This window comes from Saimiri boliviensis, chromosome X (assembly GCF_048565385.1).
Source record: "Saimiri boliviensis isolate mSaiBol1 chromosome X, mSaiBol1.pri, whole genome shotgun sequence".
Taxonomy (NCBI): Eukaryota; Metazoa; Chordata; class Mammalia; order Primates; family Cebidae; genus Saimiri; species Saimiri boliviensis.
This window is the reverse complement of record NC_133470.1, coordinates 121,923,094-122,067,272: the sequence shown is the minus strand read 5'-3', so window position 1 is coordinate 122,067,272 and position 144,179 is coordinate 121,923,094. Positions and strand designations below refer to the sequence as shown.

The 144,179-nt window shown below is 41.0% G+C and overlaps 1 protein-coding gene and 1 non-coding gene across 9 annotated transcripts; one reads left to right on the top strand and one right to left on the bottom strand.

Moving 5' to 3' along the window:
* Positions 1-34,532: 34,532 nt before the first annotated feature.
* AMOT (angiomotin) lies at positions 34,533-100,990 on the bottom strand. Of its 8 annotated transcripts, none has more exons than XM_039464097.2 (14): positions 100,514-100,990; positions 92,352-92,429; positions 84,273-84,421; positions 81,494-82,427; positions 74,295-74,811; positions 69,111-69,255; positions 67,749-67,841; positions 62,494-62,639; positions 51,540-51,689; positions 50,283-50,473; positions 41,761-41,883; positions 40,422-40,654; positions 38,632-39,318; positions 34,533-38,299 (listed from the first exon to the last, which is right to left on the bottom strand). In XM_039464097.2, exons 4-14 carry the CDS (start codon positions 82,363-82,365, stop codon positions 38,202-38,204), a joined length of 3,255 nt encoding a protein of 1,084 aa, XP_039320031.1. In that variant the 5' UTR covers positions 82,366-82,427; positions 84,273-84,421; positions 92,352-92,429; positions 100,514-100,990; the 3' UTR covers positions 34,533-38,201. The 8 variants fall into 8 exon arrangements, with proteins under 8 accessions (XP_039320031.1, XP_010344623.1, XP_074248272.1 ...); XM_010346321.3 differs by having other exon boundaries at positions 100,551-100,990; XM_074392171.1 differs by having other exon boundaries at positions 81,494-82,383; positions 100,551-100,990.
* Positions 100,991-139,868: 38,878 nt separating this feature from the next.
* Positions 139,869-139,972, top strand: LOC120362016 (U6 spliceosomal RNA). Its single transcript, XR_005578021.1, has one exon. It is a non-coding gene; the product is annotated as a U6 spliceosomal RNA (small nuclear RNA).
* The last annotated feature ends 4,207 nt before the right edge of the window (positions 139,973-144,179 follow it).

The following is a 144,179-nucleotide window of genomic DNA, read 5'->3' as shown; positions in this document are numbered from 1 at the left end:
GGTTTTCTGCCTGCCTCTGCCTCCCAAATTGCTGGGATTGCAGGCATGAGCCAACCTGCGCATACCAGAAGTGCTTTATTTTTTAACTTTCCATTTGGATTCATCTCTCTATGCCTGTTGTTACAATGCTAGTACAAACCATAGTTATCAGTCATCTAGACTCACTCCCTGTACACAACCTGAACACAGAGAGTCTTTGATGAATCTCTAAAGAGTAGAGTCCAAACTCCTTAGTGTGGTATACACAAACTGCTCAAAAGCAACCTTTAGGCCCATTTCCTGCTAATACCTATCCGGCCAACATCCGTACTACAACTATGCTTAACTACCGTACGTTTAACTTTGTATGTTCTGTGCCCCTCTTGATAAACCCTTGTTTACCCTTCAAAGCCCACCTTAAATGTGCCCTTCTCCATGATGCCCTCTGCAAACTTCTTCAGGTAGTTAGACATGTTTATCTTTCCATTCCTATTGCACCTGTCTGTTATAGCACTTTCTACACTCAATTGTAATCATCTACTTAACTTATCTTAGCCTCAGTTTCCTCCTCTGGAAATAGGGGATAATAACAGTTTCTTCTTTACAGGGTAGTGGTGAGAAGTAAAGAAGGCAATGCATGCAAAGCATGTAGCAGAGAGGTAGCCTTGAGTAAGTAGGAGCTGACATCAGCTGAGATCTCAATATGTGCCAGGCACTTTATATGTATGAATTCATTTCATTGTCCTCATACAGTAAGTACAGCTATTGCCTCCATATTCTAAGTGAGGACACAATGACTCAGCAGCTGAAACTTGCCTAAGGCCACACAGTTGGTTAGTGGAAGATCTGGTTGAACCCATGTGGTGTAGTGCTAGACCATGCTCTTTACCACTATTCATCTGTGTACACTTTCTCATCCCTACTAAGTGTGAACTTCTCTAGGACAGGAACTACTTTTTTCCTCATCTAAAAGTTAGATTCACAGTCTCTAACTTTCTCAAGTCTGCTTCCCACAGGAGATAGAGGTGCAGATTTCTAGCCCTTCACTCTGCTTATATAATTAGCACTTTACCTCTCCTCCCCCAATTGACCTCTGCTATTCAGCCACCTTGCCCTAAAACAACATATTTTACATTTCTAAGCCTGTCTCCAGCTACTGCTTTGCTCCTTTCCATTGCCTCAATTACTTTAATACTTTCCAGATCCATATGAGGAAGCCTCAGAGTACTTCAGGTGAACAGAATATGGCCCTATGCTGCATAAGAATTTCAATCAATGTTCATTAATTGTTTGGAGTATAGTTTCATAACGATTATAAGCAAAACTACAAATGTACCACACAGGCCAATATTCTGATTGGTTCTGTCCAGACCATAATCTGGGAACTACATATACCAGGTAAACTCTGCAAGCATCTCAGTCTATCCCAAAGATATTAAATGTTAATATTGTTTTACAGTCTTAAAAAGAGATTAACATAGAAAGTGAAGAACCAACAGTAGCTCCAAAATTTCTATATAGAGAAGCTGCACCCACTTACCTCCTACCCTTTCACTGTTTGCATTTACATTCCCTCTTTATGTGAAGAGGTTTGGTAGCGCAGGTAAAAATTAAGGGATTTCTCTTGAAAATGTGTTTGTAGAGCAAGCACACTTTGTGTAAGCTCCTTTGGCAAAACTTGATTAACCTAGGCTAATACCTCTTTCTCCAAGCCAAATGGCACTGCCACTGTGAATGGCTTATAGTCACACAGTGAGTCTTGGATAAGAGATAGATTAGAAGTTCTCATTTCTTTGATCCAATTGCTGGGTTACAGAAAACTTAGTTTCACCATCCTTTCCAGACACCTACTAATTTAAGAGATGAAAACCCTTTGCTGGTGAGAAATCCCAATTAGAAAGATAAGAGAAGGAAGGAGTCAGGGAAAAGTGGGACAGGAGCCAGGAAGAAGGAAATCACACCCACACTGGAGTCAAGGCAAGGTTTGTAGTTTCCACTAAGAAACTAAAAAGCTCAAAACAGGAAAAAAAAGAGGTGAGGTGCAATCCAAAAAGCAATCAGCTCACTGACATTTTATTTATTTTTACCTGGGGAAAAGGGGTAAGGGGAGGTGGCTTGGGCTCCCAGGCTGACCCAACAGCTGCAGCTGCTATAAAGGAAGTGGGTGTTTGGGGGAGGGGGTTGGGGGACCAGGACAGGAGAGCTGGCCTGTTTCTTACCCCCATCAGAGGCCCTGGGATTCTGAAGGAAGGAACCTGAGACTGTGTCAACCCGAGAGATGGAGATATTTCCAAGCCCAGCAGAAAAGGAAGCCTCTCCCCAAGGACACAAAATCTATGGCAGCTCTGACCAGGAAATCTCCAGGAGGCCTCCCTGCCCCCACTGCCTTTAGCCTGCCTTGTTTGCCTTGGCTATTTTAAGTGCAGATGAAGGCAATGAAATTGCAAAGGGGATGGAGGATGAGGAGAGCAAAAACAGAGACTGTGCCAATAAAATATTAATATAAAAAATTAGCAGAAACCAAGACTTTCCTGAGATTTTGCCCGGGTCTTATAGCATCTGATTTCATTTATCTTCCTTGAAGAAGAAAGAACATAAGAGAGAGAGAGAAGAAGAAAGAAAGAAGAAAGAAAGAAAGAAGAAAGAAAGAAGAAAGAAAGAAAGAAGAAAGAAAGAAGAAAGAAAGAAGAAAGAAAGAAAGAAAGAAAGAAAGAAAGAAAGAAAGAAAGAAAGAAAGAAAGCCAGCCAGCCTAGTATATGTGTTTTCAATGGAATCCTTTAAAACATGCTCTGGCAGCTGGGAGCTCGAACCCTGAGGTGGAGCTCTTGTCACTGATGGAGATAGCACCATTCTGTCAGGAGAGTATACAGGCCTCTGTATGGTCCTGAGTAAGTCATTCCACTCCGCCCTGGCTTCTGCCTCACAGAATGGGTAGAGACTTAAAAGAAGTAATAGGAGAAAGTATGCCAAAAAGTATAATAATAGCAAGAACATTTTCTAGAAACTTCCTGTGCTTTCCTTGCATGTTCTCATTCAATTCCCACAAAACCTGATGTGATAAACTATTATTGCCCCATTTTCTAGATGAGAAAAGTGGATTAAAGAGAGGCTGGCTTGTGATAGTCAATATCTAGTAATTGCACTCAGCTCTGTCTGTCTCCAGGGCTTTTAACTTCAAAATATCATATAAAGTAAGATTATTGACATTTTTATTAAACTGTACACTTCATGGTTTCCATATTTTATCTGGAGGAAATTGTTTTCTAGAATAGAGTTTGAGAGATGGGGACTAAGGTACTTCTTTTTGTTAAGTGGAAACTGAGAGAGGGGACCATTTGAAGCTGCAGCCCAAATTCCAAACTTCTAACTGAAGCAAGTATCCCCATCAGGCATTCTGGACTCAGTAATGTCAGGTGTGAAGAAAGCCAATCTCCTCATATTCCCTTGAAGGGCCTTGACATTTCAACATATCACTTGTTTCAAATTGAGAGTCATCTTCATTCTGACTGGTTCAGTTAATGCCCTAACCCAGGTCTCCCATCACCAAGTCTCCCTTTTATGGATATCTAGTAAGCAGGTTCCAATACTGCATTCAGAAGAATTCCCCAAAGAAAGAAAACTTAAATGTGCACAGTGATCATTCTGGCTGTGGAACATGTTGAAATGTTGGAATGTGCAACTAAAAAGGGGAATTGAATATGAAGGGCCTAAAGAACAGAAGGATCTGAGAAGCCTGAGCTGGGCAAGGGGTACTTCTGCTAAGAGGCCAAGGAATGGACAAGCTTTCCTTATAAAGTTCCTTCTAGCACGTTTACTCAGACAAAACTGGCTCAGAAGAGAGGCCTCAGAGTCTTAGATTTCCTAGATTGGTAGCCCTAGAAGGAACTTATGAATTCATCTAGCCCAAATGTATCTTCTTAAAAATGAAGAAAGATGTGTTTGGTACTCTCTTTAGTGCCATAATCTTTATGCCCCTGAGTCATATACTTTGTCAGTCAAGAATGCCATCTACCAGCTGCTTCCAACTGCAGCCTCCTAAAATCCAGAACACATGTAAGAAGAATCATATCTACTAGGTATGGCTCGGTGGAAAGATCTCTGAAGCAAAGGATGGAATGCCTGGGTTGTATCTCTAGTTTCGCCTCTCTCTAGCAGTATGACCATGAGCAAGTCACTTGCTTGTGAGCAAATGGGGTTAATTATACTTGCATAGTCTACCTCACAGCTGTAGCCTGAAACACACACACACACACACATACACACACACAGAGAGAGAAAGAGAGAAAGAGAAGAGAGAGAGAGAGAGAGAAACAGAAAGAGAGTGAGTTATGAATATAAAGTTCTATAGTCACTTATACAGGCCACACCTTGACTATGCCTTGTAATATCAAAGAATAGAAAAGAAAAAAAAATCCTAAGATATTGAAAGTAATATTTTAATAAAATGATACTATTATTTTTAATTGGCATTTCACATTGTTTTTCAGTGAAGGAACTAGATTCCAGCTTTGTCCATACCAAATAAAAGTGAGCCCCCTTCTCTTCCTAAATTCTTTTTATTATGCTTTTTAAATAAAATACAGACAGGGGCTCCACTATGTTGCCCAGCGTGGTCTTGAACTCCTGGGCTCAAGTGATCCCCTTGCCTCGGCCTCCCTAAGTGCTGAGATTACAGGCATGAGCCACTGCAACCGGCCTCTTCCTAAATCTTAAATATACATGTGAGCGGCTGTTGAGAGAATTCAATAATCAGATGCAGTCACTAAAGGAGAATGTGACCAGCCAGAAAATTACCCTGGAAAGTAAAAATACAACTATCTTTACTGGCTATGGCTTGGCAAGTAAATACAAAGAGGGAGTGAGAGACGTGGGAGACAAAAACAGATGAAGGAACAGAAGGCAGGAGACAGAGCTAAGGCATAGGGGAAGAATGCAGGGTGAAGGACAGAGTTGAAGAAATCCAGCGTGGAGTCTTCGGCTTTGACGTTATCAAGCAGGTGCTTGGTCCTGGAGCAGACATGGAAGGGGTATATAGATTTTTAATTTCCTCTGTTACAAGGACAAAATAAGCATTCAGCTCACATGAAGATAGCTTGTGATTCTTTAGTCATCAATGCTTGCCTTGGTATGAACAGCAAAGGGTGTTTTTCTGCTGTGGGCCTCTCAAAAAAAAAAAAAAAAAAAAAAAAAAAAAAAAAAAAAAAAAAAAAAAGAAAGAAAGAAAGAAAGAGAAAAGAAAACAGAAGTAAGTTGAATGAGAAGGGACTTCCTGGCCTCTACAATGGTTCACTGACTGGTCAATGATGCCAGCAGAACATAGTAATAATAAGCATGGGCACTGAACGTAGCCAGACCTGGCCTTGCATCCTGATTCAGTCATTTACCAGATATGTGACTTTGAACTAATTGTTTCCTCTCTCCATGCCTCATTTTTCTCACCCATAATGGAAACATAATAATAACCTCCATTTCTTAATGTCATTGTGAGGATTAAATGAGTTAGGGCAAATAAAAGCCTTTCACAGGGCTCAACATATAGTTGCAGGCACTAAAAAAAAAATGCTCAACATTACTGTAATAATTTGGTACAAGAAAGAGCTGCCCCCGAGCCATATTTTGCAAAAATTCTCTGTTTTATTCAGAGTAATTGCTGGAACCAGACTAGCCTATACCCTCTACACTTTCAAATGCATTCTCTGAACACTGAAAAGACTTTCCTTTTATCAGTCTCTTTCCTGCCTTAGTGCCCTCTCCAGCTCTCTCACGCTCTCTGTCTCTCGTCTCACGTCTCTCCTCCCCCACCATCACCAAAGAAGCCCCCAATGTTCCAAATAGATAAAAAGATGTGGCAGGATGCAGGCCCCACTCCATTTGAATCTGGGTAGACTTGTCCAAAGGGGATGACAATATTGCTTTTGTTTCTCAGATACTAGAATCTCCCACAAATCCTTAAGTGGACATTCCAGTGCCTCTTCAGCCCACTCTTAGCTATTTCAGCCCAGGCTCTCAGGAATCCAACAGTGCCACCTTTAAGGCCTTTCTCACAATTCTGACACCTGCATCCTGGCTCCTATAGAAACTCTTTCCCTCTTCTCAATGTATGTGATGTTGAGAAAGCTGGAGGATGAATAGGGAAGGCATAATCATAATGTTAATGGGACTTTAGACATGCAAATGTGTGTCCTGAGCATGGATGAGCTGAACAAAGTCGATGGGAGGAACAGAAATGGATAAGTGCCATCAAAGCCCCAGATGTGTGACACTGGGAAGAGGGGACCTAGAAAAGATGAAAGGAAACACAAGGGTTATTTAGAAAAAAGGGACATTTGAAGGACTTGGTGAGAGGTGTGTAAATGAACAGACAGCATGAGAAAGTAGGAGAAAGAAATCTAAGTGCCTGCTAGTAGCATAGATCACAGAATTCTTCAAAGCCAGAGGGTAGGAGAGGAGGAGGCTGGGTGGGAAACTGTCGGTGACTGGGGGCTTTGTGCTCAAAGAGCATTAGAAGAGGAGAGTATGGGAGCTTTGTCTGATTGGGCTGCCAGGTAGAGTCAGAGCAGTTTCAATCTGGGACCAAAGGGCCCACCTAGCAATGAAGCTGAAACGATCTCACCTCCCATTGACAAAATAGGCTACTCTATGAACCTGGCCTTCTTCCATCTGTGTAGCCTTTGGACCTTGAGTTTTTTCCCACTGTTATAATACATTTCAAAGAGCTAGCTGAAAGTCCTGGCAGGGAGGACCAAAAGAGACTGAACAGATACAGGAAGGAGCTTGGTTTTGGTCTAACCTACATTAGTGTCTATGCTCTCCTCTTAACAATGTTTTTTTTAACCACCCTCTCAGAAACTTTTGTGTTTTGTGAACTAAATAAAAGTATTCTGCCACTAAAAATGAAATGAAATTAAATGATGGTTTTCCCACCACGTTTTTAAAGGAAAAGCAGTCCGTTAATGGATAGAATGTGCTCCCGTAGTAAATTTTGCTGAAACCCTTGATTCCTCCTCCTGTGTGCCTATACTAGAATGAAAAAGTTAGCACCTGATTTAACATTGAATTATATTTGTAAACATTTTATGATTTAAATATGAATGTTTTATAATTTTCCACAAAGAACTCTATGACTTCCAGTGCTGTTACTGGAACAAGGTGAGAAGCTCTAGAATTAAGGATTGGAATCATTATCTTCATTCTTCATGATGACTTTCTCAGTTTCATTTTTGTTCCCTTCCAGTTCATTGTCCACATGGTAGCAAGAATGAACTTTCAATTGTGTCAAGCAGATCATGCCATTTCCCAGATTTAGCCTCATTAATGGCTCCCCATTGCCTTTAGACTGAAACCCAGACTCCTGTGCACGGTCCACAAGCTCTATATGACCTGACCCCTGATCACCCCTCCAACCTCATTTTGTCCCATTGTCCTGCTTGCTCATAACATTCCAGCTACACTGGCTTCTCAGTTTCTGAAATATGCCAAGCTGCAGTCCATCTCAGTGCACTTGTTCATTATGCTGTTCCCTCTGCCTGCAATATTCTTTTTATCTGTGGAGAGGCAGAATTTTGGCTCCCTTATCCTTCACTGCCTGATGTCAAACCTATTGTCATGTGCAGATGTAATTACAGTTACTAAGAAACTGACTTCAAAACTGAAAGATGGTCCTGAATTAGCCAAGTGGGTCTAATGTGATTACATGAGCCCTTAAAAGCAGGAAAAAAATGCAGCAGAAAATGAAGTCAAAGATATTTGAGGCATAAGCAAGTCTCCAGACACCCTTGCTGGCTTGAAGATGGAAAAGGCCATGTGGAAAACACAAAAAGGAAATGAGCTTGCAAGTGGATTCTTTCCCAGAGACTCCAGCAAGAAATGCAGCTGGCTTACACCTTGATTTTGGTCTTGAAGATCCTAAGCAGAGAACCTACCTCAGCCATGAAGTACCTGGACTACTGCCCCATGGAGACTGTGGGATAATAAATCAGTATTGTTTTAATTCACTAAGCTTGTCATGACTTGTTATGGCAGCAACAGAAAACGAATACACAGTCCTTCCCTTTTAATAATTATCTCCTTTCCCTCTTTTGGATCTTAGCTTAAATTTCACCATACGTCAGGGTCACACCTTGACCATCCTGCTCAGAATGAGTCTCCTTTCTCCCATCCCCCTTATTCTTCTTCTCTGTGTCCATTCTTTCTTCCTTCATGGTCTTTGTCGTAATTTTAGCTATTTTATTTATAGAATTTGTAGCTATTTTTTGGATTTCTCCCACCAAATTGTCATGAAACAAAGGGACATATTTGTCTTGTCAGCACAATGGATCAAAAATAATCGGTAATTAATGGAAATGTGCTAAAGGAAAAAATGAGTGAATGAATAGTGCTTGGCAGAGTAATATTCACGTTATAACCCACTGCAATGTAAACTCCATGAGAGCAGGAATTTTTGTTCACTGCTGTATCTGTGGAACACAGAAAAATGAAAGGCATAGAGTGGGAGGTAAATAAATATTTGTTGAATTGATTAATATTTAATAAGCATCTACTTTGTGCCAGGAACTATATTCTGCACTTTACCTACCTTATTTCATTGGATCCTCACAATACCAAATCAAGTTGGGCACTATTACTTTCTTCGTTTTATAAATTACACTCAGAATGGTTATGCATTTTCTTCACAGCCACACAGCTAGGAAGTGGAAGAGCCAGAATTCAAAGCCAGACCTTTCTACAAGCCTATGTTTTCCACTGTGTCCTACTGCCTCCCAAGTATTACAGCCCACTACACCCTGGTTTGATAAGAGCTTTACAATGTGGAAAAAAATGTACATCTGGACATTCATATGAAACTTGGCATACAGTGTCAGGGAATTCAAAGAACCTACCTATAAACCTCAGGTAAACTTAATATATGCTAATAATGCATCAAATAATGCTCATGCTTGAATAGGAATTAACTGGGTTGGACCAAATGAACTTCATCTGTTTTTTTAGCTCTTAAGTGGACATTCTTGAAGATGAAAAAATCTTCAAGACTCAGACATCTAATGCCAATAATAAGATGACAGGTATTGGTGAGGCCACCATTTCAGGGACGAGGCTCTGTCTAGTATTCCTGATGACTAAACACCATGTAAGTCTCCAGCCCTGGCTTCAGCAGTTTTTCTGATGGTACCTAATCTCCCAAGCAATTGTGAAGTCACCAGAGATTTCACAATAGCATGAAACCAAAAGCAAAATCTCCCCACAGAGCTGTGAATTTCAAGGCAGGGCATGCTTCATACCCTTTGACTAAAAGCCCCTACCCAGCCCTCACTCAGAGGAGCTTGCCAATCCCTCTCTGAGCACTATTTCATCAAAACCAAGTACCGATGTTCCCTCTCAGCTTTGTGTAACCCTTGAAATTCCTTCCAGATAAACAACAGGATTGCGGCCAAGAAGGATCCAAGAAAGAAGTTAGAGATAAGACTTAAAGGTTTGATTTATGAAAATGCTCATATCCCTCAGTGGCTGGGCAGCAGCAGGCTGGCTTCTCTTTTCAAGACTTCCTGCCACCACCCCAGGGCTTGCAGGGACTCTTCTAGTGCCCACAGCCTGAGAATGCTATTCTGCCTTTCCCTTATCCCCAGTCACCCTACTCACAGTGAGTCGTTATGACAGGCACAGACTCTCAGAACACGTTTCCTGAGTGCCGCTGAAACCACCCTGGGACAGACAGCAAGGATAGCATGAGCACACCCAGTTCACCTGCAAGACTGGGTTGGTTCTCCACAGATCTGGCCTACCCCAAAGCTTATGTGCTTTAAAGCATCTGGACACTTTCCAGCTAAGCCCCCTTCCCTTTTCTAAATAGGCTGCTTGCTCCCAAAGGCCTTGCCTGGGGTTTCATCTTCCAATTTGCAAGGGGTTAGCATAACGGTTAAGAGTCCGGGCTCTGGAATCACACTGTCTAGGTTTAGATCTTGCTCTATCATTACTTGCTAGCTAAGTGTGTGACCGGTGGCCAGTTACTCAACCTCTCTGGATCTCTTTACTCATCTATAGAATAGGGTTAATGATGATAGCCCTGAACTCTTAGTAGTGTAAAGATTCAACATGTTCATAAAAGTAAAGCACTTAGAATATCACCTGACTCATAGTTAGTACTCAAAAAAATGTTACCTGTTATTCTTTATCTATGCTGGAAGGCAAGGTATCCTTTTGTATATTAAAAGGACAAAGTGCCTTGCCTGCTGCTTTTGATATTACTATACCACGGCAATGTGTGACGGCCCTAACTTGGGGCTATATAATGCCTTGCCATGAAAATAAAAACAGCTAAGACTTCTTGAGCACTGACTGTGCTTCAGACACTCCCATAAGAGCTTTACATCAATTATTTTATTTAATCCTCACTAGAAACCTAGGAAGTGGGTGCTATTAGTTTCCTCATGAAAGCACAGAGAGATTAAATAACTGTGTAATATAAAATTTAAATAAGCTTTGTGCAAGTGATAATTATCATGAGTTGGGGGCAATAATGGAATGGTCTGTGGAGGATATAGAACTCTAATTTGATTTTGAAACATAAAGTAGAAGTAGGGCAAGCAGGGGGATGGGGAGTGGGAAGTCCAAGTAGAAGAAACCACTGAAACAGAAGGTGGAAATGAGCCTGGTGCGTGTGGAATAAAGAGAACAGACTGACTTGAATGTTCCAGAGGCTATAACATGGAGAAAGGTAGGAAGTGAGGCTGATAGCATCATCCTTCCCACCTCACAGACTGAACAATTGAGCCTTGTTACTAGAACGACCCATTCAGAGACTCAGACCCAGAAGCAGCAATCTTTTGCCATCCCGCCCTACTCCGTCCACTTTAGATGATTATGTTTCTAAATCATCCCTCAGGGCTCCCCACAAGACAACTTCATGGTATATCATTAGTTTCCAAGGTCGTGATCTCCCTTTCTCAACTAGGCTATCCCTTTGTTTCTCCCTTTGTACACCCCACTGAGATACAGTAAGGTGTATAGGTTGGGTCAGGAGAGTGGGCCTTGTGAGGTCTGAGCTAAACTTGGTCCCTTTCCTGCCTTGGGACTCCGAAGCAAATTAGATGTATTTCAGAATCTTACCATACTTGTCCTGATCTAGACCTCTTGCTTCACTAGTGAAGCTTGGGTTTTGTCCCAGATTAAGAGTCCTTTAAGAATAATAACATTTAATTTAGCCATAAAAGCTTGTGAATTGCTCAGCCATTTCAGACTGTTAGTGAAATCCTGTGGCATTATATGGAATCAGGAGAGAGAAGTAAGGCAAGTTGGGTTTCTAAGGAAGGAGATATAGCTAGAACAATTTTTTCCAGGCCAGGAAAGGTTAATGGCAGCATAGTATCTTATATCACAAGCCAAATATCAATGAAAATAAAAGCATCTGTCCCTCCCTCCCTCCCTCTCTTCCTTCCTTCCTTCCTTCCTTCCTTCCTTCCTTCCTTCCTTCCTTCCTTCCTTCCTTCCGTCCTTCCTTCCCTCCCCTCCAGAAAGGATGCTGCATGCAGGAGGGAGTGTCTACTTCCACATCACTTCTGTCCTCCCACCAACTTGACAGTTGGAGGCCTATTCTCTTGGAGTGATGAATCATACCTTGACAGGAATGAGAGGCCAAGAAGGATATTAGAATTATATCTTCTCCCACGAGCCTGAAATGCATGCCCAGATGTTGCCATGGTAACCCATTAGTACCCAGGCTCCGATCTACACAAGCTAACACAGCTTCTCTAGTGACCACCTGGTTCCACATGCTTTTATGTTTTGTTTCACCTTTCCCAGACATCAATAGCATCCTGCAGTCTTATCAGATCACAGGCTACTCTGGAAAATGAATGTATCATCAGTAAACACAGAAGGAAGAAGAGTAGTCTAAAACTTGCCTGTAAGGTGGAAAACTGGGTTGTATTTGGACCTCTGCACCAGTGGACTATGTGACATGGCAAGGTGATGCACCTCTCAAGACCTTGTGTTCCTTTTCTATTGTATGAGTGGGGTGAACTAGTTGATTTCCTAAATCTTCCCTCTCCCAAAAATAATTCTGTGCATGTCTTTAACATGCCCAAAAATGTCAGTGGTAACTATTTCTAGAGATAGGGCCCTGAGAATTTTTTAAAGTGGCTGTTTAATGAAAGGCCTATGAAGAAAATAGAAGAAAAAGTAAATGGGTTGGGGATGGGTGGAAGACAAATGGTAAGTTCATACATTCAATTTGGTGCTAACTATATTCCATGCAGCACATTCAGGGTAAAATTTAAGTGGCAAATGGAGCCACCTTTCACTCTTCTATCCTTTGTACCTTCAAGATAGCTGGTATCCTTCTGCCTACTTAGTCTCCCAAATTCCCAGGTGACAGTAGTTCATTCATTCTCATTTTCTTGCCTTTTTATCGACTGCCTTCCCCATTTGAACTCCCTATCATGTCTACCAACTATATCCTAAATATGCGTTATGTCTACATCAAGTCCCATCTGCCCCATGAAGGCTGTTTGGATCTCTCTCAGGTTACAGGGACCCCTAGGACTTCTGTGGCTAACTGGACACACACCTCCTAATTCCTAATATAGATTGCTCTCCCATCATAGGTACTTTTGTTTTTATTGTTTAAAATTCACTTTAAAAAAAAGTTAATTACTTTCAGATTGATGTTAAATATGGAGAGTGACAAAAGAAAAATTTCAGCCAAATTAAATTTAAAGGAGTTTAACAGAGCAATGAATGATTCATGAATGAATGGGGCAGCCCCCAGAATCACAGCAGATTCAGAGACTCCAAGGGTGCCTCATGGTCAGAACAATTTTACAGACAAAAAGATAAAGTGATGTACAGAAACTGGAAGTGAGGTACAGAAACAGCAAGATTGGCTACAGCTCAGTGTTTGCCTTATTTGAAGGCAGTTTGAACATTCAGCAGTCTATGAGTGGTTGAAGTATGACTCCTGGGATTGGCCAACACTCAGCCATTGTTACAGGTGTATACTATTAAGTTAGGTTTTCAGTTTTGTCTGACTATTAAGCTAGGTTACAGTTCATCCACAAGGACTCAAATATAAAAGTACAGAGTCCTTCTCAGGCCATATTTAGTTTGCTTTAATAAGAGATACGAAGAAGAAAATAAAATGGGCCATAATCTTCATCCTTATGATGCTGCCGAATTGTTTGTTTGTTTGTTTGTTTACAAGGAACACGTGCACTTTATTGAATACCATTGTAGAAAGTGTGTGAGGATAAAGGGCTGATACAGGATTTGGCTCAGGAGCAGGGTGAGGAATGGACCGTGGAGTATGTGGGAAACAGGTCATGGGTGGAGCTCCTGGCCTGGATGATTTCTCTTGATCTATCAATAGACTTGCAAGATAAGTACTGGGATGATGATAAGCAGAATGGTCGTGATGATGCCCATATATTAAGGTAACACATGGCAGGGCCTAGGGACTGGGAACTGGGGAGATGTTAATCAATGGATACAAACTTCAGTTAGACAGGAAGAATTAGTTAAGATATCTATTGTATAAAATGATGACTATAGTCATCACAGTATATTTTATACTTGAAAATTGTTAAGAGAGTAGATTCAAGTGTTTTCACCATGAAAAAAATAATTATGTGAGGTAATACATGTTAATTAGCTTGATGTAACCATTCCACAATATATATGTATTTTAAAACATCATGTTCTACACTGTAAATATACACATTTTTAGGTGATGGGGAGGAAGGCAGCATATCACACTGCCATGTGTGTATCTATGCAAAAATCTTATATGTTCTTCACATGTACCCCAAAACCTAAAATGCAATAAAAAATAAATAAATAAAATATGAAATCCCCCCAAAAAAACTACTCAAAATATTTTGCTATCAGATAAATGAGCATACAATAAAAATCTCCTTTTGAGCTACAAAAAAATATACACACTTTTTGGCAATTTAAAATTTTAAAATAAATACATAAATAAAAATAATACACATGTAAGGTCAGAAAATTTAAACTACAGAAAGGTACAAAATGAAAAGCAAAAGCCACTCCCCAAAAGTCCTAGTTCCTTTCCCAGAGATTACTATAAAATATTTCATGTGGTATCATCCAGAAAAAATGAAAACATAAACTCACATATACATACACACATACACGTATCTATACTAGGCATAACTCCTTATTCCAAACCCTTGAGGTCAGAAAAATGTTGAAATGAAACATTTTTAGGATTTTAACATGGTGATATAGTGCCTACGACATTTAGTATGTCACTCCTTCAGCAGGGTTTGAGATAGCAAAGACATAAATTATACATGTTTAGTATTAATTGAATATTAAAATTTATGGGGCAACGTGTTTGAATAATCACACTATGTGGGATAAATGAAGACTACAAATAATCACATGTCAGTTCTTATGAGACTTCCCCTAAATGAGTTTGTGCCAGATTTTGAAGAAAAAAATCCACTTTCAGATTTTTTATAATTAAGGAACTTCAGATAAGGAAATGTCTTTATATTCATGTTCTCTCTGTCTCTCTTTATTGCTTTCTCAAATACACACATGCACACACAGGCACATATGCAAAGAGGGCACTATACACACTGCTCTGCCTTTGCTTTTCTTTCTCCTGAATAACATATACTAGAGATTTTTCGTATCAGCCCAATACAGATCTAAATTATTATTTTCAATGTTCTTACCAATATTCCAATGTATGACTATATAACTGTACCAATATTGATTTAATGAATCCACTACTGGTGGACATTTTGGTAATTACCAAGCTTTTGTTTCTATTTTTTTGCTATTTTTGTTTCTTAAGTTTTGTTGTTGTTATTGTAGTTGCAGTGAATATCCTTCTTCTTCATATGTCTTGGTGAAGTTGTGGGGTATATCTGTAAGCGAAATTCCACTAGAAATGTGTGTTTGGGTCTGGCCTTTTTGGACAGGCTGCCTGCTCCAAAAAACATAGTTTATATCTTTAAATTATTTGTATCCATCTCTGATCTTTGACATATAGTAGGTGATAGTAAATGTTTACTAATGAGTAAAAATAATGAAGATTCTGAAATAAAATAATGATGACAAAAAATGAAAATCATGAAAATCATGAAGATTCCCATACAGATCTTTAAAATAAGACAAAATTTTTAAAAAATTTTAAAAGACGAAAATATTTAGCAAGAGTTAAAAAATACAATACCATTTAACCCTATAGTTCCACTTCTAACTATATTTTTCCTAAAGAAATCATGTTAAATATAGATAGAAAATTATGAATAAAAGTACTACATGGAGCATTATTTATAATAGCAAAACTTTCAAGCATGCTTAAATGGTTAACACTGCTGGTGCTAAAGTGCAGACTGGGAGAATGGAGGGATATATATGTATACATACACACACACATAAAATTTGCAAAAAGCACGTTTGCAAAAAAATTCAATGATACGGAAAAATTTGAAAATCAAGTAAAGAAAGTAAGCTAAAAATCAAGTACATAATTCTCTCAATCATGTGGAGGTATTTTAAAGGCACTAGAATAAAACTGGACCAGAACATGAACAGGAGCTTCATCTAGGTGAAGAAATAATTGGGGATGTTTTTAACTTGCTTTTTAACACTTTTCTATACTAAGCATATTCTACCGTCAATGTGTGGTATTTTTTTGATCATCAGGACCAAATTTTTTTTTAAGTTAGCTAGAAAGAAAGGATCCCTATGTCCATCTCACATAGAGATGAAGAGACATATTTTGGCACCTGCTCATACCTTACCCAAACTGGTACCCTTATGGATTCTCTGGCAAGGTCCCAGGATGTGTCACCTTAGTTATAAGGTGAGTTCTGTCATGTACCCATTTTACAAACTCTAGCCCAAGTAAAATAATAACTTTCCAAGCTTCCTCAGAAAGCCTCTTTCTCCCCCTCCTCTCCCACATGCACTCACCCTCCAGACTCATTCTAATTTATATAGGTCAGGTTGACCATGATCATTTTAACAGCTTCTTCATTATTGTTATTGTCCCCATAAGGATTAGCTAGTCTCTTTCTCAGGCACTTGCCCACTCAAAGTCCCCTAAGACCTGGGGAATAGTAATACTGTTTATCAAAATAAGGATATCTGAAGAGGTTAACTAGAGGGGTTGCCTGATTTTGATTGCTGTTTGGCACCAGCCTTCTTTTGCCTGATTGGTTTCAGATGGCTGTATTTTTCTGGGTTCTTTATTCTTGTATTGCCTTTGGCACTTCCATAATGGGCAGAGGCTCTTTATAAAGCCAGGTGCCACACCTAGCCATTCAAAATGGTATACTCAAGTCAGTCTTGCCTTCCACATAGTCACAGCCATATCTCCTCAGTTCTCATCCATGATCACATGTCCTAACAGGGGAAATGATGCCTTTGGTTACCTAGGCTAGAGTCAGCAAACTACAGTCCATGGGCCAAATCTGCTCAGCAGCCTGTTTTTATGTGGCCTATGAGCTAAGAATGCTTTTACATGTTTAATGTTTTAAAAATCAAAAGAGAAAAACTATTTGATGACATGAAAATTATATAAAATTCAAATTTTACAGTCCTTAAATAAAGTTGTAATGGAACACAGCCATATCTACTGGATTACAGATTTGTCTATGGATGCTTTCCTACTACAATGGCAGAGTTGAGAAGCTGTGACAAAACTGTATGGCCTGCAAATCCTAAAATATTTACAATCTGTCCCTTTACAGAATAAGTTTGCCAACCTCTGCTCTAGTGCATGCCTATCTATTCATTGCTAGTATGCGCCGAAGTTCTGCACTTGGCAAATGCAAGTCTATTGACATCAGTGATTGACACAGCCTGGACATAAAGCAATATGGGAGGGTGCAGAAAATTAAAGAGCACATGTCTATCTAATGGTGGCAACCAGGATTTATAATCATTCACAGTGCAGGCCTAGCTTTGCCAAATCTAAATTTTTAAGAGAATACAGAAACTCAGATTGTTAGTGAACTCTCCTGATTTTTATATGTTGGCAAACGCTGCTAAGGTCAAATAAATCACATCTGTCAGCTACCAGTTTACTACTTCTTTTGTAGGGCTCCGAACCCACAAGGGATCAGTTCAGATTTTAAGTCAGGGCCACACATTCCACCATCCTTGCAAACCAAGGGTGCAAGCAACGAAAAATTTGAGCTTGTTAAAATGACTTGCTTATCACAGTGCTTGGGGGTGAAGATCAGAAATGAAAATAAGGAGAAAAGTCCAGCACTTGCCTCTGTTGCCTTATCTTATATGACTTCTCTTATGGCTTTCAACACTGATGAACAATCTCTTCTTGAACACTCTCTTGGTTGTCCTATTAGCTTGTCCCATTATTTATTTCTCTGGCTTGCCTTCTGTTGTGTTTTCTCTCTTCCATTAAACTGGGGTTTCTTTTTCTTCTATTGCCACTTTTTCAGCTACTGTTGGATAAAAGAGTAGCAGAATTTTCTCTCTGCTGGGTTTTTCTTGCAGCTACCTCCAATTTCTACCTAGAAAGTGATAGGTTTTAGCAAGAGGTAGAAGCCCTACTTAACACCTCTAGCTTAAACAATGTATTCCAACTTTTCTAGAGAGCCATGCATTGAGTTTTTAGCTTTTTTTTTTTTTTTTTTAGACAAAGTCTCATTCTGTCTCACAGGCTGGAATGCAGTGCCAGCACGACCTCGGCTCACTGCAACCTCTGCCTCCCAGGTTCAAGTGATTCTCATGCCTCAGCCTCCCCACTAGCTGGGATTACAGGCATATGTCACCACACCCAGCTATATATATATATTTTTTGTATTTTTAGTAGAGATGGGGTTTCACTATGTTGATCATGCTGGTCTCAAACTCCTGGCCTCTAGTGATCTGCTCAACTCTGCCTCCCAAAGTGCTGGGATTACAGGCATTAGCCACCATGCCCAGAGTTTTTAGCTTTTCTGTTAAAGTAATACTTTGTTCACCCTTTGGCTACTGTTCCTTCCAAATCTTACCATACAGGATCCCATAAGGGGAAGGGCTGGTTGTCAAGGCAGGATTTTAGCATTCTCTGGTTCTATAGACTAATGCCATCTAAATATTAACAAAATTTTACCCCAATTTCTAACAGAAGCTACTCTCCTGGTTCTCTTTTTTATCTCAGGCTGTTCCATCTCAGGCTCCATTAATTCTTAAGTGCTGCTGTTTTTTCCTTGTCCCCTTTCTCTTTGTACTCTGTATACACTCTATGCAATTTAAGCTGGTTCTGTGGCTTTAAGTACAACATACAGATGGACGAATAAAAAATCTTTATTTCTAGTACAGGGCTCCCTCCTGAGCTTCAGACCCGTATATCCATTTACCTACTTGGCATCTCAGCTTGAATGCGCCAAAGGGACATCAAATGTAATGTTTCCTGCACAGATTATCTCTACTCCCCACTCCAACAGCCTTCTCCTCCTATGTATTCATGGTCCATTGTACCACCGCCCCTCCAAAGTGACTCAAGCCAGAAACCCCGGGATTCATATTAGATTTCTCTCTCTACTTTCCCCCACTACAATCAATCACCCACCATGTCCTGTGAATGCCACCTCCTAATTGTCTCTGAAATTCATTCCCATTACTAATACTTGCTCTAGTTCAGGCACTCATTATTACTCATTGAAAGAGGAAAAACAAACAAACAAACAAACAAACAAACAAACAAAAAAAACTATTGTCACAACTTGCTTTAAGTCTGACCCCTTTCAATCAATTCTCCAGGCTGCTGAGAGAATGATTTTCTAAAAGCAAAGCTTGTCATGTCCTTCTCCTGCTTAAAACCTTCTATAACTCTCCAGAGGGTTAAGCCTAAACCCTTGTGTGTGCAGGTGAGACCCCTTATGATGCGGTTTTTGCCTGCCGGCCCTGCTTCAGCTTTAAACACTTTTTCAAATACATTCTGTCCCAGTCATCCTGAGAATCTTGCAGTCCCCAGCTCGAAACACACCATGCTACTTCTGATCTTCATGCTTTTGCCTGGAATGCCCTTCTTCATAACCCCCCACCACACACACAAATCCTATAGTACGTCTTGTCAGAGCTTTGCTAGGTTACAGGCTAGCTAATATCTGATAGACATTCATACTGAGATGTGTGATGATAGCTTCTTTTGGACATATGACAGAATAATAATAGTAATAGCCAATATTTATATAGTGATTACCATGTGACAGGCATTCTTTATTTATTTTCTTATATTAATCAATTTAATCCTTATGACAGTGCTGTGAGATAGATACTGCTATCATCCATATTTTATCAATGAGGACACTGTATCGTAATCACACAGCGTGTAAGTGGTAGAGTAGGTACAATCTGGGGCATTCTGGCTCTAGAGTGTGTGTGTTTTTAATCACTGCTCTCTTGCTGTCACATTACCTCAATTGTGTCACTAATTTCTGGAAGGCAATATGATATAGCAGTTAAGAATACGTGCTCTTCAGACAGAACTTTTTTCAAATCAGTGCTTTGCCACTTACCAGCTGTGTGACCACGAGCAACTGAATTAACATCTGATTCTCAGCTTCCTCCTTCTAAAATGAGCATAGCTGTTATTAAAAAAACATTGAGATAAGCAATATATTTAAGTGTTTAAAATAGTACCTGGTACATAGTATTTCACAAATGGTACCGCTGTTGGTTGTTACAGTGATTAAAAGCAGTGACTCACTAATGGTGGGGATTTCAGACATCAAAGGGAAGGGAATGTAGCAAAGCAATTTAGAACAGGATTTTGAGTCTTAGCTCTGCTTCTTAATAAATGAGTTAATCTCTCTGCATCAAAATTTCCTCATCTGTAAAATGAGGGTAGCAGGTTTTTTTTTTCTTAGCATTATTTTGAAGATGAAATGAGTTTATAGATGTAGGACACATAGAACATCACCAGGTACTTAGTATACAGTAATCTTCCCTTATCAGCAGTTTTGCTTTCTGTGATTTCAGTTATCCTTGGTCAACATGCTGCCCAAAATCATTGAATGGAAAATTCCAGAAATAATTTACAACTTTTAAATTGCCTGCCATTTTGAGTAGCATGATTAAATATCTCACCATCCTGCTTTATCATGCCCAGGACATGAATCATCCCTTTGTCCATGTAGATGTCAGACATCTGTTAATCATTTAGTGGCTGTCTAGGTGATCAGATCAACTGCCATGGCATTGCAGTGTTTAAGTCACCCTTGTTTTTCTTCATGATAATCCCAAAATGCAAGAGTGATGATGCTGGCATATCACTATAATTGTTCTATGTTATTCTTAGTTATTATTGTTAATCTCTTACTTTGCCTAATTATAACTTTACCATAGGAATGTACGTATTGGAAAAAACGTAGTATATGTAGGGTTCAATACTATCTGTGGTTTCAGGCATTCACTGGGGGCCTTGGAATGTGTCCCCCTCATACAAGGGGGAAATACTGTGCTATGTAACTGTTGGCTTATGGTAAAAAATAGATTTCTTTGAGGCCTTTGCCTCTTTTGCCCATATATGTGGTTCACCCTAAATGTAACTTTGTTTTGGTAACGTCTGTGTCAGACTGCTGCTACTGCTTTTTTCTTTTTAATCGTTAGCACCCTTAAAAGCAGAGACTTGATTTTCTCACTATAAGCCTATAGCCAGCACAGTCTCTGGTACATGGTTTGATGAATGAATGACTGGATCTGGATGGAAATATGCATACATAAACAAAAGAATTAAAAATTGGGCTGAAGTTCTGTGGCTGGTATAACACTTATAGATGGGACCAATTTTTTTGACCAAACAGTAGAATGGACTCCTGCCCACTGTAGGGACTTATTAAATATTTAATAAATGTCACTTAAATAGCAACATTCAAATGGCATATTCCATTTCATTTAGCTCAAAATGCTACTTCATAGTTCTTTATCTGAAAGCAAGCACAACAGATTGTATTTTGCCATACATATAAAGCATCTGCCTGAATAGCTGCTTTTTTTCAAAACTTGGCAGCCTGGGGGTCTGAAACTGATCTAACTAAAGAAAGGTGATGCAGACTTTTGCACCATTCTGTCCACCTCTTCTTTATGGAGACTCTTGAAAACAGCAGATACTCAGATCCCACGACAAACCAACTTAATCATATCCTCTGGGAATGGAGGCCCAGGAATCTGTATTTTTAGATACTGCCCAAATGAATTTTAAGCAGTACTTTAAAGAAAATCAAGGTTGGCCAGTAGATGTCATTGAATCTTTCCTAGCCTATATCACTCACCTGTCCTGTTATCCTAAACTTTACACACTTACTTGAAAATGATGTCTACAGAAAGCAGTCCTGACCATATTCTAGAAGCATCCATAGTTCAGGTCACATGGACCATCAGAAAGAACAAGGGCTCTGTCATACATAGTATCTGGAAACTAAATATTTTCCTAAGCATCTTTGTGAAGTAAGGATAGCAGGCAGTTTTGCCTGTGCAGGAAGCAGCTCCCAAGCCTGTGGGTTTCTGTTCTGTCCCCATGCATTGACTTGCAAAGTGAGGTAGTCTGAAGAAGTCCCTGTTCCTCTGGATGTCTGGAAATAAATCTGCTCAATGGAGCACAAAATCAAAAACGGCAATATCAATAATTTACAAATAAAGAAAAATATATTTTAATTTTTAAGTTGACTTCAATTTCTATTTATACTTCCAGTTCTAGAGAAGCAGGGGGAGAAACATACCAGAAGAAGGTGCAGAAATAATCCCATCTGCTGCAGAAGTCCTCCACAGAACTTGACCACTAAAAAAAGAAACAGACTGTTCCTTGCTTCAGCAACTCAGCTTCTCGTGGTTCAACCTAGCCAGCTTTACCACAGAAGGATTCGGCAATTTGCTCAGAATTACGGCTTGAGTTTAAAACACAAACGACCCTCTGCTAAAAAACAGTTGTGAATTCCACCAGCCCAACACTGAATTTAAGCTATCCCTGTCTGGGGATACAGGCACCATTTGTTCACGTACCACGCACCATTCCTCCCTGTGTTTTGGGACCGCAGATGAGGCTGGGGTTTCTGTTCCTCTTGATTTGTAGCCACTTCCTCCATGGCTCCTGTGTGCAAGTCTGCATGGACCTGAAGTGTGATGGGATGTTTCTTAGCTCAGGATTTCATAACAAATACCATAGACTGGCATACTTATATAGACTGGATGGCTTAAAACAAAAATTTATTTTCTCACACTTCTGGAAGCTGGAAAGTCCAAGATCAAAGTCTGTCAGGCAAGGTCAGCCTTCTCACTATGTCCTCACATGGTCTTTCCTCAGTGCATGCTCATGGGAGGAGAAAGAAAGAGAAAAGGAGTGGGAAGAGAAAGAGAGAGTGTTCTCTTCCTTTTCTTAAAAGGCCGCCAAGCTTATTGGATTAGGGCCCTACCTTTATGACCTCACTTAACTTTATTACCTCTTAAAAGTCCTATCTACAAATGCAGTCACATTGGGAATTAGGGCTTCAATATATGGATTTGGGTGGGAGTGGACCCAATTCAGTCCATAGCAGGAAGTATGATGCAGGTTCACTGTTCAGCAGTTACCAACTTGTCTGAATCTGGAGAAACGGAATACCCACACACGCAGTGAGTTACATGAAGCAGATTTATTCCTTATAGGTAGGCAGCAAGGGACAACAGACTGGTCTTCCACGGCTCAGAAAGCTGCCTGGGGTGGCTAGAGTCTTGACTGAGTATGCTTCGCTTTCACTGTAGATGAGAGACCCCAGAAAGCAGCCCACCCTGGGTTTTATACCTAGAATCACAGGACTCATCTGGCTAAAGCATCCCTGTTTCTTGGGGGTAGGGAGGTACTGAAACAGAGCCTGGGCTGCTCCAGTCAGCTCCCCATTTATCTCAGGATGTTGCATCCCCAGCACATTCTACAGTTTTTCCGGAGAACTATGAGCGAGAAAAGGGGAAGAGAAGATTAGGTCCAAGGCTATTCAGAAAACAGTCCTGCAGGAAGGCAGTGTGGAAACACTGAAAATGGACATCTAGGCCAGCCTGCAAGCAATTTCTGGAGAGGTCCAACTAGGAAAGAGAAGTACATATCAGACAAGGGAAAGAGTTACCTGCCAACACACCAGTCAGTCTCCATTCCGAAACCCTCACCCCCACTTCAGTACTCAATCCCTGCCATCCCCAATGGCTAGATGTGTACTTCTGCCAAGGGGCTATAGCCCACATTTCAACAGGTACCCCAGGAAGTAGATTTATGCTCGCTAGGGCTCAATTATCTTCCTTCCAAAAAGAAGGAGAAGCAGAAGTTGGATGATTTGCGTACCAATTATCAGCATGATAAGCAAGAAAAATGAGTATTAGCTAGGTAGCACAAGAGCAGATAAATGAAATGTTTGTATAATGATGATCATAATTGCATTTGTAGAGTGTGGCTTACTTTGACTAAATATATTCTGGTACATTACCTCATCAAAGTAAGCTAGGAGTTATTATTTTCATTTATTAGATGAGGAGACAGATACCAAAGAGCTACGACAGTGTCCAAAGTCACAAACCGTATTATGATTGAAGTCAGTACCAAAGTCTTAAAGAATATCAGCGGTCATCAATAAAGTAACAGGGCCATGCTGGCCCCTTGGGCATCGGAGGTGCTCTATGTACACAACACCACACAATTTAGCCCTGGTTTCCTCCAATTACTTTATTTGCATTTATTTGGTTTCTTTCAACTGTGAGTTTCTCAAAATTGGGCCCAGGCTTATGTATTGCCCATAAGGCTTACTATAGGACTGCACTAAGATGATGAACTTTCTGAAAATACTTGGATATTTTGCTTTCTTTCTTTCTTTTTTCTTTTTTAGAGATACGGTCTATGTTGCCTAGGCTGGTCTCGAATTGCTGGCCTCAAGTGATCCTTCTGCCTTGGTATCTCAAAGTGTTGGGTTTACATGTGTGAGCCACCATGCTTGGCCCAATATCTAATGTTGATAATAACACTCTACTGTTTGCAAAGGGCTTTCACATATTTTATCTTTATGGAAACTACAAGCATAGGATATTTAAAAAGGTCACTTTGTCTACCAATCCTTGTAATGCTTATTTTAATCCTATTTTAGTGTAGCCATTTTATGAAACATTTATTGAGAACTTATCATTATTTTTACTACTAGTAACTAACACTGGTTAAGCACCTACTATGTAGCAGGCATTAAGTCAGGCATTGTAACAAATGCTGAGGATACATAAAGAAATCACATGTACTCTTGCACTAAAGAAGTCTGTGACTAAATAAGTACTGCAACATGATGACTATCTAATAAGCCACTATTTGGCCTCTGGACTATACTTCTCTAATCCTGAGGACCTAATCCTTCTCTAAACAGCTCATTCCATTTTTGGAGAGTATTGATAGAAAGCTCTCACTGCAGAAATTTCACTCCCCTTTGGTTCCACCTGTTGCTCATAGGCCTTGCCTTGGGGCTACATAGTGTAAATCTTCCTTTTCACTTGACAAGCCTTCAAATATTTGAAGGCAACTGTCATCATCAGCCAACCCCTCTTCTACTTCCCTGTCTCTACCTCTGCCTGCCTGGACTACCCACCCTCACCCCCCCCACCAGTTAGACCTAGTGATCAACCCCAAGGACTCTATCTCACCTCAGGAAGCACTCAAGCAGCCTGCCTCAGGCTCCTTCATTCTAAATTCCAACTGCTGGGGCTTTGTGTTGGGACAGTTTCTTTGTTCTGTTAATTTCTGAATTGCAGCTTCTTCCCCACCCGTGCCCTAGTTTGGAAAAGAAGGCTTCTGGTTAGAGGCTGAATCCCTCCTCTGAGTTTCTGGCCTGAGAAACCTGGCTGTGGAAAGGGGGAGATGAGGCTGCAGCTTGACACCTTGATTAGATTGGGGGAGGCCACAGGGAGGAGGGAAGAGGTTGCAGACAAAAGAAACAGGGAGCTTGTGGGTGAATCAAGGTGCCTGAGAAAATGAGAAGGGGGTGAGGTCCAGAGCAAAGATTGAGGGGTGAAAGTTAATCTTGGCCTGGAAGGATGCCTTAACCTCAAAGACAGAGGAAAATGTGACTTGAGTGAAGCTGTTGGTAAGTCTGCCATTGGAGAGGGCTGTAAATTGAGATTATTCCTAAGGCGAATTTTGAGCTGGTTAACACCAGCACAGCAATAGCAGCTGTTTACAGATGAACTGCTTTTCGATTGGCTCAACAACTGCGCTCTGCTTATTGCTATACATGTTTTTAGTATGAACCTCGTATTCCCAACTGCAAACTCTGCTTTCGCATTGAAATGGGAGTTGACTGCTGTCTGTGAGTAAAGGAGGTCAATATTTGCAGGTTGTGTGAAAACAATACTATGTGTGGAATACTTGCTGAGGTGAACAGGAAACTGGCCAGGGACAAGTACAGAAGGTCCCAGTTGAAATTGGAGCCTATGAATGTGTGATGGCACCAATCTGCACATCTTTCTCCAGCAACCACAATAGCTCAATACAGGAGTGGGGAATGCAGTTTGCTAGATTAATCATTCATTCATTTATTAACAGTATTTAGTGAGCCCTTCCTTTGCATTGGGCAATCTTCTAGCATCTGAAGATACAATAAGACAAGGTCATTTGTAATACCAAAATGGCTGTAGAAGTCAGCATATTCCCTTTCATTTCCTGGAAATCATGCAAGAGCAACAAGGGGAATGCAACAAAAAAAACCTACAAGTTCCATACATCTACTAAGACAGATATGATGTACAGATTCAAAAATATATGAAGTAGCTGTCCAATGTAACAAAAATATGGGGGAAAAGGGAGAAACAGTAAGAAAGGGAGGAAGGGATGGGAGGCAGTGAAGAGAAGAAGCACTGAGAATATAGAAAAGACAGCATAGATCTCAGAAAGCCTTAACAAAAATATACTTCCTGAAGATGAGGGATACACCTGAGTTGTAAAACTATACCCTAGTTTTCAACGAGTTCAAAAACCAGGATGAGTAAAGCAGGGGTAGATGCTCTCCCAGACGGAGTTTGGTTTAGAGTGGCTGAAGAGGTGGGACTAGATAAAGAATCGCACAAAGTAGCTATATTTGCAGTAAGCAGTCTGTTTCTCTGCCTGTAGGGGAAGAGGTTTTTGATTGTGTAAATAAAATTTGTAAGAGGCTATTGATTTGGACTGAGCTCCTGCACTAGGCCCCAACAGACCAAACTAAAATGGAATCATCCATGCAAAAGAGACACCAACAAGCTGAAACTAAGTTGTTTATCTGATCTTCCGAGAAATCAGGAGAGAAAGAAAGAAAATAGCTAAATACCCAAAAAGGCCAGCTTTAGTCGGCATGATAAGGAAGTTCCCTCCGTTTTAACCTTTACAAGGAAAGTACGTTTCAAATGACCAGTCTACTTTATGTTTCTTGTTTCTGCTTTCTTTGGCCTTTTTTCTGTCTATAAATACTCACTTGCCCAAGTTGCAGACTGGAGTTTTCTGAACCTCTTCGGGTTCTGAGTACTGCTCAATGTACGAAATCATACGTTGCTCAAATAAACACTATTAAACTTATTTTGTCTAATTTTTTTCTTTTTTCAGATTGTGAAACATAGAGGACTACCTTGTTCCATTTTTCCATCACTGGAGCCTCTGTAAATAGCTGGGCCAGTATAATCCAAATCATACAAAGGTAGATAATTAAAAAGGGACTGGCACAGTATTGATAAAACTACACTATTTTTTAAAAGGTGGAAAAGTGTAACAAAAACAAAACACCACAAAAATTTTACTGCTGAGTAGATTGAAATTTTATTCAAACATTCCTCCATAAAATTTAAAAAATAATTAAGTAATTTAACCGTCTATATGAAGAATACAAAGCAGAGATTAACAAACTATGGAAGAGATGGTGATACAACAGAAGAAGGTGAAACTTGAGCTGGCAGAACTCAGTAGAAGTGGTCAGATTCTGGGTAAATTGTGAAGGTAGAACTGATGAGATTTGCTGATGGATTGGATGTGCAGTATGAATTACATAGGTTAATTTCAATATATATATATAGAAATATAACCAAAGAAATTAACATATATATGTCATATTCCTGTGTGTGTGTGTGTGCATTTATGTCTTTGGTTATGTTTCTTGGTTAAACTTCTTTGAAGACTCTTGACTAATACAACTATCATCTCTTTCTACTCTGATTTCCCTGTATTACACTTTTTCTCATGTTGGAGATCCCACAAAGGCAAAATTGAGTTTGAGATAGATTCAGTTTGTGTTTACTGAGGTTTGTGTGTATTGTTTTCAGTCAGTCCTGTGTATAGATAAATCATTGCTAACCTACCCTGGTAAATAAATGGCTTCCAGAAATACCCCTACTGTTTATTCTGCTAGCTAATCCAGCATGGTAATTACAAAGGTGCAAAGCTAGAGGTCTTATCACTATATGAAAGTGTCTTTTGGTACTTGGCACTGAAAGTGTGTGGTATTGGAAAAGAAACAAGATTTGAAATGTATGGCTTTAGATGCCAGTCCATGGCTAATTCCTTCAGTCACCTGATGGGCAAAATAATATGCAGAGTATTCAGATCTCATTAATGCCTAAACACAGAGGAAGTTCACTTCTGTTAGGGATATACTCAATAATACAATGTACACAACTATGAATTGTATTTTTATTTAATCTGTGATGGGAATTGCATAAAACATAATTTATCAGAATTCTTATGTTCATAGAGCACAAACATGAATTAGTTCTACAAACACTGAGAACATCTCTGTGTAAAGTAGCATCCTTCAGCTTCCCAACTGTCAGTAATAATAATAAATTTTTATCAACCATGCTAACGGAAAGACTAAATTATCTCAGTATTGCAAACAATTACCATATAAAGAAGGAAACAAAGAATATGGAGCCAAATGTGCAAGAAAAAAGAACAATGGAGGTGTGTTTGCCAGTTAATTAATTAAAAAAAAATACGATTTGGGGGTTTTATGTTGTGATGTTTGTGCCATTTCTCAGCTTTTAATAATTTATACTTAGTTGTGATTTCTAGTTTTACATAAATAGTATCTTGTTGTATTCATAGTTTTTAGAATTCTTTTTCTTAAAGAGGACCTTCCAAATTGTGTAAGCCTTAGGACTCACAAAATGTGGATCTGCCCTTGGGTGTGCAAGAAAGAAAATGGTCAGTAGTGAAAGATATGCACCCCCCCCCACCCGCCTTTTTCTTTTGGATCTTATAACTTCAGTTGTTGCAAAGAATACCTAAGCTATGTATCTGTCACATGACTAGTTTTCAACACCTGTAAGTTCACAAAAAGTTATTTTCTTTTCCCCTTCTCCTATCTCTAGTTACTCACATGAGTACCATGGTGGCTCAGCAACTGGCACACTTTTCTTGACCATCTACTGAGACATGACAAATGCCTTGAATATTTCCCTCTTACTCTCCCTTGTTTGTGCCATGTAGTCCCTATAAAACCATATAAATGCAAATTATCATAGACTCATGGCTAAAAATATATACAAACTCCCCCGTCTTTTCTCTCCTTTGGTCTCCTCAAATTTTGGGGGGAAATTCATTCCTGTGTCTTCTTTGGAAAATGATATACAAAGTAGGAGAATGGTGTAGGTATATCCAAAATGGGAGACTAAAGTATCAAGTACAGATGCAACTAGTGGGGAAAAACTTGAGGCTTGATGGATAAATTTGCAGCCTGTGTAGTATTTTCAGTATATTCAGATTTTAAAATGTCTTTTATCTGTGCCGCATAGCCAATTTTGGATCTGTGTGAAAGAATTTATGACCTCAGAGGCAGTATTTAGTCTCATGGAATCACAGAATGTAAGAGCCAGAAGGGACATTAGAGATCATAATCCAGTGACCTCATATTACAGAACGGTCATTGGAGGTAAACGAGCTGGCCAAGATTACAAACATGGTTGTGGTTACCTCAAGAACTATAAACCATGTAAACCAGCAACAAAAGTAGCCAACAACATGACCTGTTTGATCAGAGCAGTAAATCCAACCACTTAGAGTCATATTTGAGGAGCTGAATAGGCAACCATTTCACCACAGGTACTATGGGTGAATTGAGAAACTAAAGTGACTGTCCACTAAAATACTGGAGTGTGTGATAGCTAATACCCACACCAGACTTACCCATTTGACAACATGCAGTTCAGAGTCTGTTATGTAGCACGGAGACTAAACAGATGAAGAGAAGTAAGATAAATGCCAGGAAATCCTTGGCCAGTATTTCTCAAAGTATGTACTTTCAGAAGGAGCTGCAAAGATCCAGCAATTCCACTACTGGGTATATATCCAAAGGAAATGAAATCAGCATGCTCAAGAGATAGCTGCATTCTCATGTTCATTGCAGCACTATTCACAATAGCAAAGATATGGAATCAATCTAAGTGTTCATCAACAGATGAATGGATAAAGAAAATGTGTGTGTGTATACATATATGGCAGTGAAAGTATACACATATATATGTGCAAAATGGAATACTATTCAGCTGTAAAAAAGATTCAAGTTCAAGATATGTGCATCCTAGTTCCAAATTCACTAATTATAAAACTTTGGGTTAGTTGTTTTACCTCTTGTGGTACCATTTTATTCACATTGCCATTGGAAGCTTTTGAAAGATTGTAAGCAGGGGAATGACACAATATTAATTACACTGAAAGTGCCATATATGTATACACACACACATTTTCTTTATCCATTCATCTGTTGATGAACACTTAGATTCTCTTTTTTTTTTACAGCTGAATAGTATTCCATTTTGCACATATAAATAGCATTCCATTTTGCATATGTATGTGCAAAATGGAATACTATTCAGCTGTAAAAAGGAAAAGAATCCCGTCATTTGCAGCAACATGAATGAGCCTTGAGGATATCATGTCAACGTGAAATAAGCCAGGCACGGAAAGAGAAATACACATGATCTCACTTATATGTGAAACCTAAAAAGTTCACATAGAAGTATAGAATAGAACAGTGGTTACCTACCAGAGGATAGGGAAGGCAAGGAGAAGGAGAGATAATAAAAGATTAGTCAACAGATTTAAAGCTATATAGTTAGAGGGAATAGGTTCTGGTGGTTCTATTGCATAGTAGGATGACTAAAGTTAACAATATGTTGTATATTTCAAAATAGCTAGAAGAGAGGTTTCTGAATCTTCTCATTACAAAGAAATTACAAATAGTTAAGATGATGGATAAGTTAATATTCCTGATTTGATTATTACACTATTTGTACCTGCATTGAAACATCACATTGTACCCCATAAATATGTACAATTATTGTGTGTCTATCATAATTTTTTAAAAAAAATCTCCTGGGAAGCTTGTTAAAATGCAAATTCCTTGGTGTTACTCTAGAAGCACAGGATAAAGTGTCTCTGGAAGCAAGGCCAGGGAATTTGCCTGGAAGGTAATTTCAAGACAGATGATGGTTTGTAGCACACTTCAAAAATAGTTGCTCTAGGTTAATATCAGAGAAAATAATGATGTCATGTCAGTAGTATCCTTTGAGCATAAAAAAAAATAATTCACTACAGTGTATGATAATGAAATAGAATGATAGTTCAAGATATGTGCATCCTAGTTCCAAATTCACTAATTATAAAACTTTGGGTTAGTTGTTTTACCTCTTGTGGCACCATTTTATTCACATTGCCATTGGAAGTTTTTGAAAGATTGTAAGCAGGGAAATGACACGATATTAATTACATTTGTTGCTGACTAGTGACTGGAACAAAAACAGTGGCACAAGATTGAGCATGGCAGGTTGGGCACGGTGGGTCATGCCTGTAATCCCAGTACTTTGGGAGGCTGAGGCGAGTGGATCACTTGAGTTCAGGAGTTCTAGACCAGTCTGGCCAACACTGTGAAACATCATCTCTACTAAAAACACAATAATTAGTTGGGCATGGTGGCAAGTGCCTGTAAGCCACTACTCGGGAGGCTGAAGCAGGAGAATCACTTGAACCTGGGAGGGCAAAGTTGCAGTGAGCCAAGATTGCACCATTGCACTCCAGCCTGGGCAACAAGAGAGAGACTCTCATCTCAAATACAAACAAACAAACAAAAAAAGATTCAGCATGGCATATCAGTTAATAGGCTACTAAAATAGTCTAGGTGAAGGATAATTGTGGCTTAGAATAGGTTGTTGGCAGTAGAGTTAGAATAAAGTGAATGAGGTTTTCAGATTTATTTCGATAGAATCAGTAATAGATTGGATGTTACCTTATCAGAGAGAAGGAGGTGTCAAGGATGGCTCATGAGTTTCTGATTTTGTGATGAATGGTTGAGGTTCTGGGAGAGTATCAGTTGATTGCAGGTTCAAGTGATTGAGTTTGCGGCCAAGAATAGATGGGTAAGAGCTCAAAGTTTGGGAGGAAATGGAGGCACTGAGGGATTTGAGGTCTCTTTGAAGTGAAAAGGTAGATAGAGTCAGAGCAGGCAAACTGAGAGGATGGGAGACTGTGGTCAGAGAGTGGGGTACTGGTGGACATGTCTGCAGTGGAGCAGTATTGATTGGTGACCAGCTCTGGGTTGGCCATGGGCACAGTGAGCTAGGGTGAAATGGATGTGGAGGTCAGTGAAGGTAGAGAGGCCAAGGAGCTGATGGGCCAAGATGCTGTCTTGGTTGTTTGGGGCATAGAGAGGCAACTGTGATCCAAGGGCCAAAACCATCAGTGCACTTGGGGTAGTGACCAACTTAGTAGATGAAGGTAAACAAGGAACAATTGGATGACAGGGACATTAAAGGAGCCAGAGCTTTTTATATGAGTGAAGGAGAAATAATGGCTTGAAACCTACACTGGGGAGTCTTTAAAAAAAATCCTGCCCTTTGATATGTGGGTTGTGGGAGAAGGAACCCCTCTGTTTTTGAGACTATGTTACAGTTCAAAACAGGAGTTGTGGGATCAAACGAAGAAGCTTTGTAAGTGGCAAAGCACAAACATGCTGTCATTTTTTTGTTTGATGTGTTACATATTTTGGTTCCAGATCTAACACTTGACTTTTTCATTATTAGAAATGTTATCATTATGCATACTGAAATATTTATGGATGAAATGCTATGATGTCTGGGATATGCTCCAAAATAATACAGGGTGGGTGGGGGTGATAAATGAAGCAAGATCAGCCATGTATATTTAATTGTTGAAACCTAGAAATGGGTAAATGGAGGTGCCCTAGCTATCTGGTTTTTGCATATGCTTGAATTTTTTTCCTTAATGAAAAGTTAAAGAAAAACCATTTCATCTTTATAGATTCAGCCCTTTGTTTTGACTGGCATCTTTCTATATTCTTACTTTGTTAGCCTCTTCTATCTCTTTCCACAAGGTTCACAGGGACAAGTATTTATCCCCATTTTGCTGGTAAACTTCTTTGATCCTGTTAAGGAACTTGTCCACAAGTAAGTATCTGTTTAGTGGCAGATGTAGGACTGAAATTTCATGTCCTCTTGACTTCTAGACTAGTCTATTCTACCACCTGATTGAGTGAGTTTGTGTTTCCATTAGTAGGTTGCTAAAATTCAGAGTAGTTCTCTAGGGACTTCGGTCTTGGAAATGAAGTCTGGATTAGATTGCAGGTCTGACAAAGTGAGACTGTCCTTGTACATGCTATTCCTTCTGCATGGAATGTTCATCCCTATCCCCTGGTTCACCTAGTAAACATCTATCATTCAAAGCTCAGTTTAGTTCCTCTCTACTCCCTTCTCCCTGTGCCATCCCAACAATCATTCCCATCTTTGCATTAGTTCTGTATTCTTGTTTAAACCTTTCTGATTTCACATACTACAATGAATTATAAACGTGTCTGTGTGTAGTTTTATGTAATAAACTAGCATCATGGACTATTTTAAAATTTTGTATTCTAGGGCCATTTACATAATGGCACCACCTAGTAAGTAGTTTTTTAACAACTCACATGTGCCTGAATCCATTGGTAGAGGCTACTCGCAAAAAAAAAAAAAAAAAAAAAAAAAAAAAAAAAAAAAAAAACACGGAGACCAAAATACATACCATAGGGTTGGTTAGTCTGTGCATCATATAAAGAGTGACCAGTTGTAATGTGGTATAAAATTTGGTACCGTGGAGAACATTTTTCTTCCTGGAAACTAAGTCCCGTAACACAGGGTTCTTCACTGAAGTACAGGGCAACTGCCAGTCAATATAGAAAGTGATCTAAGACCAAACCATTTACATTTTTTTCTCCAATAAAAACCTTCCTGCAGAGTAAGATGGAGGTAGGAAGCAAGCCTTTTTTTTTTTTTTTTCTGCCACTGTGTAACTCATATAGGCTGTGCAGATCACTTATCTCAATAGGAAATGCACACAGGGAGAGGAAGTATCATGCAGATGCCAGACCAGTTATATAACTGGATAATGACAATATCAAGAAATGCTCCTACAATGCAATCTAACACATTTTTGAAGGAACATTTGCTTTTCTCCCAACAAGTGACTGCTCCTTAAGAAATGGGCACTAATCCCAGCACTTTGGGAGGCCAAGGCGGGTGGATCACCAGGTCAAGAGATCGAGACCATCCTGGTCAACTTGGTGAAACCCCGTCTCTACTAAAAATACAAAAAATTAGCTGGGCATGGTGGCGCGTGCCTGTAATCCCAGCTACTCAGGAGGCTGAGGCAGGAGAATTGCTTGAACCCAGGAGGCGGAGGTTGCGGTGAGACGAGATCGCACCATTGCACTCCAGCCTGGGTAACAAGAGCGAAACTCCGTCTCAAAAGAAAAAAAAAAAAAAAAAAAAAAAGAAATGGGCACAATACATTTCTGAAAATCATGCTTTGCAAATCTTTGTAAGAAGGTCTGGCTAACTGAATACCTTGTCTTCTTTGTCCTGAATAAAGGGAGGGCTTTTATCTATACAGTTTTCAAAGTACTTATTATAAATATGGAGGAAATCAAGTCTAACTTTAAAAAAAATCAAATTTACAGTTGAATGAATTCTAGACCCCCTGCCCCATCCCTTTTGCAACACCCAAGTCTATTTCACTGTGAAAATGTGTCATTTCAACGTCCTTGGGGATCCTTGCCTCACCAGTCAGGTTTGGAACTTACTGGTAAACAGGAGGCACAGGAAGGGCAGTGTAAAGGCAGCCTTAACATTTTCAGTGAAGAGCCAACTCGTTTGTGGTTTTGATTTGTTTTTAATAACAAGCTCCCTCAACCAAAACTGATGAATTGGCATCAGAACAAGGGTACAAAAGGACTATCAAGGGACCTTCCAAAACACTAACCAAAGGATGAATTCTCTGCTTTGGGTGGCCATCATTTTATCCCTAGGAACCAAGAGATAAAAAGATGCAAAGCTTTTAATATATGCTGCCTGAGTATATATAGAGACCGATTAGAGCATGTGGCCTGTGGTGTTATCTTAATACTTTATAATCTATAATCACATTCTATACTTCAAGCAAATGCAAATTCTGCTGCATGCTGTCCTTGAAAGGCAATTTCACTGCATACTGAATTGAAAGTAATCACTGATACAGCACAAATAAAGCCTCTGTCGGGTAAACACCAAAGCATTTTCCACACGGTACTGCATTTTAAAATAGCTAACTTTATTGTCGGTGAAAAGATAGGCACAAAGTGGATTTAAACCTGCTTAATTTTATTGGAACTAGCTCAGTTGATTACAGAATGGGGTCATAATCATTAGGGGACCACATACATTTTAAACCACAGGCGATTCTTCTCTAGCCATCTGCCAACCCCAGCTATCCATTTTACAAACACATGCCATTAATCACAAGGGAGGCCAGAAGGAGGTTTCATGGCTCCATGTAACCCATCATTGCTCCTGGAAAAAAATAAACAAACTCCCAACATTTGTAAAACTTGTTGGAAGATATATTTCCAAGAATTGTGGCAGGCTGAAATTGGTGGCAATTAGCCCACAACTGATGCCCTCCTATGAAAACATTTTCAGTAAGAATGCACACATTTTAAGTAACATATTGCATATGCAATTAAGCAATTGAGATAATAGGAGATTGTGTGGCTAACAGATATTGATCAAAGTTAGTGCATATTTATACACTTTAAGCTGCCGCATTATGAAGGTTTAAGCATGTCATAAAAAGTAGTTTGCACAATCAGTTTGTTCATTTTCTAATTGTTATACCCACCCAACAGTGTAACAACAAAAAGAGAACATGACGGGTCTCTGGATATCTTTCCTATGGCAGATGATGGCAAATATTTTAGGCTCCTGCTGTCCTATTACCCTGAAGCTCAAAAGCAGCATTAAAAGGAAATCCTTCATTAAATCAACAATCAAGATACATGATTTTAAAAGAAAGCCCAAGCTAATTTTATTTCAAAAAAGATTGTTAATAAGAGTTTCATATCAAGTAAAGTTTGTTCTAATGAAGTTTTTCTATACATGGAAAATTGGGGAACAACTGAATTAGAAGGTCCTCAGAGACCACCAGGCAGTACAAGCTAAGTCAACGTGGTCACCCTCCTTTCCTGAGGTGCCAGTAAAATGCACCGACAGGTAGGAGTCCAGAAAGATCTCCCAAATGTGACATCTACACAACTGTGAAAAGGTGGCTAATTGAGATTTCACCCATAAACTTGAATTTTTGGAAGAACTAATGGAGATCTTCTGAAAAGGCTGTATCTATCTTCTGCGTAATATACTGACATACTCTTCTTCTCTCTCTGAGATGTACGATGTTATTTTAGCAAATTACCTGGATTGGAAACTGAGCAGAGAGGAACTATCTCTGGTGTGAGAGGATGGATAGGTTCTGCAAAGTTCAAAAGAGTACTTAGCCAAGAACTTCTTCCTTTCCCCAAAACACATGAGTCTAAAGAGATGGCTATCACACAATGTGGAATGTTATGACATTTGTCACCTTGCAGAATGTGATTAAACTCATGGCTCCCAGAGCCAGCAAAAAGTCTGCCAATGTGTTATAATCATGAAAGGAATAGGTGAAAATTATTTTTTAAATTATTGATTTGGATAGAAAGTAGCTCTCCTGAAGTCTGCCACTTGCTGCTTTCTACTACTTGAGGTTTTTTCCCCCCCTCCTTATGACTAAAGGGTAGTATGAAAGAGTCTTAACACAACTGCACTTTTAATTTCTATCTGGGATCCACTTTACAACTGAGGACTGATGTGTATGTAAAATGATTTCCTCATTGAAAATGTGGAAGAACTAGCTTAAAATCACATCACCCACCTTTATGTCTCTACACGCAAACATGTACACACACAGAATAATTCCTCTGGAAGATAATTAGGAAAGATACCATTCCTATATTCACAGAGGAACCCCCAAAAGATTATCTAAGATACCCAATCTCCTAGAAAGAAGTAGGATTGATTTCTTAGGGGTACCTTTATGTGACTCAATGTTGAAATGCAGATCAGAAAAGGGAAAACCTTTTAAAAGGCACTGAAGGAGAAGCAAGACAAAAATTCATTAGTTTGTCAAGACTGGACAAGCTACTCCAGCTAGGGACGTTTTGTATAAGATACATATTCCCTGGGCCATGAAGATGCCTTTTCATAAAATGGGATTTAAAAAAACAAGAGTTTCCCAAAACAAGCATGGTAATTGGCATAATGGTTAGCTGTGTTCTGTGACTTTGAAAAAGTCACTGAACCTCTCCAGTTCTGATTCCTCATCACTAAAATGAGGGGGTAGGGCTATATTGCTAAAGTTCTTTCCCACCGCTATGGCTCATGATCTAATATATCAAGCCTACTCTTCTATTAATCTGTTTTCTAACTAACACATCTCAAAACTTCTACCCCCCACCCTTACCTAACAACCCCCCCCCACTCCCCTCACCCTCCCCATACCCCTTAAAACTGAACTTAATGATGCTATCTGCAGGTTTGTCACCTTAATGAAGGACAGACAGGTGACACAGGGCAGGGACCTGTGGCAACTGGCATCCTTCTGTGTCCTTGGAGGCAGCCCTATGGCAAGGCTTGGAGCCATTGCCTCCTTTGATCTCTACCCACATGCACATTTCCTGCTGCTTCCCAAAGGTATTCCAAGATGGAGTCACTGACAATGAGAAGAGGTAGTTGAGGATACTGCCGCAATCAACCTCTCCCGACTGCAGCATAGTACTTTGGGTTTCTGATGCTATTCCCTTGGAGGTGATAGTCAAAAATGCCTTTTAAGACATATGCTTAGAATCTGACAAACAAAACAAGTTATTTCAAAGCAGTCACCAGAAATTCAAAGCATTCAACCTGTCAACAAAGATCCTTCCTCACTTTGTAAATGACTGGCAATTTGAAACTGGAGACCCAGCCAGTGAATCTGTGCTGTAGAAGAAATAAACACTAAGCTGATTGGTCTTACTAAATGCAAGCAAGCTGTGTTCATGGCTACACACAGACTATGAAAGTCTGCATATAGCACCTCATGCAACTCTCCATCATGGCCTCTGATGATCTAACTCCTTAAGAGAGAGGAAGTTATGCATCACTCAGTTAATGTACTCTCCCAGCATCTGAAAGCAATATATTAATTATCCAAATGCATAAATTACTCCAGAGCATATATATGAATGTATGAACCTCCAGGAAGGAACCAAAAGAATCCGTTTCCAAAGCACCACTGAAATGAAGACAAACACAATTCCCTGGGGCAGGGTAGCTGGGAAATTGGGAGAAAAAAATAGCTCCAGCACCCTTCTGCACCCCAAAACTCCCTACCTTTTTCTAGCTTACATAGCTCCTGAAACTACTCCCTTTTGTAAGCTTGAGGCGAGAGCATTCTCTGGCTGCTGTACAGGATAGTAACTATACAGAACAGCACACACTCAATTCTCTCCAGCTTCCCACTTCCGAACTACATGTTACACACTGTCTTCAACACATACTGTGCTCTTCAATAAAAAATCATCTAGAAAATGGAAATTTTAAACAAATTCAAGCACATTGAAAACATCAATGTATAGCCACCTGATAACAGTCCCAGTATTTGTATAAATCCAAACAATAAACTTTAGAGCACATTCTGATTAATCTGTCTTTAGAGGTACTTCCTAAGCATACCAGAATAGACTGGCGTTCCTATGGTATTACTTAAGTAGTACATTGTTCCAATAAAAAGTCCCATTAAAAAACATCCCCTCCCCCCAACCCTTGTCCTCACCCTCAAAATAAGAACAAATAAAAGGGGAAAATGATTAAAATAATTTTGCTGATAATCTACAGCTCTTGATTTGGCCATTTAGATGAGATATTCCACCATCTCTGCATCAGGCTCTTGTCCCAGGATCTGAATGGGAGTTTTTCTTTCCAGAGTATTGGAGTGGAACACAGGGCCATCTAAATGGAAATAAGGGTTAGAAAACACTTATGGATGAAGAGAAAACCCATATTTCTAGAACTAGACACCATCAGAGCCCTCATGAAGCTGATGGGAAAGTGAGATTTGCCTGCCACCTCCCTCATTTACTTTTGCTAAGGTAATGTCCTCTACTCATGCCTGTTCCCATCTTGGTGGATGAGAAGTCATTTACGGACTCTCTTCTCTCTCCTTTAGAACACGAAAAACTCAGTCTAAATCCTAACTCTGCCCACACATCAGGCACCAATAAGTAAATCTGTATTGGAGAGCAGAACTAAATCCAAAGCTATCTGCTAAAGGGAATAATTACCCGTTTTGTCTGGACTGCAGGTCAAACTTGGTGTAGACAAACGATGTGGTCCAGGACCGGTAGCTGGACTTGCAGGAGCCTCAGCCTGAGCCACAGCTGGAGTTGGAGCTGGAGCTGGAGTTGGAGCCGCAGTCGGAGCTGGAGTTGGTGCCTGAGTCTGAGCAGGAGCAGAAGCCTGAGCCGCTGCTGGAGCTGGAACCGGAACCAGAGCCGGAGCTGGAACCGGAGTCAGAGCAGCTGGAGCAACCTGAACAGCAGCAGCAGCAAGAGAAGGAACAGCAGCAGCAGGAGGAGCAACAGAGGCAGCAGCTGGAATCTGACCAGCAGCAGCTGGAGAAACAGCAGCAATAGCAGCAGCAGTTGCTGGAGATGGGGTAGCAGCAACAGCAGCAGCAGCTGGAGCAGCAGTAGCAGCAACAGCAACTGGAGCAGCAGCTACCATGGTGGTGGTGATGGTGGCAGCAGTGGCAGTGATGGCGGCAGCAGTGGCAGCAGCAGCAGCTGGAGCAGGAACAGAGATGGGAGCAACAGCTGCGGTTTTGTTTGATTCCGTTCCACGTTCAGTTTGGGTGCTGCAGTCTCGGCTGCCTGTCTTGGAGTGAGCCGAGAGCAGGGGAGTCGAGGGGGGCACAGGCGAGGGTGTGGAAGAGACATATTCAGTACGGTAGTCTCCACCCAGCAGAATGCCTATAAATGAAAGAGGGACAGATGTTAGAAAACAATAGGTGATTCGAATCCAGACTTCGAATTACCTGTTCTCCCATTCAAATTTCAGAAGAAATTTGCATGTGTCTCAATTATTTATTTTTACCTCCAGTGAACCCAGAAATCAGTGTGTGAGGCTCCTCTAACCATGGCTAAAAGGTTCTTTCAGACTTCGAAGATCCCTTCTGGTCCTCATCCATCCATCACCTGGCACAATGTATTAAGCCTTTAAGTGTCTTGGGTATCTGTTTTGATTTATTTTTCCAATGGTGATTGGGTTCCACTGAGTTGTCAGAATGCTCCTAACTCAGCTCCACTTATAAACCATTACCACACATTACCAAGGAGCAGTGAAGGATTAGGAGAAGTCTGTCAGCACAGATTGAGTGTGGTAATAATTGTGTGATCTAACGTTCTGACCATGGCCATAGTCTCCAAAATGCTTATACTAACCAAAAGACAGTACAAGTGTCAGAGGACCAAGAAAGGAATTAAAAGCAACAAAAAGGGCTAAAATTAAAAAATGTGCCTCGTGGTACCCCCAATATGTCTGGGGTTTTGATTAGAGGGGAGGGGATGGACAGGAATGGAATGAAAAATTACATTCTGTTCTCATCTCAGAATATTCTGGGAACAAAGCGTGCTATCCAAATGATTTAGTGTAACTAAAATTTGGGGTCCTCCTATTATAGGGCAGGAAGGAACATGGAAATGCTAGAATTGGGAATTTTGAATGACACAAACGCCACATGGGCTTTGGAGAAAGATGAAGGTGCCACATGGCAAAGGCCAAATCTGAGAATGTTTTAGAGGAAATCAGAGTTATATTCCTTCACAGCAAAACGTAACTCAAAAATCTTGTCCTCTAGGACTTGGCCTCAATCAGCATTCTCACCATGAGACATCAAAGTGTGGAGGAGCTCCAGAATGTAGAACTAGGGGCTCAGGAGGAAAAACACCCCAAAGTCCTGGTACCCCTTCCTCTCTAGAACCTGTACCATCATCCCTTTTCCTTAAGCATGGGCATTTATCTCAGGGCTCTCTTTGAACACGTGACTATAATATTCCTTTTTTACAGTCATTACCTAGGCTCCCCTTCCAGCTCCTGTCGTCTCGCTTTTCTTCCATGATGGGGGTGCCAGTCAGGGTGGATGAGTGGGAGAGCAAGCCTGATCCAGCATTGGAAATGGACATCAGAGACTTCGCTGGCCTCATGCATGACAGCTGCTCTGTCTTGCTCGGCTCCTTTCGGGAACGCTGCTGGAGTACTTTGATCATGGCATCCTTCTCAATAATCTGGGCATGGAGGGTCTTAATCCTAGGAGCCAAAGACAAAGAACATATAAAGACCTTGTTGCTATCTCTACATTTTGGTCTAACTGATTACATGACTATATGGATCTCCCATTATCTTTTCGACTAAAGGTTGACTAGTTAGTTCTGAGTTGGAAGACAAGGGATAGTGTGCTACAATTTTAAAATCATGTTTCTCTGCACACCCAAATGGATACAGCAGAGCATCCAGGAGCTGTTGCGTAAAATTTAGTAAGTCACAATAAAGTACTGGTGGAAAAAAAGGCTGAATATGAGAGAATGAACTGATGTACTGGGGGGTGCTGTAGTGAAGAATCTGAGTCAATGGAAATAATGTACTCAGTAAGAAGATGAGATCTTCTATGAGTGAGCGACAATCTTCAGGTAATAAGTAAGTGATCATGAGTTTATAAAAGGAATCAGCTGTCCTACCTCCCACTTTGAGTAGATGTTCTTTTTTTTTTTTTTTTTTTTTTTTTGAGACAGAGTCTTGCTCTGTCACCCAGGCTGGAATGCAATGGTACAGTCTCGACTCACTGCAATCTCTACTTCCCAGGTTCAAGCAATTTTCCTGTCTCAGCCTCCCGAGTAACTGGGACTACAGGTACCTGCCAAGACATCTGGCTAATTTTTGTATTTTTAGTAAAGACAGGGTTTCACCATATCAGCCAGTCGGTCTTGAACTCCTGACCTCACGTGATCGGCCCACCTTGCCTTCCAAAGCGCTGGGATTACAGGTATGAGCCATTGTGCCTGGCTGAGTGGATGTTCCTTTACCCTTTTATTAAGCAATCTGCTGTATCAGAGGGTTCCAGTGCAGTGCTAGAAAGAATACCCCATCGTGCAAATGCCAACAATTCAGCTCAGGCAGAGGGCAAAGGAAAAGCAATTAGGAAGGCCAAGGGGACAGCAACCCTACCTGGAATTCCATGTTTAATGGAGATTATCAAGGTAAAGGTCATCACATCTCACACCTTTAAGTGACAGGCTGGCAGGGGTGATGGTGGAGTGGGGAGGCTGCATGATCAGGTTTCCTAGTTGTGAATAAAGATCCTATCTGGTCTCTGTACCAATTATTCAGATTCCTCAGAGTCCAAAACAATATTTTACCTGCCCTCCATGTCAAGGCAACGCTTATTGGCCATCAAGATTTCTTCCTCCTCTTTCTGGATGCGAGCTTCTAGAGCTGTGTCATAGCTGGTGTTAGGAGAGTGACTGATGACTGTTGTGTCCCTGGGGAGGAAAATGGAAGTGATGAGATGGCAGCATAGCAAGATCAATGAATGTTATCGTTCTTCTAAGTCAAGGGAGGCTTTTCTGCAAAGTCCTAAGCTGAAATCAATCTCATTTGGAACAGATGGTTTCTGAGGGACTAACTAGTTAAGAGCCTCCAAAATAGGACAGTTCAGCATTCAGGGTAGAAGACGTTATTAGTATAGAAGTGGCTGCAAAAGTCAGCGAGGAATTCTCTGAGATGCACAGGCTTGCCTTCAGAACTGAACAGATATTATCCCAAAACCTTCTGGCACATAACCCCTTCAAGTTTTTTTTTTTTTTTTTTTTTTTTTTGAGATGGAGTCTTGCTCTGTTTCCCAGGCTAGAGTGCAGTGGCATGATCTCAGCTCACTGCAACCTCCGCCTCCTGGGTTCAAGCAATTAATTCTCCTGCCTCAGCCTACCAAGTAGCTGGGACTACAGGTGCATGCTACCACACCCAACTAATTTTTTTTTTTTTTTTGTATTTTTAGTAGAGACAGGGTTTCATTGTGTTAGCTGGGATGGTCCTGGTCTCCTGACTTTGTGATCTGCCACCTCAGCCTCCCAAAGTGCTGAGATTACAGGCGTAAGCCACCACGCCCAGCTACCCCCTCAAGTTTTTAGATCATGGGCAAGCAATAGGAACATGTATATATTGGGCCAGGTGTGGTGGCTCACATCTGTAATCCCAACAATTTGGAAGGCTGAGGCAGGTGGATCACCTGAGGTCAGGAGTTCGAGACCAGCCTGGCCAACATGGAGAAACCCTGTCTCTACTAAAAATGCAAAAATTAGCCAGGCATGGTGTCACACACCTGTAATCCCAGCTACTTGGGAGACTGAGGCAGGAGAATCACTTGAACCCGGGAGGCAGAGGTTGTAGTGAGCTAAGATTGAGACACTGCACTGTAGCCTAGGTGACAGAGGGAGAAGCTGTCTCAAAAAAAAAAAAAAAAAAAAAAGAGGAATACATATATATACACTTCCATTTTATTCTCATGAAAGTCATGAAGGGGGACCGGTTAGACTTTCAAGAAAGTAAGAGGGTATACTAAATAGCTTATTGCTACAGATGAACATTGGTAAATACACCTGAGTACTAGAAACAAACAGACACATCAGCTATGATCAGGTAAGGCATGTGAGCTAATAAACGGGGCCTTTGAGTCAGTACCACCCGATTCCTATCTAATCTACATCTGAAACATTCTAGCACCAAATCAATGGGTCTACCCCAACAAAGTGACTGTTCTCTTGCCAGAGTTCTAACTGCATAAAGGACCATCATGTTCCATCTGAAAGTGTCTCAGGCCATTAACTCAAAGACCAATTAATAAGAAAAAATGTGTGTGTGTGTGTGTGTGTGTGTGTGTAGGGGGGTATTAGGATAAGGGAGAATACTGGTGTAATTATATTGGTCTTAAAGGAAATCAGACAATAGGCAGAGAAAACAATGAACTGGCACTGCTTCATTATACTACCTAAGAGAATGGGGATCTGCAGGAGAGCTCAAGGCATATTTTCTGTTGGCAGCTACGTTCTCTTAGCTTCAAGATTATGACCAGTACAGATGGGGATGAATTAGCAAGAGAAAGAAGCAGAAAGTTGCTATTAAGGCTGAGGGATTTTGGTGAGCCTCTATAAGATTACTGTTCCCCAAAATACTTGTACCTTATATGCAAAATTAAAACCATTTATGGGAATGATGAAATAACTGGAGAACAAGAAGGGGAAAGAATACAGTGGCTTTCATCATTTGCTAAATTCAAAATATTTTACCATCTCAGCATTCTATACTTTCTCTAGTGCAATTCACTTGCTTGTAATCCTACTGAGTATCCAAGAGGAAGCAGCATTCACATACTGCTTGAGAGCACAGGCTCTGACTATAAACAACTCAGCATGTTTCAGCTTCTCTAAGAAATCTCTGCCCCTAACAAGCTTTATGACCTCTGAATGTCAGTTACCTGCTCTAAGCATGCTGCTTCATAAGCCAAGTGGGAACAATAATTGTAACTTCATCTTATAGAGGATAAAATAAAATTATGCATGTAAAAACAGTGTCAGGCACCATAAAAGCACTCAACAAAGCTATTATTAAGAGAGACCACATAACTTGGGAGGCTGAGGAAAAAGGATTGCTTAAGTGCAAGAGTTCAAGGCTGCAGTCAGTTATGATTCTGCCAATGTACTCCAGCCTGGGTGACACAGCAAGAACCCTGTCTCTAAAAGAAAGAGAAAAGGAGGGAAAGAGGGAGGTGGAAAATAGAGAGAAAGAGGGAAAGAGGGAGGTAGGAGAGAGAGAGAAAATGAATCACATAGGTGGATAGATGGAAGGAGACAAACATACAGAGATTGCAAGAGATTCTGACTTGAAAGAATTCCAGCTTTTGGTAAAATCCTGGAAGCAATTCATGTACTGCAGAATTCCAATGTGATGGTGGAGCTTTAGAGCCAGGACTGTTGAAAAGTGCATGGTGTCTACGGACACTGGGGAACTGAGCATACGGTTTGTCACTGGGGGAACTAGTGCTGGCCTGCTGCCACTTTCATTGCATAAAAGACCATTTTGGGGACTCAGAGCCCTGCCAGCTAATTGATATGGACACTGTGAACTCCTCAGGAATGGAGCCTGAAAATGTGGGGCACTTAGTGAATTCCAACAGGGCTGCCAGGGCAGCCCTCAGCATCAATCTTCCTTCTAGAAGACTAGGGCTACTAGGCCAATGGCTTAGGCAAAAGCAAACAAGCACAGTATATGAACAAGCAGCTTGACCTGCTACCTTCCAATACTACAAGACGATCTTTAAGAACATCAGGAGAGATGCTGGGCTAATGCTGGGCTACAATCTGAAAACAAAACCTGCAAACTCCAAACTGCATATTCCTGATTTTTGACATCCTCCATCTCAAGTTCTTAAGTAAACAGTTTGTCATCTTTCTCCTTCTTTTCTCTGACAAAAAAAATTATACCATTACATTGCTCAAACTGCTTTCTAGCATGTCACCAATTACCTCCTAATTAAAACACCTAGTGGCCTTTCAAACTTCAAGCCCATCTTTTCCTATTAGCAGCATCCTTTTGTTTATTTAATATGTGAAGTCTACGTAAGTGGAGCACTGTGTTTGAAGTTCCTGGGAGGCTGGAGAAGGGAGAAACGTGGATAAAACTAGTCCTCGACTGTAGGAAACTTACAAGGGAAGACAAAAAAGTAAATAATTAACTAGTACAGAAGTGAGTTTGGACTTTATTCCAATAGGCAGTGAAAATTATTAGAGCTTTCCAAGGGAATAAAATGATCTGAGCTATGCCTTAGGAAGATGGCCTTATCTCTCGTAGAAATGTGACAGAGAGATAAGAGAAGTAAAACACTGGAATCAGGCAGACCAGTCGGCAAGGTGATTGTAATAATCCCAGCAACAGATTATGAAACTACGCACCAGCGAAGTGGCAAGGGAAATGAAAATAGGCTGTAGGAAGCAGAACTGATCCAACCTGGAGACAATATCAACGTGGGAGTTAGGGAGGTGTAAGAATGAACGACAACTTTGTTATTTCTAACTCAAATGCCTAGGAAAGATGAAATGCTGTTTGCTGTGAAAGGCAACTGAGGAGGGCTTTTTGGAAAGCACTGTAATGGGTTTTGATTTGAGGTACACTAGAGTGAAGGTGACTTAAGAATTTCCATATGCCAATATCTAAGAAGCTGTTGGAAATTCTAACTTTAATCTTAGAGATATCAGAGTTATTATTACAGTTATTGCTATTATTACTGAGAAGCCAGAGCAGAGAACAATATAACTAAGACAGACGGTAGGATGAGAAGAAAGCAGAGGAAGGAAATTGAGAAATGCCGACAAAGAGGGAATAGGGAGACATGCATGATGTGTGTGAACAGCTTCTACCTTCTACTTCCCCTTTCTTTACTTCCTCCTTGCCAGAATTTACTTTTGCTCAAAATAAACATGAAACATTGCACATTCTGAGAAAAGCAACAACCTAATTCAGTAAATGCAAGCTGATAAAAATTACATGGTTGATTGGGTATGTTATCCTGTCATCCTTTTGCTGTTCTTCAGAAATAAATTCATTGTTTATGAGCTGAAACTAGAAATCTGCATTGCCAGATTGGTTTTTGTGCGAATGAACAGGGACTCCTACTCGGTAGTAATTTCCCCTCATCTATATTAAGCATCTAGAGAGGACTCCCTAGGGACAAAATAATGTGGAGCCTTAATTGAGGCCATATTATTGTGATTATTTATAATATTTCCAAGTAACTAAATAATTAGCCTCAATTCGTCTCTTACTGAACAGCTAATAATCCCTACTTTACCGTCTTTGAGCTATGCCATTTCTAGGAAGCAGCAGAGTTATAGCAGCTAAGGTGTCCAAAACATAGATTTAAATCCTAGTTCTTCTGCCATTTGGTAGCTGTGTGTGATCTTGGGCAAATTACCTAACTAAAATAAAAGAAATAAGTTGCCTGTTATGCCTTTGAACAAAATAAATATTTTAAGGATCAAATACTCATTTGAGATATGCCAAAGTATCTTCAATTTACTCTCTCTTTCTCTCTCCCCCACTCCCTCGGCCCTCTTAACATAAGTAAAATTCACCTAAACATATAAGTGACCAACCTTAAGGAGTTGCTGTATCTGAGGGCTAAGATGCATCTCAGGATAAAGGGCAATGCCAGCACTTTCCATATGCATCAAAATGCCTCTTCCTGGACTCTTTTAAAGCCAAAAACCTAGGTTTTCACACCCCGATGGTGTCTGAAATCATCACATCAACACCTTTCCCTTTGACAAGAGGTGCATCATAATATCAAAGTGTTAGAAGGGGTATAAACGGACTACCTAATATGACTTACCACCTGAGAAAAGACATTTGCCTATTCTTTTTTTTTTTTTTTTTTTTTTTTTTTTTTGAGACAGAGTCTCGCTCTGTCACCAGGCTGGAGTGCCATGATGTGATCTTGGCTCACTGCAACTGCCTGCTCTCGGGTTCAAGCAATTCTCCTGCCTCAGCCTCCCAAGTAGCTGGGATTATAGGCATACACTACCACGCCCAGCTAATTTTTGTATTTTCAGTAGAGACGGGATTTCACCAGGATGGTCTCCATCTCTTGACCTTGTGATCCGCCCACGTTGGCCTCCCAAAGTGCTGTGATTACAGGTGTGAGCCACCACACCCAGCCAAGAGGTACATAATTATATCAAAGTGTTGGAAGGGGTATAAATAGACCACCTAATATGACTTATCACCTGAAGAAAAGACCCTTGCCTATTCTTATATTATAATCTATATTTTATTATTCATAATTACCAAAAACTGGAAACAATCCAAATATGCATTTATCCAAATATACATAAATAAGCTGTGGTACATCGACCCTGTGGAACACTAAGCAGCATCAACTTGGATGGGTCTCAAAATCATTGTGTTGAGTGCAATATGTCAAACAAGTAGAGTAGATGCAATATGGTTCCTTTTATATGACATTCTAGACAAGAAAATTATAATTTTATGACAAAATAACAGACTAGTCATTGCCTGGAGTCAAGCATGGGAGAAAGTGATCAAATTCAAGGGGCACAAGAACACTTTAGAACAGGTCCTGTATGTTAACTGTGGTGGTGCTTACACAACTGTATACAATCACCAACATTCATCCGACCATACACTTAAAACAAGTGATTTTTTTAATATGTAATCAATATCATAATTGAAAAAATTTGTCTTCTCCAACTACCATTGATACCACCCATTCAAGATATCCTAATTGTGAAATCTGTCATTCACCGATGAGCTATTAGGTTTGGAATATATTAAGTTTGAGATCCTGGTAGAATATACAGAAACCAAGCAGATCATTTAAAATGTGGCACCAGATTTAAGGATATAATTTATACATTCAGAAATTGTTTCCTTCCTGTTTTCAGATCCTTCTTTCTCCTTCCTTCCCTTTTTCTTTTTTCATTCCTTCCTTCCTTATTCAAATACATTTGAGCATTTTCCAACAGTAGCCAATATCCTAGACACTTAAAAATTACTTTGAAAGAAAAGAAAATATAAAACTTTTACCATGGAAAGGATCAAAAGGCAGAACCTTGGTCAATAGCTACATTTAAGATTGACAGAAAGAAGAGGAAAACAAGCAGACAAAGGGAATGAAAAGAAACATTGGGGAAAAAAGGCAGACGAACCCATGGGTTTTGAAACAAAGTTTTCTGAATATTACCTCCCAAATATAAAATCTTACTTGAAAGGAAAGAGGAAAAGAAAACCAAACTCCATGGTAGAGCAAAAGAAGCACTATCATTGGAAAAATAATATAATCCTAGAAATAGGAAGGTCTGGAGAAATCACCTAAGCCAATTCACTTATGTTACAGAAATTTCAATACAATCTCTCTCTCAGTGTCTCCTGTGGGTTGGATTAGTAGCATGCCAGAAAGACACACTGTCCTGATCTGGAATGTTCACCTGTGGAACTACCAGAATGTGTTCTTTCTAGGTGGGAACAGGCTGTGTTTTATCCTACTAAGTGACAGGCATGCAAATTTTGCCAAAACCAGTGATCAGATGAAAACTTCCTACCTGATGATTGAAAGAAATTCAATTTAAATTAAATCTACCTTATGGGAGCCAACAGATTCTGAAAATGCATCTGAAAGGGGTTTACCCAAATACACAAAGCTTTCAAAGGAGGAAGGAAGGAAGGGAGTTTCTTTATACAAGCCCTCCAGTGGCAACCCCCTAGCTCTCCTGCATTTTGACCTGGAATCTATGCTGAAGTCAGCACCATGAACCCTAACTTTCCAGTATTTTCTCACACTGCACACTCTCGGGACCTGTATGTTTCTAAGCTTCTGCGTAAAGGTGATTAAAATTACCCTGTCGTATCTTTACACCTCTCAATAGTAACGATGTTTTTTCAGCGTCAGAGTTTCTTACATAACCTCTGAACAAGTGCTGCATGCAGCTGTTTCCTTGGGAGCTAGCAGGTAAAATTACATTGGATTCTGGTTCTAACCTGCCTACAAACTTCAAGACGACCTTCTGGCAGAGCTGTGACTTCTGTGCACTCTAGCATGTATTGAGTATGCCTTGCTTAGGAAACAAGGCCAGGCAAGCTTAAGCCCATGAGGACCTCAAAATCAAGCCATAGGCAGCTTCCATCCATTTGAAGCATGGATGGTATCTGAAGACAAGCAGATCACATTAGAGAGACTTGTCTTTCTAAAGAACTGGAGTGGGCTTATAAAGCACCGGCTCAGCTCTTAAGCATTGAACCTCCCCACCTCTGATTTGGCATGAGAAGGACTCAAAAATAAATGTATCCACTGCCCCCTCCACACACATACCCCAACCCAAAGTCTGGCAAGCACTTCCAGAGTCTGCTAGTTTACCATGTTTAGGACATTGTTGAAAATAACACTGTGGTTTTAATAACTTTCTGGATAGAGACCTATCTGGGTGCAATATGCTGTTGCCTTCCTTTGATACCCAATTCCAGACTAAGGCTCTGGTATCACCACAACCCTAGTCATCACCTGACTTGAATTTAGTTTCTGTTGTTTCTTTTTCTCTGTCTTTTCTTCCTTTCTTTTTACCCCAGTTGATGATATGGGCAGCAGCAAGATAGACACATGGGGTAAGAGCAACGATTTCCTCCAAAGGCCAATAATCAACTTTTATAATTTGAAAAGGGGAACAAAGAAGAAGGAAAAAAAAAAATCCTCCCGCCACTTTCTCTCCCTTACAAGATGGAATGTGACTGTTCACACGTGATGAGCTCATACACACAGAGAATGTGGCATTCAAATACTGACCTTCCCAAAGGGCAGGGATGGGTTCAAGTTCAGCACAGCCTTTGACATACCTTGGACAAGCCAGAGCTATCAAATGACAGCAACCACTACTGAGTGGCATTTAGTTTCTGAGTGGCAGGTTCTCTGGAGGGGCTTTCACTCTAGTCCTGGAGCTAAACAGCCTGCATAGGTGGCTGGAAGAATCTGTGGCTCTGGGGAAGGAGGGGTTCAAATGTTCAGCTGATCCCATCTGCAATTATTCTGGCCCTGAGGAAAGCTGAACTATGATTCTAGTAAGTTTATAAAGCAACTTTTATGTTCAAATCCCTGACCCTCTGTCTCCACAGCCGTTCAGTTCCTGCATAATCAGATTAAAAAGAAAAAAAAAAAAACAAAAACAAACAAACAAACAAAAAAACACACACACTTAGGCAGCAGTTGGTGGCGGGGGGCGGGGGGGACCAGGAATATTAAAGAAAATAAAACACTGGAGAAATCTATGCATCAGTGACCTTTCTGTTCTTCCCACTCATGCCCCACAAGCTAACTACTTACCTCTGAGCAGCCACAGTTGCAGCAGCATCCAGAGCGAAATGTCTCATCACATTCTCCTCCAAATACTTCTGCTCCCACTTTGTCATATCAGCTTCCAGAGCCAGAATCCTCTCCTCTTTCTCCCGAAGGAGCTCCATCAGTGCAGCAGCACTGTATTCTGAAACGCTGGTGGGCTGACAGCTGCCCTGACGCTGTTGGGGCACATGCAGAGACCCCTCAAGTTAGTGAGAGAAGAACCATGGTGTCTGAGCCCCTATTCTTGGAAAGGATTACTGCCCGGCCTACTTTTGTTTCAACTCTGATTCAGAAAGAAGCCAGGGAAATTCAGATCTCCTCCTAAGGCCACAGGACTTCCTATCATGGGCTTGAATGTGAGATTCCCTTGGCCAGGAAAGGGGTCTGCCATATCAAATTGTCATGTTACTCAGAAAGTAGATTAATGGGCTGAAAACTGCAATGCCTGCCTTCCAGCATAGCACACAACATAAATGGGAATTTAAAAATCTGGCCAGGCACGGTGGCTCACACCTGTAATCCCAGCACTTTGGGAGGCCAAGGTGGGCAGGTTACCTGAGGTCAGGAGTTCAAGACCAGCTTGGTCAACATGGTGAATCCCCATTTCTACTAAAAATACAAAATGTTAGCCAGTGTGGTGATGCATGCCTGTAATCACAGCTACTCAGAAGGCTGAGGCAGGAGAATGGCTTGAACCTGGAAGGTGGAGGTTGCAGTGAGCCGGGATCATGTCATTGCTCTCCAACCTAGGCAACAGAGCAAGACTCCGTTTCAAGAAAAAAAAAAATCTAAGATTTAGTTCCTATCTTGCCCATACCTTGTTGTGGTTGTCATTGATGATTCCTGCAAATTTTTCTTAGTCTTGATTTTCAAGCATCTAAAACTGAAGAGTGGTATGGCCAGATGACCATTTCTAGTTCTACAACATCAAGGCATGTATTTGCATAGCAGCTCTACTTCTCACAAAGTCTACTGTTCCTGGAGTTCATGTAAAAATAAAAGGTGCAAGATCATAGGCTTAAAGGATATTTCTGAGATAGGAAGCTAAGGAAACAGACTTTGTATTCACAATTGGGAGGCGCTCTGGAGTAAGATTAGGTGGGGCAGAAAAATGTAAAGATGAGTGAACGTATACTTTCAGTTTTCACGTCAAATGTCAACTGAAAAATAATCAACCAGAAATAACACCATTTTATTGCTTTTTTTTTTTTTTTTTCCTTTCTTCCTTTAAGTTATCCATACCTGCTGAATTCTCAGGGATTCCAGTTCTCTCTCTAGTCGTGTCCGGAGACGGTGTTCTAGCTGCTCACGTTTTTCACATGCTGCCTGGAGTTGTACAAGGGCCTGCTGCATCTTCTCCACCTTGTCAACGTACACTTGCTTCTTTTTCAGCTAGAAATCCACGTTGGATAATTTGCAAGATGAAAGGAAAAAGAGCAAGCAACAGGGTCAATTATGTATCCCCCAAATCCAGCCTTGTGTTTAGATCTCTTCTTATATGGAATATTTCTGGGGATGGTTTATCTTATTTTGGTTATTGCAGTAGGCAAACGCTTTAAAAGGGGGGATCTCCAGAAAGAAAGGTTTGCTTTGGTATGGAAAGGAAGCCCACCCCCCTTAAATGTAGCTGTCTGTTCTCCAAGTGGGAGTAAAAGGGTGGTCAACTGTTGAAGATCAAAGAAGGTCAGAATTATCTTTTTTGAAGTCTTTGGTCCTAGTAATCACCCCATATAACCCACCACTGCTCTTCTGGAAAGTTTCTGCTTCTCAAAAGTAAAGGTGTTGTGTGATTGTTCAAAAGTCTTTAGCCTTCACATTCCCTAGTACTGCCTTGCTAGTTCTTTAGGTTATTTGTGATTGCTACTTGATGAGCCTGAATTGGAAATCCTGGGCTATAGTCTCTTAAATTTTATTCTGGAATCTTAAAAGATCCAGAAAGCCTAAAACTAGTGAGGCAAAAGTGAAACTAAATGAGTCAAACATAATTATTCCTCTTTTCAAGCCTATAAGCCATATCCAAAAACAAATGTAAAAGCAGGCAGGGAATAAGAGTGTGAGTTCTTTGTAACCTTGAAGCTTACAAGCAAAAGGTTGGCTGTATGCAGATAAAATAATGAGAAACATCTCAGAGCTCTTAAAGAAGATGTATACTCTCATTACCCAGAAGACAGGGGAAAATGCAGGCTTCCCACCTTGTTAATAAATAAGCAGATTATGCTTCTCATAATACTTGTGGGGTACCCTCAATGTGAATAAATCAACTCAGCTGTTTCCAAAGCAGAAATTCTGCCAAGTGGGGCACATCTGCCATTCTCCTTCTGATGGAAGTTGATATTAGGGATACCTTCATTCTTCAGATTAAAATGTAAAAATGTTATTGATAACCTAGTCAAAAAGAAACTCAGGAATCAGATTCTGACTTTTCAACAAATTCCCAAGCTCTTAAGTTACCTAGGTAGATAACTGTAACATAAGAAGTTACACACCCTACCAGCACTGCCCAACAGCCACTTAGCTGGGGGCCCAGTTGGCAGAACCAATCTGACTCCCTCATTGCAGAAACCTTCATGGTAATGAGTCCAAATCACTACTTGCTAGAACTTCCAGTCATACAGTATTAGCATGTACTGGTGGGAAAACCCTCCTTGCCTTATAATGCCCCTCTACTCAAATTAAAATTGCTAATCTTTAAGTGGAAGGAATCCTATCTTGTATTTTCCTACCAAATCTGTAGTATGCCTTGCCTAGGTGACTGGAAAACAAAAACTTTTTGACTTTTGTTGTACTTTCTTGACACCTCCTTTCATTCCAAGCCTCAATCTAGCCTTGTAAACCACTGGAGGTGAATTCAAAGCTTAGATGTTTTTATCCATTAGAACTTTTCCTAGAAATAAAACAAACAAAACACCATCATACCATCTTTATCTCAATAACTTTAAACCTTTCTTCCCTGGGATTTGTGACTATTTATAACAACACTAACTAGAGCAACAGAAACTTTTGCCTCTGCCTTCCTATTTGCCAAGCTTTGAATAATTGGAGAGAAGGAAACAAACATCCTCTATCCTTTACCTTTTGGGTCTTATAATCCTCATGAGCAATTTAAAGCTGAATGCATTTATTTGTGAATTGCTCTGAAAACCCTAAGGGAGCAGAGCAATGTTAAAGCAGAGAATGTTAGCTATAATTACTAAGGCTTACAGCAGTTATACTTAAAGGCAATTAAACCTAGATAGCAAGTAGTTCTTGCCTTGGTGGTAAACTACTGCAATGCAAGCTCAGAAAACTGAAAAATAAGCAATCCAGAACCACATGGATTTCTTGAGAAAGGAAACCTAAGTATCTAAATATCATAGCAAAAGCACCCCCACAACAGAAGTCACCGAGCCAACTCTCTGGAAGGGAAATGCAATAAAGGTCCAGGGAGTTCTCTGAGTTGGCTGAAGATAGGCATGCAGGTCAGATAAATTCCACAAAGGAGGCCAGAAAATATCTCATTTTGATTTGCTACTGGGATGATTTTCCATGAGGTAGCAGGACCACTATACATGGCATTGTTCTCCCACCTCACTTAAAAGGAGAAAATGTGCAACTTACCCATAAGCATCACAATCACCTAGTAAATGCTTACTCTCTAGATAAGTTAGGGTAGAAAAAGACAACTCTTACATGTGATCAGTGCAAGATCCTAGAGATGCAATCAGCAAAGGCAGCCATCTTCTAAGTTACACTCTCTACATTTTCTTGATCTTATCTACATGTAAAAAGGAACAACGACCTATTTGCTTTATTAACTCCACTACTATCTTGGACATTATGTGCTTCTCTTTTACCTTGGTCATGACAAATCATGATGTATCTTTATACGGATCAAATGAGATGATGCATTAAGTGCTTAGTAGAGTGTATGGTACAGAAAGTACTCTGGGTTGTTTGTTCTTTTTTTTGGAGAAAAAGTTAATACCAAGTTATACACATTCCAATCCTCTCAACTTTGAACACTTGCTCCAGACATCCTTGACATGGCTATCATTCTCTCAGTAACTCTGATGATCACATCAGTATCTAATTAAAACAACACAAATATAGCCAATTTCCCACAGAAAGACATGTAACACTAGGCCTCAAATATTTTTATGCTACAAATATCTTTGGATAGCAAGTTGTTCATTGGAAATACAGTAAGAAGCAACTATTGAGTAGCTGCAAGGATACCATATTTCTCTCCAAATGACATGATTTGCAAGGTACCTCTGCTTTAGGAGAAAGAAATATCTTACCTAAGATCAAAGGTACTATTTAACTAAAGACCCTTAGGCAGAAGTAATTGTCTTTCTCTCTATCTCTCTTTCTCTTTCGTTCTCTCTCCTTCCCTCTTTCTGTGTTTGTGTATGTGTGTGTGAGACACACACAGATAATACATATCAGAAATATCTATCTAACAACACAATGAAAGGTAAAGGAACAAGGTGACAATCAGGAGGCTTGGGTTCTAGTCCTAGCTCTGCTATTAACAGCAACTTGCTTTCTAGTCTCAGCTACAGAGACCTCATTTGTTTAAAAAAAATGAGGGGGGTTTCAGAAGTCAGTGAACCAAAATGGCCGGCAGCAGTCCAAATCCAGCCATGTCCCTTGATTTTGTCTAGAGCTGCTTTATAGCTACAATGGCAGAGTCGAGCAGTTGAAGTTGCAACTAAAACTGCATGGCCCACAAACCCCAAAATATTTACTATATGGTCCTTTAGAGAAACAGTTGGCAACCCCCTGGAAGAGGTTTTCAAGTGGTGTTGCAGAGTCCTAGTATTTGGTGCAGTTGCTTGAGGGGTCACTATGGTGGGTGGGTTATATCAGATGGCTCCTCTTTTATGAGCTTTACATATTAGGGTTCTGTTTAAAATTTCATTTGAAAAAAACAATTGCCAGAGCTTTGTGTGTGTTGTATTCATGCTCACTTTTGTTGTCTGTTATCTGTCTATTATATCCAAGGCACTTTTACACCTACCTCCCCTCTCTCCTTTAGACCAGAACTGCTTCTCTGTCTCATCCATATCTCAAACCACTTGATGCTTTTATGTTCACCACCCAGTCTACTGTCACACTCTCCCCTGTTCAGCCTAGATATGGCTCTTAAAAATGCCCTTATCAATTTAGGCTTCTACTACCTCAAAATTCTACCAGGTGTACCATGCAAATACTCAAACTTCATATTGGTCTGATCATTTCTTCATCCCTTCTCACCAAAATCACTAAACTCTACAAGAGTTCTTCCTTGAATAATCTTACCTAATCCTGACTGCTGCTTTACTCTATAGCTTCTCATCCTGTGTCCTTTATTAATAGTCATTTTTCAAAGATTTTATTCATGTATGGATTCATTCATTCATTCAATAGATATTTACTGAATGCTTCTTATGCATCAGGCCCTATTCTACATATGAGAGCAGGAGGGATGTAGTGGGAAACAAGACAAAGTTATTTCCTCAAATGAAAGGCAATATCCATAGGCCACTTAAGGGCAGAGCCCTTCTATTTTCCTTGGTATCGCTCTTAAGTTCTAGTTCTAGTTTACTGATCACTATATTTTTGGTGAACAGTTAATATAAAATAACTGTTACATTCAAGAACAAAAATGAGCACAGTATAGCTTATCTACAACACTGCAAATATACAAACAACAAACACATATCTCATAAATGTATTTACTTTGTTTGGCCCAGTCAAGATAAGAGTTTCATATCATTCCTACTCAGAGATAAGTATTTAAAGGGAAATCATAAAATTGGGAGGAAGAACAGTGGGAAGGCAATCTATTGAGGCATAAGGCAAATACTCTTGAGCTCAATCAATCATGTGATTTTCCATTACACTTCTGTAATATTTTGAACCAGTTCCCAAGAATTTGGCAGATCTCTTAACCCCCTTCTGACTCAGTAAAATCTGATCCCTGCAAATGAATACCACGTGATGGCATCTCTTTCCTCCTTCCAACAACTGTGGGTGTCTTTCAAACTTATTTTTTAAAGGATGGCTATATACAAAATTACTTCTAGAGCCCCATTAGTCTTAGCCATTTTCAAGGAAGTGACTTAATAATTTAGCTAGCTACCCATTTATTCACTGGTGGACAAAGAACAGGGTTAAAATGTTTTAGATTTAAGAGATCTGGGTTTTCTTCTAAATTTATCATTGACTATATCACCTAATCTGTCTGTACTTTAATTTCTTAATCTGTCAAATAAGGGTAACACTTGCAAGGTTCTTTGGGGGATATACTAATATATCTATAAATATTTTTAATGTTTGAAAAATATAAACAAGAAAATACAGATCAGTACGCAGAAAGGACAGACTATTAATACTAGCTGGATGACCACCAATATATACAAACACTCCATTGGCTAAAAGACATTAAGGCTAAAAATACAAAACTAAGTCCATTGCCTTCATTGTTTAATTTTCCTCTTCCCTTCTATCGTCCACAACTGCAAACATTATTATACAAATTTCACAACTGAAGTGTACTTTTATTGCTATTCTCCTTCATACCACTGGTTATATGTTGCTCCATGAGCCTGATTTTAGTTTGATATGATTTAGTCTTACCCAGGAGCCACTGGATCCAAGTAAGGGTTCATGCTGAAGCAATTTGGTAACACTACCCTGGTATTAGCAAGCTGCCTCTGTCCCTTGCCAGTAGGCTGTGGTCCACTGTAGATATTAAAAGAATTGAAAAGTAAAACAACCACCTCTAAAAACTTGCTACCTCAGTAACAGAGCTCATGTTGTAAAGAAGACTAAAGAGAAATCCACAAGGCTTCCAATTTAGGAATTTTGAAAGCCGAAATCACAGGAAAGACTGAAAGAACTGAGCTCAAAGAGGTCACTCCATCTCTATTTGGGGGTAGACATAATTTCTTTCTTTTAACACATTGAGTAGAAAAACGCCTACTTAAAAGTAAATTCGGCCAGGTGCGGTGGCTCATACCTGTAACCCCAGCACTTGGGAGGCCGAGGAGGGTAGATCACTTGAAGTCTGGAGTTTGAGACCAGCCTGGCCAACATGGTGAAACCCTGTCTCTACTAAATACAAAAAATTAGCCGGGCATGGTGGCACATGATTGCAGTCCGAGTTACTTGGGAGGCTGAAGCAAGAGACTCACTGGAACCCAGGAGGCAGAGGTTGCAGTGAGCTGAGATCATGCCACTGCTCTCCAGCCTGGGTAACAAAGTGAGACTCCATCTTAAAAAAAAAAAAGAAAGAAAAGAAAGGAAAAAGAAAAGCAAATACACTGAGATAAATAAGAAGAATGTCATCCTTAGATGAAATGCCCTTCAAATAAATCAGTAATGCACCAGCAGAACACCTTGGAAGATTCCTGGGTGGATATGTATTTTACCTGTATCCTATCAATACTCTAAATGCACACATAATTCATATCCTTGGATCTTCCATCCAAATCTATAATCCATTGTAATCACTGGGTAAGATTTACCTTCACCAATAAAATCCTATTGTTGTTTGAAAATTATTTTAGAGTATTAGACATATAAATATCTATGTCTATGACATCTTCCTCTAATACCAGGGAAGGAGGAAATTGGTTATGATAGTTTGTGGACAGGTGTGGTAGCAGAAAATTATGTATATCAAGTAAGTAGAAGGGGATCTAGAAAGAAAGGAAAATATTAGCCCTCAAGAACAATGGTGGAAATAAAGTAAAACAGTATGAATTCAGTTTTAGAGAACTGAGTAGAATGGCGACAGGACTCTAGAAAACGCACTGGGTTCTCCAATACTAGCTATCAATGTGACATCTAAATCATCACTAGCCACTACAGTTCAGAAAAGGTTAACATTTGGGCCCCTTCTTGTTGAATCTCTATGGCTTTCATTTTAGCTGAAAGCCAAAGAACAAGGCTTACTGGCTCTCTCTGCCAGCCCTCTCACATTCCACACTCTCCCTTCCTGTGCACTCAGCTCAGTAAGCAGCCCACCCGCAGCATCTTCCCTCTTTGATCTTGCCAAGGCCTTTTTCCCACCATCTCTGAAACAATTACCCAAGCCGCTTCCACTCCGGATCATCATAAGACAACAGCCAGCCAGAAGCCTGGGCTGCCTTGAGCCTTGTGAGAGGATATGCCAGGCATCCGTTGAAACTCTCCAGAGAGGTCAAATTGGTAGGGGGTGGGGAGGCTCTCTTTGAATGGGAGAATACCATGGTTGCTGTAGGACACAGAGCTCTTTTGACTTGGAGTTTAATGAGCCTTCACTTCAATAGGACCTACGTGTCCCGAAAGATAAGGGCAAGGATGGAAAGGCACCATTTACCTCGTTCTGCTGCCGCTGCAATAGGAACACAGGGTACACGCTGGTTCAAGGTTTGGATCAGAGTGACTTACCAAGAAAACAGGTCTGATTTATAATTACAGTGCTATCCCCTCTCCAGCAAGATACCTCCCTGGATGTCAGCAGAGTGAGATCCATGAAATAATTCACTGAACTTGGGGGCAAATGGAAGCTGTGATTGCAGGAGGGAGAACGGTCTTTGTAAACCTGAGGCAACATTTCCATGTAGAGTTTAGAGCACACTGATTGTAGAAAACCTCAGGCAAGAGACTTTATGGGATTAGCAAGAAGGAATGAATTTCAGGAAAAGCATCTAAATGAGATCTTTGTAAAGAGAAAGACATAAATAAATGCAAGGGTCCTCTGGCCATTAGTCATAACCTTTCTCTGACCACCTTGATGCAATGAGAAGTAGTTACCTGAGTGACCTTGTTCTTAGAAAGCTGATAAAAATAGTCTCCTGACAAAAGGTCTAATCTGAGAAAGTGTCTCTAATTTTGATTTGCTAAGTACGCTAGAGAGGTTTTTCTTGGAAGAACTTCTAAGGCCTGAGAATAAAGGAAAGTTCATGATGCCATTTGTAAGCCATCACTACATTATCTGTTTATATGGAACATAGGCAGGTCATCTAACATACCCATCCACCTTCAAACGCAGCCTTACTTGAGCCATTTCCAACAGACAGAAGGATAACTCTTCCATTCATGAATATCCTTCTTGGTTTAGAATGTTCAATGATTTTGTGAAGCAATCACAGTGAAGACTCCTTCCTAGATCTGTTCCAGAACTACCTGTTTACCTCAAATACCTCCCTGATGTTCCAAACTGAAATTTCAGCCCCCAAAGAGCAAAACCTAATGAACATCGAGTCACAGCAGAAAAGCAAAACTATAATTAGCAATTCCTATATTTAAGGATAATATGGAAAAGGAATGTTTTTCTTTGAACAGTATAGAGGAGACATGACAAACAGCACCCAGGGGCAAATCCAGCTCTGAGAGGCTGCTAAAACAAAAAGGGAAATAAGAACCAGTTGATTTTCTCTGAAATGTGGTCTTCCAAGCCTTTATATGTGCTAGAAGTGAGCCGGCTTGAAAGTCTGAAGACATTATTACATGGCCTCTGAGATTCCGCTGGGTAGAAGGAGGTAAACATGGTCTCCCAGTCAAAGGTTTCACCTCCTTTAACAAGAGCAAGTCAGAATTTCCTAATGATTAGACTCCATGTGAAAGCACAAATTGGATAAGGACTAAAAACTTAATAATAATTGATGAGCTCATTTGAGATAGATGCCATCATTCAATCCCAGCTCAATTTTTAGAACTTCTTTATATTGTAAAGCTACATAATTTGGGGAGGGCCCCTGGAAAACTGCTAAAAATCTCCAGGACTAATGCCCAGAAAAGCCTCAGAAGTCTGAAGCCAGAAATATATTTCAGGCAACCTTTTCAGCGAGGGCTGCACAGTGGGAACTAGAGATGAACATTTTCTCCCAACACATGTATTATTTTCATTATTTTCAAACAACCAGTAACCACTGTGCCCTCAGATGTTGCAAAGAAAAATGGTTGCAGACACTCTGTCCCTATTTATCTCCAACTGGCTGAGCACCCTTCCTGGAGGGGTAGCAGGACTCTCTGTACACCCTAATCTTGAAGCCATCTGGACAAGTTTCTCATAGTCTGTTGAAAAGAAAGGCCTAACGAGTGAAGCAATTTTTTAAAAACTTAAAAGAGGCAGAGGTTACTAAATCTGAACAAGCACCCACATTTTCCTTTTGGGAGGTGAACCAAAGGATGATTCAGACAGGGAGAAAGGCAGCAGGGTTTAGGGAATGAAGAGTCATGAGATACCAGTTTTATTTCTGGCTCTATCCAAGATGGCCATGTGACCACCAGCAAGTTACTTCTTCTCAGCAGGTCTCTTAGTTTGCCCATCTCTAAAAAATTCCAGTCTTACCCCATCCTATAATTTTCTCTGGAATGTCCTCGCAAAAATGTGAGGGAAAGAAACATATGAGGTGAAGCAAAAGGACGCGTTAAGCTCCTTAAATCTAGATATCAGGTAAATACAAGTCTTCCTTATATTCTGTTAAGCAATTTAGCATAGTTCTGATGTAGACAACTGATAAAGCAAGACATTAACCTGATTTTATACTACGGATATTTTAGCAAGTCAGGCTAAGAAATATGAATTACATGGCACTACCTACTGGTAAAGTGTGAATTTACAGCTCAACTCCAACAAGCATTTTAATATCAAAAAAAGAAATGAGAGGAAATTGATAAGTTGGGAAATCTCCAGGAACTAGACCTATTCTTACTGAGGGAGAGGAAGCAGGCAATGAATGAAGGCAGGAAAAATACATCATATACAATAGCCAGAATACTATTTAAATGCTAATAATTTTCTTTTGTTTCAAATCTATACATTTTTCATCTTGTTATGATGGAGGCTATTTTTTCCCTTAAAACAATTCGAATTTCAGAATAGGTGTCTCTGAGATATAACATTTTCTTTACCAAGTTACACTTTAGCTTCAATTTTTGCTGGAACACATCCATCCCTTGAAGGGCAAAACATCTAAGAGTTAGTACCCGCCGGACGCGGTGGCTCACGCCTATAATCCCAGCACTTTGGGAGGCCGAAGCAGGTCGATCACGAGGTCAAGAGATCAAGACCATCCTGGTCAACATGGTGAAACCCTGTCTCTACTAAAAATACAAAAAATTAGCTGGGCATGGTGGCGCGTGCCTGTAATCCCAGCTACTCAGGAGGCTGAAGCAGGAGAATTGCCTGAACCCAGGAGGTGGAGGTTGCGGTGAGCCGAGATCGCGCCATTGCACTCCAGCCTGGGTAACAAGAGCGAAACTCCGTCTCAAAAAAAAAAAAAAAAAAAAAAAAAAAAAAAAAAAAAGAGTTAGTAACCCACCCACTGCAATAACAACTGACATCCAAGATGAATTAATGACAAGCCAGTAGCAAATTTCCCTCTATTTCACATGAATACAGTTTAGTTTTGCAATCAAATAGCATCTATGTCAAGCCTAATTAGATACACATTAATCATATGCTTAATAGTTTGGGGGGGCCCTTGCATTTGTCCAGGGAAGGCTTCATCTCTGCACACAAATAACTGACAAGTCCATTCCTCTACAGAGCTATTTTCTAGAAGTAGCCTCTGAGAACCACAGCACAGCTTTTGGACAGTGCATTTTTTCTGACATAAACTTCAAACTATCCCTGGGTCCCATCCTGCCTCAGACCTGCCAAGATTGCTTCTATTCAAAAGTAATCTGCCAAGTCAGTCCAACAGCAAAAGATATGGACAGCAAGAATCATTTCTGACCTGAGAAGGAACTGAGTTCCCACTAAGCTTGGGTAGACAAGGACTGTTCAGATTTTAAAATCTTTAGAGTACTCTAAGCTACCTAGAACTATTTTCTAGTTTTATAAAGTTTTAAAATACCTTTAAGGGTAGAAATTAAAATACACATCTATACATAAACATCTATACATCTATATCTATTTGTATATCTGTCATAGGCTTAAGGTAGGGCTAGGTATATAGTAAGAGCTTGGAGTATGGGGGCAGTTAGCTTATTATATGAATGAACAAATGGAAATTGCTTCTTGACCCTGCTGATTTCCCATTTTGGAGCAAAAGAAAAGAATTTACCAAGAAGAGTAAAGAAATCAAACATCATCACAATGGGAACTAGGATCATCAGATGGCCCCTCCCTACTGGGGATTATATGCAGCTGCCAATTCACCACAATGTGGAACCCAGTGTCCCTGATTTCCCAGCTCTCCCATCCCCCGGCTCATGCTACCTGAGGAAGCCATACCTCTTCTTCCAGCTTTACCACCTTGGCCTGGGCATTACTCAGGGCCTGGTCTCGGATTTCGATGTGTCGTCTTTGGTCCTCATTGGTAGAACGGGCAGTGGCCAGCTCTGCTTCCAGCTTCTCCTTCTCACGCTGGCTTTCTTTATCTGTCAGGACATTAAACATTAACACTGCCAGCCTGGAGCTGGCTCAAAGCCTTACCTGAGCAAAACTGACACATCATACCCTTTACTAGACAGCCTACTGTTTTGGTGTACAGCTGAAGAACCAGTATATCTAAGATCTGGATTCTATCACTGGCTCTACCACTAAATTGCTGTTGAAATTCAGAAAAGTCGGCCGGGCGCGGTGGCTCAAGCCTGTAATCCCAGCACTTTGGGAGGCCGAGGCGGGTGGATCACGAGGTCGAGGGATCGAGACCATCCTGGTCAATATGGTGAAACCCCGTCTCTACTAAAAATGCAAAAAATTCGCTGGGCATGGTGGCACGTGCCTGTAATCCCAGCTACTCAGGAGGCTGAGGCAGGAGAATTGCTTGAACCCAGGAGGCGGAGGTTGCGGTGAGCCGAGATTGTGCCATTGCACTCCAGCCTGGGTAACAAGAGCGAAACTCCGTCTCAAAAAAAAAAAAAAAAAAAAAAAAAAAAAAAAAAAAAAAAGAAATTCAGAAAAGTCACTTAATAAGTTAATGGCTGTTGAGCAGAAGCAATGAGAAAACAGATGTAACGTGTCTCAAAAAGTATTAGGCATTACACAAAGAAGAATACACACACATACCCCTACCTCAGAAGAAAAGGTAGGCTCATCCCCTCAATTTTATTTCTTCTGAATTGTCTTACACTGGCAAAAGAGCAATTGAGCTCAAAACATTTTCCCCATTGTTTCTTCATGACAGTACATTAAAGGGAGCTAAAAATGACATTTCATAAAATGGATAAAAGTTCAAGCCCACCCTTCACACACTAACATTACTGTGTAACTGAGATCAAGTCTGCTAGACAACATGTCCTCTCCAGGGAAAACCTAACCCAATCCACTTTATCTCAGCATCTGCTTCCTTTGGGAATCCAATGTCTTTTAAAAGATAATACAGTAAAACTGGAAGCCATGCTATGCTTTGATCCTACTCCGTCTCCGGTAGGATAGGATAGGTGTGGAGGGAGCACTGGAAAGAACAGGGCAAATGTAGATGGAAAACATCAGGATCAGAGCACTTAAGGCAGCCATTTCACCTGAAAAAACATCCTCTATTTGCGAATCTCCCTTTCTACCTTTAAGTCTATTAGAGTTTGAAAGTTCAGATTTTTTAAAAAAAAAGTAATCCAAAAAAAAAAAAAAGAAAGAAAAAGAAAAAAAGGCCGGGCGCGGTGGCTCAAGCCTGTAATCCCAGCACTTTGGGAGGCCGAGGCGGGTGGATCACGAGGTCGAGAGATCGAGACCATCCTGGTCAACATGGTGAAACCCCGTCTCTACTAAAAATACAAAACATTAGCCGGGCATGGTGGCGCGTGCCTGTAATCCCAGCTACTCAGGAGACTGAGGCAGGAGAATTGCCTGAACCCAGGAGGCAGAGGTTGCGGTGAGCCGAGATCGCGCCATTGCACTCCAGCCTGGGTAACAAGAGCGAAACTCCGTCTCAAAAAAAAAAAAAAAAAAAAAAAAAAAAAAGTAATCCAATATGCTTGTTTGCTTAAACACACACATTTATATATGTGTATGCATACATATATACAAAACATGTGTGTGTGTGTATATATATATATACTTGCATATATATAAAAATATGTGTATATGTGTATATATATACTTGCATGTATGTGTATATGTGTATACAGATATAATCTATGACCTCAGAATGGAAGAGCTTAGTGGGGTTTTAAAGAAAGCTCAGTTGAGCAGTGCCTATATAATGAGGATTTAATAAATATCTATGGATGGATATAAGAAAAATAGAGGAAGAAAGCACCAGTATGAGACAGTGGCCAAAACTATAATTTTTAGGAGAATGAAGGAACATGATCACAGGCTAGCATTTGCATAAGTTAATACAGATTTATAAGTAGTCGCTAAACAGATTTTAAACTTTGGTCCATATACGGTTCTTATCTCAATCTGCCCTCTTCCAGTGACTGGCCGTACCTTGTTCCAGTACCCACAGCTAATGAGAATATCAGAATATTATACCTGAAGTGATTATCATTGAATTCCAATGAGGTAATTCTCACTCCTCCCAAATGATCACTTAAAGATTTCATTGCTTGGTCCTAGTTGTAGATGTCTGTTAGTGAAATGGACCCCTTGTGCTTCCAGCAGGGGGAGGGAAAAAGGAACCATTATGAAATATGCCAAAGCATTCTGTTCTTAACAAGGCCTGACCCCAAGAGAAACTAACCAGAACCCAATCTATGAGTTTGGGGGTTTTTGTTTGCTTGTTTGTTTCCAGAGCCTAACTGACCCAGGGGAAAGGAAACATTCAACTCCAGTCTGCTCTGGCCTTCCACATGAAAGAAGGAAAATACCTAGCTGAAGCCCTCTCTAGTGATCCTGCATCACCTAAAGGGGTGAAAACAAACAAACAAACAAACAAACAAAAAAAAAAAAACTGAGATGCACTTGTGACATCTGGAAGCACAGGCTCACTAAAAGACTTAGACCTAATCATAGGTCTAGAGCACTTCCCTTTCCCCCAAATTTTACCATCACTCCTGAAAGGCCTCTTTACCACAGTGCCTTTTAACCTATGCATCAGGTCTGCCATTTCACACACATACACAAATAAAAAACCTAAAAGCCATAGAAAAAGGTAAAATATACAGCTCGAAAAGTCAAGGCAAGCATCAGAACCAGACTCCGAGATAAGGCAGGGATGCTGGAATTAACAGACTGGGAATTTAAAACAAGTATGATTCATATGCTAAGGGCTCTAATGAAAAAAGTAGATGATATGCAAGATCAGTTCAATAGTATAAGCAGAAAGATAGAAATGTTAAGAAAGAATCAACAATGCTAGATAGTAAAAAAGAGGTAACAATACCATCTTATTTAACCTCACAATATTTGTAAGGATCAAATGAGATAGTAGATTTAGAAATTTGAAAGAAATGTTAGAAAGCAAACCAAACACCAAAGGAACTTACTACATAAAGCAGATAATGATCATCATCACTATGATTAATAATGACAATCTGTAGCTTCAAAACTTTTCACTGTGATACAACAAATTTTGTACACTAATTTTTAGAATGAGAAGGTTGAGACTCACCTGAGCTTTAAAATTAGCAACTCCATGTTTCTGATTCAAATCATTATAACTACAGGGGACCATGACAAATGTAGTTATGTTCCATGTCTTTCCTCTTCCTCTTAACTAAGGCAGACCTCACACCAGAAACTCAAACAAGTAGTTTTGATTTTTTTGAAAGTTAAGGGTCCTTCTTCTGGAGACTTAAACCTTAAGTTTTAGAAGAAACGTCAATAGGGCAGCCTCACCTTCCTTCCCACTCTGACTTTGCATTTGGAAAGAAAGGAACATTTGTTGAATACATATTGCATACCAGGTATTGTACTAACTTAATCCTCAGAACAACCATACAAGGAAGGTACTATTCTCTTCTAAATTTGCATATGAGAAAATAGACCCAGACAGCTTGACTAACTTGCACAAGGTCCCACAGTTGGTAAATAAGTAGTGGAGCCCCTATTTAAGCCCAGACTGGTTCCACTATACCAGGCTGCCTTCTCCTAGGGCTGAGTTGGTTTGGCTTCTCTAGGATTCCTTCCTTCTGCCACAGTTCCAACCATGCAGGGCCCTGCCAATGTCCAAAGCCAAAAGAAATTAGGAGGGACAAGAGTCATGCCCTCTTCCCTGGCTAGTTGGTGAACTTCACTTTTCCCTCCTAGAGCCATTTGACAGTCTTTTGCCCTGCTGGTAATACAGTCTAATCTACTAAGTTACCACATTTTATAAACCTGTAGAAGAGCTCCTAGGACACCTGAAATACCATCTCCATACAGAGAAGAGTATGATCTAGCACATCCACAGCAAAGAATCTATACATTTTATTTGTTTCAATCTGAGAGGCTGCCACCCTCTTTCTGCCAGTGAACTAGCTTTGAGAGTCACTGTGACACCACAAAAGCAATTTCACCAAAAATTATACTAGGTACTGATGACACCAGAAAAACTACATTCCTTACTCTAAGATATACCGACAAAGGAACAGGAGGTACAGGGAAAAGAGGAAGAAAAAACCTGTTCTGAAGCCAGAGCACAACAGAACAACCCAGGAAGGGAGGGCAGTATTGTAAGTGAAGATCAAACGAACTTGTAAAAGCTGGCTAGAAGCTGCATGGAATGAGTTGAAAGGGTCATTCAGAGATCCAGCAAAGATGGAAGAAACTGACAAATCCCTACTGAGCACAACTACAGCCAGAGCTACATTGAGGGAGGCTGGGGGTAGAGGAAACCAACCATGGGCATCTGCAGAAATGAGAGCAGTTCATCTGTTTCCCGTCCCCCTCCCCAACTAATTCTCCCTGTGGACTCAATCCACTATGAAGTTTTTATTGCTCGTTTTATGAAGGCAACTGGAAAGAATTAAGCATTGTCTAGCTGGGTGGGGTCCATTAGAGACCGATAAAAAAAGAGGATTAATTCATTGTCATGGTCCTAGGAGTATTTCCAGACAAAGAAAACACTATTATGAGGAAGACACAGCTCTGCACTCCCCCACATCCTCCAACTCTGTAGCCAGAGTCACTGATTCAAGCCATAGGAGTAGCTCCCCTTGTAATCTGCTGCTCTGTAACAATAAATACTGGACACTTAACAAAGGGAGCCCCAGGTACAGATGAAGTATTCCAAACACTAATCATCAATCCTGCGTGTTAGTGCCATCTCTAGCAGAGCCAACACATGGAATCTTCTAAGAAAATCCCCTCAACGCAAAGGGACCTCATGTTCGGTAAAGCTCTTTATTCAGCTAGCAATGACACTAGCAGGGATTTCAAGGGGTTTCTCTAGTTTAATGCTGAAGAAGCAATGTGATGTGACGAGATGTTGGGGCAAGCAGGCTTCTTGGCTTAGGAGGAAAAGAACAGAATCTTCCAACTTCATGCCTGAATAGGAAAAACAATCCTTAGGTGATACTCACTCTGCACTGGCTGTTCTAAAAGGCTAAAGAAAAGAGTGTAATCTTTTCATGCACCTTGCTCCCATCCGCACATTAATATCTGTTTCTGAAGCTTGCACTTACTTTTTGCAAAGAGCTGTGAGATGGTTTTTCTGGTGTCCTCTGACCCCTCATATTCCTTCTCTGCAAGCTGCTTGTTGGCAGTCTCTAGACGCTCTGTGGAATTTGGAGAAAATCAACAGGGTCTCAAATATAAACTTTCATGCATATACTACTGGCCCTCTAAATACTGACCTTTGGTAACAAGCCTGTTTCTCCTTGTTAAACAGGAATAGGTAACTAACACAGGTTTGCAAATGTGAATCCCAAAATACTAGACCATGGCAGGGGAGGAGGAAAGTATTTAATGCTTTCATTCCTCACTGCCAAAACCTAAGTTAAGTGCAGAAGTCTAAATTCCAATGAAATTATCCATCCCCAAATATATAATGATATATTTCATTAACCAGGAAAAAAACACAGCCATCACAGTTCTTACAAAGTCTTTAAACTCACGTAATGTCAAAGTTAGAAAGGGACAACTGGCAGCATGTAGTTGGGTCCCCGATTTTAAAGATAAAATAACCAAAATTCTAAGACAGACAGCAACATCCCTGGGTGGGTGTGGTGGCTCATGCCTGCAATCCCAGCACTTTGGGAGGTCGAGGCGGGTGGTCACCTGGTCAGGAGTCCAAGACCAGCCTGACCAATGTGGCAAAACTCTGTCTCTAAAAATACAAAAATTAGCCAGGCATGGTGGTACATGCCTATAATCCCAGCCAGCTACTTGGGAGGCTAAGGCAGGAGAATCACTTGAACCTGGGAGGTGGAAGTTGCAGTGAGCCAAGATCGTACCACTGCTCTCCAGCCTGGGCAATAGAGCAAGCCTCCAAGTCAAAAAAAAAAAAAAAAAAAAAAAGAAAAAAGAAAAAGAAAAAGAAAAAAAGAAAGTACCATCCCCAAGGTCAGCAGTTTTGAAGGTGCTGAAGGTGCTTTAAAGTACAAATATTTTCCAAAGTCTTCAATATTATCAGGTGAAAGTAAAAAATAAAAGAAGCCAATGAGTCCCGGAAATAAGAAAGGACATTATACTTCCAGCTTGCACAGGCAAAGGGCATGCCTCCGCAAAATTTGTTAAAAAGACGAGGCAGTACCTATTGTGGGGGTGGGCCAGGTGGGTCCAGAAGTCCCAGAAGGGATCCTGCCTAAGACATCAGCTCATCGCTCATAAGACCAGTGAGGTGTACTCACACTTTGATCAATCAAGCTTGGGACTGAGCATTATTGTAGTCACAAAAAATTAGCCTGGCACATGCCCAGCCATTTACTGCCCACACTGATGGGTTGAACAACCCCAAAGAGCCTAGCTGGATCCTGCTCAGCCCTTCCCTTCACCACCCTGCAGCTGCTTCAGAAGTATAAAGATGAGCCCGTTGGTTCCCTCACCTCTCAGATCCCTGTTGAAGTCATGCATCCTCCGAATCTCGCCCTCCAGCTTGTTTCTCATGGCTTTCTCTAGGGCCTCTCTTTTGGAGGATGACTTCACGAGGTTCTCATATGCCTCTGAAACTCGCTGGATTTCTGTCTCCACCTTAACAACAGTAAAAGGAAGATGGTGGTGATAGTAGGAGATTGATGGGAAAAATGATCTGAAAACATACATGCAAATCCTCAGTGACAGCTTCTCTCAGGGCTCACAGATGGCCAGGAGGAAGCATAACACAGTTAGATGAGAAAAGTTTCAAGGAAGGATCTCCAAGTTCAACCATAAGCTTAGCAATTAACTCTCTGTGTCATGGTCTTTCCTTGGGTTAAAATATATATATATATATATATACACATACATATATATACATACAGTTTCTGCCTTCAGAGGAGATAGTAAGAATATTATAAAAAGTTATTAATGATTTTAATTTCTGAAAAAACTCTTAATTTTGAAAATATTAGTAATAATATATATAGTATGTAGACACTTTATTCCAAACCATTCAAAGGGCTTTCGCATGTTGGTTCCAGTTTGTACTGATATCTGCCTAGGCAGGATACCTCTTCTCATTTTAGTAGAGAGAAAAGTTAAATTGCCTCTGAAGAGCAAGTGTCAGCAGTAGAGACTAATGCTAAAAACCTCAAGCCTCATGAAGTAGTTCAGTTCAATTTAACAAACATTGACCAAGGGCCAAATATTTACATGAACTTTTAAAACACTATTAGGGGGGTGTAAATATGAATGAAAACATTCTCATTGCTCTCAAGGAGGTTTCTATCCAATCAAATGAAAGAATATAGGGCAAGATACATCTTTAAGAAACGTAGCAGTGCCGTAAAGCACAGAGAAGGAAGAAGTTATTCCTGGTTGGGGGAAGTGGGGAGGAGAACACTTTCTGGGAGGAGGTGGCACTTAAAGTCAGATCCTGAAAGCTGGGTCAGATTTCAATGAGCAGAGGTGAGGGGAAGGGTATTCTATTCTGAGTAAGCAAATGCATTCCCAGAATGACCAGTCGTCTAATTTGGCTGGACACTGTGGGGTACACAGAAGGAAGCTGGAGAGATATGGCTGCTAAGATAGATTGGAGTCAGATTATAAAAGGCTTTTAATGCCAGGCATTTGAACTTTATCCCATAGTCAGTGGGAAACCAGTATAGATTTTTGAACAGAAATTCGTAATCAGAGTTGTGTTTTATGACACCCCTGCAAATCTCATAAAATGGGGGGAAAAGGCCGGGCACAGTGGCTCACGCCTGTAATCCCAGTACTTTGGGAGGCCAAGGCGGGCAGATCATGAGGTCAAGAGATCGAGACCATCCTGGCCAATATGGTGAAACCCCGTCTCTACTAAAAATACAAAAAAATTAGCTTGGCGTGGTGGCGCACCTGTGGTCCCAGCTACTTGGGAGGCTGAGGCAGGAGAATTGATTGAACCCGGGAGGCGGAGGTTGCAGTGAGCCGAGGTCGTGCCACTGCACTCCAGCCTGGTGCCTGGTGACAGAATGAGACTCTGTCTCAAAAAAAAAAAAAAAAAAAAAAAAAAAAAAGGCGGGGGGCGGGGGGAACTCAAGAGAGAAAGGATCTTGCCCTGAATCAGCCACCATCAGGCAGAAAACAAGAAATTAGACTCCAGAGTCTTTCTGTAACTAGTTTAACTCCATTGCACATATAATAACCACACAGGTATTTGCATATAATTTGTATAAGACAAATAAACCCATGGCCTCTTAAGCAAATTTCAGATTAAATTGGACTCTGCAACCATTCTGCATTCCTCCTGTGTTTTCCACTATCCTTAACGAAGCTCAGGGTATTATATAGGGAGAAATATCAGACCCCTAGTGGGACACTGGCAGAAAGGTAAGGTTGCCAAACCAGTAAGATTCAACCCGCCTCCATCTCCAAAATTCTGCCAGAGACAGGACTGCCTGAAAACAAATGAGGCTTACACCACAGAAAAGAGCAGACTCAAAAGTGTTTTTCTCTTCACAGATGGCACCAAGATAGCAGCACAGAAGGTGAAAACTGGTGAATGGCATTTAGAGACAAGATCTGCAAGGCCTGTGCCTGATGAAGCTTTTGCATGTAACTCAAGCGCTCGGTAGAGAAAATAAACATTTCCGTCTGAAAGAGCAGGCTTGGTGTTGGTCTGCTCTAGGCAGCATTTACAGTTCAAGGCAGTCCAGTTGCACACAGAATGTCACACCTGCAAGGCAGTCCCTTTCCTCAAGGTGTACAGACTGCTATTTCAAGATCTTATATTAATCCTTCCCCCAACCCCTGTGTAGATACTGTATCCGAAAGGGCAAGTCGCACAGCTCTCAGTGGGGCCTTCCAGGAAAAGCCATCACAGAAGGATATATCCACTGGTTTGGGCTAGGTGATGGTGGGGGCAGGAGACAGGAGGGTGGCAGCAGGTTTTTCCAGACTTACTCTGTCTACTTATTCCTGTCATGAGCCACGGGCCTTTTTATTTCCTCCAGCTCTACCTGGAATCTACCTTAATTTTCCCCATTTTCCTTCTTTTCTCCTGTTCCGCCTTCCCCTCTACTCTACCTCGACATGGAGGCAGCCTCTACTTCTCCCAATACTCAAGCTGTTCCAGTTACACTTATTTAAGGCATCTTTTCCCATCATGGGGAACATACAACAGCAATCCTATTCTGCACCTCTTCCCTATCACTGGCTGAACCCACACCTCCAACAACAACAACAACAACAAAAAAAAATCAGCATGGAGGCAGGGCACGGTGGCTTATGCCTATAATCCCAGCACTTTGGGAAGCCAAGGCGGATGGATCACAAGGTCAGGAGTTCAAGACCGGCCTGGCCAAGATGGTGAAACCCTGTCTCTACTAAAAATACAAAAATTAGCCAGGTGCAGTGGCAGGCACTGTAATCCCAGCTACTCGGGAAGCTGAGACAGGAGAATCGCTTGAACCCAGGGAGTGGACGTTGCAGTGAGCAGAGATCAGGCCACTGCACTCCAGCCTGGGCAACAGAGTGACACTCCATTCTCAGGAAAAAAAAAGAAAAAAAGAAAGAAAGAAAAAATCACCATGGATCCTCTGGCAAAAAGGGCCTGTAGAAGAGCTAGGTTCATCCTTCAGTGATTTTATAAAAAATTGGCTGGGGTCACCCTGAAGAGAGAGTTTGGAGAGGGGGTGTCAACTGTTAACCTAATCAGCCAGATTGGGTTTCTAGTACTGTATGTGGATATAATTAATTTATTCCACCAAAGTGATGGGGGCAGGGATATAGTTAAAATGAGGGGTGAAAATACAAACTCAGGGAAATGCTGGGAAGAAACAATTCTCAGACCACTCCAACAACCCTCATCCAGATTTAGGAAAACTAATGGACACGGAAGCCATTTTCCTATATAAAAATCCTCTACTGGTAATAAGCCCTTGTCACCTTTAGGCCCCAAGATTTGGTGTTTGTTTACAAATACTCAGCTTCATTCAGGCCTCTGAAATTTCCACTCCTGGTGTTTTCTAAGGACAGAGTTGTTGGACAATACAAGGCATCCTCCCATCCCTCCCCCACCTTCACCCTCACCTCTCTGAACAGTTCACATTGTAGGGAGATCAAACCACATGAGCTCCACAATAACAAAAGCTGCAAAGAAGCTGTCAAAGGCATAACCCTATTCACCAGCAGCCAATGGAAGCCAAGACCTAAGGTTCCTCGCTTGGGGTACTCCAGAGCTCAAGTCCCAGCTGCAGGAGGAGGGGCGAGCAGAGAAGAATGTAAACTGGGGATACACTCCTTTTTCTATTTCCTTAGCTTAGGGCTGTCACCTGTCACCCAGCTGTGGTGCTAAGCCCCTCCTGCCCCCCCCACCCCACCAGTGAATGAGAGCAGATGTTGAATTTGAGCTGCAGGGAGAGACCAAATCAAAGGGTGGGGAGGAGGGATTGCTGAAAGAGTTACTATGAGAACTCCCACTAGGAAAAGTATTCTGAGCCTTTTCCAGAAAAAGGCAGGACCGCTTTAACTTCAGCTGGTGAGATTTTTCTAGGAACTACATTTATTTTTAAATTTAAAATTCAAATTTATATTTGGGAAAATGTGACCAAGACAATGAGCCTTAAGGTGCGATCAGATCCTGTACCTACACAGGCATCACCAGTATTCTTATCAAGAAGTATCAGCTGGGTGTGATGGCTCACCCCTGTAATCCCAGCACTTTGGGAGGCTGAGGCGGGTGGATCACCTGAGGTCAGGAGTTCAAGACAAGCCTGGCTTATATGGTGAAACCCAGTCTCTACTAAAAATACAAAAAATTGCCAGGCGCAGTGGCTCATGCCTATAGTCCCAGCTACTTGGGAGGCTGAGGTGGGAGGACTTACTTGAGTCCAGGAGTTCCGGGCTGTAGCATGCTATGCCTATCGGGTATCTGCACTAAGTGTGGCATCAATATGGTGACCTGCCGGGCACAGGGGACCACCAGGTTGCCTAAGGAAGGGTGGACCAGCCCAGGTCAGAAACAAAGCTGGTCAAAACTCCCGTGGTGATCAGTAGTGGGATCACACCTGTGAAAAGACACTGCACTCCAGCCTGGGCAACATAGTGAGACCCCATCTCTTAAAAAAAAATACAAAAATTTAGCCAGGCATGATGGTGCAGGCCTGTAATCACAGCTACTCAGGAGGCTGAGGCAGAAGAATCGCTTGAACCCAGGAGGTGGAGTTTGCAGTGAGCCAAGAACGTGCCACTGCACTCCAGCCTGGGCAATAAAAGCAAAACTCTGTCTCAACAACAACAACAACAACAACAACAACAACAACAAAAAAAAAAAAAAAAAAAAAAAAAAAAAAAAAAGAAAGAAGAAGAAGAGAAGTATTGCTGCTTTTTGGAAGTCTAAAATAATCAATCATGTTTCTTCAGGGCTATGGCATCTAGAAAAACTGCATAAATTTTTTCCTCCTTGTGTAAATGTAAGATTTTACTTCTCCCAGGTATATAGGTAGAAGGCTTTTTCCAAAGTTTGACCCATATCTAAACCTCAGACATAAAAATCCAGAAAACCTGCCATAAGTAATGCTGGGATTCACAAGTGGAGACTTAATATGGGTATTAAACAAGACCCACAAATAAGACTTAGAGACCCTGATACCCCAAAATGGAAGCCTCACCTTCTGCAGTCTAGCCACCTTCTCATAGCATCCTTCCAACTCCTGCCGCAAGTTCCTGTTCTCATCTGAGAGGATCTCAACCATCTGCTGGGCTCTGGAAACAATGGCAAAAGGGTCTGCTGGCATTGGCTGATAAGAAGCAGAGGATGGCTGAGCCCGAGGCATAGCTGAATAGGCTTCTCCCGGCTGCTGTTGTGGCGGCTGCTGCTGCTGTTGGTGGTGATGGTGATGATGGTGCTGCTGCTGCTGTTGCTGCTGTTGCTGACTCAGGCCAGGTTGGGAGAGACGGTAATGATCCCCCTGGTGAGCCTGATTAGGAAGGAAATGCTGCTGCGGCCTAGGCAGGTGAGCTGAATGGTCTCCCTGGTTTGGGACCAAGGGGTGTCGGCCAGGAGACAATCTAGTGGATGGTGGAGATTGTAGCAAGGGCAGGGACCCCCCAGAGGTCAGAGAAGAAGTAGGGCTGTGAGGCTGAGAGTTCCTGGCTGACAATGGCAATGAGATGTCCTGCGTTGGCCTGTAAAACATGAAGGGCAGGTGCGGGTTATGTTCTCTCCCAAGGCACTAGGGGAGAAGAGCACACGAAAGCGAGATGAGGAGGCTTCTGAGGCCTCCAGGACACATGCAAAATGAAGAACAGGCAGGGTCTGACTATGTGGAAGTCTAACCCTGCCTGCTCTATCTCTGCAAAGACAATTGCCCTTTCCAGGCCTGATGTTCTGTGACTCTGCCTGACAAACAGAGGTGTGATCCCATAAGGGACAGAACCAGACAACCTTCATGGTCACTTTGTGAAAATCGTAGTGACACACACCTGTAGACCCGTTGCTCAAGTCTAAACATTTCAAACGATTCTTTTACAAGGTAATTTTCATCTCATTATTTTAAATTAAACCTTTTCTGACATTACGCGTGTGGTCCAGCACACATAAAGATCCTAGTTTAGAAATTATGTTCCACTTGCCCAGAAGGAAAAAACAAACAGCCATAAAAACCACCCCTCATCTTGCTATCTGCAACTCCCTTATGTAATTCATACATTCACCAAAAATCTATTCGAGGATAGGTAGATACTAGTAGTACAGACACTAGATAATTATTATTGTTTCCAGTTGTTAATGATTTAATGATTCCCATTAGCAGTAACCATAAAAAGACTTGAAGAGGGATACAAGCAACACTACCATACTATTTTTGATGTAATGAATCACAAAATGTAAGAACCAGAAAGGCCTTAAAGAAAATTACTTAGTTCAACTCCATCATTGGACAAATGGGGAATGAGGTCCAGAAAGGGAAAGAGATTTGCCAAATTAAAATAGAGTGGTAGTGCCAGGGTAGAATCCTTCTTTCCCAACTCCCATTTTCTGGCTTTGTCTACTGCCATAATGCATTGATTTCTGTGCACTGATATTCAGATTTCCAGCCTACTGCTCATAGAAAGTTCCAGAAAGAGACTTTTGGTACATTGTTTAATGTGGCTCTCCCATTTTATACCTAATTACCAGGTACAAAATGCTAGTACCTAGGTACAAATAATTCATACCTAATGACTATTAGCCATTAAGGGAAACAGACTATGTGGATGGATCACTTCCACCATCACCACTACCAGGAATAGTATCTGTCAGTGTGCACTGAAGGCAAAAAGCTTGTTCACCCCCCAGCTCATGCCCAACTATCCTCATATGCTCCCATGTCCTGTAGATACTTGTTCTACAGTTGATATTTCTCAATCCTGGGAAGACAGATGGCTAAGTGCATGGGATCTGGATCCCAACAGAGGGAGTCTGGAGACCTCTTCTACTGCTCACTAGCTGCGTAACCTTGCACAAGTTACTTAATCTGCATGAGCCGGTTTTATTCTTGATGTCACAAATAAATTGCAAAAATACTGGAGTCTTCTCATTTTTGGCTTAGTAGGAATTACAAAGAGTCTCTTCTCTGCCTCCCAGTGAGATAAGCTGACCTTGTTAGCTTGTTACTTAAAGGATATCCATTTAATCTTTTCAGTAAATTGCATAAAATTCATGGTGGAACTGGGACAAATCACCAGAAGCAATTAACTTTTAACTGGCATTCCAGATGCTAAAGCACATTCCTCCCACACACACTCCAGTTACCATTACTGTTCATTTATCCAACTCTACAAGAGATCTTCACTAGAAGGGCTTTTTATAGCTACAAAATCATTCCAAACACTTTCTCACGGATACCCAATCACATATATCTTTCCAAGAGTCCTCAAACCTGTTCAAACCCTAGATTCTGTCCCTCAGCCCCATCTATGCCTCTGGTGTATCCACATTCTTCTAATCACATACATCTGTCATTATAAATAACTGCCAAATATTGAAGAGGGCATGCAAACTACTCGGGCACAGAAGAACTGACATGGTACTCAGGAAGCAGATCTCAGTGCACAACTGGAAAGATGCTGCCATACACAACATTTTTTTCCCCAGAGCTCAAAGCACTCATTCAATCAAAAGCCTGGGAGTTATTTATACATTTATTTGGTGAAAAGCTCCTATTTTCCATTCTATGGATCTTCGGTTTCCTCACAGGTAAAAGACTATGTGCTCTCTTTCCTATTTGAATGAGAGCTATTGCAATTTCTATATGTCCACAGAGTTAAAATATAACGTCCTGAGATTTGTTGGGGCTTATGTCTCTTTTCTGCTTTCAAGGCAGAAAAGAGGGGCTGGGCCAAGTATGGTGGCTCACTCATATAATCCCAGCACTTTGGGAGGCCAAGGCGGGCAGATAACAAGGTCAGAAGTTCGAGATCAGTCTGTCCAACATGGTGAAACCCCCATCTTTACTAAAAATACAAAAATTAGCCGGGCATGGTGGTGCGCGCCTGTAATCCCAGCTACTCAGGAGGCTAAGGCAGGAGAATCACTTGAACCCAGGAGGCAGAGGTTGCAGTGAGCTGAGAGCACACCACTGTATTCCAGCCTGAGAGACAGAGCAAGACTCCGTCTAAAAAAAAAAAAAAAAAAGAAAGAAAGAAAGAAAGAAAAAGAAATAAAAGAAAAAGAGGGGCTTAAGTTTCATGTTCTCCAACGCAGCTCTCAAAATTTAAGGAAAAAAAAAATCACAGTATTAACCTTCATTCCCATTCCCAGGATTTGCAAGTCCAAGACCTGGGAGGTGTTCTCTTTTAAAGACTGAACACCCAGTTCTGAACTGGGCTTTCTCCCCACTGCTCCCCTGGGCCTCATCAAAAAACCCAGGCCTTTCTCTCAAACAAACTCAGCCACTGGCTTCCCTCCTGCCTGGAGACCGAAAGGCCCCTTCATTCCCTGGACAACAACACATAGCCTTCCAGGGTCCTTGGGAAGGAGACCACAAGGTCTCTAGAAGGAGGTATCTAGGGTCGGATAAGCTGAGGATGAAGATAAACAGAGACAAGGCAGCTGCCCCTCAGTTCCCTGGGGCTAGAAAAGGAAGGAGATCTCAGTGCACTATGATGTTGGAAAAACCAAGGCAGCCCGTCACTGGCTGGTTTGCAAACAAGCAACGGCTTGGGCAGTTGAAAAGGGAGAGAAAGTCCTTCAGCGAAGAACTCCATCTGGGCTCCAGCATCCACCCACCAGGAGGAAACAGGAGGGAATGAACACTGGGGTGAAGCTCCCCCTGAGAAAAAGAGATTAAGGAATGACAGGGGTAAGGAAGAGTGTTGGGGGATGTCAGAGGAAGCCAAGATTAAATAATAACAGTAAGAGTAATGACAGTAATAAAAAAGGTGGCAGCCACGTGAGCGGCACACAGCAGTCTGAATCACTCCCCACTGACACGTTAACCAGGAACAACAAGCTGCCTGCAGACAACAGAATCATATGATTCCATGCAAGCCCTGACCTGCCTCCCGTCACTTCCCTCCCTTCACCCTGCTCCTTCCTAAGGCTACGTGGGCCACTGGGGCTCTGCAGAAAAAGGGACATAGCATACATGCAGGACAAAGGCTGGTGACTAAAATCAGGATCCTCCCCAAAGCTTGGGGAATGGGGTTGGGAGTACACTCTCTCCCAGAGACAACTGTAAGGACACAAAGGGAAAGTAAAAGCCACTCTACCCAGCTGACACAGTACCAGTACCTTCCACCCGACCACCTCAATGACTGGGAGCTCTCACCCTCCCCAGCCACACACACTTGCACACATGTGCATGAGTACACACACTCCACGCTCCTGGCCCACACATGTGCAAGCCTGCACACACACTCTCACCAGAGCAGGTGCCACCAATATCCTGGAATTCAATTGATCCTCACCACAGAAACTGCCTTTCCCAGGCTCTGCAATGGTGAATCGGTGAATCTGGGAATCCTGGAGCAGGCTGCAAATTCCTGATGGTTTCTCTTGCACAACCAGCTCCGCTCTGAACTAGAGTTAGGTCACCCTTAGATTCCACTAAACAAGGATTTCAAGAAACCTCAGATCTGGGCATGATTTCAACAATTGAAAGGAGGTAGCTGCTTTATAAACAGAAATGATTTAATTTTTAAAAGCAGTTAATAAATGTATAAACCCAGGATGCAGAAAAGGTTCAGCACTTAGACAAAGATTCTGAAATTTTAAAATTCTTCAGATGGCTTGGCTTTGTTTCTCATCTGGAGTTCTGGGCATTCAAGATATTTATTTTTTAAGTAGGGAGGAGGGCAAAGCAAAGATGAAGTAATAAAAGGATTGTTTGTAACATTTTGTTCATTTTAACAGCAAATCTCCAGCAGTTCACTGCACCTCTGTCTAAAAGCAAACAAATGTTTTCTTAACAGCAATTTGCTCAAAGAGTCTGCTTTGCATCCTGATCTGTAATTTGTGGATTAAGGACTCAGAATTTAGTCTTCTAATTGGTTGCTCCTAGCAGCAGTTACTTGGAAAGGTACTCACAAACTGTATAGCTAGTTGGTTAAAGGAAATAAAGGAGGAAAAATGTGTCACCACCTAAAAGCAGTACACTTCTGGAAAGCAGTTCAACCACCTCCTTTTTCCAGTAACTTGTCAATAGGTGCCACTCCCTCATGTAGGTCCCTGCAACAATTTTACAGCCAGAATTTGCCTGACGCAGACCCAAATTTCATATGGAGCATCCTCCCACTAGGCCCATTTCAGGTTTGCTTACTCATCAAGCATTATCAAGCACTCCACTCCTCTCCCATAGAGAGAAAAAAAAAAAAAAAAAAAAAACTGTTACAGCAAAACTGTGTATTAAAGTGCTACTCAACAAGGGTAGATCAGTATGGACTCTGTTGCTTTTGAGGACAGAAAGAAAAGAGAAATCCACAGATAACTTAGGTGAGAGGATAAAAAATATGTATCTTCCTGTAAAATACATGCAGCTAAATTTCTCTGGTGGTTTAATCAGCATGGAAGGAAAAGAAAACCTCTTTGGGCTCTTTATTATTTATTTAGGCAGATCAAAGAGCTTTTCCATCTAGCTTCAAACACTGTGGGAGTCATTTCAGATCACCAACAATACTGGTGAATGAGTTCTGAAAATAGCCTTCCCAGGAAGGCGGGCTGTGTGCTGAGTGGGGCTGTGGCTTCTGCTCCACACCCCAGCCAACACACTCCCCTCCCACAAGGCAGCCACGGTCAGCCCCATCGACAGACTCTTCCATACTGATGGAAAGAGCAAAACAAAAAAAACCCAGCTTCATTGACATTTTGCTATCTTGAATGGGTTTCCACTAAGTGAAGCAGTCTTGAACAGACCAACTCACCCCTGGGTCTTGTTTCATTGGTCAGATGGGAATTTGGTTCTTGCTCTTTTTTAAACCTGAATGGCCTTGTCGGTTATCCCATTTCCTGTTCCAAGACACTTATCAGAACATAGGCTCCTGCCCTTTGAAAACTGCACAGAGTAGGTTGAAAAGGGTTAGGAAATCAACCTGGGTTAAAAGAGAAAAAAAAAAAAATCCTAAACTGGAAAAGTTAGGGGTGGAGTCCAAAGTGAATTGCCTCTAGCTAAATAAAACAGGACCTGGAGGGGGAAAAAAGAAATACCAGGAAATGCTAGGTGCCTTCTCTTACTTTCACCTTACTCCACCCCCTGACTGCCTTTTCTCCTGAGTCACTCAATGAACTTCAAGCCAAGATATTTTTTCCAAAATGAGCAAGTAGAGTACAGGAGACAAAGAGGTAAACATCAAAGGACATCACAGACCTAGTCTTTGAGCCACATATAGGTGAAGGCCAGCCTAGGACCAAGCACTTCAAACCTGATGGCCACCCATCATTACTCATGGTCATGAGGCAGGAATACTACACTTAAATGCCACCATCAGTGCCCATGGTTTAAGCCTTTTCCTCTGCCCTCTATGTTGAAATACTACTGATCAGAGACATGGCCCAAATACTAACAATAGGAACAATGAACAGAATCACAGAATCATAAGGTCTAGTGAATACAGCAGTGGGACAATGGACCTCTGCATAATTAATAAGTATACATAGGAACAAATAAATATATAAGACAGGAACCATGGTAATATTTTTCCTTCTGTATTTTAGCATCTGACCAAAATTTCTATTACAATGTGATGGGAATTTAACTCAAAGGTTTAAAAATGTGACAGGCAACTAATAAACTCTCTACCAAAAAAAGATAAAACAGTCCATAAACTGCAAGTATAAGGCAAGTAACATTCTGAACCTACATACATACATAGCTCCCCTACCATAACATCTGGGTGTTTGTTTAGTGTCCAGAATAATTATGGTAGTTCTACGGAAAATGATAACTGACAAGAAATACACAGATTTGTTTGCAAAAATAAATAATAGAGGGGAGTATGTGAAAGTGATAGGATATTCCGGACTAATTAACGTGCAAGATCATTGGTTTCTACTTCTCTAGGAGGGCTTCAGAGAAACACAGACCCCTTCTTCAACATCCTAGGAGAGAGGACAGTAAATGGCTGCTGAAATCAAGACTTCTGCTCCTGTTCATCCACTAGGCAGTTGATGCCATGGTCAACCTACAAAGCTAAGGGAATGCTAATACAGTGCCAATTATGGCTAAAGAGGCTACAAGTTCAGGTTGGCAGGCAATTCATTAAGCCAGAGGCCTGCCATGCATTGCAGTTTCTTATACCAAACACCTGCCCATTCCTTCCCTAAGATTCCCAACACACAGCAGAAGCTGGTTGGGGATGAGGTCAGGAAATGACAGAAAGAGAACTCTCTTACCTGGCTGCTCCATACTCAGGGGGATGCTGATACCTCATCAGTTGCCCCTCTGTTCTCCCTGGCTGGTTCAGGCGATGCTCACTATAGAAGTGCCCTGTCTCTTGGGGCTTGCACACTACAGATTGGGGTGGCATGCCCTTGAAGGGATACTCTGGTGGGGGGCCACGGTGTTCCATGCCCTTCAGGCTATGCTGGTTAGGAAGTGGCCCTTGGACCTTGTAGAATTCACTGGTACTTGTGGGATTCTTGTAGAGGTCATTGGGTTGTGGTGGGGAGAGGGGAGCACTGGTAACAGGTGGATGGGCCTTAACTCCACTGGTGGCCAGTGACATCTGCATTAGTCGTTCACTCAAGGAACGGACATGCCCTTGCTTAAGGTCTCTGAGTCCTTCATCTTGGTGCATCTTTCCAGGATTGAGCCGCTGAACTGATGGGCGTCCCTCGGTCCTCATCTTCTGGTTGGTGACTCCAGTGACATAGAAGGCAGCTCCAACACTGGCATGCTGTTGGCCCCGAAAGTACTGGGACTGGACCTTGGCTTCTTCATAGGTCGGGAGTTCTTCATTATTCTGCATTCGAGGAGACAGCTGCTTCTCCATGATGATGTTTTCTGACTGGATTTCCTGCCCCTGGGGTTCCTGTCGAGCTGCATGAGCCACTAGCTGTTGGTGGTGGTCTTGGGGACTCAACACATCACTCTGAGGAACTGGGTTCCCACTGCCACTGGGGAAAGGAGGGCCATTCCCTGTGGCTTGCTGGTGTATGGCAAGAAGGCTGCGATTCTCACTAGGATTGCCATAGCGAAGCTGCTCTTGTAGCAGACGCTGCAATACTGTGGTCCCTCCACTTGGCTGTTCTTCAGAATTTCTCATCTCTATTGCTGGTGGTGCCTTGTGGAGAGAGAGAGAAATTGGGCACCTGGGCTGCCCTTGACCTGGGAAGGGGAAACAGGAAGCTTAACACCTAGTTGATGGATAAATCAGTCCTCTAAAGGAAACAAAATGGATATTTGAGGTTCAGGATTCTATTGCAGAAACAAAGTAGAGAACTGAATCTAAAATTACAGACTGTTGTGGAATCTGCACTCTAGCACTGATATGATGAGGAACGTGGAGGTGTAAGAGCTCTAGGTTTCCTCCTTCATTTTTAGCATGGGTTAAATATTTAATTTGGACTTAACTCCTAAGAATACTTGAGAAACCTGGAACAGTCAAGTAGGGTAATCAAAATGTGTAACCTTTCAAGGTCCACACTCACAGACTTCATGTCTCTGTATTCTATTTAAATTAAAAACCCAACTCTAATGGCTGTAGAAGTGGGGGCAGGACAGTGGGGAAAGTCACCCCATGACAGGATTTGTAAAGCACCTCAGCATATGAAGGGAGCTACAAAATCCAAAATAAAGACTCAAATCAATAAAAAGTGAAGAGAGCTTGGCTTGCACCAGATAGTAATGATCTGTGCCTTGATGCAAATCTTTTCCTCTGATCTCATAAGGCTCTGAAACATCTTTTCAAAAAATCCTTTTTGTAGTGTCCATTTTGGATGCTCCTTGGCTTAATAAGGGAAGAAGTTGGAATACTTATTACCGACAAAGTTGCTCTTTCGGCCCTCCAGAAATAGTCATTGAGATTTGTTGTTGTTGTTGTTATTGGGTAAGAGAAGCTTAAAGGGGAAGCCGCTTTCATTTGAAGTGCGCCTCGGACAAAATTTAGAAATTGAAAAATATAAAGATCATCCTTCTGGAAAGGGCATATGATTAGCATATACCCTCCCTCCCCACCAATTCTTCTAAAAAGGTAAAATGGGTTGACTGAAACTGACAACTTTAGTAACACATTTAATATTCAAATTTGAATCATACTATTGGTTTATGGGATAAACAACTGATTCGTCTTTTCTTGACTTCTAGTTTCTCAACTGAAAAATGAGTGCTAGATGACTTCTCTCTCTCTCAGCACTGTATAGTATACACTAATTCATTAGAGATTCAAAAATTCTTTGGACAAAATCTGTCATGTTAAGTATTGGAATTAAATACTAATGTTCAATAATGAAACTTTCGCTCTAAGGATCTTAAGTAATTGGTGGAGAATGAACACAATGTCAAACAAAAAGTCACAATAAAGGTCAATTTAACCAGCGTCAGGTTTCCAGAGGACAGCGTCATGTTTCCATGACATTAAGTGGCCTGCAGTCTCTCTGTAAACATGAACCCCTTACTTTTGGTCATGCAGAAAGAGTGGCCCAGAATATATGTATAGTATATAAAGAAAGTTCATCTTCTTTCTTTCTTCACTTCTTGTTGGTTACTGCTACCTGGCTTTCAGCTGTTGTGTTGGGCAGTCTGACAATACAAAGGGACCCTCCAAAGTCCCTTTTATTATATTCTCTTAGGAAGAGCACACCAGTGGGTTAAGCAACCCAGTCCCTTTTCCCATTCTCCCAGTGTCCCTCCAGGAATGTCAAATTGGGATATTCTGATAGGCTGACAGACATAATATATAAATCTTTTTTGGTGACCAAACCTAGAGAGATGACTACCAAATTACTGTTCCTTGCTCAAAAAATGGAAACAGGAACATGTATGGTATTAAAGCAAAAATAACTTACAAACCCTCCCTGCAAAGCAGAGAAATGTAGACACTGAGCTGCCTTCGACCCTGAAAGGTATACCACCCCCTCCCACATCACACCCTTCCCACCCAGCATGCACACAGGCACACATGCATACACACACACGTGAGCACACATACACTCAAACAGAGATATTCCATACCTATTTCTGCTTTCTTTTAGGCTTAAAGCCTTGATCAGGATAGGGAATTCTTGCTTATGAGCAGCTCCAGAAACCGCAACGGCAGATTCCCTCTCCCCTAACACTCAGGTTCAGGGTAAGCGCCGCCAAGAGTCGAACCACTGGTCACTCTGAAATGTTCAGGAGGGGGAGGGAGAAATAAAAACGTCGTTTCTATTTTGCCACCAATGGCCAGCAGTTAACCAAACCAGTTCTTCCAAGAAAATGAGTTGTCCTCCTATGGTGCTTGGCTTTTAAATGAGTAGCACAGTCCATCTCCACTAGGGCAGAAAAGAAACCTCAGTGTCCAGCAGCTGTGTCCGGAAGGCCAGGCCAGTCTCCAGTGATGGAAATGTTCAGGTCTGAGACTAGAAAGGCTTGCTCTGTTCTGACCTCACAGCCCTAGAAAGCTACCGCTTCCACTCCCAGTTGGAACGGTAGATGATGATAAAAACCAAAACCACTGTCACGTTTAGGGTGCAACCTTTAAACTGCTATTACTAGCAGGGCAGGTTAGTAAGGCTCACTGTCCCAACTCCCAGAAGGTAGGACAGTCATCATAATGTAGGTTTTTGGTAAAAAAAAAAAAAAAAAAAAAAAAAAAAAAAAAAAAAAAAAAGAACACTCAGTGAGGCTCCCAATTTGAGTGCCTCAACCTCAGATGGGCAGAAAACAAAACAAAACAAAACAAAACAAAAGAAACAAAAAAAACCTTTTCAACCAAGCCATTAAGTATTTATTGCATATTGACTATTCCACACATTTGTCAGCTTCATGCTAGACACAATGAGGGCTACAAAGACACATAAAGTATAATTCCTGCCCTCATGGAGCTTACACTCTGATTATCTTGATCAATGGTCCATCCATTCTTGGAGTAGGAAAGTAGATTGCTCTCCTCAACACAGAGTGCAACCGTTCTCCAAACAGAAGATGCTTCCAATTGCTTTTTGGCATTTCCATTGCCCCAGTGTCTCAGCAAAGAAAACTCACAGAGGTACATTATATAGACTAGATGTAAAGGCCTAATAAACCTGGATTTGAGATAGTCCTTATATCTAATTTCTGCTTGGACTACTCTGCAAAGCCCTGCCAGCCTAATCGAAATGACTCTAAGACTCAGCAGTTTAAGTGATATGCACATGAATCATATTCCTATCTTCTGTCCTGGCCTATATATGATTCAGTCATATCACTTAAAGGAAAGGCTTAATCCACACCAGTGATTCCATGTGAGGAGAAAAGCAATGCAAAAGAAGTACACAAACATCTCTGTATTTTGAGAGTGTGTTCAAAACATTTAAGTTTTTAAAAAATCCACAAAACCACACAGTGATTAATTTAACATTATTTTCTTGCAATGTTGCCAAGAATAAAGTGAACAGATATAGATTGAACAAACATGGAAACGTGTCTTTCCATCTTGTTTTGACACAACATATAATCATTATCAAAAGCAAAATCATCTCCAATCTGCAAGGTAATTATTTTAGGGTGTCTCCCCCAATTTCAAAGCAGAGGAACAACTACTAGTGGGAATCAAAGCCGGACTGTTAACAGAGCTATGATAAATAACTACCATGCTTCTATTTTCCAATTCTGAACAAAACTTTCATCCTTTTATTCCAACTGAAACACCAGAAAACAGCCCAAGGCTTTTAAACTTGAGTCCCTGGAGAGAAACTACCATATGATTCTTTTCCAGTACTATTTAGATCTTCATGCTGATATTACTGGCTTTCTCCTGATACTCAGCTCCTCATTGAGAAACTTTACTTGTGCAAGGTCTTACTCTCTTCTCTCAAGTTTGTCCTCTGTATCATTTATTTATTTATTTATTTATTTATTTATTTATTTATTCATTCATTCATTCATTCATTTTTGAGATGAGTCTTGCTCTGTTGCCCAGGCTGGAGTGCAGTGGCGGGATCTTGGCTCACTGCAACCTCTGCCTCCCAGGTTCAAGTGCTTCTTCTGCTTCAGTCTCCCATGTAGCCAGGATTACGGATGTGTGTCACCATGTCTGGCTAATTTTCATATTTTTAGTAGAGGCAGGGTTTCACCATATTGGCCAGGCTGGTCTTGAACTCCTGACCTCAGGTGATCTGCCCGCCTCGGCCTCCCAAAGTGCTGGGATTACAGGCGTCAGCCACCACACTTGGCCCCTCCATATCCTTTTGAAAACCCAAATCACTTTATGTTAACTGAACACAGATCGTTCCCCTACCCTCACACCCCTCCTGCCATCTTTGTTTCTGTTTGAAAGAGAAAAAGAAATCAGCCTAAAATAAAAGCTTTGCAGAGTCCTCTCCAGTTTACTATTTTTTTCTTAGAACTTATGTTCATCTACATGTCAAGAGTCACATAATGAGGAAAACACTACTCCATTTATTTATTAGAGAAGGAAAGGAAAAGGCTCCTTGTTTCATGCACAAGAACTAAAACAATATGAACTCTGTAACCTTTAATCTCCCCATAGCTTTAATCGTGCCACTGCTAGGGGTCTGACACCATCTTCAATCAATAAAATAACCTTGTTTCTCCTGGGCACACAGAATGTCTCTGAGAATATTTGATAGGAAAAAAAAAAAAAAAGAATAACAGGTTCTGTCTTTTAAAATGCAATTCGAATCTATATAATTGACTCTTCTATAACAACAACAGGGAAGCAAGGCCAAGCTAAATTCTTACTCCATTTGCAGTCATTGGCCTCTCCCAATACACCTGGAAGGTTGAGCCAAAACATGTTAATGAGAGCCCTGATGTTTCCCAAGACAAGTCCCAGAAAATCAACATTACTAGGTGGTCACGACAGACCAAATTCTCACACTTGAAATAAATTGTGCAATATACCTATAATATCTTCTTTCTATTCCTTCTTCTAAACCCTCCCACATTCTGCCCCTACCTCTCATTCTTCCAACCAGGATGAAGAATTCAAGTCTAAGAAACCTGTTTCTCTGCCAAATCTTGGTCAACTTGTTTCATCCAATTTGACTCCCAGATAAACGGAAAGGGGCCAGTTCAAAGTTTTTCCTGTACCTATGTGTATATATTTGTGCAAACACACACACACACACACACACACACACACACATACACATACACAAAACCTTTCACAAAAAGTGAGATGCCCCAGTGAATTCTTATGTTCTCTCAGGTTGGTCCATATTGTAGCCAAGTACACTAGAGAATACCTTTCTCAACAGTCTTGCAACCCAAGATACCAATTAACCTCATTTGGGATGTGAAAATCAATGGTCCTTTTGCAGGTTAACCCTAAACTTTCAACAGGTAATGGGTAGGCATCAAAAGCACCATGGTACAGAGTCTGGGCCTAGAATCACACTGCCCAAGTTTAAATCCTGGATCTATGGCTTACTAACAGACCTTGCACATGTCTCTTGATCTCCCACCAATTCTTGATGAATTGAGTCTCAATTTTATCATCTGCAAAATAGGGATAATGGTGCTCATACTTCATAGGATTATCATAAACACCAAGGGAATTAATCCATTTAAAGTGCTAAGCATGGAGTCTGGCACATAGTAACGCCTCAATAAAAGTAGGCTATTACTATAATTATTATTTTTAAGTAGACTTTATTTTTTAGAAGTGTACAGCAATTTTATGAAGAAAGGTTTTTTTTTTCTTTCTTTCTTTTTTTTTTGTTGTTGTTGTTGTTTTGTTTTTTTAAGAAACCTTTATTTGCAACTCAGTCTACTACACAGGGGTCCTTAGATCACTAAAAGCCAGAACTGGAAAGGCTTTTGGGAGACCTCCTAGTGGTCCCACCCTCTTCTTCTATAGATGAAGATGCCAAGGCCTCTAAGGGATAAGAGAGAGCGAGCCAATACCAAAATGAAAGTCTTTATAACACCTAGGACAAGAGCCCTTCCGCTACAACATATTATCTAGCATTGTTTGCTTGTACAAAGAAGATGCTTAATAACTATTTATTACATAGAATTGACCCTGGTTTTAAAAGGCTATAAACCTGCCTTAATGCTACCACTGCTTTTCCAGTTTCATTGCAAGTAAAATGTTAATGAAAGGAAGAAAAATTCAAGGAGCTGTGAGGGTATATAGTTAAACACTATATACCTAAACACTATGTAGGTATATAGTGTTTAGCTAGAAGTATTACAGAAGCGCTTTGCAAATTCTCTTTTTAGGCTAAGATGTGAGATGGATTGAACAGCAACATGAACCTCCACAGATGGATGTTTCCAGGGACCCTATTCTGGGTCTTTTCAACATCATATCATCTTGGTGTTTGCTCTTAGTTAACTCTAGCATGAGTTTAAGAAAAGGCTTAAGAGAAAAGTTAGCCTCAACTCTTCTTCGCTCCTCTGTGGTATAGCCTGGATGTGTGTCCCTGCCCAAATCTCATGTTGAATTGTGAGGTTTGGTGAGAGGTGATTGGATCATGGGGGCAGAACTTCTTGGTGCTGTTCTGATAGTGAGTTCTCACAAGATCTGGTAGTTTAAAAATGTGTGGCACCTTCCCCTGTTGTCTCTTGCTCTTGCTTTTGCCATGTGATGTGCTTGCTCCCCTATCACCTTCTGCCATGACTGCAAGCTTCCTGAGGCCCTTGCCTGTGAAGCCAAGTAGATGTTCACACCATGCTTCCCATAAAGCCTGCAGAACTGTAAGCCAATTAAAACTTTTTTCTTTATAAATTACCCTGTCTCAGGTATTTCTTCATAGCAATGCAAGAATGGTTTAATACACTCCATTGCAAAAAATGCAATTATTTTTGCACCAACCTATTAGATTAGGTTGAAAAATTATTTTGAGACCCACAGCAAAGCCTTGGCATTTGCAAATCTTACTGGAGATCAGTGTGAGAGATCCGTTTCTGAGATGATAACTCAAGGTCTTGGTTGTTTTTGGTCCCAGTTTGACTTTGCTTTGCTCTGAAGCAATTACCTCGAACATATTTATAGGAAACAAATGTGATCAACCCTTAAGCGCATGTGACCAGTGATATACATACTGGGTAGTAAGGAGAATCCGGCTCCCACCTCCCTCTATCCCCCAGCACAAACATCCATTCCAAAAGAGGAGTAGACAATGTCATCACATCCCCTTCCTTATTGTCTCAGGAAAAGTATTAAGGAACCCTGTAATCTGATTGACCCTAAAATGAGAAAAGTTTAAGAATATACCTAGAAGCTGCCTGCTTTACCAATCTCTAACTTCCAATGGCAGATCACCCATTTTCATATCTACTTATATTTTGTTTTAAAAGTAATATAAGCACGGCATGCATATATTTTAATAAAGAAAAAAATCACTTATAATCCCAGAAGCTCAATTTAAACATTGTTAACATGATATTTCCTATAGTTTTCTTTTTTTTTTTTTTTTTTTTTTTTGGAGACGGAGTTTCACTCTTGTTACCCAGGCTGGAGTGCAATGGCGCGATCTCGGCTCACCGCAACCTCTGCCTCCTGGGTTCAGGCAATTCTCCTGCCTCAGCCTCCTGAGTAGCTGGGATTACAGGCACGCGCCACCATGCCCAGCTAATTTTTTTTTTTGTATTTTTAGTAGAGACGGGGTTTCACCATGTTGACCAGGTTGGTCTCGATCTCTCGACCTTGTGATCCACCCGCCTCGGCCTCCCAAAGTGCTGGGATTACAGGCTTGAGCCACCGCGCCCGGCCGGCTCCTATAGTTTTCTTATGTGTATTTGTGTTTTTACAAAGCAATGAATTATTAATAAGATGTAATTTTGGATCCTGCATTTCACTTCATCATAAATACTTTTTCTGTGTTGTGGCATAACTTCATAACATTGTAATGGCTGCATAATAGTGCATTAAACAAGTATATCAGCATTCACTTACCCATTCTTCAATTATTAAGATATATAAATTGCTTCCAGTTTTATGCTAGTCTAAATAATGTTACAAAAACATCTTTGTGATTTAACCTTTTTCAATATTGTAGATTGCTTCTCTGTGATAGAATCCCAGAAGTGAAACTGATGGGTCAAGAAGCATAAATGTTTTTAGACAACCCACTAAAAAATAAAATTAGCAAAACACCACAGTCCCATGAAACCCCTCCCTCATTTAATGAAAATTTCTCCTGCTCTCATTTTTCCACCAGGGCAGAGCAGGGCTCCTGGGAGGGAAAGAAGCCAAGAGAAGCAGTGTAGTATCCCAGTGGCTTGCAAAACGGCAGAGTGGAATGCAGGCTCCCCTGTGAATCCAGCTTGCATGCACTTGCCCCAAATTACCACCCAGCCAAGAAGCTAATTAGTAAAAGCATCAGGTGGGTGAGAACAGGTTCATGGCCTGTAATAGCTTATATCATCTTTCATTTTTGCCCTTGGAAAGATCTGACAGTCAGCTTGAAGACATTCAGTTCTTATGACCCAATCTGCTTACATTCTGAGAACTGAATTTGTCAGTTTTTAGATCCCAGTCTTCAATATATCTTAAGGAACATTTTGCTGTATAGAACTAAGCAGGCATGATCAATGAGCCTGTGTGTGTAGCTCTATTTTCAGCCTCAGTTAAGGTGGCACATTTAAGGTCAGCTCTGTTTAATATTATATGACTAAGTGACACCTGTCTTAAATGGTCAATGTATTATACACAGGTTTATGTGCAGACCTGACCATAAAAGCCATCCAATCCTAAAGCAGGGGAGGCAATAGCCCAGAGATGCCCCTGGTTTAGCAAGAGTGGACACAACAGGCATTCTTTCCTTGACTTCTTAGCCAGAACTCTCAAAATAAGGCAGTTCTGCTTTCCACCTTCTCTTGGAAGGTTTTTCCCTAATCCCTCTCCATCTATTCCTGACCTCAACTCTGCTCAATATGGAAAATGAATTACCTATCATGACACTTATCACAGCATATTTTCCACAAACATTTACTGAGCACTTACTGTAGCCAGACACTGTACTAGGTAAGCCCTAGGGTGGCAAAAAATAAATTAAAAAATAAAGCACAGCCCGGCTGGGTACAGTGGCTCACTCACACCTATGATCCTAGCACTTTGTGAGGCCAACACAGGTGGATCATGAGGTCAGGGGTTCGAGACCAGCCTGGCCAAGATGATGAAACGCCCTCTCTCCTAAAACTACAAAAACTAGACAGGCGCAGGTAGTGGGTGCTTATAATCCCAGCCACTCGGGAGACTGAGGCAAGAGAATCGCTTGAACCCGGGAGGCAGAGGTTGCAGTGAGCCAAGATCGCACCACTGCACTCCAGCCTGGGTGACAGAGCAAAACTCCGTCTCAAAAAAACAAACAAACAAACAAAAAAATGATCCCAGTCCTTGAGGAGCTTCCAGTCAAGCAGAGGAGGCACAATTCAACGGGGGAACAGAGGTATGAGCTGATAGCTCCAGCAACACAGAGAGCTCTACCAAAAACCCCAGGCTACCTGAAAAAGCTTCCAAGAGGAGGAAAAATCAAAAACCTATGAGCTGAATAGAAGACATGGAATGTGATGACCAACTTGACATCAAAGATAGGTTGAGATATGTCTTTGGGAGTCATTAGCATAAAAATAACAGCTAAGGTCATAAGAGAGGGCTAGACCATATTGACTAGGAATACCACAGAACCCAAGATGAAACTAAACATGGACTTCTGGAAAAAAATGATCATTCAAGGGTTAGGTACTTTGCAAATGTAGGAGGAAAAGAAATTCCTTTATTTGTCCCTATGGCCTTTCCTCCCATATATCTCCAATCTAGACCTTGGAATATACTGCTCCAGGGACAGAAATCCCCAGATGTAGTGCAGAGAGAAAAAAAGAAGTTAATTCTCACCTTTTAAGCTTCTGAGTGCCCAGGTAGCAATCACTGTTACGGGTTGAGCCAGAAATGGAAATGGAAGTTGCTAGACTGTAAGATCTTAGAGGGCATGGGCTGGGTGCGTGATTTTTCATTGTATCCATCCCAATACCTAAAACATTAACTGGTACATAAAATGTGCTTAATAGTTGCATATTGAGTGAATGATAACTTCCCCAAAACTTTGCTAGAGGCCACAGCAGAAGAAGAAAACAAAGAAAGACACGGAATGATAATATTACCTTTAGTTTCTCAGCCTTCCTTCTAAGGAAACAAAAGCTCTTTCACTTCTTCTATCTTGTTTGTCCTTCTCAGCAGCTCTGTTGGGAAATAAAGGTAGATGTGATTAATTCCATTTTAGAACTGGAGAGGGAAGCTCAAGTCCAGAACAAATAGCTAATCATAACTAATTGGACCAGAATTTCACTGTTGCCCACTGGTAGGGCCAGGATCGAAACCCAGGCCTTATGACTTCCTGTTGTGTGCTTAGTTCAAAACACAACCCTCCACAGAATTGCCTCTCTGGTTTTTAGGAGGGCAGTTCACAAGAGAAATTCATCAGGAAAGAGCAAACTCCCACAGCACTCCAACAGTACCATACCTCAGTGAGTGAGCTGCATCTGAAAGAAAATAATCTTAACAAACAAACAAAAAAAATCTAAGATGTTTCCCCATGCCAACACTAGGATAACTAAACTCAATTCCCAATGGGGCTCTGCTCACATAATTGGGAGCTACCTGTTTTGTTGTACCCCTTTTGAAGGGAGCCTCATCTGCCTTCAGTCTGGTTTTTGTGTCTGAGTGGGGCTCAGGTGCTGACTGCAGGTGTGGCATCCAGCAGGTGCATGGACAGGAGCCAGCATTTCATATCTTCATACCGAAGGGCTTGAGTCACTCACCGAAGGCAGAAGGCAGCCCCTCCTCCTCCTGCTGTTGCCTTGCAAGCACAGGGAACCTGCCTTGCCTGAGGTGCCATTTCAGAACTGCATCTAAACTGTGCCTTCCCAGTAAGGACTAGGGTGAGATCAGTTAAATCACAAATCATGTAACTCAGCTAACTTTCTCACTTGCACAAACTATTGCAGGCATACATCTGCGCCATGGGCACAGCATCAGGGAACCTAGGTACAGAATAACCATCTCCTTAAGTGATGGGGAGAAAGGAGGGCCACAACAGACCCACATTTTATATTTAGCCACAGAGCATTGACTCTACTGCAAACAGCCCTGAAATCTCAGAAGTACTCACCGCCCTCCACCCCCCCAAAAAAGATGGAGTACAGCAAAAAGAACCTGCGAGAAATCTTGCACTCCTATTCTCACCATAACCTCTCTCCTTCAGGCTTCCAAGGGAGAACTGCTTAGCCTGGTCACAGAAAGCACCAAGTCAGAAAATTCATCATATTTGCCTAATCAAAGCCCAACTGGCAGCCTGAGGCAGACAGAATGTTCCTGGGAGTAAAGGGGGTCATCAAAATTTTCTTAGCTCCAAAAATTGTCTGCTTAAAAAAAAAAAAAAAACCTGTCTGCCTCCCCCACTCTCTCTCTCAGGCACACACAGAGACCAAAGAGAAACTACCTCTTTTTTTCTACCTCCCATAGGGAAAAAAAAAAAAAAAAATCAAATCTTACCTTAATAAAATGGTTTATTGTCATTTGTTCTATTTCCCTAATTCAAATAAGCTTTGGTTTACAGCCCATGATCCAGAAAGCAAAACTGGCTACCACACTAAAATGTGATCATTGTATATAAATATAGTAAAACAAAAATCTGAATTGAAAATCTAAATGTAATAAAGAGGAAATTAGGTTTCTTCAAAATAGGCAATCTAAATAATTTTCCCCATCTGTGATTTTTAATCTTAGTTTGCTATCACATGGAACAAATGTCACTAATTCAATGCAAATACATGCCCCTTGAAAACAACCAAAATGAGTAAGGGATGTACTAATTAGCTTCCTAATGGGGAAGGTTTTAATTGAGCTATTCTTTAACAACCTTCATCAAAGTTTCCAGGGCAACTTCATAAAAGGATGTCAAACCTGGCCCATATTTTTATTCCCTTAAAAATAATTCTCAATACACAGACACACAGAAAGCTGATTTCTCTTCAATGCTGTTAACACTCAGGCCACTACATTTTCTGATGTCAGCAATCCCCTTCCCACAAATATTCCAAGTATGCACCACCGTCATTCTCCTTTCAATTATGTGGTTTCTCTGCTCCTTTACTGATTGAGTCCAGGCCTCTCGGATAATGAGAAGCATGTGCAGGGAAAATATGCTCTTAAAAAACACATACATCAGTTTTATCTGCATCATAAAGGGGAGAGCAGATCATTTGTCCATATCAAAAAGATCGAAATATGAAGTTTGCTATGGGGTATAAATAAGGGGGAAAAAAGATCAGTATCAATGCCTAAAGTTGGTAGTGGTGGTGGGGGGGCACAGTTATTGTGGTCTGATGCGACACCAATAAGAATAAGGGAGACTTCCCACCAAATCCACCCTTCCTAGCTTGGCCACATTTATATTTTATGTTATCTTAATGTTTCTTTTGGGGGTATTTAAGTTCTGACATACACATGGAAATGAGCCACGAATTGTACAGCAAGCATAAATATTCCATCATTAATAAAAACCAGCTGTGTATAAAACACTACAATGGCTGGGTTTCAGTTACTGGCTATCATCAGTATGTGTCACAAGCAAATATTACTGAAAACTTTCTCCCTTAAAACACGCATGCTCACATACACACAGACGTTTGCTTTATTCTTTTTCATCTTTTGGAGGAGCTTTGAAGAACTCACTGATCTCTACGGTCCTTTTCAACTAATGTTTCTTTTTGAAGCTATTTTTCACCACCCGGGAAGATGCTGGAGTCCTCTTATTTGTACCTCAACTTACCACACAGTACAAAACTGTTTAATTTTTTTTTTCCAAAAAGCCGAGAGGGCCAATAATCCAAATGTTGGGTTAATGGTAATTACAGTCAGTAAGGCAATGGGGCACCAAAGGGCATTGTATGTTATAAGAGAGCAAAGCTCATTAAAAAGGAACACCTGCTCAAGACCCTATAATAAGCCTGCTTTGCCATAATGCAAACACCTTTCATCCAATGACCTCAAAGCATGTGCCCAATATGAAGCATGCTGAAACACCTCTGTAAGGTATTAATATCTTCGCTTCCCAGAAGGGTAACTGAGGCTTAGAGCAGCTAATTCATTTGCCGTTGGTCACATGGTAAGCCAGAGAGGGGCTAGGCAGAGAAAACCAGATCCCGGCTTCCAGTCATAAAAGCTGGCTTCAAGTCACACAAGCTAATGGTATTTCATAGAGTTAGGGTAAGAGTGAAAGTGCCTTTACAAATATCAAGGCAAGCCCACAGACTTAAAAGAGTAGATTTTCAAGAATTGCCTCAGGAAACATCAGCAAATATGTTCATTTGCATTTTCTCCAGGATCGTATATTACCAAAAAAAAAAAAAAAAAAAAGTTCCTGTTACTCATTTGGTACTTTCTAAATATTAAAAACTAGTACCACACTTTCTATTCCAGTTAGAGAAATTTAATCTAATTTATGATGAGCCACTGGTTTCCAGGAATGAGTCCATCAAATCTTTTTTTCTTTTTCTTTCTTTTTTCTGAGACAGAGTTTCGCTCTTGTTGCTCAGGCTGGTGGCTCACTGCAACCTCCGCTTCCTGGGGTTCAAGGGATTCTTGTGCCTCAGGCTCCCAAGTAGCTGGGATTATAGGTACGTGCCACTGTGCAAAGCTAATTTTGTATTTTTAGTAGAAACAGGGTTTCACCATGTTGGTCAGGCTGGTCTTGAACACCTGACCTTAGGTGATCCACCTGCCTCTGCCTCCCAAAGTGCTGGGATTACAGGTATGAGCTACTGCACCCAGCGAATCCATCAAATCTTAAAGATCACATGTATACCATACTTTTGTTAACAAAGGAAAATTAAAGGACTATGAAACTGAACTTTTACTACATGGTGAAGATCTCAGATGAAGAACCCATTATGCATGGCGCATTCTGCTGCTTACCTAATGTCTTTTATTTAACTGTCTAAAATCCTTAGTTTATCTGCTTTTAGTCTAATTTAAACATGTTATTTTCCGTGCTATAAAACAAGTATATCTGTGCTTTCCTGCTTCTCCTTTCTCATTCTGGAGATTCCATAGTCCACCCAAATTTGTACTCACTTGATGGGATATCACTGTACAGTGATTTAATAATCATTGCCAACGATTTAGACAAAGTAAACAGTGAACCCTAGTTTGTTGTTGTTGTTAACAAGAATGGGGGAGAGATAACAGGAGGTCAAATGAATTGAATTAACAGCCTTGCGAGATACATGAACAACTCCTGAATCACAGAAAGTGTTTAGGGATTACTTATTATATCCGTTAACCTCTCCTGGTATTTGAGAAACAAAATATATGGGAGTTTTCATGTGTCCTCGGTCAGATTCTGCCTTTGTTCCTCCACATGGATTTACAAAGCTAAGTCTAAGGTGGGCTCTTATTGAAAAGCAACATTGCATATATCTGTGGCTTTAATTATCTAAAATTCATGTTAGTACAGGAACCAGGACTTGAAAGGAACTAGAAAAAATGAAAGCAGGTGATCTGTTAGGATGATGGAATTCTTGATAAAGTTTTAGGCAGAGTCTTAGCTTCTTAATTTGGAGTCATTAAAATATAAAACATAATGCATCTATATTGATATATCCTTACATGATCTTTTGTTTTAACATGATGACTAGATGAATGAATTTCTAACAACTGTTGCACTTCTTTCTAGTAGCAATCATTCACATTCATACTAGATACTGAGGCCTAGAAAGAAAACCATAAATTTATGAGAACTGGCTCTCAAAATCACCCTGTCCGAACCCACAATTTACAGTGGAAAAAAAATACTTAACAGAAGTAGTAAACCAAGTTACAGTTGGGCCTAGAGCCCATCCTTCTCACCAACAGGCTCACTAGGAAATCTTATTGCAGATTCTTAGGTTAAAAGTGGCATCAGTCGCCACTGTTTACTAGAAAGAACTTTCTGGATCCCTTGGTAAGTCAAATACAGTGACTGGAAATAAAATATTTTACCTATATGGGGTGGATATTCTCATCCTTAGAATTGTTCAAAATCTATAAAGTCTGATTTATTTTCAAAAAGTAATACTAGCTCTCTTCTGCAAGCAGTTGTAGGCCGGAGCTAACGTGGCCAGCATTATTACAAGCCAGAATGATTTAGACAATTAACTAACTCCATTCCATATAACAAAAAGTTTCAAAGGCCAAATAATGGTCTCACTTCATTTAAGCAATAATCATTACAAATTCTTATGTATTCCTTTATGCAATAAATATGCTTCTGAGAAGGGCCAGTTAGAGTGAATTTTTATATATCAAGTCACAGTTTAAAGGCACTAACTAGGAAAGCTAGTACTTACAAAGAAACCTGTTGGGGATTCTTTTATAAAGCAAATGACCTCCTATTTTCTTTCTTTCTTTTTCTTTTTCTTTTTTGTTCAGATTGTGTGTGTTGTGTGTGGAAGGGGCGACTTCCCTCCTTTCTCTGGGTTAAAAGGGGTCAGAAGCCCACCATGGAGGAGAGTAATGCAGTATGACCAGCCTGTTTAATAGCCCCTTAGTTCCTGGGACAAAATTCTAACCTTTGACTTGGGGGTGGAACCCTAGATTTTGGACCAAAGTCCACAAAAGGCAGCAAGGAGGGAAAAGCAAGTAAGACTAAAGACAACACATCATAGTAAAACACCAACAAAAATTCCTGGGGACAGGAAATCAATGGATCACAATTCTAAACAAATTGGTTTAGTCCCCAGCTAATTAACTTGTCAAGCAGATCACTAAACCTACTGAATCCATGAGAGAAAGAGATGATGTAATAGGAGATTTGGAAACATTTACCCATTTACCATCCTAAAAGGCTCCACTACGACCACACACACCTCTCCCCACCCCTTTCAATATGTTTAAGCTGGGCTTAATGGGTGCAAAGGACAATTTCTACCAGACAGTCCCCAAGAATAGACTGTTCTCATGCATTCCAAATGCTCAGTCTCCATGGAGGAGGCTACCTGGTCGCAAGCATTTCCCAAGAGGGAATATATCCTCTATTCCTCCTCACTGGTAACAACTCCCCCACTCCACCCCCACGTCCCAAACAAAACAAAACAACTTCTAACCATCCTGAGAACTTCAGGGGACTTTTCTGAGGTAAAGGAAAAGAAACGTTAAGAGGGGAACAGGAAAGTGTGAGAAACTCCTCTTGTCTCCAAATGGAAAAAAAGGCCTTAAAAAGCTGGATCAAAGGAAGAAAGGGGGATGGGGAAGAAGGGCTGCTTAATTACAAAGACACCCTTTTAAAGAAGGCGCAGGCCCTGGGAGAGGGCTCTTAGGAGAGGCACAGAAGCAGATGTACCCACTTAGAATTCTGGCACTCAGTGGGACCTCAAGGTCATAGTATCCATCTCCCTGCCTTCTGATTAGGCTACTCTTAAAGCATTCTAGAGTTTGATGTGGCCTTTACAAAACCTCAGAGAAAGCAACTCTACAAATGTCCTAGTTGGGAATTAGTCTAATAAATCCAACTTCATAAACTGGAAATGAGATTTTAATTTCTAAATCCAAAATTGCATTGACTATGAAATATTAAAATTCCCTTTCTAAAATCTTTTAAATAGCTAAACAGATCCATAAATTTCATGTAAAAGTGACTCCACATACAATGAAGTTTACTTCACATCTACACCATGAAGGTAGAAAAAACACTTTCAATTTTACAAAGCTACAAACTTTTCCAAAGAAAGAAGTAATTTAAAATGAAGTATGATGTCGTGCCAGAAAGTGTCTGTCAATGACACCGGATAAACCCATACAGAATAGTTGAAACCTGAGTTATCATCTGTAAATAGATGTAACTACTCTACAACCACCTGGCTGTTAAAATGTCCCAGGCCAGTTATAAAATGTAGTTTGGTTAGGCCAGCTTTTCCCTCCCAGCTGATCTGAAACAGGATAGCGTTTAAAATTGTCGCCATGTAACGTTCCTTCTCTACCTTCCTACTTTCCTTTCCCTCATTAAAATCAACCAAAGCTATTTTTAAATGTATGTAAATAATGTGTTCCCAAATAAGCAATGGGTTCAGGACAAGTTTTTGAAGACCACCACTTACAAGTTTGATGCACTTGTCCAATTGAAGATAGGTGGGAGATGGATGAAAATGTATCCCACATCCAAAATGGCATTTCAAACTATTCTTAGCTACTAAATGAGGGTGCTGAAAGGTCTGAGAAGGCTTCACAAAGGCTGGCCTGAGAACGAACTTTTCACAAAGCCTAGCTCAAGGAGACTTAAATACCCTTAGCCCTTCATCATTGAAGATTATGGTGACTAATTATCTTCCTCACTGAATGGGAGAAGAGGGTTATATTCATAAAAGTTTTAAACTGCCTCCCAACTTCCACTTTTCATAGTGGGGAGGGAGGAGAACTGAACTAAACATCCCAGGTTGTTGAAAAATTCTTTCTAAAACATACACTAGAGATTGAAAATGCTGTTTCTCACCGACTTCCTCTTTCCTCGCTTATTTAATCTTATTTAGTCCCTTTATGCATATTGTATTATTATTAGTGGAAATTTACCAGGAACTGCTCACAGTCTATTAAAAACTTATTTTTTCTCCCACTTTTCTTTCTCTTGATTTTCACATATCCATGAAGTCAATCTTACTGCTGAAGCACCAACATACAGTGGCCCAGGCTTGGACCCTCAGGACACCTGCCTGATCCCCCCAAAACTATTTACTAACATCTTTGGATCTTCTAAAGCAGATAGGGGCAATTCTCTCCTCATGACCACCACCACAAGCACCACCACCAACACAGATTTCAAAAAGTAGCCTTGTGTTTTAGATTACACAGACTTTAAAACTTCAAGAATTCACGGTCCTACCCCTCCTTCTCCCGCCTCAGGGAGTGTGAGTCCACACCCCAAGCCTAAGCACTTAGGAGAAACCTATCTAGTTATCTGAGATAAGCACTGACTTGCATGCTAGGCTAAACGTAGATTTCAGCTTCCCTCGGGTCTTTAGCTCCTCAACGTGATTAATTTCCTAGAGACCCATAAGAACCCCAGGAGGCAAGGAAGTAAAAGTACCATCTAGTAGTGGTACCCACTAGCATCTCCTCACCTCAGTAGGACGGGAAAGCAGCGCACACTCTAACCGATTTAACTTGCTGCACACCCTAAAAAACTCATGGCCAGCTGCAAAGAAAGTAGAACACACGGGCATTCTCACACGCTCCTAGATCGATTCACTCACGCCGAGGGCACGACCAACTTCATGCCACCATGGATTCCTACCCCAGTTCCCCGCGAAAAGTAACCACACGTCTCCTACCCCTGAAGGCAACGAAGACAAGGTGACGACTCTGCTCGCTCAAGTGGCTTCGGTCCCGGGCCAGCGGCCAGGGATGGGCAGGGGGGAAGCCCCAACTGCCGGCTGCTCCTCTCTTCGCTGCTCCGTCCGGGCTCTCCTTGGTGGCAGTGGACAGGCAGGATACCGGGCCAGAGGGTGGAGCAGCGGATGGTCGGAGGCGAGATTGACTGGAGGTGGTGGTAGTTAGGGGGGGAGGCGGAGAGAACTAAGAGAAGAGGAGGCGAAAGAGAGCGGAGACGGAGGAGTAATTCAGGGGGTCTACCAGTTTAAGCAGCCAGAAAGCTCCTCGGAAGGAAGGGGCGTGACTGCCAAGGCAGCTCCTGGGCAAAGGATGGGAGGTAGGGGAGGGGGACGAACGGGTGGCTTTTCTTCTTGCGGTGAGCGGCTAGGACCGCCCCGGAGCGGCGGACGGGGGGGGGGGTGGGTGGACTGGGGAGGAAGGCGGAGTACAGGGCGGGGAAAGAAGGGCGGGAGCCTGCCTGGACCCTGGAAGTGAGGAGCTAGGGGAGCGCGGAAGAGAGGCGGGGCCGGGGGGCGGGGAAGTTTCAAACAATTAAACCGCGGGGTCCGGGAGCTCGGGCGAAAGCTGGGGACCCTCGCTCTCGCCTTTCAACTAGAGGGGCACGACTCGGTTGCCGTAGCCTTGAGAGTCTGCGCGGGGACTGGCTGGGAAGAAGGAAAGGGTTTTGCAAAAGACTACAATAACCTACGGCAACAGCGCGGCAGAGTCGCGTGGGAGAGCCAGTGCAGCTCTCCGCCCCACAGCGAGAGGAAGAAAAGCAAATAATACAAGTGCTGAAAAGCAGCTTTCACCAAAGCCTGCCTAAAATAATGAAGGAAGGAGCAGTGCTTCTTTGTTTTCCTTCCCCTCTCGCTTCCTATTACTAGCAGGCCCCCACCAGGTCACAGCTCTTCGAGGCACCCTCCTTTCTTCCTCCGCTCTCTCACCCCGGGCGCTTCCCCCGCCTCCCGGTGGCGGGCCACAGAAGCGGCGGGGCGAGAGAGGAGGGGGTCGTGGGCGGGGCTCTGCAGAGGCTCCGCCCCCTGGGCGGTCTGTTAGCGGCGGCCTGGGCGGAGCGGGCCCCTGAAGCGTAAGTCCCGCCCACCATTCTTTTGCAGCTACTCGTTGGCCGGGCCTGGCCTAGTACACGTTTGCGATTGGGCCCGGGAGTCGCCAGTCTCATCCTTTTGTCCCACCAGTCCTCAAAATTAATAAAACTAAACAAGAGACTATTGTGTAGCTCTATGTTCTACCCCAGCTACCGCTGGGAAAAGAAAGATGAGACGTTTTCTCAGTCTCATAGAAGAGTGCAACACTGTGTCGGCCGACCCTGGTACGCCTTTATGTTTATGACACTGTCCAGCCCTCCGCGAATAGGTAACTTTTCTTTCCCCTTAATTCATTAAATCCGGAGGGGGGAAAGTACATGAAATACCAATGTGGCGTTCACATTTCCTGGCTGTGAAAAAAACAAAAACAAACAAACAAACAAAAATGACATTGGTTAAAAACAGAGGGTCGAGAACAGTATCCTGAGACACGGAAAATCTACCATTTTAAATCTGGGAAAACGAAAGCACAAAGAAACAGTGTAGGGGTAGCAAAATAACAGAATTTAGAACCAAAAGAAGAATTCAGTTGGGGCTCTGGCATTTACTACCTAATTGTATGACTAATGTTAAGTGGCTTAACTTCTCAGCCTTAATTTTTCTACCTGTAAATAAATGGTGTTAAGACATGCCCTATTAACTTAATGGCACTGGTGTGAAAATGAAATGTCTGTGAAAACTATAAAGCACTCCAACATGTATGTGTTCCTACTTGTGTATGACACATACTGGAGAGTCTTACATGTGTTAGAGAATTAATATTTTGCTCATCTGTTTTAAGCATTTACATCCAAGGTCGTGTAGGTTTTGTGGCTTTATTTTTAAAAATCAGCTCTTTTCCTACAATTTCGGGGATGGATATTAAGTGGACTCCCTGCAGTTAGAATAATAAATTACCCCTTTTCTAAGAAGGGTGGGTGAGATTTCTTTTTTAAAGTTCTACAGTTTCATGACAACTTAAAGCTATTGTGGTTCTGGTACTGAAAGAGGAAATCATGCTGTGTATCTGCAAAGTGAACTTGAGAAAACAAATATGAAGGAACATTTACCATGGAAACCACCATTCTCTACAGATCCATATTTCCTAGAAAACATTTCAAGTAGGAAGCAAGCCTAACTGTAAAGGCCTTGACAGCACAAGGCTGTTCTAATGAGCTCATGCCCATGAGAGTGACATCCAATTCAAGCCTGCCTAATGGGAGCCATCTGAGGGGCCATGGATCAAGGCATGCAAAAGGAAGTGTGCTTAAAGGAAACACTATCACACAGTAAACTGGGGCTCAGAATGTAACAGTGCAGGAAAAGTAGGGACGATTGCACATCATGGAGTGTGCAGCATTCTCTGTGGAAAGATTCAGAAGCAGGAGTGTGCACAAAATGATTCTCATTATGATTCAGTTTATGTATGAAGTGAGGTTATTTGGGTGATTTTTCATGAATAAAGTGAGTTTTTGAACGTTAAAGATATGGAGATACCTGGTTTGTGAAGCAATGGAAGATGATTTCAGCCTTGTTGGAGTGGACAGAACTAGATGGTGGGGGGCGGTATTTGCTGCAGGACTACTACTAATCACAGTGGCAACAGCATACTTGTTAAAATCAATGCTGTCCAAGTGAAAAAAGTTAAACATGTACATGGAAAAATTCAAATAAAATAGTACTGGACTGGGCACGGTGGCTCACGCCTGTAATCCCAGGACTTTGTGCGGGTGAGGCAGGTGGATCACTTGAGGTCAGGGGTTCAAAACTAGCCTGATCAATATGGTGAAACCCCGTCTCTACTAAAAATACAAAAATTAGCCACACATGGTGGTAGCACAGGCCTGTAGTCCCAGCTGCTGGAGAGGCTGAGACAGAGAATTACTTGAACCCAGGAGGCAGAGGTTGCAGTGAGCCAAGATCACACCACTGCACTGCAGCCTGGGTGAAGGAGCGAGACTCCATCTCAAAAAAAATAATGGAAGATTACAGTGAAAAGTTCCTCCCCACCACTCTGCTCCCATAATCCCATTCTCTTTATGACTGTATGTCAGCTTTCAAATAGATTATTTGCATATTCAAGCATGAGTGCCTATTCCCTTTTTGTTCCTTACAAGTGAAATCATTAATCGTGGCACACCTTGCATTTCTTTACTCAACAATGTGTTTGAAATATCCTTTCATCTCAGGATAACTGTTTCACTTTATTTAATTATAATTCAGTATTCTATTACATTGCAATGCCAAAATTATTTTATTCATCCACTTATTAAATGGGGATTTGGGAGCCAGACACAGTGGTGGCACACATGTCTAGTCCCAACTACAAGGGAGGTTGAGGGAGGAGAATCCCTTGAGGCCAGGATTTCAAGGTCAGCCTGGGCAACATAGCAAGACTCTAAATGTGTGTGGCACAGTTTGCTGTATAAACTGACTCTCTGGAACTAGTTTCCACACTCCACTCTTAACTAATCTCTAAAAAACTGGAGGCAAATTTGGGCTATTTCCTGTTTTTTGCCACTACAGAAGATGCTATCAAAAAAAAAAAAAAAAAAAATCTTGGTAATAAAGGCCTGGTGGCTACGTTTGTAGTATGGCTGCCCCTAGCCTTGAAGTTGTCTTCAAAACACTTTTCTAACATGCTTTCCCCACAGCAACTAGTGCTGTGGAGCAATGGAATTGGAGCAATGAAAACCACTAAAACACTTAATTCCTTTAACACCTCCTCCTCAAACACTGCTTTGGCATTACTCATCTCCAAATGTTGAAGAAATAGAGTTAGCAAGAACTCTAATGCTGTGTGTGAGTGACTTCTTAACCTGTGGCACAGTTTTTTGGTACTTCTGTTTAACCCAGGTCTTCCAAGCCTTCTATCCTGCTATGCAAGACTTCTTTGTTTTCACCCCGAAAACCTTTCAGTTTGTTTAAACCGAGTTTGGATTTAAAGCTATGCATTGCCTGCACTACTTAAAAGAGAGGGGGAGGGGGAGGCCAACATCAACAAACATTGATTGAGCCGCTATTATAGACAAGACTGAAAAAACAAAAAGGCATGTGACTTAGCTCCTGCCTTCAAGGATATAAACATAAAAAGACAACTAACAAGCATGTGCTAAGTGCCAAATGAATGGTATTGACAGTAAAAGCTGTGGAAGTTAAGAGCAGAGAGTGAAAACTAGTTCCAGAGAGTTAGTTTATACAGCAAACTGTGCCACACACATTTAACTAATCCCCACAGCATCCCTGTGTCTTCATATCCTGACTATAAAGTATAGAAAGCCCTCTGGGGGAGACCAGGAGAATTAACCACTAGCTGTAAAACACCTGTGTAAAGACACGGGGTTGCCTAGATACTACACATTAAAAACCTCCATATAACATTACGGAAAAAAAGGAGGATCATTTTAGGCTCAGAATTCACAATCCTTCATCCCAAACTACCTGTCCTGTTTGACCTTTATTTTTTTCTTAAAATACACCTTTATTGCACAATAAAAATCAGTATCTGTCATGTACAAAATAGTCCATTTAAAAAAATCAAAAGTCTACCTTGAAAAGGAAACATTACACAAAATGAAATAAGCCAAATACAAAAGCACAAATATTGTATGATTCCACTTAAATGAGGAATCTAGCACAGGTAAATTCAGAAATAGTAGAGTATTGGTAATCAGGGGCTGGAGGAAGAGGAGTGGGAAGTTAGTGTTTAATGGTGCAATTTCTGTTTGGGATGATGAAAAGGTTTGGAAATAGATAATGGTGATAGTTGTATAATATTTTGAGTGTACTGAAAGCTACTGAATTGTACACTTAAAAATTGTTAAAATGAGGCTGGACGCAGTGGCTCGTGCCTGTAATCCCAACACTTTGGGAGGCCGAGGCGGGTGGATCACAAAGTCAGGAGTTCACAACCAGCCTGGCCAAGATGGTGAACCGCCGTCTCTACTAAAAATACAAAAATTCGCTGGGCATGGTGGCAGTCACCTGTTATCCCAGCTACTCGAAAGGCTGAGGCAGAGAATTGCTTGAACCCGGGAGGTGGAGTTTGCAGTGAGCCGAGATGGCACCACTGCACTCCAGCCCGGGCAACACAGCGAGACTCCATCTCACAAAAAAAAAAAAAAAAAAAAAAAAAAAAAAAAAAAAAAAAAAAAAAAAAAAATGTTAAACTGGCGAGGTGTGGTGGCTCACGCCTGTATTCCCAGCACTTTGGGAGGCCATGGTGGGTGGATCACGAGGTCAGGAGATCGAGACCATCCTGGCCAACATGGTGAAACCCCATCTCTACTAAAAAGGAAAAAATTAGCGGAGCATGGCGACCAGTGCCTGTAATCCCAGCTACTTTGGAGGTTGAGGCAGGAGAATCGTTTGAACCTGGGAGGCAGAGGTTGCAGTGAGCCGAGATGGCACCACTGCACTCCAGCCTGGGCAACAGAACGAGACTGTCTCAAAACAAAATTGTTAAAATGGTAAATTTTCTTATGTATCTCTTCCCCCCCACACACACACACATGCACGAATACACACATACATACACACAAAAAGTAATAACCCTTAGGCTTAGTGTCAGGAGACAATGCCAGTGATAGGGGTTGCAAGAAGGCAGAACCCATGTGAAAAGGGCAGACTGATCGCCACTACAGGGAAATGCCTGTCAATGTGACCAGAGCTTCTGATTTTTTGAAAGAAACCAGAAGTCAAATGTTTTTAGTAGAAAATCTCCAGTTTTTCATTTTGCCAACTAATAAATGTCTTAATTTAAAAATTTTCCCTTTGTGTGCAATATTTTTGTCCAATGTACAGGAAAAGTAGGAAGGAGTGTATAGCTTATCGTCTATTCCCCAATCCCTGGCTAGATTCTTCTTGAAGGAAAGATGATAAAACCATAGTGCTTTGCATTGAATGGCATTTTCCCCTACTTACCAAGTGAACTAGAGTATGGAATGCGCACATCATCCTCTAGTTGCCTAGTGAACAACTAAATGATTTAAATGCATTTATGAACAAAAGCAGAGGCAAGCACGTATGCTAGAAAAAAATAAATCTTAAGGATTTATGTCTCTACACATAACTGTCCCCCTCAATCCCTCCAAAGACAAATGTTGAGAAGCAGCTTTCTTTGGGACACCTCCCAAAATTAGCCTCCTATTTATTCATAAGGACAGTAGCCCTGTACATGCAGAAGCCAAGCTGATCAGAAAATAGCAGCTTTATCTGAACAGGAAAGGAACAAAGGGACCCATATGCACTACAAGACTTCAGTTAAATGCTCTTCCTTCTGGATCCTCTCCCTCCCCCACTTCCACCCTTCCCAAGCATACACACACACACACACACACACACACACACACACACGCACACAAGTATGCACACACAGTCCAGACACAGGAAGTTTGAAGCCTGATCCATGTGTGGAAAAGAGCAATGTGGGAATTCAGGAAACAACACCAGAACTGTGCTCCAAGGCCAAGACCTGCTGGAGCATTTGAGAGCCAAGTTACTCCTGGTGTATTTGTGGGCCCCAGCATTTTGGAAGTAAATCGGCTGTAGGAAAATAAAGCTGCCTACAAGTCTATTCCCCAAACACCTCCGAAGGTCCTGTTTGAGTAACCTGGGCCTGCCTCTTTATGATTTATGCAGGGCTTCACTTCAGCTTAACTAAATACCATATCTCCTTCAGCAGCTTGAGTTTCTGGAAAGGCCCAGACTGTCCATACTTCTCAGTAGGGTTTATTTGCAAAGTCCTAGGTTAGCAGGAGCAAGAGGGGAACAAGGAGGCTGAGGAACATACATCAGTCTCTATCCTGAAAGGTGGTGGGCTGAGAGGGAAAATACAATTTTAGTCAATGGTAAAAAACAAATCTCTGAAAGCAAGTCAGAGGAAAATCAAATTCCAGAGCCAGTAAGCACATTAAATGTACAGGGTTAGCAGGATTTAAAGGAAGTTCATCCTCTGACATTACCCTTTGCAAATAAACTCTTGATTGATTCAGAGCTCTCTCTGTTTCTGTAGTTGCCAGAGTGTCTGAGAGTTGTTATCCCAGTTGGGGGAGAAGAAGGCTGTGACTGCAGTAGAGATTTATCTTCTTTGGCTTGCTGCCCTATTTTAGGAACTCCAGGGAGAAGGCAGGTCAATGCCATTCCAGTGTGATTTAAGGCAGGCACACCTTGCAGGCCCCAATCAGCCTTCTCTTCAGGTCTGCCACTGTCCTGTGAAATTCACACAGGAAAGACTCTTGTTAAAGTGCAAATATTAACCAGGGAAGGGTTAAATAGTAAGCCATCCTTGGTGTGCTCTGTGGAAATGGTATAGACTTTTGGGGTTATCCACGCCCAGATTCAAGTCACAGCTCCACTACCTACCAAAGATGCAGATTTCTTAACCACCCTGGACTGCAATTCCCTCATCTGTAAAATAGGGATAATAATTTTTCCACCATAAGGGGTTTCTTTGATGATTAAATGAAATAATGCATTTAGAAGTCCTATCATGATGCCTGGCATATAGTAGTCCCTTAACATAGTTTATTTCTTTTTGAGAATTTTTTTTTTTTTTTTTTTTTTTTTTTTTTTTTTTTTGAGACTGAGTCCTGCTCTGTCGGCCAGACTGGAGTGCAGTGGTGCAATCTTGGCTAACTGCAACCTCCGTCTCCTGAGTTCAAGCGATTCTCCTGCCTCAGCCTCCCAAGTAGCTGGGACTACAGGAGTGGGCCACCACGCCTGGCTAATTTTTGTATTTTTAGTAGACACGGGGTTTCACCCTGTTGGCAAGGTTGGTCTTGAACTCCTGACTTCAGGTGATACCCCTACCTCGGCCTCCCAAAGTGCTAGGATTACAGGCATGAGCCACTGTGCCCAGCCAACACAGTTTATTTCTTCATGCCCCTCCATTCATTCTTCTTAGGGCATTCCAGGGTGTAGGACAATGGATTTGCTTGGTAGCTTATAGAGATAAAAAGTGCCTAGCTGTAAGGCCCTCAAAATCACCTTTCTCTACGAAATCTGCTCCCCAGGGTGGTGTGAGGCTAAGCTATGGGCTTTGGCACCAAAAGGACTTAGTTCCATAGTCTTTATTTTATTGCTCACTAACTATGTGACTTCAGGCAGATTTTGAGTATCAGTCTCCTCATTTGTAAAATTACAGCATCTATTTCAGAGGATTGTTGTAAAGATAAAATGACAATTATATACAAATATTAGCTGTATTATTACTTGTAATATTTTGTACAACGGACTGAATAGTGTTTACTTTTTCTACCAGCAGTTTCTAACTTAAACCAGTGAATGGTTTTAGTAAGAGTGTTGAAAACCCTTAAGCAAACGACAGTTATGTGTCCCTGGATTCCTGATCTTGGCTAGGGAATTGTGGGTGATATGGGCAGTCCTAGGCATCTCAGTTCTAGGTGTTGGACCTCCTACCTCCAAGATTCTCACAGGGGTTTGGCAGGATGTGAATGGAAAGACAGACTCCTAGGAGGTGCTGCTGCAGGAGATTGCAGGCTAATAGAACATGTGTGCTGTGAGCATGGGCCTGGGACACTCAGGCCTACCACTCTTCTTTTTTTGACACAGAGTCTCCCTCTGTCACCCAGACTGGGGTGCAGTGGTGCGATCTCGGCTCGCTGCAACCTCTGCCTCCTGGGTTTAAGCAATTCTCCTGCCTCAGCCTCCTGAATAGCTGGGACTATAGGCGCACACCACCACAGTTAATTTTTTGTATTTTTAGTGGAGACGGGGTTTCACCGTGTTGCCCAGACTGGTTGAAAACTCCTGAGCTCAGGTGATCTGTGCACCTCGGCCTCCCAAAGTGCTGGGAATACAGGTGTGAGCCACCACACCCAGCCTACCTACCGCTCTTTTAATTCCACACTTTTCCCTTGCCTTGGAACCCTTGTACACGCCACTCCTACTGCATACCACCACTTCAGCCCCACTCTCTTCCCACTCTTCGCCTCGCTAATTCAATTCATTTCTCAGGCTTCAACTTAAATGTCATCTTTTCAGGGAAATATTCCCTGAGTGGTAATTTACGCTCCCTTCCCTTGTTTGTCTTTAAATATTTGTGTGAATTGTGCATTCTACGTGATAAACTATATTGGAAGTTGTTTTAATATAAAATAGTATTTAATTTTGTTTTTTTGAGATGGAGTCTCACTCTGTCACCTAGGCTGGAGTGCAGTGGCACAAACTCGTCTCACTGCAACCTCTGCCTCCTAGGTTCAAGCAATTCTCTGCCTTAGCCTCCCCGGTAACTGGGATTACAGGCGCCCGTCACCATGCCTGGCTAATTTCTGTATTTTTAGTAGAGACCGGGTTTCACCATCCTGACAAGGCTGGTTTTGAACTCCTGATTTCGTGATTCACTCACCTCAGCCTCCCAAAGTGCTGGGATTACAGGTGTTAGCCACCGTGTTCAGCCACTTAAAATATTTAATATGTAAATTATTTATCTTTGTTTCCCAGTCTAGAACATTTTGGGTCCAGGAAGAACCTTCGTGCTTATCCTGCAGCTCTGTGCACTTGCTGGCACCTCTTTCCTACCCCCTAAGTAATTCGTAATTTTTAGAATTATTCTTACACTAAGTGAGGGCATTGAACTAGATGATCTTCAGGGTTCCTTGCAACTGTTAACTTCCAAAAGTTGTCAGAATGCTGACAAGTTTTCTGAATGCTAGAGTGGGAAGCTGTAGCTGAAGTGGCATCCTCCTGCCCCCCGCCCCCCGCAGCCCCATTATTTGATCTTGGTGTAAAATGGGGAGTTTTGAAATATATCTAGGAAATGCGGGTGTGAACTTTTTAAACAAAAGGTAAGAGTGTTTATTTGGTACTAGTAAATGAGAAAGACAGTGCAGGCATGAGTACTAGGGAGTGAAGTGTGACTGGCTGGCTCAATGCCTGTGATGGTAAAAAGACAGTCCTACATGACTTAACAGTTGTTGTCACTTCCTGTACCCCCTTCAGAACTGTGAAGTAGGACTAGATTTACCCAAAGTGAGCCAAGTATAGTGGAAGAAACAAAGATTTTGAATCAAATAGAACTGGACGAAATTCCCCACATACAGCTGGTTGTGTAACCCTGGATAAATCACTTAATTTCTCAAGTTTCAATTTTCTAATTGATTGGTTGAACAAATGTGTATTGTGTATCTACTATGTGTTAAACACTTTCTAAGCATTTGGGCACACACTGGTGAATAAAATAGGCAAAATTCCTGCCCTTATAGAACTTATATTTTGGAGGGATATGGGAATAGTGGGTAGATATTTAAGATCTGTGATGATTCATGATGTCCTTACAGTCCTGAAATTGGGTAGGTACTCAATAAATAGTGATGTTACTATTATTATATTTTAATAAAGCAATTACCATCTGTTAAAACTCAGGCCAGGCGTGCTGGCTAACGCTGGTAATCCCAGCACTTTGGGAGACCGAGGCAGGATCATGATGTCAGGAGTTGGAGACCAACCTGGCCAACATGATGAAACCCTGTCTCTACTAAAAATACAAAAATTAGCCGGGCGTGATGGCATATGCCTGTCATCCCAGCTACTCGGGAGGCTGAGGCAGGAGAATCGCTTGAATCTGGTAGGTGGAGGTTGCAGTGAGCCAAGATTGTGCCACTCCACTTCAGCCTGGGCGACAGAGCAAGACTCCATCTCAAAACAAACAAACAAAACTTAAGTGAGGCCATGCCTGGTGGCTCACGCCTGTGATCCCAGCACTTTGGGAGGCCAAGGCACGCGAATCACAAGGTCAGGAGTTCGAGACCAGCCTGGACAACATGGTGAAACACTGTCTCTACTAAAGATACAAAAAATTAGCTGGGCTTGGTAGTGTGCACCTGTAATCCCATCTACTTGGGTGGCTGAGACAGGAAAATCACTTGAGCCTGGGAGGCAGAGGTTGCAGTGAGCAGAGATCGAGCCATTGCACTCCAGCTTGGGCACCAGGGTGAGACTTCATCTAAAAAACAAACAAACAAACAAACAAACAAAAAAAAAAACCCGTCAGGTGAAACCAGCTAATTTCTGTGCAAGGGACAATAATAAGTGGCTTGAAAAAAGTACTTGAGATTCTTGCAATATAGTAATAGCAGGGGGCTTGCACGAGTTTTTCCATCCTAAATACCAGTACTTTTTTTCTTCTATGGTTTCCTCAGTAGCAATCCCTCCTGAGGTAAAATTTAGCCCAGGGTGGCCCTGAACTGTAGGCTTAATGTTTGTTTGGATAAATTTTCCTGCTTCATTATCTCCAGATCAAAGAGCATGCATCTGGATTAATGACATTCCCCTACAACCACTCCCATCATACTCTTTACATGGATGACATTAACCAATTAAACTTTTAACATAAGTTCTATGTCCTACTCCTCTAGTTCCATAGCCCCCTTTATAGAAGCATAGTGTGTCAGAATGGGGGAAGGAGAAGATGCTGCTCATATCTTTTCATGGTTCATAGTATCTAGTTTGATTTTTTTCACTTGCAGTTTTTACCTTATTGCAGAAAAGAACTATGTTTCACACTTTATGTGGTTAATTTCACCAAGTGCCATGTTTCATATACTATCACATTTCCAGCATTTTAAATACTGTTTCCCCTCCCCCCAGGGATGGAGCAGGCATTAGCTCAAGGTGTTCAGGGAGACATAGTATACCTTGGGCTAGCTGTACATGTCCCCCCAGCTTCCTTCCTTTCCCTAGGTTTCAGTTCTCATCCTATTTCCTATCTCTATCAGATTACTTACCATATTGTTTTGTACCAGTTTATTCTCTGTATTGCCAGCAAAGCTGTAGGTGCCTCCTACAACATAGTGCCTCAGTTCACTGCTGTCTCTCCCAGCACCTAGCACAAGCTGTATCTGGCATGTAGTGGGTACCCCGTAGTTGTTTGTCAGATGAAGGAAACATGTATTTTATGATATAGATTTTTTTTTTTAAAAAAAATAGGTTTTTATGTAAGTGAATTGTTTCTCATCCTTTGAGATGCCACATCCTACTTTGTGTTTAAATCCAGAATCAAAGCTGTTTTTCTTTTCTTTCCTTTTTTTCTTTTTGAGACGGAGTCTTGCTCTGTTGCTCAGGCTGGGGTGCAGTGGCGCGATCTCAGCTCACTACAACCTCCACCTCCCAGGTTCAAGCAATTCTCCTACCTCAGCCTCCTGAGTAGCTGGGACTACAGACGCGTGCCACCACACCTGGTATGTATTTTCAGTAGAGACTGCGTTTCACAATGTTAGCCAGGATGGTCTCGATGTCGATCTCCTGACCTCGTGATCCGCCTGCCTCAGCCTCCCAAAGTGCTGGGATTTGAGGCGTGAGCCACTGCGCCCAGCCCAAAGCTATTTTTTTCCCCTAAGTATCTGTAGTCAACTCAGCAGGCAAAGTCATTGCTCTTATAAAGTATTCCTCTGCCTTAGATGAAAACCCCTATGGGTCTGGGCGCGGTGGCTCATGCCTTTAGTAACCCCAGCACTTTAGGAGGCGTACTTGGGTGGATCATGAGGTCAGGAGATGGAGACCATCCTGGCCAGCATGGTGAAACCCCATCTCTACTAAAAATACGAAAACTAGCTGGGTGTGGTGGCATGTGTTTGTAATCCCAGCTACTCAGGAGACTGAGGCAGGAGAATTCCTTGCACCTGGAGGCGGAGGTTGCAGCGAGCTGAGATCAAGCCACCTTGCAATAGAGGGAGACTCCGTCTCAAGAAAACCCCTACAAGCCAACCTGACTGTATCTCCGCGGCTTTCCCAGGTAGTCCTCAACTCTATTTCCTTAGAACACAGACTCTGGATTCAGAACTACTTTCATTTAAAAGCTTTTTAAACTTTCAGACCTCCGAAAGTCTTGTTTTACCGGACTCCACCATCCTTATCTTTCCATTGTTCATCTGCATTCCACCCACTCTTAACTCCTGAGAGAATCATCTATCCTAAAAATGTTATTTGCCAATCACTTCCCACCTTGTTGTAAAAGTAGCATTGGATTTGGAGGATTTTTTTTTTTTTTTTTTTTTTTTTTTTTTTTTTTTTTTTTTTTTTTGAGACGGAGTTTCGCTCTTGTTACCCAGGCTGGAGTGCAATGGCGCGATCTCGGCTCACCACAACCTCCGCCTCCTGGGTTCAGGCAATTCTCCTGCCTCAGCCTCCTGAGTAGCTGGGATTACAGGCACGCACCACCATGCCCAGCTATTTTTTTTGTATTTTTAGTAGAGACGGGGTTTCACCATGTTGATCAGGATGGTCTCGATCTCTTGACCTCGTGATCCACCCGCCTCGGCCTCCCAAAGTGCTGGGATTACAGGCTTGAGCCACCGCGCCCGGCCGGATTTGGAGGATATTTGACTGCAGTGTTGCAATTTACAAGCTGTGCACACTTGGGCAAGCATCTTAACCCCTCTGAGTTTCAATTTCCTCATCTGTAAAAAAATGAGAGACTAACTGCTGTCATGTCTTGGTACCTCACTGGCTTTCCAGCTTTAGATCAAACAATGGTTGTGAAAACAACTTGGAAACTGAAATAGATGGTTATTTTCAGGACACCTGTGGTTAGCATGGTTACCACGTATACTAACCCTTCCTCCCCCCCCATTAGGCACCAAGCATAGATTCCTTCTTAAACACTCTAGCCCTGGGCTATCGGTGGGTGGGGAAAGCATTGTTCTTCCTATCTTCTTGACATGTTGATCTTGGCTTAAGAGTTGTTGCCCTTAAATCTTTTCAGTCAGTATGGGGAGAGGGGGGAGCCACTCCCTTGGCTTCTCAAAAGCTTCTTGTCAGGTGCTCTTTAGATACCTAAAGGTAGCTTTAGATACCTGAAGGTAGCTTCTACCTTCAGGCCAGCTTTGTCCTCTCTAGTGAAAAGTGGTTATTGTGGGGGAAGGGGAAAAGGGAACATTTCCAACCTCTTCCTCCCTTGCACCAGAACTCTCAGGGTCCCCAGACTCCAATTTTTCAGGCATAGTTTCTTTACATCCATCAGAGTCTACCCATAAGATATTTTAGACTGATCCCAGGCAGGTAAGTTACATTTTGCAGAGATTCCACTTATTCCCAAAGTGGTGTCAGCTGGTTGGTAATTACAAAACCCAGGACTTCCCCTGCCTTTGTGGTCAAAAAACACCCTCAACGTTTGCCTCTCTCCTTGACCCCAGCTTCCAGACTGCTTTCGAGTCTGCACTGAAATCTCCTGAGGGAGTTCTCCAGCTTTAATTTGGCCAGATGCTCAGTGTCCTGCTCAAATTGCACTCAGCATTTTTTTTTCCCCACTTTGAATAGCTTTTGCACAGGCTGTTAGATTCGCTCAAACCTGCCCCCCTCCAGCTAGTTCTTCCTGCTGGAAGTAGTTTGTTGCAGGTTGAGGAGCCCTGATTAGTTTACTGCCAGGTTTAGTATTTTCCTCATTCAGAATCCTATTCATATTTATCATAGAGGGCTTCCTCCACTGGCTTTGTATAGTTGATCTTATCTTAGTAGGTGCTCAGTAATAATTTCTCAAGTCGAAATGGAATTGGAATTTACACAATCACCATCTTCCAGAGCAAGACCGGGCAAACTACTGTCCACCAGTGGCCGGTTTTTGGTGAAAACCCCAGCTCACTCTCTCTATGTAGATACATATGTATATATGTAACATTTTTAAAGGATTCTTAAATGAAAAAAGACTATGCAACAGATATTATAGGTATGTAGCTCACAAAGCCTAAAATATTTACTGTTTGGCTCATTACAGAAAAAGTATGCTGACTTATAGAGTTTTCCTTAGTATCCAAAAATGGAGTTTGAAGCAGTTTTGACCCTACTACTTTCTCCTCCACGGTTACAGGAAATTTCTGACTTTTATCGCCCCATTTTACCATCTCTATCTATTTCTTGAAGTCAGTTTCCAGTCTAGCCGTGGAGAGTTTAAAAGGTTTCTGTTCTACCTCCTGAAGGCATATTTCATTCTTTCCCAGGGAATAACTTCCTTCCCCTCCTGCCTCTAATTAATATCCCTTTGGCTTTTGGTGGACACTTTGGAAAGTGAGAGCTCCTTGCTCATTTTCACAGTCTCAAAAAAATGCTCAGAGTAATTTGAAGACAGAGCAGATGTTAAATACGGGGAGATTTTTGTGGACGACTAAACCATGGAGACACTTAAAATCCCCCTGCAAATGGAGACTAACTCTGTTTCACCCACAAGGTGATTTATTTCCATAGCTCTTTGGAAGAAGGCCGGATCAGTTTACGAGGGCTCAGCTTACTCAGCAGAAGAACTAATCTCCTCTGTTAAAATGTATTTTCTGCTGAATTTAATCTTACTCTCATTGGTTTTCCTTGTGCACCACCTTCATGGTTACCAGGGTAGGCCACACCTAAAGAATGTTGCCAAAGTCAAACAAAGAACATTAGCTATTAGTCCAAACGCAGATACTTATTGAATAACTATTCGATACCTAGCGTGTTATTGGTGCCATGTGGGGCACAAAGGAGTCTAAAACTGGACTACAAACCTCCAAAAACTCCAGTGTAGCTGGAGAGACAAAATGGTTAAATAACTATGCGAGGGGTTCTATGAAACAATCCTGATGAGTAAATGGCTTCGATTTTAAGTAGTCTCTCTTGTCTCTCCATAGTTTTTTATATGTGTTTTAAATATTTATTTATATTATATATATATATCGAACTGTTACTATATTCTGAATAAACGGTCATTGTACCATGCCTTCTGTAATAGAGAAGAGAGAGATCATTATGAGCTTTGAATATCAAAGAAGATATATAGTAGGTATTCAATGCAGATACTTTGAATGACTTTATGAAGAGAGATTGAAAAAAGCTTTCCAACCTCATAGAGTAATAGCATTAGCAAAGGTTTATAATCTGAAAAAGTTGGGTTTGTTTGCAATACAAGTGAGCAGACTGGCCTGGTTGGAGCAGATAATTTGTGTAGAGGTTAGGAAAAGTTAAATTCAGCTCTGTAAAGTAGGATCAAATTTTTGAGGAACTTGAATGCCAACTAGAGCAATTGGAACTTGCTCTTTCAGAGGTTTTGGAGACTGAGGGAAGTGGTATTTTACACAGAGCAACCTTGTGGTGGCTCAGAATGGTTTAGAGGGTGTATAAACAAGAGGCTAGGAAGATTTTATAAAGAATTAAGAAGATCAACATCAGGAGTATACAATGTCTTATTTATTCTGCTCAGTTCTCCTGGGTGCATACGTGCTATTTAGCTAGGGAGCAAAGCTGACAAATACAAAGTTTGACTTCCTGGGTCTTTTACCATCCTCTGAAAAATACCTTAACCACTGTATATATCAGATTTTGCAGCCAAATCTACATACCCATGCTGGGTTAAGAGCAGTTAAACTAGGCTGGTAATGCATATTCAACAGGTGGCAAGACCATGAAAGTGTTTTAAAGATATCTGGAGGTTTGTCTCCCTTAAAAATGCCTCTTGTAGCTGCTCTTGAAGATTCAGAAGCCAAAGATGTTTTTGTTATTTGTTTGAAATAGAGTCTCATTCTGTCGTCCAGGCTGGAGTGCAGTGGCGTGATCGTGGCTCACTGCAAACTCTGCCTCCCAGGTTCAAGCAAATCTCTGCCTCAGCCCCTGGAATAGCTGGGATTGCAGGTGCCCAGCACCATGACTGGCTAATTTTTGTATTTTTGGTTGAAATGGGGTTTTACCATCTTGGCCAGGAGAGTCTTGAACTCCTGACCTCATGATCCACCTGCCTCAGCCTCCCAAAGTGATGGGGTTATAGGCGTGAGCCACCACGCCCAGCGCCAAAGATGTTCGATGGCCTCAAAGGACAGGTGAACATGGTGGCTAATAATTCCAAAATCAATACCACCTGCTAGATCTCTTATAAGATCCATGTATCAAACTGCCTGCTGGAATGCTCTGAATGTTTGATAGGCATTAGAATGTATAAAACCAGCCAGGTGCTACTTTCAACATTTCAACATTTCTGAACATCTGAAGTCCCAGGTACTTAGGAGACTGAGGTGGAAGTATTGCTTGAGTCCAGGAGTTTGGGGCCATAGCATGCTATGCTAATTTGGTGTCTAAACTAAGTTTGGCATCAATGTGGTGCACTCCTAGGAGCTGGGGACTGCCAGATTGCCTAAGGAGGGGTAAATCAGCCCAGGTCAGAAATGAAGCAGACCAAAAACTACTGTGCTGATCAGTAGTGGGATCATGCCTGTAAGTAGTAGGCAACCTGGGCAACATAGACCCTGTATCAGAAAAAAAAAAAAAAAATATATATATATATATATATATATATATATATATATATATATAACCCAGACATATCATCTGCCTCCATCTCTACCCATCAATCTCTTCTGCCTCTACCTATATGCCTCACCTCCCTGAGTGATACCACTAATTGCCTAATTACCCAGAGAGATCACAAAACACAGATTTACAAAATTTCCAACTCCTCACCACCCGTAATCAATCACTAAAATATCTCAGAGATTTGAGATATTTTACAGATTTGAGATATTTTAATGGTTGATTAAATATGGGTGGTAAAGAAGATATATTGATTGAATATTTTAGTGATTGATTAAATCTTGCCACTCCTCTATGTACGGGACTTAAGTAGTGCCCCATATTCCTTTCGAGATAAAACCCAAACTCCTTAGTTTGGCTCACAAGCCTTCTAGCGTATCTCACTCTTCTTTCCAACTCATGCCTTGTGTTCCATTCACATGGAACAGCTACTCCTTCCTGAAGTGCCTGCTCATGCCGCAGTGCCTTAGCCCATACTGCGTGCACACACTCTCTCTGGAAATTCTACCTCTTCTTTGGTTCTTTCTTTACTACTTGTCATTCACCATCACCTCCTTGAGAAACCCTTCCTGAATCCTTTTAGTGTGGGCCAGATGTTCCTCTGTGGCCCCTATGGTACTCTAGTAATACTTTGAATAGAAAAGGAATCACATTCCATTATATTGTAATGGTCTGTTTGTGTCTTCTAAAGGAAAATGAATTCTTTGAGGGAAAGGGCCCATGTCTTTTTTCTATCAACAATACCTACATTTTAAAAAATATTTGTAATTGGAATAGATAGGTGAATGAATTTAAACCTATTCAAAGTGACAATATAAAGGGCTGATACCTGACCCCGTTGAGAGAATAGCAGGTTTGATAGGTATAGAGCAAAGAAAGCATGAAGGTGGCAGAGGACTTGAAATATGGGGAAGATGTTGTTATGTGGAACGTTAGGGGATGCCATGAACAGAGAAAAAGTCACGCTGAAGGTCCCACAGAAACTGCCCATCATTGGCGAGGGCAAGCCCTGGCAAGATAGGAATCTCTGTTCCAACAGAGAAACAGTCCAGCCTAACCAGGAGAAATAGATGACTTCCTGGGAGGGTAGAGCACAATAGGATGCTGGAGGTTAACAGAAGGCTACTGCTCACCCAGGGGAAAATAGACATTGTGTATAGAAGGAAAAAGATTTTCAGATTTTCGGTCACAAGAAAGCATCCAAATGAAAGCATAGTTAACCACCTTCCCCTTTCACCCAACCTGAAAGAGAGTTCTTTAGACTTGGGCAAGATAAGGCATGAGATAGTCTGGCCTTGAGGCACTGCCCGCATACGATTTGATGGAAAATAGATTCTAAGTTGCTAGAGGGCATGGACATGCTGTACCCTTTTCTGCATCATCCCAGAAGGCTCAAGGCAGAATCCTGCACATAGAAGGCATTCCTTCCATCTGTAACATGTCAAATGAGGCAGTGTGGTATAGAAGAAAGAGTACTGACTGGAAATCAGAGAGGCATGAAGAACTTGTTCTAACTTTGACGCATTCCTGCTTTCTGCCTGTGGGCAAGTCACTTCAGTTCTCTGGCCCTCAGTTTCCTTCTCTTTAAAATGAACATGTGAATATCCGCTTCAAAAGGTTGTTGTGAAGAATACGATAAGCTAGATTCAAGGGTTTTTTTCATCTCTAAGATATCCCACTTTAAAAATAAATGCCTTTCCGAGGGATCATATCTCAAGACGTCACCCTGTTATAAGTTACCACAGCCAGCCAAAGCAAGACTGTGACAAGGACCCAAGGTAAGAAGTGCCTTACTAGGGTAAACAGAGGGGAGAAGGTACAGCATGATAGAAAATGGGATCTCTAATTATGAATATGGGAATCAAATTAAGGTAAATACTGCCTATTTCCTTAATTTGCCAAGGGCTTCCCCATAATGGCAGCACAGTATCACCAAGTGATAAAGCCTAGGCTCTGTTACTGCGGTAGACATTTGATTGGTTTTAAATATGTACCCTACAGACACACCATAAACCATGAGGCGAAGGCCTCATATTGTGATATGAAATAAACTGTGTATTTTACTAAATTTTGGGAATGAAACAGTGCCACATTGTGGTCCGTGTACGGAGTTTGATAGTGTGAGGAGCTCCTCATTTTGTTTTGTTTTATTTTGTGTTTATTTATTATTATTATTATTATTATTATTTTTTTTTGACGGAGTCTTGCTCTGTAGCCCAGGCTGGAGTGCAGTGGTGCAACCTTGGCTCACTGCAGCCTCCGCCTCCCGGAACCCAGTTCAAGTGATTCTCCTGTCTTGGTATCCCAAGTAGCTGGCATTACAGATGTGTGCCACCATGCCTGGCTAATTTGTGTACTTTTGGTAGAGACCACGCCTGGCTAATTTTCATATTTTTAGTAGAGATGGGGGTTTCACCATGTTGTCCAGGCTGGTCTCAAACTCATGACCTTGTGATCCGCCCACCCTGGCCTCCCAAAGTGCTGGGATTACAGCTCCTCACTTTAGAGCAGGGGAGATGTTATTGGTAATATGGCTTTATCAGGAAAGATATGGGCCAGAAATAAAATGAAAGCTATCCTGGAACCTTCTCCCTTTCTCCTTCCCCATTCCTCTTTCCTTGGAACCTTAAAATGGAGAAGGAGCTGTCTGAATGAATGTGTTCCTGGATAAATATTAAATAGAATGGTCAGAAATGCCAGGAGACATCTTGTCCTTAAAGCACCTACATACTGTACATGCATGAACAAATAGGATGAAAACTAGATATGGTTGCAGGTCACAGGATAGAGAAAGGCATCTGTGGTGCCCTAGAAATTACCTACTCCATCGTGGAAAACTGAAGTCGGCTTTAAAGCAAGAAATCAGGCTGTCTTACCTTTGTATTTCCCCAGGGCTTAGCATAGTACCTGGCACATGTTATTCAGTAAATGTCTTTTGGATTCCCACATAAGGGTTGGTATTAGTTTTCTAGGGCTGCCATAACAAAGTAAGACAAACTGCATGGTTTAAAACAATAGAAATTTATTTTATCACAGTCCTAGAGGCCTGAAGCCCCAAATCAAGGTGCTGGTAGGGCCAGGCTCCCTCTGAAGTGCCTAGGGAAGGTCCTTCCTTGGCTCTTCTAGCTATGGGTAACCACAGGTATTCCTTGGCTTATGGCAGCTTCACTCCAATTTCTGCCTCCATCTTTACAAGGTTGTCTTCCTTCTGTGTGTCTTTGTGTCTCTACATGGCATTCTTCTCTCTGTGTCTCTCTCTCTGTTTCTTCTCCTTGTCTTAGAAGGACATTAGTCATATTTGGATTAGGGCTTACCCCAATGACCTCATCTTCACTTGATTACATCTGTAAGACCCCATTTTCAAAATAGGTCATGTTTATAGGTACTGGGATTAGGATTTCAACACATCTTTTTAGTGACACAATTTAACCCACAGGGCCCAAATGAAAACAGGATCCTAACAGCATTTTTTTGTTATTACGTTTAGGGAACATAATTTTTCCAGACCTAGCTTTGGGCTTGATCTCTATCATGGTCAAGATCTCACATTTTCTGTCTAACTTTCTTTGTACAATCTTTTTTTTTTTTTTTTTTTGAACATGTTTTCAATATCTTAATTTACTTTTTATTCCCCCCCCCCCCAAGATGAACTCTCACTCTGTCGCCCAGGCTGGAATACAATGTTATGATCTCAGCTCACTGCAGCCTCCGCCTCCCAGGTTCAAGCAATTCTCCTGCCTCAGACTCCTGAGTAGCTGGGATTACAGGCACCCGCCACCACACCTGGCTAATTTTTGTATTTTTAGTACAGATGGGGTTTTACCATGTTGACCAGGCTGGTCTTGAACTCCTGACCTTGTGATCCACCCACCTCAGCCTCCTAAAGTGCTGGGATTACAGGCGTAAGCCACCTCGCCCAGCCAATATCTTAATTTACTTGGACAAATGGTATATCCTCCCCACTGTTTAAGGTTTGTTTACTTTTTTTGTTCAAGTATTCTTTGTTCAAATTCTTTCAGTGTAACTATGTTTATTTTCTCTAGTTTGCAAATATTGATGGTGGTGGAAAAGATGGGTCTTGAGGAAGCAAGAAGGACTGAGGTGCTGATGAAGTGCAGGGAAAATGTTCCAGCCCTGTCTCTTGATTTGCTAGGCCTAGCTAGTTAGGCTGTGTTTCCTGAGATCAGCCATATCTCATCCCACCTTAGGGCCTTGGGGTTGCCACTATCAGACCTCTCTCCCTCTAGTTCAATACCTAGCTATGGGTCTATCTGAATCTGGTTCCTGATTAGTAAATTATAAAGTAGACTAAAGTTAGGGTTTCTCAAACCAGGATCCACAGAGTAGCTGAAATCTACCAAATTGTGTATGAATATGTGTATTTGTGTTAATTTACTGAGGCTGCTATAACAAATTACCACAGAAATTTATTCTCTCATGGTTTTGGATGCCAGGTGTCAGAAATCAAAGGGTCAGGAGAGTCAAGTTTCCTCCAGAGGCTGTAGGAGAGAGTCTGTTTCTTGCCCTTACCTGCTTCTGGTAACTACCAGAATGTCTTGACTTGCGGCTATTTCACTCCAGTCTCTACCTCCATTTTCATATCGCTTCCTTCTCTTCTGTCTTGCCTGTGCGTTTCCTGGGAGGACACTTGCTATTTGATTTAGAGCCGTAATCCAAGATGATTGCCTCATCTCAAGATCCTTAATTTAATTACATCCGCAAAGGCTGTTTTTCTAAATAAGGTCACATTTGCATGTTCCAGAGATTAGGATATGAACATATCTTTCTGGGAGCAACCATTCAAACCACTACAGAGAGAGAGAGAGAGAGAGAGAGAGAGAGAGAGAGAGAGAGAGAGAGAGACAGAGAGACAGAGAGAGAGAGAGAGAGAAACAGAGAGAGAGAGAGAGAGAGAGAGTGTGTGTGTGTGTGGGCGTGTGTGTGGGCGACAGGCAGAGAAGTCCGTTTATAGATTTTTACCAGATTCTCTGGGGGCTGATACAAATAAAAATTAAGAACTCACAATCGTTAAGCTCTTTTTAAGTCCAACATTGTATGACTTTGTAATTGGTGTGATACATATGACTTGGTCTTAGTTACTACTTTGCACGTAAGAGGTACTCAGTAAATTTGGGTATGTCTCATTTGGCATTGGAATTATAATAATATTAATATGTAACATTGAGTACTTACCATATGGTAAGCACTTTCCAAATGTCTTGTGTGTGTTTATTTATTTTATCTACACACCAACCTCATGAAGTAACATTATCAGCCCCATTGTTTATGAAAAAGCTGAGGCACAGAGACATTATATAACTTGCCTAAGGTCACACAGCTAATTGGTGTCAGGGGTAAGATTCTAATTTAGGCAATTTAGGCTTAGAACCTATGCTCTTAACTGCTATACTTTGTAAAAGTATCTTGTTTCAATTTTAAAATTTATGGAACATCCATTGTCATAATAGACAAAGAACTGCTATGGAAATGTTCTAGATAAAATGGGGCTAAATAGACATGATAATTATATGAGATACCGTATCCTAGACTGAATCTTGTATGGGAAGGGAGCAATCCTATAGAGTGCATTATTAGGACAATTAAAAAAACTATGAAAGAGTTAGTAGACTAGATAAAATATTGGATTGATGTTGATATTACTGAAATTATTAACTGCACTGTGATATGTAAGAGAATATCCTCATAGCTAGGAAATGTACACCAAAGCAGTTAGAGGCAACGGGGCATGATATATGCGATTTACTCGCAGATGATTTGGAAATTTAGATAGAGTAGATAGATAGATAAAAATGATAAAGCAAATAGGGTAAAATGTTTATAATACGGTTATTTTCATAGGTAAAATATAGGCGAGTATTCATTGTGCCATTTTATTCTTGTAATTTTTCTAAGTTTGAAATTATTTCCAAACAAGAAGTTCATTTTAAAAAAATCTATGGATCCTTCTTGGGGAGCTGGATGGCTTCCTTTGGTTAAAATATTTGCATTATATGCTAAATATGCCAATAACATATTTTACCCCTTTTTTCCTTTGAGACAGAGTCTTGCTCTGCCACTCAGGCTGGAGTGCAGTTGCGTGATCTCGGCTCACTGCAACCTCCACCTCTGGGGTCCAGGGGAATCTCCTGTCTCAGCCTCTTGAGTAGCTAGGATTACAATCACCTGCCACCATTCCCAGCTAATTTTTTTTTTTTTTTTTGTATTTTCAGTAGAGATGGCATTTCACCATGTTGGCCAGGCTGGTTTTGAACTCCTGACCTCAAGTGATCTGCCTGCCTCAGCCTACCAAAGTGCTGGGATTACAGGGGTGAGCCACCATGCCCAGCCTGATTATTTTAGCCTTCTTATTCCAATCTGCTAATGTTTGTTGAGTACCTACTATGTGCTAGGGACAGTCAATATATTGTATTATTTCATAATCTCCCAAACTCTATGCTATCTATTACCCATCCCATTTTTCTGATGAGGAAGCTGAGTTTCACAGAGACTTGGTGACTTGCTTAGAGTCACAGGGACGATTTAGTGATAGAGCTGGGATTTGAACCTGGCTTCTCTGACTCCAGGCTTCCTGCTCTTTACATGACCCCTAGCTACCTCCAGTTACAAATAGCCCATTTAATCATTTCTGAACTTAAAAATCTTTATTGTTAGCCTAACTTTCTCACCCAGTGGTCAGAAGGTCAGTGGGAGGGTTTTCTCTCTTCCCTTGGTTCCACTAGTGATGATAGTCTTGGGCCATGAGGAGCCAAAAAGGGAGGATCAGACTAAAAGAATACTGCTTCTATCTTTGTTTGATAAATGGAATTAGCATTCCCACATGAACAGGAAATGTTGACTTGTTAATATCCTCCCTTGGGTTTATTACATACAGTCTATTTACATACTTTGAATATACTCACTTAGGAGGTATTCAAGACAAGTAGTCCCATCTCAAAGTGATTTCCTCTTTTCTGTTCATCTGTCTACTGACAAAAAGTAGAGAATATTAAGCATACTGCTTAATTTTATTATATTACAGTATGGCACAAACATTTAAGGTTAGTTACATATGGATTGAAATATTCTTTATGATTGGATGGACATAAACCAGTCTATTTATTGAATGTCTATAATTTTCATAGTACTGTAGCACTGTACAGTAGGTATGGTAGGGGGCAAATGGTAGATACAGGCTATGTCCTCAAAACCATACAAACTAGTTTGAAAATGAGATATAAGAGCAGAAAATACTACTGCAATATAAAGTGATACTTAGGAAAAGACTATATAGGCAAAAGTGCTATCAGTGTGCAGAGGGGAGATAATCACTGTGGTCTAGATTCCTTAGGGAATGCTTTTTAAAGAAATAAACTGGACCTTAAAGGACAAGTAAGATTTGGATAAGCAGAGGAAAGGCATTCCAGTGGATGGTCATGGAGGTGGGAAGGCATAGGTTTTATGAGCTAGTACTGAATCAGAATGTAAAGAGCCTTGAAATCCATCAATTGGGGGGGGGGTAATTAAAGGTTCTTGAACCAGTAAGTTACATAATGAGAGCAGTGTTTGTAAATGTCCTGGCAATAGTGAGTAGAGAGGAATAATAATGGGTTCTCAAACCTGGTTGCACATTAAAATCAACGGGAGATTTAAAAAATACTGATGTCTTGCTCTTAACCTCAGAGATTGATTTAATAGTATGGGATATAGCCTGGGCCTTAAGATTTTAAAGATCTCCAGGTATTCTTAATATTCAGAAAAGTTTGAGAACCACTTCAATAGAGAAAAGAGAGATACTATTGAAACTAGCCAAAAGGCTGTGATAACACAGGCATAATAAGATCATGAGTCCTGGGACTGCTGAGGTGAGTGGCAAGGAGAATAGAGAGGAGGAAGGTTTGGATACAGGTGACATTTCCAACGAAAAACATACTGAACTTAGGTTAGACTGAACACAGAGAATGAGAGGAAATATTTAAATATGCCAGCAAGATTTCTGGGCTCAATGTCTTGTTCATGGTAAGCTCCCAATTAATATTAGCTGAAATAAAGTGAACTCAGTATGATAATATGGAGACTCATGCTCCATTAGTAGAATTTTTTTTTTTTTTTTTTTTTTTTTTGAGATGGAGTTTCGCTCTTATTACCCAGGCTGGAGTGCAATGGCGCGATCTCGGCTCACTGCAACCTCCGCCTCCTGGGTTCAGGCAATTCTCCTGCCTCAGCCTCCTGAGTAGCTGGGATTACGGGCACGCGCCACCATGCCCAGCTGATTTTTTGTATTTTTAGTAGAGACGGGGTTTCACCATGTTGACCAGGATGGTCTCGATCTCTTGACCTCGTGATCCACCTGCCTCAGCCTCCCAAAGTGCTGGGATTACAGGCTTGAGCCACCGCGCCCGGCCAGTAGAAATCTTAATGTCAGGGAGGAAAAGTGAGTTTGGAAGTTAGAGGGGGATTTTATTCCTAGGACAGGTATCAGATGACAAAAAATTATGCAAGTCATGGGGCAGTTTTGAGAGGTAGTACTGGAATTCTAAGACAAAATCAGGGCTGGAGATTGCCATCTAGAAACCATCTTCTGGCCAGATACAGTGGCTCACACCTATAATCCCAGAACTTTGAAAGGCCGAGGAGAGTGGATCACGAGGTCAGGAGTTAGAGACCAGCCTGACAAACACAGCGAAACCCCATCTCTACTAAAAATGCAAAAATTAGCCGGGAGTGTTGGCGTGTGCCTGTAATCCCAGCTACTCAGGAGGCTGAGGCAGGAAAATTGCTTGAACCCGGGATGTGGAGGTTGCAGTGAGCTGAGATCATGCCATCACACTCTAGCCTCGGCAACAGAGTGAGACTCCATCTCAAAAAAAGAAAAAAAAAAAAAAAAAAAAGGAGAGGAAAAGAAAAAGAAAAGAAACCATCTTTGTAGTTGATGGTTGAAATCCTGAGTATGGATGATATCACCTAGGGAAAGGAATACAGTAAGAAGATTGTTGATAAAACATTAGGGAAGGCAGAGTCATGATTTTGTTATTTTTTTATTCAGTGAGAAGTCCTGTGCATGTTAGTAAGCAAAGAAGAGTCAAAACATCCAGCAGGAGCAGGAAGACAAGAGATACTCAGCATTGCAAAGCTATCGTGAGAAGTAGAGGACAAGGCCCCTGCCTCTGTTCAGGTAGGTTATGATTCAGCTGTTACACCAGCCATGGTACTAGCTATATTAGTCAGTAGAGTTGTCCATGCTGAATGTTACAATAAATGTTAGAAATATCCATATGAAAGCCAGGAAGGTTGAACTTGGAGAATGACTAGGTGTGCATCATATTTTGGAATTAGACAATGATGCTTTCATTAATTCAGTGGTAGAGAGAAGCAGAGTTTGAGAGGACAAGTGTCATCTGTTTTAAAAAGCAGTTCCCAAGGCCCATATTTTCTTTGTTACCTTCCCTGAACACTTCAGGCCATTTCCCACTCCTGCTCTCCACAGGACCCACACTTAATATATCGTTTTCTTTGAATCCAGCCGGGCCTTGAGTCACCAGACAGACAGAGCAATTCTCTTAATTTGCCATAGCCTAAGATTTCCCTGGGGGAACATTTAAGAAAATATTGCTGCTGTTTGTGTAGTTGATTCCTTGAAATGTGTGTGAATTGGATGGTTAAAATAGGAAAAAAAAAAAAAAAAAATAGGTGAGTTTAGTCCATCTCAGAAAGATCTCAAAGTCATTCCTCAGGGTCTATTCATTTAAGTATTTAGTGAATGAATGTGTTTACCGTGTTCAGTACTATGTATCCAGACAAGATGTGAGACAGTGGTTCAGACAATTGCTCAACATCACAGTGTTACCATGGGGCAGGCCTCACTGTGCCTCTCAGAATAATAAGTTGCCAACCTACTATGTAGCAAGCATAAACTGAGACACTCCAAAGGTTACTAAATTAGCTCATTATTTATTTAGTACCCTACCATTTGTTTGACATTATGTAGACACAAGGCTCTATTGAATAAGGAGAGTGTATTAGCTGGTAGGTCATAACTGGGACCTTGGAATTACAATCCAAACAACCTGTCACACATTTCAGTCACACATAGCAGCAATATAATTCTGTTGCTTTGGAAAAAGTTAAAAGCTAGTTTTACAATAAGAAGACAAGCTCTTGAAAACAGGGAGGGGTGGGGTTGGGTGTGATTGACAGACTGTCATTAGTATTTGACAGATATCCACGATTGCTTTTTGTAACAGGAAAATGGGTGATTCTTAAAAGCAGTTTTAGATTCTTCTATTTTTTTTTTTTTAAAGAAAGCCTCTTTCTTCAACTTTTCTGTGTAGTGTCAGTAAATGAACTGTTTCCTCTCAAATCATGCGTATTGCCTTGCAGCCTTCAACTGCATAGTAATATATCACAAACATTTGGATGTGGGAAGGGGAATGGCCAGAAATAACCATATAGGTCATATGGGTTTCAAATGCATCTGTTTACATATAGAGGGTTCCTACAGAAGACTGTTTCATTTCAGAGAATGTTTTACCCTGATGACAAACTGTAAGTTAACGAGTCATTTTCATGGCTTGACATTTTGCTGTTAAAGTGCTTGAGAGAGGGTGCATCACTTTTACAGGCTGCTGGTGTCCTAAAGCAAGTTGCAGGCATCGTGTATGACACAACACAGGTTATATTGGATGCTGGACCTTTATGAGACTGGGTTTAAAATGGAAACTTGCATTTTTAAACTTTATTTCAATTACCTTGTTGTAGAGTTTAAGACTAGTGGGTAATTTGAGAACTACAGTATAGGATTGGTATAAATTAGTCATAATGCCTACAGTGTTATAGCTAAATATTGCCGTGATCACTTTTCCCCTAATTAAAACTTTTCATTTTCATAAATCTTTAGATTCCTTTTGATACACTTACTGTATGTCCAAAAAGAATTTAGGAAGTCCTCATGTTTCATTCCAAAAGTTTTTTTTTTGAACTCAGAAACAAATTTCCTATATAAACAACATTATAAATTATGGTTATATTCCCAAACCAGTCCACCCAAGGCTACTTAACCTATAATGTGCTTGAAGTAAAGCCTTATGTACATCATATATAATAAAATTTCTATGAAAAACAGTTCTGCAATGTGAACACATATGGATGCAGGGAGGGGAACATCACATATTAGGGTCTGTTGGGGAGTGGGGGGCAAGGGGAGGGAGAGCATTAGGACAAATAACCTAGATGATGGGTTGTTGATAGGTGCAGCAAGCCACCATGGCACATGTATACCTATGTAACTACCCTGCATGTTTTCACATGTATCCCAGAAGTTAAAGTAAAATAAATTTAAAAACAAAAACAAAAAGAAAAAGACAAACAGTTCTGATCCAATATAGGAAGACTGGAATAAATTCTCCTTTCCTGGGCGACTCCCCTCCAGTGCTGTTCCCTATCTTACTCAATCCTTTATCAGACAGGCAGTGTGAAAGAGAACACCCCTGACTCTAAGAGAGTGGTGATCTCTTCGGGGCAGGAAAGGAGAAGGAAGGCAGAGACATTTAGGCATTTGATACTTCCCCCACCCCTTTTCTTTTCTATCACCAGGTATTGGTTTGCCTGCTGTCCTGACAACACACAGTCTCTTTAAGGATTTTTGTGTGTGTGTGTGTGTGTGTGTGTGGATTTTTATTGATAGTAGTAGTGAAAACAGGGATACACATTCTCAGATCTGTGCTTCCAATTCTATACATTCATTCACTCACTCAACAACCATGTATTAATTCCTATATAGCAGGCACTATGCTCTAAACCCTGGGGATAAAAACGTGAATGAGCCCTTGAGGTCCTCCCAGTCTACTGAGGGATGCAGACATATAAACAAACCATTGCAATACAGCATGCTACCTGCAGTGATAGAGTGCTCTACCAGGTAGAGTGGTGATACAAAAGAGGCAGTGTTCTGCTTGGTCAAAGAAAGCTCCACAGAGCAGACACTAAGCCTAGTCTTGAAGGATGAGGTGTTCAGCAGGCATACAAAGGATTCTGAGAAGGCATTTTAGGCAGAGACAAGAAGTCATGAAATACCATATTTTGAAAAGTGAGAGCAACGTGGTATGGCTTTATCAGAGGTACAAAATGGGGTAGTGTTAGGAGATGGGGCTAGGTAGGGGCTTTAGTTAAAGAGCCTTGCATGTCAGGCGGAAAACTTTGCATTTTATCCTATAGTGATTAATGGGGAGTGCTGTGTTCAGATTTACCATTCCAGTGGCAATATGGAAAATAGGTTAAGGGGGAGACAGACGGTAGGCAGAGACTTTTAAACAGCACAACAGGAAGGGAGAGACATGTTTTCATTGTTATTTTAATTTTTAAAACTGTTAATTGGGGTAAAATGGTATAATGCAAAATTCACCATCTCAACCATTTTTTTTTTTTTTTTTTTTTGTACAACCAGTCTCTATTTTTAATGTACCGCTTACAGGTGTTAAGTATATTTACATTTTTGTGCAACCAATCTCCAGAACTCTTTTTATCTCCCAAGCCTAGAAATCTATACCCATTAAACACTAATTCAACACTTCCTCATCCCCACGCCCCCTGGCAACCACCATTATATGTTCTGCCCCTGTGAATGCTCCAGGTATGTCACGTAAGTGGAATCACAGAGTGCTTTTTTCTTTGTGATGGGCTTATTAAGTTATTTTAATTTTTAAAATGAGGGTAATTTAAGTTTGTGACTTTAAAAATTCCAAATAATACCAAAGTGTATAAAATGAAAAGTAAAAGTCTGGGATGGATGGTGGCTTTGTTAAAGAAATCTTTAACATCTGTTTAGAAACTAACATCTACTGAGTATATGCCAAATGACACTGTGTTGAGTGTTTTACATGTGTAATTTACCTCTTAAAACATAGGCAATGTCACTTATTTATCATACATTGTCACTTAATCATCAAGAGTTTCCAAGGAGAGGAATCTGATAAGAATTAAGCAAGAGGTCAGGGTAAATGCCATAGAGGCTGGAATGGAGAGAAGAGTTTCTGTGCCAATGAGAGAACAGGAGTGTGCTCTGGAAACAGGAAGCCCAGCCTTTATCAGTGAACTCAGGAAAACAAGGCCTGGGGAGGGTTTATAACCTGAGTGGGCCCAGAGTTCACAGGACCGTCCTCAGACACATTGGTTCCTGTGCTTAAAAGACGCTTGTCAGACGTGCTGTGTGGTGAGGAAAGTACTCTTATCAAGGCTTCTCTGGGTTAATTCAAGAATTTTTCGGTTGGCTGCCAGAAATATCTAGTGCCTTGATCTTCCAGTGTGGATACCAATTGGTTTGTGTCATACCTATTCCTATGCTAGGCTAGACCAGCATCCTCTAAACTGTATTTCCTGGAAACATACTGGTTTTCTATGGTGTGTTAGCACGTAGTCATTAAAAACAAACAAACAAATCCCTGGTCAAATACATTTGAAAACAGTTCATAGTAGCTGCTTCTCCTAAAGATTCATAGTACATGAGCTTATTAAAATCTCTGAGAATTTATTTAATAAATAATAAAACTGTTGAGCACTTATTATTTATTTATTTTTATTTTTGAGACGGAACCTTGCTCTGTTGCCCAGGCCGAAGTGCAGTGGCGCAATATTGGCTCACTGCAGTCTTGACCTCCTGGGCTCAAGCTATCGCGTACCTCAGACTCCTGAGTAGCTGAGGCTGTAGGCATCACCATGCCCAGTTAATTTTTATATTTTATTTATTTATTTTGAGATGGAGTTTTGCTCTTGTTGCCCAGGCTGGAGTGCAATGGCGTGAATGGCATGATCTCAGCTCACTGCAACCTTTACCTCCTGGGTTCAAGCAGTTCTCCTACCTTAGCCTCCCAAGTAGCTGGGATTACAGGCATGTGCCACCGTGCCCGGCTAATTTTCTATTTTTAGTAGAGATGGGGTTTCTCCATGCTGGTCAGCCTGATCTTGAACTCCTGACCTCAGGTGATCTGCCCACCCTGGCCTTTCAAAGTGCTGGGATTACAGGCGTGAGCCACCACACCCAGCCAAAATTTTAATATTTTTTGCAGAAATGGAATCTCACTATATTGCCCAAGCTGGTCTTGACAATAGATCTGGGTTCAAGCAATCCTCCTGCCTTGGCCTCCCAAAGTGTAGGGATTATAGGTGTGAGCCACCACATCTGGCCCTATTAAACATTTAAACCACTATTTCCCAGATATTTTGACCACCATATGTATTTTCTTTTCTCCCTAGCAACATCTATCTATCTATCTATTTATTTATTTATCTATCTATCTATCTATCTATCTATCTATCTATCTATCAGTATATGTGTGGTGGGACTGTAGTGTTCTATGAAACACAGAAGCATAGTGAATAGGTAGCCTCTTGGCTTGGTTATATCTACCATTTAGGTAACTACAAATGCTGCCCTGAGGTAGCACCCCAGGTATAAAAGATACAGAATTAGCTAGAGAAGCAAGAAGTTAAGGAGAAATGTCCTCATCTTTAAATGTGATTAGACTATCTCCAAGACGCCTGGGGTGATGATTTCTGCCAAAAGGTTTAATGAATTTTAAATCCATAATTTCAAGTTCTTTAAGACTACCTACACAGAGCCAGTCTACCTCTTCCTACTTCCCACTGCAGTTTCATCACTGTCCAGGATAGATAACTGATGCCTCTTATCCATGACTTCTTACACTACATTTCCTCTCACCTAAGTTTCTAAAAGACATTCAAATCAGTATAAACTTGGAAGGAAGATTAGAAGAAAACTACCTTCCAGACTAAGTACAGTGTGCATCAGGTCAGACACTGTACTCTCCATAACAGCCTTGAAGTGTTTCAAAAATTCCTGAAAGTTATATTTCATGATGTACTAGAAGAGTGTGGGGTTATCAGTCTACTTCAGCAATAATGGAATGTACTCCAGTGTTCTTGCTTGAGTGAATAGAACATCACATTCTGGACAGATCTAGTGGCAGCATCAATTCTATAAAGAACTCCAGAAATTTCACCTCAATTTAACCTTCTAATGTCAAAGTTTCTTATCTTGTAAGGAATTCAGATGTTAACTCAAAAAAACCATACCATACTCTAAGCACCAAAAATATACCATATAGTACCTAGTCTATCTAGGTTTCATGGATGTTACCAACCTTTCATGGGAGGCCTGTGGCATAATGGTAAGAACACAAGCTTTGGAGTCAAATAGACCTAGGCTAAATTCCAGCTCTGCAGATAAAAATTTATGTCATCTTAGCAAATTATTAAAAATATTGTAACACTATTGCTCTAAATAAGATTATTGTCACATAATGTATCTAAAATACCTGACGTGATGCCATGCACATAGTAATAATAATGAGAGAACCATTGGCTCTCATTATTATGAGAACATTTAATATGTGCTGATTGTGTTAAGCATTTACTATGTATTATGTAATTTAATATATCCAACACTGTTTTGAACATGGACCTTCATAATTCTGATTTGATCACAGATGACTCACAACTTTGGGGCTATGATGCCATCCATTACTTTGAAACTAGATTCTCTTAAAAATACATTGTACAAATATGCATCCTTAAGTAAATGTTCTGCTTTCTACCTAAATTCAACTCTTGGATCTAGAAAGTCTCTCTTTGACATCTTACTGATTACAAAATTATCTTCTCTGTATCAGTCCCAGGTTTTTGAGCAATGACTCAATTTCTATACCTGCTATAGCAAAATATGCAGGTAGACTTACCACCCTCACTGGATGTCTCTTACACTGACCACATTACATATCTACCAAGAATACTTCACTCTACACCAAATGTGGTTTTCATCTTTGTATCTTCCAAATCCATGTCCAATGCTGTCTTCATCATAGATGACTACCTGACAAATAGTCAAACAGCACAAATATCCTTCAGTAAGCAGTACCTTAGAATAAACTTAGTTGCAACCCATGACAAACCCCCGGAGGACTTCTGAATAGAGATTTGGACTTGTCTGCTCAAAAAAATTAGATTACAAGTGCTTGAATACTGTAGTGGATATATCTTGGTTTTTCTTTACAGCACCCTTACCTCATTTGGTGGAACTGCTCGTGCTGTACAATCATGTGATTTTTGTTGAGGCAGCTGCTAATCATAGTGATCCATCTCATTGGTCACACGGATTGGCTTCTGACCTAAGCCCCTTCAAACATAAAACTTCATTTCTGGAATTACACTAATTACTCTGGGTTGAGTATGTGACTAAGCTTAGCCCATCAGATTCCTTCCTTCAAATTTTCAATGTTGATCTAGAGAAAACAGGTATCTTTTGAGATCATAAATCTCGAAGAAGAAAGGGAGCCACAGACAGGCATCATTTCTGCCACATGGAAAGATCTACTGTAGGAGAAGAGAATGGAGCCAACAAACAAAGGAAAGCAAAAGATGAACAGAAATATTTTTGATGGTATCATTTGAGCATGTGACTCAAACATTCCATATCTACCTTGGACTTCCCAGTTAGAGAAGCCTATCATTTTGGATTTTTTCCCAAGTGACTTTGATTTGAGTTTCTGTCATTTGAAAATGTACTTTCCCATAATGAAACACCAGAGGAATAGTTTTTAGCGTCTTCGTTTACTCCAGTTATTCTAGTTATCTCTAATTAATTAATTAATCAACATTAGTTACATCTAGTTATCAGTAGTTAGTTAAGCAAGAGATGAGAAATTAGAGTTGAGATGAAAATATCATCTGAGTTTCTTGGCTTGTTCGAGTTACCCTGATTATCTAGTTAGGTAATTACTAGTTAAGATGATTATCTGTTTTTTCTAGTTTTCTATAGCTGTCACTATGATTTTAACATGAAATAAGTTAGATTCCAGAGGATTTTGGTTTTGTTTGTTTTTTGCTTCTTGGCTTTTCTAGTTATCTTTAGTTACCTTTAGTTACCAAGTTAGTTACTAACAGCTACATGTAGTTATCATTAGTTGTTCAGCAAACCTTTTTTCTTAGAAACAGAGCTGAAATACCTTTCCCAGTTTCCCTTTGTGTAAGTGGGTCACTGTGACTGGTTCTCCCCTATAGAATGTGAGCACAAGTGATGTGTCTCTTCTGGGCTGAGGCAGGTAGGAGTGGATTTGTTTTCTTCACACTCTGTCTTTCCTCTTCACAATGACCTTAGACAACACGCACTGAAGATGATAGCATTATAAGACGGAAGGAGTCTCGGTCCTTAATTGATTGGCTGGATTAGATACTTCTCTGCTCCTACTGATCACATTGGACTTTGACTCGAATTAGCAAAAAAAATCTTGGCTGAGCATGGTCATTCACACCTGTAATCCCAGCACTTTGGGAGGCTGAGGCAGGCAGATCATGAGGTCAGGAGATAGAGACCATACTGGCCAACATGGTGAAACCCTGTCTCTACTAAAAATACAAAAATTACCTGGGTGTGGTGGCACATGCCTGTAATCCCAGCTACTCAGAAGACTGAGGCAGGAGAATCTCTTGAACGGGGGAGTCAGCGGTTGCAGTGAGCTAAGATCGTGCCACTGCACTCCAGCTTAGTGACAGAGCCAGAGTCCATCTCAAAACAAAAACAAAAACAAAACTTTACTGACTTAAGCCACTGAAATCTTGAGGTATCTTGTAGCATTTAGCCTGTCCTGACAAAAACACTCTATCATAGTACTTATCGTCCTCTCTTGTACATTATATGTTTTTGTACTTTGTCTCCTCCATTAGATTGGGAATTCCTTGAGGGACAGGACCAGTATATCTTCATGTATCAGTAGGAAGAAGAAACCTGCAGTGTTGGGTGGAAGCATTTTTTGTCAAGTCTTAGGAAAGGTCACTGAAGAAATTTCTGAGAAACTTCCAGATATACATATCATCATTTTACCCCTGGTTGTTAGTGTAGTATTCAGTATACAGTATAATTATAATAATGAATCTTGTTGAACGAATACTATAAATAGATACAAGTGCACTGACAGGACCCCCCCACCCCTTACTGTCTCACCAATAAGGACCACTCTTTTTTTCTTCTTTTTTTCTTTTTTTCCTGAGACAGAGTTTCACTCCTGTTACCTAGGCTGGAGTGCAGTGGTGTGATCTTGGCTCACTGCAACCTCTACCTCCCAGATTCAAGTGATTCTCCTGCCTCAGCCTCCCGAGTAGCTGGGGTTACAGGCACCGCCACCACACCCAGCTAATTTTTTTTTTCTTTTTGTATTTTTAGTAGAGATGGGGTTTCGACATTTTGGCCAGGCTGGTCTTGAGCCCCTGACCTTAGGTAATCCGCCCACCTCCACCTCCCGAAGTGCTGGGATTACAGGCGTGAGCCACCGTGCCCAGCCAAGGACCAGTCTTTTATTTAAGAGGCCCTAATTCTGTACTAAGGGAGGTTCACTCATTGCTTCTTTCTTAGGTTTTGATTATAGGTAGGGAGACTAACTCTATAATGATTTTGAAAAAAGTGATGAAGTTCAAAGATCAACTAGTCACTCACACACAATAGATTGAAGGACCCTAAGTCTACATAGTTGAGACACATTTTAAGTTGCTTATAAACAGCTAACAGAATTTTTCTAAAAAGCTGAATTTCTCTTATGGGGTCCATAGATGTCAGTATAACATAGAGCGAGTATATTAAAAATGGTTGCATGTGATATCAAGTGTGCATAGCAAGGATATTTTGAAATTCATATGTATGGTCTATGAAATGACAATTTGATTAGTCATTCTGGATAAAAGTCCAACCAAAGAAACACAATTAACCAAACTACTATTTGTTAATACACAGTCCAAAGGAAATCTGGTTCTTCAAGAGAGTTTTCACTTTAAGAGCTTGAGCAATCACATATACACATGAGACCAGTGTTTTTAAAATGAGTGTTTATCATCATTAAGCAAATGTAACTAAAGTCTCATTGGTCACTAGCACATGTTTTGAAATGTGGCAGGCATTTTCTGAGCTGGTAGAAAGAAGAAACCTGCAGTGTTGGGTGGAAGCATTTTTTGTCAAGTCTTAGGAAAGGTCACTGAAGAAATCTCTGAGAAACTTCTAGAACATTTTAAGGCTATGTCACTTCCTGAGTAGGTTTGTCCAGTTCAGAAGGAAACTGAATTTAAAAGAAAAACCTGGGGGCTATCTCAGGGTCTACCTGATGCCAAATAACCATTTTGTTTTTATTTTCATTTTTCAATTATCGTTGTGGCTTTGTTTGATGCAACTTGCATATGTTCAGTATACACAGTGCTACAAGGCACTGATCAACTCTGCTCTAATTTAATGCACTGGTTTTACTACTCTACACATACTCCTATAAACATCTTCTAAGGAAAGTGCAGAGTTACAGGCAGCACAAAAGACATTGCTATGAAAGGACAATGAGATAAGGTTGCAATTTTCAAAATGAAAGTTTTTAGTCATAATTGCCTAAGTGGCACATTTCTTAAACCACTTATATAGACTATATTCCAAATTAACTCTTAGAGTTAAAAACGGAGAATTAGGTCCATATTCATACGCTAATAAGCATTGCATTATTTAAACCTGCTTTTCTTTTTGAACTATGAAAATGAGAATTGAGCAGTGGCAGTGGAAACATATAAAGTGGTAATTACCATCTTCAAAGTGCAGCTTTTTCACGTAAACACGTTTCAGCTAGCAGGTTTAGTAGCTATTTTTCAACAATAAAATTTGGTGACTAAACCTTATTTTTCCCTACAGAAGTAGCTTTTAAAACACAGAATATCAAATTATCTTAAAAATATTTCCAAGGAAGGCAAAGTTTTGCTACAAATGCTGCAAAGCTCCCACTTTTTTATGTTTGAAAGACTGCCTTCATGGAATATGCTGTAACTTCCATTTCAGTTTTTTCCTTTAAAAAAATTAGTAGGAAGGGGATTTGGAAGTATCCCAGTATTCTCGCTAATTGGTATTTGTTGCTATACTCCAGAGATATTGGGGAGCATGACCATTCTAGATCTTGGAAATTAATTCTAACAGATATCACAGAATATCTCAGCTTTGAGACATGTCTCTCACAGTCTGGGAGACACATCAACAACTAGTTATTGTTCGACATTTGTTAAGTGGGCTGGCTGATGGTTAGTAAAAATCAAACCATGAGAATAATTACTCCATAACTTGCTTGAGGGGCAGATTTTCATTTACCAAATTTATCAGGAAATAAGCAATCATAAAATCCATGAGAATTAATGCTTTAAATCTGGATGTTTTCTGGTGCTTAGGTCACACTGCACAGATTACATGGCAGGTAATGTTGAGCCTTAGTTCATTATTGAACATTACCCATCACATTTGCATCATGCCAATTTCGCTGAGCAACCTGCAAGTGTGTTGCTCCTGTACGTTTTACATACTGAAAACATTAGTTGAAATAAAGATGAGCAGGCAGCACACTGCTGTGGGATTTTCTTCTCAATTTGGGACTCATAAAAAACAGAATTGATATGTTACTATTACTAAATCTTCTAAGGAAACAACGGTAAGAAAAAATAGAATTGAGAGTTCTTCAGATGCCTGCATTCCTTATCTTTCTTTTTTTTTTTTTTTTTTTTTTTTTTTTTTTTTTGAGACGGAGTTTCGCTCTTGTTACCCAGGCTGGAGTGCAATGGTGGGATCTCGGCTCGCGGCAACCTCCGCCTCCTGGGTTCAGGCAATTCTCCTGCCTCAGCCTCCTGAGTAGCTGGGATTACAGGCACGCGCCACCATGCCCAGCTAATTTTTTGTATTTTTAGTAGAGACGGGGTTTCACCATATTGACCAGGATGGTCTCCATCTCTTGACCTCGTGATCCACCCGCCTCGGCCTCCCAAAATGCTGGGATTACGGGCGTGAGCCACCGCGCCCGGCCCCATTCCTTATCTTTCTAGGACAAAAGGCAACATATGTATACCAACTTATAGTACAACCTTGGGTAAGTTCCCTAACCTTTGTGTGCCCAAATTTCTTCCGTCAAATGCCTATATTAATGAACATCTGTTCCACAGTGTAGGTGTATCAAATGAAATAGCGGTTGTAAAAAGTCATTATAAATTGGAAAGTGTGATAGTAGTGCAATGTGTTAATAATAATAATAGTACTCGGTTAAAATGTGTGTAGCTTTTCTTTCTGCTGCTACCTTTTTGCCTTAGAAACTAGACATTTGCTCTCTTGCCCTTTAAAAAAAATCAGAAATTCTGAATCAATCTATCTGCCTAATCAGTGTTTATGAGCTTGTTCCAAGGTGAATTGCTGTCTAGCAAATTGCGCAAGCTGCGACCTCCAGCTCAAACCAGAAATAAGCTGGAAGATATGCTCCGCTCTTTGGCATTTGAGGTCTGACAAAAGTTATCTCTCTATATATGTGCAAGACAGGATAACATGGTCAGAGGAGAACTACATGTACAGATTCTGCTTATTAGCACCATACAAGCAGTAAAAGCAAAGAAAGAAACAATCATATTTTGAACCTAGCAAGTAGTGCATGTGAATGAAAAAGGGCTACTTTTCATCTGTGCTTTTCTCCATGAAATAATCTTAGATATTGATGAATTCTGTAGTGAAACCCAGAGGTAGCATGGACATTCTTTTAATTAACGGTAGTGTGAACAACAAGCATATAAGGCTTTGTAAGCCGTGAAATCTCAATGAGAAATACTTTGTTAGGTCTGCTTGAAAATATTGCTTTGGAAAACCAAGCTTATTGCTGTCTAAATGCTATGATTTCACAAGTACCAGGTGAACCGACTAGTAAGTGTCCTCAGGAATGTGTCTCTTTGTTAGTTGACTGCAATCTGGATGTTCACTTTCTGTTGGAGCTTTGTTTCAGGAGTTTAAGAATTTTAAACTTATTATTTTTCTTACTGATATATTGCAAGTACTTAGGTGTTATTGAAAATTATAGGAAACCAGTGCTCGCTTCAGCAGCACATATACGAAAACTGGAACGATACAGAGATTAGCATGGCCCCTGTGCAAGGCTGACATGCAAATTCATGAAGCATTCCATATTTAAAAAAAAAAAAAAAACAATTATAGCAAAACAGACCTGTTGTCATTTACAAGTGAAAGTTAAAAACACTGTGATGATTTCTTGAGAGACTAAGAGAAGTGATTCTATATTATATTAAGGGGTTCAAATTCTTTTGTGACAGCAGGATTTGAAAATGAAAAAGCAGATGGAGAAGGAGAGCCTGAGATTAGTTAGTGCCCCATGTAAGGGGTAAAAGTTGGAACCCTGAGAGGCCTCACCTGCTTCAGCATTTTACCCTTGTAGATACATTCAAGAGATGTTTTATGACTGCAGTAACCTTGGAAAGACAAGATTGCACCATAGACACACACCTGTTACAGTGGCAGTCTTTAGAAGTTTGCTTCTATCAGGCATCTGGCCAGCTTAAAAGAATTTTAATCAGGAAGAGTTTATGAGGCAACATTGCTTGGACACTCTTCTCTCTGAAGCCCTTTTCATACCAAGCAAAAGGTGGTTCAGTCAATCAGTTGCTTATCAGACCTATCTTAATTATACCTTGGAAATCAGTAAGCAAGTTAAATTGTCGTTAGGCTGTTATTATACTGTCTTAGAAAGTGTGCACTCTGTCTGTTCATTTCTGAAAGATTTTCTTCATCCTGAGAGTCACAGCTGGAGTAGAACTAAAACCTAACACCAGCAAGGAAACCTCCTGCTGGGTGCAGTTTCCTAGCTTTCAGCATAATTATGCAAATCCATCTTTGACATTAGAGAAAAGCGAATGACAATGTCAGGCAAATGTTATCCAATTTTCACTTAGCCCCATTTAGGTATTCACAGAGCTGACGTTTAAGCACTAAAATATGTGAGTCATTTAAATGTCTAAGGGAGTTTCAGTTTGGTTCCCGCTACTGGAGTGGTTCAATTAAAAGGAGAAAAATCATCTGCACAAAATCCTCTCCATTTCTATCTCCTCAACCAGCAATGGTGCATTCCGTTTACGTGCAAGTCTTGTAACATTCATAGGCAGTTTCCATGACACTCACCACTGTGAACTCTGCTTTTCTGGAATTAGGCTGTGTCTAAGTGTAAAACAGAAGCACCTGCAACCAGCCTTTTATTCTGATTATTTTGTTTTGCTTATTTGTTTGTTTTCATATCCTTCTACCCAGCACAGCCACAAAGGTCCAGGATACCATAACATTATGTGGCTTTTCAAATAGAATAAAAAAGGTCTAGAAATCTGTCTTATTAGTTATAGAGGCACAGAAATGGCCATGAACATTACAATCTGGAAACAACCAAGTTTCCAGCTAGACTGGCCTCTACATTATGCATATGAATTACCTGAATCCTGTTGCAAATGACTCAAAGTCTCTAAATAAATAAGTGACATAACAAGAAGAAGGATCCACATTTTCTGACATCAGATCCAGTGTTTGTTCTACTATGTTACATTTTCTAGAAGATGTTTCATGACTGGGTGGCAGCAGCCTTCCACAAAGGCAATATGGACATCTTTTTATTCCATGAAATTAGGGGGATTTTCAAAACCTCTTGGTGAGGATCAGAAACCAAAGACTTACTCTTACCAAAGCAAGAATCTTGGATGTTTGCCTAACACCAGTGACCATGAGGAACAAATGACCCAGACGATGATTTTTTTCTTTATTGAGACAGAGTCTCACTCTGTCACCCAAGCTGGAGTGCAATGGCATGATCTCTGCTCACCACAACCTCCACTGCCTGGGTTCAGTTGATTCTCTTCCCTCAGCCTCCCAAGTAGCTGAGATTGCAGGCATGTACCACCATACCTGGCTAATTTTGTATGGGTTTTTTTTTTTTTTTTTTTTTTTTTTCTTTTTTTTTTTTTTTTTTTTTTTTTAGTAGAAATGGAATTTCTCCATGTTGGTCAGGCCAGTCTTGAACTCCCAGCCTCAGGTGATCCACCTGCCTCAGTCTCCCAAAGTGCTGGGACCATAGATGTGAGCCACCACACCTGGCAATGATATTTTTTAGAAGATTGACTACTGAAGAAGATTTCTACATTCCAGAGATGATTAGTTAGCTTTGAGAGACTCTGATGGCTTCACTGATACAGGTTTCTCTAGTTAGGCAAGGTGGATTCCGTGATAGCTGTGGCAGCCCTGGAGTCCAGGAAGTCTGGAAAATATGCATGCTCCATTAAGAAAGGTATTATGGGTTTTCAGGCCTTATCATCAAAGGTATTATGGGTTTTCAGGCCTAATATCCCTTAGAGTGACTTGGGATATTACCAGGGTTGATCACGGGGCTTTAAAAGGGTGCTGGCTAGAGGACAAAGAGAGTAAATTAAGAGGAATGGAAAGGGAGAATTAGATCAATATGGAATAGAGGATAATAGGACAAATGAGAGAGATGTAAGGGCAGGAATTCAAATAAAGGAGGCAGGGATCCTATCATAGTTTTCATAAGGGGGCTACAGGCAGTTGAGCTCTTATTGCTGAGGTAGAAACAGCAAAGCCAAATGGGCAGACTCTGTGACTATTATAGACAGGATACAGGATACCAAAGACTAGATGTAGTATAAAAGTAGAATTGCTGGTGAACAAAGCTCTGATAACCAATGCAAGAAAATGTATCTCCAAGTCTGAGCAAGAGCTAACAAAATGAGAGTTGGAAGGATAAGTCCAATATAAGAACTAATAAAGCAGAGCCAGGACAGTTATCTCCTGACCAATTTGTAGTGCTCTGTTTTAGTGGGTTTTATGGACTGAATGTGTCTCCCCAGAAGTCACAGGTTGGAATCTTAAACCCTATTGTGATGTATTAGAAGGTGAAGCCTTTGGAGAATAATTAGGTCATGAGGGTAGAGCCCTCCTGATGGGATTAGTGCCCTTGTAAGTAGAGACACAGAGCTTGCTTGCCCCCTCTCTCACTCTTCACCTTTTGAGAATATAGCAAAAAGATGGCCAGAAGAGAGCTTTCCCTAGAACCCTAGCATGCTGGCACCCCAATCTTGGACTTCCAACCTCTAGAACTGCAAACTAAATGTTCATTATTGAAGCTGCCCAGCGTATGATATTCCGTTATAGCAGCCCAAACTGACTAATATACGGGTGGAGTCGGCCCCAGTTAAAGACTGCACTTTATGTTTTTGCGAACAATTGTATTTCTAGCACTCAGCACAGTGCCTAGCACATAATGGTTATTTGATAAATGTTTGTTCAGTGAATGAATGCTTGAAGCATGTTTTCTCTTAAAGACCTACTCTTTTGAGTTGGATAATTGGCCTGAGGGACAGAAAAAGCAAATCCAGGGAATCTGTAGAATGAGAAGAAAATGGCAGAAGGATGTGGGAGTGGTGTTTGAGGCTGTAATTTGAGGGACCTGGATGGAGGCCTAAATGATAGACTTAGTGTAGTTTATTATTTTGCTGAAGGCAAGCTTCGTGCGGCATTTTGTGTAAAATGAGATGATGTCTCTTTGTGAGCCTCCTTTGAAGTCTGGAGTGTCAATGTAAATATGAATTATTGTCATTGTGCACCGTAGTTGAGTCAAGATATGCTTGTTCTCTCTTATCCATTCCCTTGAGGATTTTGTGGGCACAGAATGCGTGTGGGATATACACAGACTGGGTAAATATCAATGTATTTCTTCTCTTTCCCCATTTGAAAAGGGCTAATGTCTTCACATTTCTTGTTAGGCTCATATGTCACTACTTGTATTGACATAAAAAGGGAGGCTTTAATGTTCTTACGATCAAAGAGTACAAGTAGAGTCACCAAATTACCCTGCCACAGTATTTATTGGCCATGAAAATTCAAAAGCACCCATGGTGTGTTCATAAAAGAGCCCCCTACCCCCTCAATTGTTAGTTTCTGTGTGTTTTCATGGCAAATTGCAGATTGACTTCAAATTTAGGCTCATAGGAGCTACTTAAATGAATGAATGGATGAACTCAGAGGTAATTATCTTATACGGTAAAGGAGATGCTTAGATTTCTCACTGGTACCCATTAAAGAAAGAAAACAAGTATCATAACTTTCTTCCAGTCAGCTTCTTATAACCCTAGTTGTTGGGTCATTATGTCCTTGACATTTGGCAGAATAGACTGTTTGAAAATGAATCATTGCAAAGCATTAATATTTGAAAAAATCCAAATTTCTGCTGCTTGGATTAATGGTCTTTATCAGTTTAACCTGCTGTGTCTGGGTTTGAAGCTTGCCTTCCTCATTTATTTGCTGTTACCTTTGTGCAAGTTACTTAATTT

Excerpts from the sequence above, each read along its gene's own strand:
- AMOT (XM_039464097.2), bottom strand. The coding sequence starts at position 82,365 with ATGAGAAATTCTGAAGAACAGCCAAGTGGAGGGACCACAGTATTGCAG. Across the intron at positions 74,812-81,493 it reads CCTGAGTATGGAGCAGCCAG|GCCAACGCAGGACATCTCAT; the intron begins GTAAGAGAGTTC and ends CATGTTTTACAG. Across the intron at positions 41,884-50,282 it reads GCAACTGTGGCTGCTCAGAG|GGACACAACAGTCATCAGTC; the intron begins GTAAGTAGTTAG and ends TTTCCTCCCCAG.